We start from the raw sequence: 137,846 nt of genomic DNA, 5'->3' as shown, positions 1-137,846 counted from the left end.
TATGATTCAAAATTACACATTAACATCATGAGATCATCGACAGCGGGGGAAGTGGGTCAAAATGACCCTCACCTAGGTACAAACTAAAGAATGGTTACTAACATCCACACAATCACTGTTCACATGGTCCATTGTTCAGGAGCAATAGGGATCAAAAGAGAGCATTTTTTCTTTACATAGGAATTATCATTCTGCACTGTTAAACATGTCACGCTAAGTAACTGGTGATGGGCACAGAGGCGGGGTGTTCCCATGGGAGAAGCTTATTTCCTACATAACATGGAGTCTGTTTAGTCTTTTCCCTTAGAGTCTGGCCTATAACATTCTCATAGAGCCAGATCTGTCAGCCCATCACAATAGGATATTTGGACATGGCAAAGCTGTCAAAGGAGGTCCAAGAAAAAGGGGGGGGGGGGATGTGTAAGTGATTGAGATTTCCCAGTTTACAATGGCCAGGTCACCATGGAAAAACTGCAGTTTGGTCACAAAATCACCCTGTCCCTAGGTGTTTTAGCCACCTTGGTTTTTTTTTTTTTTTTTTTTTTTTTTTTTTGCCACTCGGCCGGCAGGGAGGCTCCTGGGGCGCGCTTTTCTTTCGCCGCGCGGTGGCAGCAGAGGGCAGGGAGCCTCCCCGCGGGCCGGGCCCTTCGCCTCTCCAAGATGCCAACTGTTGCGGGAGCGCAGAGGAGTGGGGCCTCGCGAGGCCTGCGAGTTCAGAACGCCAGCAAGGTAGCCGCCAGTCCCAAGGCGCCCACGCGAAGGACAGCGCAGACGGGGAGGAAAGCAAACCGCAGATCGTCGGTTCCACCCGCTGGCCTGATGTTCGACTTTGTTGCCTGTGGCTGACACACTTTTCCTCCGAGAGAGAGTGCAACCTTAGCTCAGAGAGAGATGACAGAGGGACAGGAAGGAAGACCTTACACGGCGGCTTTGGAGTCCGTGGTGGGACTCTGGGCGGGCTTATCCTGCTACTAGAACATGGGTTTTCAAAGAGCGGATAACTCGGTGACAGAGGGCGTTAATACATGAAGGGCCAGAAAGGAAATTCTTAGGTGCCACTGGGAAACCAGGGAGGGAGAAAACGAAGGACTTGGCATCAAGCGTCGAAGCTCGCCTAGCGAGCCACCGGTCTGGTTCACCTCCTACCTCTGGCCTTTGTTGGGGTCGCTTCTCCGGAAGCGCTGGGTTCTCCAATTTGCAGTGTTTCCGATCATGGATTTCAAAACCTAGCCTGATAGCTACCTCCCTGCGCCAGCGAATGCACACATCCTGATTACAGTCTAAGAAAGCGGCTTTCCCACGTTGCCGGGTTCCTTGCACAACACTTTATCCTTAAGGAGTTTCCCTGGCCTGTTGCGGCTGGATGCAAATCACTTCAACTCGCCTGTTTGCAGCACTGCAGGGCTGTTGGTACAGAGCATATGTGAAATGGGCACCGAGAAGTTAACCTCAGCCCCCAATCCGGCCACAGAAAATACAATGATTACAACTTTTGGCTTCAGAGTGAATTGCAGTACCGCAGGTAACAAAATTCGCAACTTTACCTTCCAAAGAGAACCTTTTGAAAAAGCAAAACCCGGTAACTGACAATTTGCAACCCCTGGTGGGGGTTTCCAAATATGGCTACTTTCGGGAGTTGAGGGAGTTAGTTGCGTTGATAGTATAACCAAAAGCGAATTTTGGCTATTGTAGCAGAGAAAACTGCAGTCCTTTCCCCCAAAGCGTTAAGGAACACAGATTAACCTAACACGACCTCTAGGTGCATGTGTTTGCGGAGAGTTTAAAATTCTGTGTTTGGGGATTATCTTCCCACCCAAACTTGCCCCCAGCTTCCTGGGAGAAACCGGACTACAGTCCAAACGCTTCAGCTACTTTCCCTGAAACTGGTTGGCTGAAGAAAACTTTCGTGGTGTGGGCAGCCGTGGGCGAGCTCACAAGGCGCTGGGACACTTGGTAGCAGCCCCGGCGCCCTCGGACACCGCGCACGTGAGCAGCTCCTTGGGCAGCAGCAGGCGCATGGGGGTCGATTCCCCGGACGTGACGTGATGCGCGCTTCGGTCCTTTCTTCTTCTGTGCCTCGGTCAGCGTCCTCTTGGAGCCCTTGTGCAGGGCCAAGAGGGCGTCCCTGGCTCAGGCACAGCGAGAACCACAAGTACCCAACAGAGAAAGACTGGTGACTACACTCAAGTTTATTTAGAACTCAACATGCAAATGAGTGAAGTCTAACATGTGATTGGAGGACACATGGAGCGCACAGCTCAGTGTTGTCCAACCAAAATGCCTGCTCCTAAAAATTGCAGTTACAATATTTTAAATGAACTTACAACTTCAGCCAATGGCTGAGCTTCTTTTTCGCGCCCAAAGTGGCTATAAAGTCTGCGAGTTTCTTTTTCTTTTCACATAGTCGTTTTCAGTGCAGTTGGGGATTATCGTCATGTCTGGACGCGGCAAGCAGGGCGGCAAGGCGCGCGCCAAGGCCAAGACGCGCTCTTCTCGCGCCGGGCTGCAGTTCCCAGTGGGCCGAGTGCACCGCCTGCTGCGCAAGGGCAACTACGCCGAGCGGGTCGGGGCCGGCGCGCCGGTCTACCTGGCGGCGGTGCTGGAGTACCTGACGGCCGAGATCCTGGAGCTGGCGGGCAACGCGGCCCGCGACAACAAGAAGACGCGCATCATCCCGCGCCATCTGCAGCTGGCCATCCGCAACGACGAGGAGCTCAACAAGCTGCTGGGCCGCGTGACCATCGCGCAGGGTGGTGTCCTGCCCAACATCCAGGCCGTGCTGCTGCCCAAGAAGACCGAGAGCCACCACAAGGCCAAGGGAAAGTGAAGTCCGACTTCCCGCTAGCCTTCCTAAAACCAAAGGCTCTTTTCAGAGCCACCCACTCTTTCTGAGGAAGGACTGAGCACTCTAAGCCGGTCAGAAATGTCCGGCAGGGTTTTAAGCACATTGAAGTGAAAGTTTGACCAAGCATTTAAACATTAAATTTGAATAGAAAACCCCTTCTATATAACATTCCTCTAAACATTCCTGGTTCTTTAAACATTTCGGTGATTTGCTGCAGTGAGTACGATAAACGCTGAAACAACTTATTTACCTGGGTCTTTCATAGGAGACCCAGATAAACTAACAAACTGGAAAAGACCCTAGTATTGACCAATGTTAAAATATCACTCCGCGAGTAGTAAGTGCACGCCGGACAAAGTGAAGCAGCCAATTGATCGCATCAAGATCAATTTTGTCACATGCTATTGGTAACGTTTTGGTCAATCGCATTTCTAACCCTCCGCCGCCTTCCACTCCCTCCCCACACCAGGCAGTACACAAGTTCTGTTCCAGCAGCCAATTTGCCAGTCTATTACACTTTTCCTCTTCTTTTTTTTTTTTTTTTTTGAAGGGGGGGTGGTACAATCGTTAAAAGCAGTTATGAAACAACTGCTTTTACATACTAACGAGTACATTATTCTCGTAATTTTTCCACATCACCTGAAATAGGAAAAGAAGGCTCAAAAAGTGCTTTAAGAGCAGTTTAGATTGACTCCCACGTATTCCACTTCAGATTCTCTTTTCATGAGAGGAATCGTATATGCTTGAAGTCGTAAAAATCACGAAAGACAAAACGGCTTGAAAGGTGGACACGGATTGAATTAGAAGCCAATCAAGTTACAGCTGCAACGGTTCTGGCCAATCAGGACGAGATCGTCAGTATAAATTCGGATCATCGCAACAGCGCTTCAGTTCCTTTTTTACAGGGCTCTACTCTGTCTCCATGGCTCGTACCAAGCAGACGGCTCGCAAGTCCACCGGCGGCAAGGCGCCGCGCAAGCAGCTGGCCACCAAGGCCGCCCGCAAGAGCGCGCCGGCCACCGGCGGCGTCAAGAAGCCGCACCGCTACCGACCCGGCACCGTGGCGCTGCGCGAGATCCGCCGCTACCAGAAGTCCACCGAGCTGCTGATCCGCAAGCTGCCGTTCCAGCGCCTGGTGCGCGAGATCGCGCAGGACTTCAAGACCGACCTGCGCTTCCAGAGCTCGGCCGTCATGGCGCTGCAGGAGGCCTGCGAGGCCTACCTGGTGGGGCTGTTCGAGGACACCAACCTGTGCGCCATCCACGCCAAGCGCGTCACCATCATGCCCAAGGACATCCAGCTGGCGCGCCGTATTCGTGGGGAAAGGGCCTGAGCTCCAAGACTCCCTAGCCACCTCCCCAAAGGCTCTTTTAAGAGCCACCTAAGTTCTCGTTAAGAGTGCTGTTCCACGGCGACCTATACTTATTTTTTTTCATCTAGTCGACTACGTTCTCACTTGAACGTGAAGTTATGGAACACTCAAGAGCTCGTTTCGCATTGAACTGGAGCGTGTATTAGGCAAGTAAAGAAGTGGGGATTTTGCGGGGGGATGCTAGAAATTGATCCCAGGTTCGCTGAGTCACATCCCCCCTCCTTTCATCTGAGGGTATCGCTAAATTGCTGAGGGTGTCCTAGGCTTTCAGAATCCTGGAATTACTGGCATGCACCAGCACGCCCAGCTGAGGAGTCATTTCAAAGGGGTGATTTCTTTCCTCCACCAAAGGAGAGTTTGCCAAGGCCGAAAACGTTTAACAGGCTCGTTTTCCCAGGAAGCCTGCCTGGGACTACAGGCAGGTGTGTACCGCTGACCGGGAATTGCCAACCACTTAAAACCTGATAAACTACTTATACATGGGCCCGTCGCCCCCACTTCTGGTTGGCTTTGACTTACTATGTATCCACATCACTTCAAGGATCATCTCGAGTTTTAAACAGCTCCATAGCTAGTGACTCATAACTGTCCCGACAGGTTCCCAGGAGGTGAAGTTCTTAAGGCAATGTCGATGTTTTGCGTGGGGTCTAACAATAGTGGTGTGTTAAGAGATGGGGCCTTCCAGGAAACAGGCACCTGAAAATGTCCCATCCATTCCACCCTGATCCATGAGATCAAGTGAGAAAATAGTAGCAGGTATGAATTTATTAGAAAGAATGGGAAAGAAGAAAAGAATAGAAGAGTGGTTTTCTCAGAGAAGAGGGACAGGGTGCCCTCTAGGTTTATTGGGAATCTGGAGAGGTTTCTAGAATCCCACCCAAGTCCCCTCTTTTTATTTTGGACTGACAGCCTGGGGGAGATAGAATGGTTTGGTGCTGAGTTGAAGTTTTTAAGAAAATTGAGACCTCCTCTTTTTGCCTCAGTTTCCTGCCTCTCTTAATCAGTTTATTACCCTTTGAACAGCCAGCATCAAACTGAGGGTTCTGATGTTTTTCTTGCCAGGGTGATGGGGGTTGTGAGTTTCTGTGATAAGGAAGGGTCCAGGCCACCTGGGAGGGTGTGACTTGATCTTGGAACAATAGCTTTTTTTGTTTCTTCCTTCATTTGGTACTGGGGATTGAACCCTGGGGCACTTTAGCACTGAGCTACATCCCAGCACTTTTCATTTTTTATTTTGAGACAGGTATCACTGTTGCTTAGTGCTTCGCTAATTTGCTAAGACTGACCTTGAACTTGCCATCCTCCTGCCTTAGACTATCTTCCAGGTGCGTATCTGTCAGATAAGCCTCCCTGTGGTTTTCAGTTGCCCTCCAATTGTTTTCTGCTCTTCCATTCATGGCTGAGTAGCTACCTAACAAGTGGACCTCAAATTCTCTTACCTAATACTTTGTTTAAAGTGTCACTCCTGAAAACAAAACCTGAATTTGGTCAAACCAGCTGAATGACTGTTACCAGGAGGACACGGTAGTGTTCAGATGAGCATTCTGGTTCCCATGAGAATTGAGGTTTTGTCTGGCTGTAACTCACCTGATAACTTCATAAGATAAAGCTCTGAAATGTTTAGTCTCCATCCCCATTCCAAGATTGTGATATTGTAGTTTGTACCATGGTCTTATTTGCTTGCTTGCAGGAGCCTAGTAGTGTAATCATGTGCCTGAGGGCCAGTTGGTGGGCATCAGGCCATCTAACTAGTTGCTGAAACCTGTAGGCCAATCACCTGATGCTACACCAATGATTTACCCAGGCAGAAGCCAGAGTAGAGAACACCTGCTGCAGATGTGTCCCACCTGGGGCACCTGAAAGTTTCTAAAGACTTGGACCCTTGCATGACTGTTGAGAAAAGGTGCTTCCTAACATCTGTGAAGATAAGTTTCACAGTTAGGTTTTACTAACTTCTCCCCTCGTAGAAGATACAAGTGATAGAACCAAAGATTTGTTGTTCTGCACGCTGTTTTATTCCTAGGACGGATTGATAATTTGCTATAGGACAGATAGCTCCAACTCAGCCCTCCAAAGGCTTTAGGAAAACAGAAGATTCCATTTTGGAAAATGGTATTAGCCAGGGCAGAAGGCCTGATTTCCTTCCGTGGAAACGGTAGACATGCAAGACCATGCAAAGGTCTTCCTGCTTCATTTCTAGGACACTGGCTGGAATTTTGGAGTCTTCTGAGGTCTGGTGTTTCAAATGGACTATTCACTGTGAGCACACTCAAGTGAGGACTTGGAAATGGGGGTTTAATTTGATGCTCCCTCCTTCAAAAACTGGAGCCTAATTTCAGTCCCTGTGCATGTATCCTGAATTTAGAGACAAGTTTCTAGGGAATAAAATAAAATAAAAATCCAGTCACTTAGAGACTAGGTCATGACAGGCACTGTGCCTCCTACTGGCTCAGTTCAGGTGCTCTGGACCCCAGCTACCAATGTGGAAGAACCTTCCAGCAGCTCCTCAGAGAGGCCTGCCTGGTAAGAAACAGGCGTCCAACAGTCAGCAAGGAATTATATCCAGGAAGAGAACCAGTTCTGGCCTGTCAAGCCTCAGATGACTGCAACCTCTGCAACAAGTGGAGTCTGCACCTCCTGAAATACCCTGAGCCTGATCCACACAGTGAAACCACTGTGTACCTCATCTTCAGAAGGTGAGAGATAATAAACTTGCTGTTTTAATGTAATCCATTTTTGAGTAATTTGTTTCACGACAAATAACTGATGCAACAGGAGACAGGAGAGTCAGGGGTCATCCTAGAGACTCAAGTAGCCCAAGTGGTATTAGCACCCATCACTTGGTCCCTGGCCACAGGAAAGTTGGGTTCACAGGACCTTGCCCTTCCTTGCCCAGGAATCTGCAGGATTTTTTTGTGTTGCTATTCCAAGGCTGAAAACCAGCCTAGTACACTAAGAATTTAGAAAGAAGAGGAATGCTGTTGGCTTCTCAAACAGAGAAGTTGTGCAGGAAAGCACCTCTGACTAGTAGATTTGGAGGAGAAAAAAAAAATCTCAATTTTTTTTTTTCAGTTCATTTAGAAATGAGTAAGACTCTAAGAAATCAAAGTCCCTGTGAACAAATACTGACCAGTATTCTGCTCTGTTTTCATTTGCTATTTCCCAGCAGCCTGGCTAGGAATTAACACAGTTAAAAGAGCATGTGGGCAGGAAGCCTCTCTGACCTAGTCCTGTTAGTGCTAAAGATTGTTTAAGGCCCTTCTCTTTTAAGCTTTCCCACATTTACTATCACATCCTACTAGTAAAGGAAGATTGTGAGAGCAGCACAGTGAGCGTCTAGCTCTCACAGAAATGAGCACCACCAAAAGAAATCACTCCTTGTCCCCATGCCAATCCAATAATGACTAATGACGACACAATTGTAAGGAAAAGGAAGAAGATGCTGCCTGTCAGGGGAACAGAGGACTTTTAAAGAGATGATTCAAAGACTGAAGCCCAAGCTGTTCTTTGTCAGGGGTCATGATTCACTTGTAGCATTGGGAGAGAGCCCTCTCTTAGACCTTCTAGTAGCATCCCTGAAGTCTGAACCCCTTCATTCCTGTGCTGCATGAGCTCAAGGACAGGTACCTGGCCTAGGACAGAGAGAAGCTTTATCTTGATTCCCCAAGGTTAAGAAGGGAGAGAGGGAAAAGTGATGGGGTGGGGAGGCAATTTCATTTTTAAAATAAGTGTCCATGGCACAGCCCCAGGGTTACGTTCAAAGCATGAAGCAGACCTGTTACACTTGGACCCAAAGCAGTTAGACTGGGACGTCTCATGCTGGAGGTGGAGGGCAGTTACCAAGACCTGCTCACCAGAGTCCTGAGGCTCTCTGGCACTGCACATAAGAGTTCTCCTTTTCTCTGGTGGCGGGGACTGTTTCTGCGATGCTGCTTGACAAGGTCCAAGCATGGGGAAGGTTTGGCAAGGCCACCATTCCAGGAAATCGTGACTGTCATTTCTCCTAGGAACTGGGTGTTTTCTTGTAAATATCATACTTACAACTATGCAACTGCAAATCATATTCCCTGGATTGTTGTGATAAGAACTTAACTTCAGTGAGTGTGCGGAGCTTGGGGGAGGATGAGGAAAGCTTTAAAAAATGTACCAATATCACACATAATAAGTCTGAAGGTACAGAGTTTGAGGAGTTCTTCAGAAAACTATAGTTACAGGAATTGCTTACTCCTATACTGACCACACCTGCCCCAGTAAAATAGCCTGACAAACAGAACAGGAGATTTGTTGTCCCCACAGTACTTGGACTACGCTACTTAACTTACAAGATTGGGAGACATTTGTGGAATCCACCTAGAGGGAAACAAGCAAATAAGTATAAGGACCCCCTTCCCACAAATCAACCTCTTCCCCAAACAGGAGTGTAGAATGAAAATGAATGAATAATTAATATTAATGGTAAATGGACAAATGCCCAATGTTTGTCCTTCCTTCAAACGCTTGGACGTCAAGGGCCACCCTGGAAATGTAGGACTAAAGAACAAAGAAACAGCATACGCAAACAACTAAAAAAAATATTATCTTAAGATCAAATGCCCTCATTGCATGTTAACTGGTTATGAGTAGTTTATGCTGGCTTAGGTCCCACATGTGTGTTACAATAGGAAGAGGATAAATCAATAACAAAGAATATTAGGAATATTAATGAAAATTAAAAATTAATTAAAAATTAAGCACTCACACTGTTTGGCAGTAAATAACCTAACTTAGTTTTAACTGAGCTTGTTTAGGTAACAGTTGACCTTTAAAGTTAAATCAAAAACATAATACTATGAGCTAAAGATTAAGTGCATGTTTTGCTTAGCACTTCAGTAAAATTAACTTAAAACAAAATAGAGTCATTATGCTGACGATAGGTCCGACACCAAAGGGTAAACAAAGGCCAGTAGGATGAAAAGAGGAAAATACATTTCACTGTCATATGCTTATGTGAGTAACTTTAAGTAAATATAGAAAGTTGGCCTTAATGTACCGCTATGTGTTAGACACCTGCTGGAGAGTGAGGTTAATGACAAATCTTGTGGTAATTCCTCTATAACTTGTATCTTGTTTAATTCTGGTTTACTTAATACTATAAAAGAAGAGCTAAAATAAATCTGAGCAGCACTTGCTTCAGGTTGCTTCAGGGGCTCATATCTTTCCTCTGTGCAGACTCCACCCACCCTTCAGGGAACCTGCAAGTTGCTGGGGCTGGCTCGCCGCACTCTGGACTTAGGACTTTAAGGGAAGGTCAGAAATTATTCTTGCATGTGCTGTTTCTCAAGTTCCTGCAATTAAAATACCCCACATCCTGGGACAGCATGCTCTGAACCCATCATTAAGAGTTGATTTCATTGTGGTTATTTAAGATTTCCTGAACTACAGAACGGGTATGTCCCTTTCGTCAAGAGATGCTTCAGAAGTTAAATGAGATACTAGGGGACAGTGCCTTCAAAAATGCCCCAGAGAACATATTAGATGTTCAGTGAATATAAACAACTTATTTTCATCTCTGGGTTTTGGTCTGGAGAACTGGAGAAACACATCTTATTCCTCGGATGAGATTGAACTGGGAATTAACTCTTGTCACTGGTTAAAACCTGGGCAACTATCCAATTCAATGACTTAAACAAGTCACTTTTATGGCTGATCTAAATGGCAAATGGCTAATCTTATTTCTCTGACCGTCTGTTGGCTTCCGTTTTCCACAAGGCAGACTCTCCCACACTTCTCTTCCAATTCTGTATGCTACCTGGTGTGCCGGAAGCATCTGATTAGGAGGCAGAAAAGATGTGGGAACCACTAGCTGAGAAATGCAGGCAGAGCTGTGGATGCTCAGCAGCGCTGATGTCCTGACAGGCAGACGACAGAGGAGCAAGCAGTTACCAACCCTCAAGCTAATCCAAGCTCAGGGAGGTTCCCACTTCTCACGGGGAGCTGCTGAGAAGCCCTCCCCACTGACATAGCATAGCTCCCGTTATGAAAGAGGTTCTAAGATGTGAAAAACTGAATTTATGTGGGCAACCCTGCAGATCATAGAAAGAAACTGATCTTGACCACATTTAGATGCCGTGCTTTCTGAAATGGAAACTGGGAGAAGCTGTATGAGCTGTGCTCATTTACAAATGTAGCCTGAAAGGGGTTATGAGTGATAGTTCTATATAACTAAATATGTCTTGGGTGTTTTAATTTAAATTGAGGAAAAAACTTCAGATTTTTAACATAGACAAAGGTTTTCAACTTCACTTGTATTCAGAGGTATGCGAATCAAACCAGCAGCGAAGAACTGGGTAACACCCCTCAGACCGCTAAAATGAGAAAGCTACAGCCCGAGGTGCCAGAGCCTCCTGTTCGGTGACTTACGAACACGACGCCGCCCTAAGTTCTAGGCTGAGATCCAGTTAGGACCCATTTCCTTGTTCACTCACCAGTGAGCCCCGAGCTGTGTCTTCAGACAGGGAAAGGGGCAAGGCAGAGCTCTGGGAGACCTCCACTTTTAAAGCCCTGATCCCATCGCACAAGCCCTGCACTCTGACCTGATCGCCTCCTGAGGCCCTGACTCCCAGCACCACCGTCACCTTGTGGGCTGGGCTTCAACATAGGAATTTGGGGGCGGCAGGGACATTCTGTCCCTAACACAAAGTGTAATGTGTTCTGGAAGGAAGTGGAGAGACCCGTGTGCCCAGGTGACTTTGGACAAGATGTGTTGGAGAACCATAGAGCCATCTCTTCCATGCCAGGCCTGTGCCCCAAGGAAGACCACAGACCCATGAAGTCATATTTGTGATAATAGGAAGGCAGGGAAAATTTAAGGGAATAAGTAAAAGAGAGTGGAGGAATCCTCAAAAGTGCCCTCTTTTGTCTACGGTAAGGTTAGAAGTAAATGGCAAAAGCAGAAGCCGAGCTGAGACTCAGTTGCCCTGGCTGTGGCCACCAGTGCACATGCCCGGGTCTAGGTGGGATGACCTAGCTCTACTCCCAAGCAGGCCGAGGACCACCAAAGATGCCAACTGGAGTGACGTTGAGAGGACCCTCGTGGAGCGTGCCTGTTTTGAAAATGCCTGTCCCTAGCCTGAAGCCAGGGTCGGCATGTCAGGGTACGTCATCGTCACCGAACTCTGTTCTCTGGACGTCCAGTTTGGGAGATGTTAGCGAGAGATGAGGGAGAGAGCAAGAGGTTCCTGCTGGCCTGAAAGGCATAAGAACCAGCAAAATCGCGGGAGCCTCAGGGAGGATAAAGGCCACCACTGATTATGAGCTTAAGGACTCCATAATGTGTCACCCAAAATACGTCTCATGGCATAAGGATTATTTTGAGCAGATGGTTTTGAGAAAGTAGACACAGAAGTTCTGTGCAGAGGAAGCATCCTTTTGTAAGGGGAATTTGCATCTAAGCTAGAAGTCTCCATTTGTAAAGCTGTCTCCCTCTCTGCCAGGAAGGAAAGGGAGGCTCACTCAAAATGGACTCTCAGTCCTTATCTTGTTGCCATGTTTCTCAAGTCCCCATAACTGGCCTCCCACACCCGCCCCTGCCTCTTCTGTGAGGTTTACTCTTTTTCCTTGGTATCTTTTGTAAATATACACTAGATATATACATCCTAATGAAGTTCTGTATGTTTTTATTTTTCTTTTGTTTATCTGTTCCCTGCTGCAGAGTGCTCCTTCTAAGAACTGAGAAAGAGTAGAGGAAAAATGATTTTTTTTTCTTCCCTGTACATGCATGATAGTAGAATACTCCAAAAATAGCCAGGGCAGGAAAAGCACTAGGTGAACAAGGATACAGCATCAGGCATTGAAAGGCTTTGTATATTGGAGGACGTATTTAGCTCCTTTTTCTTTTTCTCTTTTCTTTTTTCAGTACTGGAGATTGAGTCCAGGGGTGCTTTGTCACTGAGCTACATTCCAGTCCTTTTTTTAATTTTATTTTTTATTTTGAGACAGGGTCTTCCCTAAATTGCTGAGCCTGGGCTCAAACTCACAATCCTCCTACCTCTGCCTCCTGAGTCATTGGTATTACTGTGGAACCATACATGGGTCTTGAGAAAATTCCAGGAGCAAGTAAGGGATTTCTCTGATGAAGTGGCTTTGCAATCAGATTCCAAAGGCTATGGAATAGTGAGCCTTAGGAGAGATGTTGGAATAAGATCAAGAGAAGAAAAATCTGGAAGGACAGTGTTTTAGGCAGCTCTCTCACTGCTGTGTAGGGGAGGAAAGTGAATTTGAGGGCTCATGGTTCAGAGGTCTCTGTCCATAGGTAGCTGGCTCTAGTCCTTGGAGCTCGAGGTAAGGCAGAACATAATGGTGGAAGACTGTGATGAAGGGAAGCAGCTCACACCATGATCAAGAAGCAGAGAAACAGAGAATTCACCAACCAGATACAAAATATATACCCCAAAGGCAGACCCCAATGACCCACCTCCTCCAGCCACACCCTACCCTCCTTCAGTTACCACTCAGTTATTCCAGCCAGATTAGCTCATTGATTGGATTAAGGCTCTCCTAACTCAATCATTTCTCTCTAAAACCTCATACTGTCTCATATATGAGGTTCTGGTGGATACCTCACATCCAAACCATAACAGACAGCAGAATCTTCATCTGCAACATTTTTTGATTGTTGTTGCAGGAGCTTAGAAAGCAATAGCCCAAAATATGCCCCTGTGTTTCCCTTCAAACCAAGAGCACACGAGAAACGACAGATGCAGGGAGGGGCTTTCTGTGAAGTTTCTGTCTAAAGGCCTGATCCTCCAGAAGATATTTAATGTCAGGAATCCCTTCCACAGATCTCTCATCATTTGCAGGAGACTGGTATACAAAGACTGGCAGAAAGATTAGAGTTGACCCCACAATACAGCCCAGATAGACTTTGTCTCAGGTGACTGCCTGTCCTTTAGGCCTATTTATCTTTCCTAAAATTCATGCATTATTCCTCTACAATTGCCAGCATCCCTCACTTCCCTCTCCCCTGAGAAGAGAGTTTGTAAGGTGCTGAACTCTGCGACAAGGTGCACATAATAGATTCACATGCCTTTTCTCCTGCTGACCTGTCTACTGCCAGTTCACTTCTCAGACCTGTATACCAAACCTTCGGAGGGAAAGAGGGTTCTGCTCCTACAGTCTCAAGCACACGCAGGGGCAATGCAAACTTAAGGATCTTTAAAGAGGGTAGGGATGGTGTTGTGCTGAGCTGTGACCAAGGAAGAGAGGAAGTGCCGTGTGTCCAGGTCTTATAATCAGGTTTTATTGTGGGTAAAATGGATGGAGGGAGAATTTGAGAGAGTAAGTTTATGGGAAGGAAAAGACCAAACAGCTAAAGGTGCTTTTCATTAGTGATTATGTTCATGCGTTTGCGTGTGTTTGAGGGATAGGAAAATGAGAATCAGGAGAGGAACCGATAAACTATTTGTGAAAGAAGAGAAAGAAAAGAAAACCATATGCAAAACATGACCTATTAGCTAATTCCAAAGCTGAAAGCAAAATAAGCAGGACGAAATCAAGTGCTGAGGAGATAAGAAGGCAGTATACCAAACTGAAAATGTAGTCATATTAAAAAAGGATTGAGTGCAAAACTTTGAATTAAAAATATTAAGAAATTGTTGATAAGACAAGTATAGGGGCTGGGGAGATAGCTCAGTGCTTGCCTCTACCAACTTGGTTGCTTGGTTCAATCCCCAGCACCACAAAAAGAAAAAGAAAAAAGACAAGTATCGATCAATCAGAAGCAAACCTAAGAGCCTCATTTATTCATCTGATCAGGAGGAAAGGGAATTATATGAAACCTGAAATGGCCAACATTTCTCTTGAAAAAGTACATCTCTCCTAATGTGAGAAAAATATACAACCATTTATCACAATTAATCAACAAGAATTTATTGGGCAACTCATGCTAACTAGTATTACTATTTCCTAAGGAAAATTAAAAAAAAAAAAAAAAAAAACTTTTTGAATGTGCTTAACTTAAATGAAACTAGATTCTCAAACTTTTTAAATTAAGAAATCTCCAGAATCAATTTGTTTTGTCCACACTGGTGCAAGAAGAGAATTTAAAAACTATGATTTAACAAAGAAAATTTACAAGCATTCACATGTCTGAAAAGCATACATGTCCATGCTGTAGGGGTGGAGAGGTGACCCCTTTCCTCGCCACCAACCTGAGGGTCCTGGCTTGTGCTCCCATGATAAAAGACAGGCTAGGGAAATAAAACCACCATAGATGTGCCTCATCAGTTTTCCATGACAGGGAGACTTTGGAAATGAAAACCCAACAGCTCAGGGCAGACTGCCAATCTTTATGGTTAGACCTGTAGAGGAAAGGGTGGCTGTGGAGAAATGTGACTGACAGAAAGTTGGGATCTAGTGGTCAAGGATTGAAGGGGAGCCCAGCAAGTCCTATCTCTCCAGTTCTTCCTGGCCCTTCTGTGGCATGCCTTCCTCCTGGGTATGGGCAGGACCCCTCCAGAATGAGTCTGAAGAGAGATAGCAGAAAGTGACCTCCCCAAGGTTTCAAGCCTGTTGGCTTGGGAAGGGAGGTTTCTAGTTTCTACTGTCCCCCTGGGGAAGAGGAATTCTGGCTTCTATGACTTGCTTTAGAAAAGAAAGAGGGCACTGGGCATGGTGGTTCACACCTGTAATCCGAACAACTTGGGAGGCTGAGACAGAAGAATGGCGAGTTCAAAGCCGGTCTCAGCAACCACAAGGTGATAAGCAACTCAGTGAGACCCTGTCTCTAAATAAAATACAAAATAGGGCTGGGGATGTGGCTCAGTGGCCGAGTGTCACTGAGTTCAATCCCTGGTAGGAGAAAGAAGAAAGAAAGAAAGAAAGAAAGAAAGAAAGAAAGAAAGAAAGAAAGAAAGAAAGAAAGAAAGAAAGAAAGAAAGAAAGAAAGAAAGAAAGAAAGAGAGAGGGGGGAAAGAAAGGGAGAGAGAAAGAAAGAAAAGAAAGAAAGAAAGAAAGAAAGAAAGAAAGAAAGAAAGAAAGAAAGAAAGAAAGAAAAAGAAAGGAAAAAGAAGAGAAAAGAAGAAAGAAAGAAGGGCAGGGAGAAGGTCAGGGAGAGACTTGCTTCAGAGGTTCTGCAACCTGAAGCACTAGTGAGAAGTGCCACACTTTGGAACATTGCATTCTGAGACCCAACCAGCAAATCAATATGCTCAAGGCAAGGCATTGCTAAGCCATTCAAACTGCAGCCCTTCCTGAGTTATGTTCCCAGGGGACCATAATATTCAACTGCAAACCAAGCTACTTGGGTGTAATGATTATGCTGAGCAGATTACTTTGAGTAACAGCAGACACAAAAAAGTGCAAAAACAGGGTAAAAGTTCACATTTGAAAAAGAAACCTTACATTTATAAAGGAAATTTTCTGGGGTAAAGATGCCTTCCTCTGTGATACCAGAGAACATTCTTATCCCCTGAGAGAACTAGAATCTGCAGATTTTACTACAGACCTTTTATTTTCAAAACACTTTTCTTCTAGTAGTTTGCCCATGGATTTACCTTCCCCCTTTAAGATGGCCTATAAGCCCCCTGGGGTCTGTTTACCTTTTGGACTTTCATTCCTTTTCTGTAAAATCTCCATATGCATATTTAATGCGCCCCCCAAGGTTAATAGGTCAATTTAATTCATAAGGCCCAGCTACCACCCTGAGGTGGAGGAAAATTCTCTCCTTCTCCGGGCACTTCCTTCACTAAATAAAGTAGCCCTCCTAAAGATTCTCATTATTTCAAGATTTCATCTTATAAAGTTTCAATTTAAAAGGACACATTCAAGAATAGTTGCTATTTAAAGTGGTTATTTAAGGCCCTTGGGTTTTCAAGTTGCAAGGGAAGCAGATCATGGTGATCATTCCAGGAGAAATGCAGGGTTCGCACCTTCAATATTAAACACGGGGTTCCATTATTAGCAAGAAGAGAACAGCTCAATGAGAAGCAGACTATAATAGGATCATGTAATGAATATTTTGTGTGTATAATAATCATAGTTTACAGTGCAGTTGGAGAGACTGACTTCTAAAGTAAGACATTTGTAGAAGGAGTAAATTACCAACCAAACATGCCTGCCTGAAACAAAAGGTAAACAAATAAAGGCAGTTCACCCCTAGAAGATGGGACCGGGTGGGGGAAAGTCAATCCAGACTACTGGAGACTGAAAACAGCCCAGCCCTCTGCCTTTGAAGCATTTTCTTTTCCCTGGAAAAAAAGACATCCCTGGTCTCCATATTGCGCATTATGTGCAGACTTAGAGGAGTGGACTTCCAGGTGATTCTCAGTAGAGGAGAGGAGGGGACTGGACGATCCGAGCTGCAGCCCACTCGCTCCACTCTCCAGAGGAAAGGCGGGGGAAGGCGTCCTTCCTCAAACAGCTTCCACAAGCTTCTCCCAAGAAGAATAAAGACAATGTTGGTCACAAATCCCCAGAAATGTGACAGCGAATAAGAGAAGAGAAAAGTGAACCGTGAGAAAGGCAGACGACCACACTTGAGAACGGCGAGAACTGGAGCGGAAAGGGCGCGTCACTGCAGGGCATCCCTCGCCGACAGACCGCACCCAGGCCATGAGAAAGCACTGTGCATACCACCTAGCTTCCCAAATTCCCGAGCGACGGCGCCGACCGCCCTTGAAACTGCCAACCTGGCTTCAGAAGCCAGAAGAAAACTAATGCGACAGTGCAAAACCAGAGACAAAACTCCATGCGGGCTGCGGGAAAGGAGCGGAAGGCAGCACTGGGTTGCGTCAAGTATCATGAAGACGGACGGAGAAACTTCACACAGGGCTCTTCCTGCAGTCCAAGCACCGCCCTTGAATTTTTTCCTGAAAACGTGGGAAGGGCTCCCTCTGGGCTTTCAGCGAGCTTGTACCTCTGGCGTGAGCGGTTTCCAATCAGGTCCGATACGGTGCTATATAAACCACTGCCTCAGAGGCTAAACTGTGAAACCCTGCTCAGTTTGGCATCATGTCGGGTCGTGGCAAAGGAGGCAAAGGCTTGGGCAAGGGCGGCGCCAAGCGCCACCGCAAGGTGCTGCGCGACAACATCCAGGGCATCACCAAGCCCGCCATCCGCCGCCTGGCCCGCCGCGGCGGCGTCAAGCGCATCTCCGGCCTCATCTACGAGGAGACGCGCGGGGTGCTCAAGGTCTTCCTGGAGAACGTGATCCGCGACGCCGTCACCTACACGGAGCACGCCAAGCGCAAGACGGTCACGGCCATGGACGTGGTCTACGCGCTCAAGCGCCAGGGCCGCACGCTCTACGGCTTTGGAGGCTGAGCTTCACTATCCACTGCCCGGAATAAGCTTCCGTCAAAGGCCCTTTTCAGGGCCGCCCACAAAATCTGCTAAAGGCTGTAACCATTTTAAAGTTTTCACAAGATAATCTTCGGCGACCTAACAGTTTGCGTACCAAATTAAGTTGGTTGTCCTTTTCAGGGTTCCTGCGGTTTCCTATGGTCAAAAATCCCTAGGTGTCCGGCTTTGAGCGCAATCGTCACTCCTGGTTTAAGAAACCAATAGGGCTCCTTCCACATTGCCTCTCTCCTTAGAGTGGCAAGGACTGAGTACACGTCAAGCCACAAGCCATAAAAACGAGCAGACATGACGGTGACAAAGTTACTAAAATGATTTCATTCGCAATTTAGTCGCAACTCCCTTACGCTATTTCAGCATACTTTGTTTCTGTTTGAAGTAATGCAAGATACTTTGGGTTCCCTACAACATTTTCTAGGTTCTTAATGCATGTAAATTCTAGAAGAAGCCCTTTTTAAGTCAGTAAGAATTTCTTCGTACATTTATTAAAAGACCAATGTCGAGGCGGTAAAGCTTCTTTAAAGAGAGGACTGAACCAGGAACCAATTCCGTGGGTGGAATGAGGAGAGCGGCACCCTACTGTCCAATCAGAACGCGGAGCTTCCTATAAATACTGGGATTTCTTGCGACTTAGCTCATTTGTGGAGTAGTGGACTCCCAGCTATGGCTCGTACCAAGCAGACGGCCCGCAAGTCTACCGGCGGCAAGGCGCCACGCAAGCAGCTGGCCACCAAGGCCGCCCGCAAGAGCGCGCCGGCCACCGGCGGCGTCAAGAAGCCGCACCGCTACCGGCCCGGCACCGTGGCGCTGCGCGAGATCCGCCGCTACCAGAAGTCCACCGAGCTGCTGATCCGCAAGCTGCCGTTCCAGCGCCTGGTGCGCGAGATCGCGCAGGACTTCAAGACCGACCTGCGCTTCCAGAGCTCGGCCGTCATGGCGCTGCAGGAGGCCTGCGAGGCCTACCTGGTGGGGCTGTTCGAGGACACCAACCTGTGCGCCATCCACGCCAAGCGCGTCACCATCATGCCCAAGGACATCCAGCTGGCGCGCCGCATCCGCGGGGAGAGGGCGTAAATGTCGGCTGGCCCAAAGCCTGCACTACCCAAAAGGCTCTTTTCAGAGCCCCTCAGTTTATCACTAAAACGAAGCTGTTCCACGTACAATCCTACGGTTGGAACCCTGTTCTGAAGAGACCCTGTGCCCCAGGGAGGTGTTTTAACCAAACACTGCCAACTAACTGGATGATTTTTCCAGCCATACACTGGGAAAGTAATTCCTGTGGGAAGTTGCCCATACTCAGGCTTAACGGTTTTGGGGCGGTGGTGGCACAGGTGGCCTAAGATTTGGGTAGTTGACGTCTACTGTGAGTTATTCTTGCATTCTTTGGTTCTAGACCACAATGAACATTGGCTGCTTATTTCACCATATGCACATGGTAGCCTGGTATTCAGTTTTTTCTATAGGTTGGGGACTAACCTTACAGGTTATAAAGGTGTTAAACGGTTTCCACAAAACAGGCAAACACATTCTCAGCCGTTTCCTTACGTGCTCTTTCTATGTAACTCACTTTGCCTTTGGAGTGTGTTGACCGGGATAGTTCTGTGAAGGCAATATTTCCTAGACTGCTTATGTCAATAGTCTGGGCCTTTCCCTTCTAATCCTATTCTTGAATTCACTTCCAAACAGCCTTATATTACAGCAACTGGCTCTTAAAGCTTTCTGGAAATTGGTAATTGACTTAGGAAAAGAGTTCTGAACTGTAAGACCAGAAGCAACCTATAAATTAACCTCAATCTCCTGCCAGGTATAGAGACAGCTCTAGATGCTGCCTCTTGAAATTTCAGACATCGTTCTTTCCCTGCCCCTCAATCATCTTCCAGCCTCAGTACAGGTAAGGCCAGTTGTCTAGGTTAAATCACTGCCAGTTACTAGCTGTATAATAACTTGGCAAGTCGTTTGGTCTCTCTCTGGGCTTCATTTCGTACAAAATGTGGCAAATAAATAAAAACCTGCAAAGCATACTTAGGATCACTTCCTGTTACTTGTTAAATGCTAAGTGAAAGGTAACCCATATTTTTTAGGCACTTGCTCCTGTAAGTAATGGAGTTTGGGAGTCTCCCCGAGTCTTAAAGTTTTGTGGTTGAAAGAGTGGAAAGTGCTTGGTTGGAATATTGTATTGGTAAGATCTGTTCTTCAGTTTTAATTTGCTCTGTTCTGAAAGAGACATCATCTGGAGTTCAAAAGAGCAAAGGGCCAGGTAGCAAATACTTTTAGGCTTTAAGAGCCACATGGACTGTGTCATGTTATTTTTTATTTTTACCATCCAAAATGCACAGCGAGTTCTTAATTTGAGAGTTATATAAAATCAGACTGCTGTCCAGAAAATGCCACTTTGCCAACCCCTGCAGAGAGAGAAATATGTTGTGACTTTAAACTTCCAGTTTTACACTGGCAAGTGCTAAAGCGACTTGATTTGTATTGTATTTTTAAAAAATCATATTTTTTGCATAAAAAGAACCTTAAAAAAAAAAAACAGTTGATTTCATATGAGATCCAAATAAAGTTGTCTAAACAAAATCCTGTCCATTTCCCTTTCCTTCCCAAAACAACAAACTTCACCCACTTTCTAACTCCATGGTCATTGTCTCTATAACTGTCACTAATACTCAATGCAGTTTCACAGTCCATATCCAGTTATTCTTTCACAATATTGGTCTGTCTGCACCTAACACACAAAAATACCATGTATGCTGGCAAAGTACAGAAAAGTATTTCTGTTAGTGCAGCTTATTAAATGCTGATGGAGGTTTCAGTATGAACACTTTGAAACTTACAAGGTCCCAGACCTCTGAAGTTAGGGTTACAGGGAGTTGTCAATTTTCGTCAGGCAGGTTTTAGAATTTTTTCTAAAGCAAACTTTCTACATTAAGTCTGTATTAATTATCTTTTCCCCATATATTGAATTTGCCCAAGAAATAGAGAAAGCATTTTGACCAGAAGATGTACCAAATTTAAGTTTAAATTTGAATTCAGGGAGCTGGTTTCTGAAGCCCCAGTGATTTCAAAATCTCACTGCTGCAATGGAAGAAATCACTCTTGCCAAACTGCAAAATTCATTCTTTATAAAACACATCCACAGGTAGAAACTAGTAGGAGTCAGAACTCGTTTTAAAAGAAAGGTCTGTGTTAATTTAAGGCTAGGCCACCAGACACCCTGCATCTGTGTTACTTGCTACAGTTAGAAACAAAGTTTATGCCTCAATCAAGGAAACTATTGTCTTCCTTCTTGCAAAAATCAAAGGTGGGAACTACGGACAAATCCTTTCACATAATGTTCATTGGACACTTACTAGAAGTTTTTGCAACATTAAAGTAACTAGCATGATTCCCTCAGTCTGGTGGATTCTTATGAAAAACTGAAGGGAGTTTTGAAAACATCTTTCATCCACTGGGTGTGATTCCTCAAAAGACAGACAATCGTGTGGAACTGGGGGGTGTTTTCTTCCATTTGGCGCTTCGAAGCACCGAATTCTGTGGTGTTGTTTTCAATATTTAATCAAATTTTGGGGACTAACAAACACAATTTGGGAGCCCAACCATGAACCACGGCTGCCTGAGGGCGGTGGATTGGACGCTCCACCAATCACAGGCCAGCGCCGGCTTATATAAGCCCCAGGCCGGAGCTAAGGAGCGTTGCAAAACTTGCTCTTTAGATTTCGAATCTCTTCTCTAGCAGTTCCTCCTCTCGCCATGTCGGAAACCGCTCCTGCCGAGACTGCTGCCCCAGTGCCGGTGGAGAAGTCCCCTGCCAAGAAGAAAGCCACTAAGAAGGCAGCCGGTGCAGGCGCAGCCAAGCGCAAGGCGACAGGACCCCCTGTCTCAGAGCTGATCACTAAGGCCGTAGCTGCCTCCAAGGAGCGGAATGGCCTCTCCTTGGCAGCGCTTAAGAAGGCGCTGGCGGCTGGTGGATACGACGTGGAGAAGAACAACAGCCGCATCAAACTGGGCCTCAAAAGCCTGGTGAGCAAGGGCACCCTGGTGCAGACCAAGGGCACCGGCGCCTCGGGCTCCTTCAAGCTCAACAAGAAGGCGGCCTCCGGGGAAGCCAAGCCCAAGGCCAAGAAGGTGGGTGCTGCCAAGGCGAAGAAGCCAGCAGGCGCCACCCCGAAGAAGCCCAAAAAGGCCGCGGGAGCCAAGAAGTCAGTGAAGAAGACCCCCAAGAAAGCGAAGAAGCCTGCGGCGGCTGGTGTGAAAAAAGTGGCCAAAAGCCCTAAGAAGGCCAAGGCTGCTGCCAAGCCTAAAAAAGCAGCCAAGAGTCCGGCCAAGCCCAAAGCGGTCAAGCCCAAGGCGGCCAAACCCAAGGCCTCCAAGCCCAAGGCGGCAAAGCCAAAGGCGGCCAAGGCCAAGAAAGCGGCTTCCAAAAAGAAGTAGGCAGCAGGCGTGTGCCAGCAACCGAAGCCCCAAAGGCTCTTTTCAGAGCCACCCAGAGATCTCTGAAACTAGCTGTACACTAGAACCCTCCGTTATGACCGTTTTCCCCAAGCACAATTTAAATTCCCGCTTAATGTGGTCATTGGCCAATTTAACCGATAAAGGGGACTATTTTCTTCCTTCGCAGCGTTTAAGCGTTTAGATAAAAAAGAACCCTAAGGTGAATTACTTCCGTTGCCAAAGTTACCTAAACAATGGTTTGGTGTATGAGTAAATGTAGTTGAACCAGCACTTCTATAGAAAGGGTAAGTGGCTCTGAAAAGAGCCTTTGATTTCAAGATTTACGAAACTCTACTTTCCCTTGACCTTGTGGTGGCTCTCGGTCTTCTTGGGCAGCAGCACGGCCTGGATGTTAGGCAGGACACCGCCCTGCGCGATGGTGACTTTGCCCAGCAGCTTGTTCAGCTCCTCGTCGTTGCGGATGGCCAGCTGCAGGTGGCGCGGGATGATGCGCGTCTTCTTGTTGTCGCGGGCCGCGTTGCCCGCCAGCTCCAGGATCTCGGCCGTCAGGTACTCCAGCACCGCCGCCAGGTAGACCGGCGCGCCGGCCCCGACCCGCTCGGCGTAGTTGCCCTTGCGCAGCAGGCGGTGCACCCGGCCCACCGGGAACTGCAGCCCGGCGCGCGACGAGCGCGTCTTGGCCTTGGCGCGCGCCTTGCCGCCCTGCTTGCCACGTCCAGACATGCTCACACACACACACTGCCCGGTCCACCAAAACTGAAAGCAAAGGCCAAGGACGCACTGTTTATAGTCTCCTCTCGGCGCGAAAACGAAGCTGTACGATTGGTTGGGTTTCGTTTTCATTTCCACCAATGGAACGCGCTTCAGCAGGACGCGGACTTTGATTGGGCGAAACTGGCTTCGGGCGTCAGGCAAAGTTCACCACCAATCACCGGAGACCTCGGACAACTCTTCATTTACATAACTTTCTGTACTTAAAGAGCCGCCGGCCCAGCACTGCTCACTCTCGTCGCTTTGCTTGCACCATGCCCGAGCCAGCGAAGTCTGCTCCCGCCCCGAAGAAGGGCTCCAAGAAGGCGGTGACCAAGGCGCAGAAGAAGGACGGCAAGAAGCGCAAGCGCAGCCGCAAGGAGAGCTACTCGGTGTACGTGTACAAGGTGCTGAAGCAGGTGCACCCCGACACCGGCATCTCGTCCAAGGCCATGGGCATCATGAACTCGTTCGTCAACGACATCTTCGAGCGCATCGCGGGCGAGGCGTCGCGCCTGGCGCACTACAACAAGCGCTCGACCATCACGTCGCGGGAGATCCAGACGGCCGTGCGCCTGCTGCTGCCCGGGGAGCTGGCCAAGCACGCAGTGTCCGAGGGCACCAAGGCCGTCACCAAGTATACCAGCGCCAAGTGAATTTGTCGGACTGCCCACTACTCTAAAAGGCTCTTTTCAGAGCCAATTACGGTCTCCAAAAAGACGAGCACAACTTTATTCCTTCTTTAATAGCAGGCCAAAAAGTACTTTAATCCAAATCTTTCGTTAATACAAAAGGCACATAAAGAGAAGTTTGCTCTCAAACCTTTTTTTACTGTTGTTACACTCAAGGCAGGAACTTCGTGTATTGAGTGTTCGTGTTGTTTAACGTAAGGCTGTAGTTACACCAGCGAGAATAGCTTGGTTATTTTGTTTGGTTGTGTTTTTGCTGTCCTATGGGGAAGTGGGGGGTGAGATGATACCGTGATTGAACCCAGGGGAACTCAACTGCTGAGCCACATCTCAGCCCTTTTTGTATTTTATTTTGAGACTGGGTCTCACGGGCTGCTTAGGGCCTTCTAAGTTCCTGAGGCTAACTTTGAACGAGATCCTCCTAGCTTTTCCTCCCGAGCCTTGGAATCACAGCAGTGTCCCACAGCGTCGGGCGGAGGTTAGCCTGTTGTGTAAATTTAGCTGTTTCAGATGCCTTTTGAAGTGATCAGCGCTGTTAATGACTAGCAGGCCTCAGGGAGAGGCTCAATGCATATCAGGTACATTGGATTAAGGAAATTGTTTTGTAGGTTCTATTTTCTATTGTAATAAGTGCTAGGAATATGCTTCCTTGCTACTTTCTTGGCCTGTCTAGAAAGATTTAAGGGTGTTGGGATGGAGCTGAAGAGGAAAGAAGTTGGGGTTCTCATACCTGTACTGCAGTCTAGCTTGGCTTCTGTCCCTAGCAAGGGTTGGATCCTCACTCCCTAGTCAGATGCTGTGCTGGCACTTTTTTTTTTTTTTTTTTTTTTAAACCTGTTAGAGGGTTCTCCACACCCCTCCCTACCTCCACACCTTTTCTGTCAAGTTCCTTAACCCCCAGTACAGCTCAATTCCGCTTCATGTTCTCCACTCACCTTTTAATGCTCTTCCCCTTTAAGGGACAGCATTCCTGTTTACTATTGTTTTCACGTGGTCAAATTTTCCTTCATTATGAAACTGAATTTGTGTGCACACCCCCACATGAAGTCAGGAATGGCTTCTTCACCCAGTGCACTGGGGGTGGGTGGCAGGAACCCCACCCTGACAGGCACAGAGGAAGCAGAGACCAAGGCTGCTCACTCAAGCCTGTCTCACAGGCTCAGTCCATATTACATCCATTTCCTGCCTTCAGTTCCTTACCTCCTCTCCTTTAGAAGTGCTCATCTTCATGGATATTAGAGATAGAAGCTTTGGAATAATTTTCTTCTACCTTCCCTCTGTAACAGGCACCGACCTTCCCTGAAGCTAGACAGCATGAAGACACGCCCTGCTTCCTCCCATGCTTGAGGTCAGACCCCCACACGCACCACCCCAGGTTACTCAGAATAACAGCATGAGTTTCTTAGCCGAATGGGAAAGGGGGAAATGGGGACACTCTCAAGGGAGAGAGTGGGTTCTCTCAGAAGGACATGCCTGTCCTGCCCTCCGGTTTCATGGTGGTCCCCAGGGATATTTCCAGAGAGTCCCACCCGCGTCCACTCTTGGTTTTTGACAGCCAGAAGACATCAGGCTTTCAAGTTCCCGCTGCCAAGACAACTCTAGGTCACTTTGGCCTATGCTGACCATTTCTAATTGGACCCTATTCTTACAGATTTTATGGTTGGAGGGATTATCTTTTTCTCCCTGAGTTCTGGGATCTGGTCTGTGTAAGGCCACAAAAGTCCACCCCCACCCCACCACACACACACACACACACACACTCACAGGCCTGCATTTCTCCTGCAGGTAACAGGTGATTTGCTGAAGAACATGACATACCCTGCCCACTTAAGCCAGGCAGTGCTGTAGGTAAATTTCTTTTTACAAGTGAAAGCCTATGGGGGTCAGCACAGTGGGTTTATGGAATTATTAACCTCATGTTCCCCCTGGCACTTCAAACCTGGCTCTGAGTAAATCTAATTTTCTACCAATTTGACTTAGAATATTTTAAGAGCAGCCTTTTTTCTGGTGAGTATTAGAGTCCCCAGATACAATCACAAGAGTTAACAGAAGGTCAAGGGTTGTACTTTTTCTCATATGCGAAAGATAGGGAGTAGAAAGGAAAGAAAGGTTGTAGTGATGGAGGGAATCCCATGAAATTCAAAGGGAGATCCAACAGAGTAGAGGAAAGAGACTGGGCGTGGGAGGAGCAGAGGGAAGAGGACATCCTGGGGGGCGATATTGAGCAAATTACATTGTTGTATCGTGTGCATGTACAAATACGTCACAAGGAATCCCACCATTATGTACAACTCTAATGCACCAATAAAAAAAAAATTACAAGGGTTTAGAACGTAGGTCAGTTTCTTTTCTGAATCAGCTGCACATTTCTTTCCACTATTTCTGTCAGATATATATATATATATATAAAATATATATATATATAAAATATATATATATATAAAATATATATATTTTTTTTAATAAGGGAAAGTTGTAAACAAAACAATCTTACTGAAATATGAAGGAAGGCTAGAAAAGAGGCTTTTTTGTTTTTTTCTTAATCCAAGAGAAGTGCTGTCTCCCCATGTTTAGGCTGGCAGAGCCCTATCACCCTTGTCCAGGAATCAGTATGGAAATATGAGTCCCAATCATTGCACAGACCATCAGACATTAAAATCTTAAATCCAAACACCTTAAATCTTAAATTAAATCAGACATTAAAATCTTAAATCCAAACAACTTTAATGTTTTTCTAGATATCATTCCATCTTTTCCATTAAAAGGCAGAAGGCCTTCAATGGACCCTTAGGAATAAAATGCACAAAATTTGTGCTGACTTTTTAAGCTCAGGAAGCAAAGGGCCAAGAGTAAAGAAAGTCATGTCTGCAACAGAGCCAGTGCCTGTTCTCCTGGGTCTCCAGACGGTGGCTGCAAATACCTACAGAATCTTTAGAAGCTTAGTATTAGTCCATTTGGCTACTAGACTCACCAGCCTTATTGAATCTGAAATTAGTATCGATGCTGATGCAAAGAAGAAATGGATTATTGGGCTCACAAAATGCTTATTTCCTGACATACACCTTCTCTATTCACCTATCAAATCTTGTCCTGTGAAGCCACCCCAAGTGCTTACTTCCTGCAAGGCCTTTCCTGCTACTGAAGTTTACTTCCCCTTTCAGCCTTTCTGTCTCTCTGTCTCTCTGTCTGTCTCTCTCTCACACACACACACCCTGCCTTTGTGTGGGCAGGGCTCTTCCTGTATTTCCAGCTACTCTAGACCTAATGACCTCAGAAGTATCATTTGTTGCTAAAGTCTTCTTTGAGTTAATATTTTGTTTCGTGATACATGCTTAGCCAACATTGCCTATCCCCTCTATTATGGCTGGTCTATGGGACCTGCACTAGTTCCCAGCTTGAAAATTAGGAGATTCACCTAGAAACATAGGGCCACTTCAGAAGGTCAAGATTTTGACTCCCAGACACTTAGTTCCTATACTTATAACCTGGAGACAGGAGTTATATGACCGTTGAGGCTGAGAATGCTTTGGGCACTGTGGATCTTACACACATTTTCTTTTCTGGTGCCTTTTCTTGTGTCTTTAATTCTCCCTCCCCTTGGTCTTCTACCTCCTTCTTCTCTTTCTCTTTCTTCTCTCTCTGCATCCCTATGTGTGCAGCACATACATTTATTTTAGAATTTTTTTTAATTCTAACATTTCTATTTTAAATTCAATTGCTATTTCAAAACAAAATCACACATATTAATGGGGTGTCATGTAATGCTTTCATACATGTATGCATTTTGTAATGTTTTAATCAGGTTAAAGATACCTATCTCCTCCAACATGTATCATTTCTTTATGGTAAAAGCATTCAAAATCCTTTCTTCTAGCTTCTTGGACTATACAGCACATAATTGCTATCTATAGTCACCATACTGTGCAACAACACACCAGAATTTCTTACCCTTGCTTAGTGGTTACTTAAGAGCCCCTGGCCAGACTTTTTCCAACTCTCCCTCTCCCACGTGTATCTGGCATTTGAAAGACTTCAGACATCCTTAACACTCATACAAGAACCTCAAATTTCAGACCATACAGTGGGATTACACTGGTTTTCTGGTTAAATTTCCTCGTTCAGTAGATATTTTTGAGCACCTGTTATGTGACAGGAACACTTCGAGGTAGCAGAACTGAACAGATTACAAGTCAGGCACTCTGAGAGTTCCTTTTCTATTAGAGAGCAAACCAACAGACACCTTAAAATGGCTGCCAGATAAGTGGGAGAAAAGGAAAACAGAACAGGAAGGGAGTGGATCTGTATGTTCCAGTTAAATAATGTGGTCACAGAATGTTCGTCAGTAAGGTAAAATCTAGCTGAGCCCTGCAGGCGGAAGGCTCACAGGTTGGAAGTCAGCCCGGGCAGCTGAGCAAGGCCTCCCTCCAAATTTAAGCAAAAATGGGGTGGTGGAGTGGGTCTTTGGGGAGGACTATGGAGTGGAAGAATGAGTGAGAGACTCTGGGGCCTGGGTGGAGGCTGGGAGAGGGCAGAGGGAGCAGGGCAGGAGGGACAGGGCTTGGTGGGTGAGCCCTTGTGTGACTATCAAGGCTTTGGATTGGATCACCTTGTGCCTAAATCTCCAGTGCTGTTAGAAGCTGCGGGTTCTGCAGCCTCTCATCCCCTGATACTGGATGTAAAGGGATCTCACATGAGATTCTCTGCCCAAGTGTCATCTCCTTTTACTTAAATACCCTGGAGGATGGAGAGGACTGCCAGGCTGTGGGTCATCAGAATTCCGGAGAAGCGTCACACCTGTCCCTAGAGATGTGGAGACTCCAGGCTTTGCATTCCCAGCATTTGCCTTTGGTTCCAGAGTAGGTTCACTTGCCACAAGTCCTCCACTCAGCCAAGGCCTGTGAGAGAAGCACAGGTCAGAGTCTGCTCCTTGCAGGGGCCACCAGGGTTCATACAAAATGGGCCTCTAACAAAGATCATCCTTGACACACTAAAGCCACCACTTGATTCATGTGTCCATTCCTGGGCCTGAAGTTTTCTGCCACTTTGTAAGGTTACCTTTTCCCACCCTTATCTCCAGAAAGTGAAATCTCTCGAACTTCCCTCTGTGGTACGTTATCTGTTCAACTGAGCCATAGTTAAAGGCCCTTTCAGCTGACCATGGATCTCACATTCTCAGCTTTCCATTCTTCCATCCTATGGGTTCTCAGCTTCCGCCGTGCATCAGAACCACCAGCAGGACTTCTTGGCTAGCCTCCTCCCCAGAGGCTCTGCCTTGGTGCGTCAAGGCAGGGGCCAGGCAGAGGCTGTGAGGGTGCAGACACACGCATTTCTGTGCCCACCGTGGGAAGCAGCCTCCGAGGTGTCACTGAGGGACCCCACCCCCGCCTCTGATACTGTTCCCGTGTGCCTTTCCCACACTGTGCCTGGGCCGGTCACAGGAGGTGGCAGAAGTGATGGTGTGGTCCTCTTGTGATGACGAGACCTCTGGCTTGGCGTCCCAGTCTCTCTTAGAGCACTCCCCCCAGAGGAAGGGAGCCAGCCATTGTCAGGAGCAGCCTCCAGAAACCCTGCAGCTCCCACCCCCGCAGCCTATAGATGCTGCAGCCCCTGAGGATCAGACCCTGAGCTGAGCACCCAGTCCCACTACTCCCAGAACCTGACCTTCGGAACTCCGGCAAAAGCTGCTAAACTTGGGGCAGCCTGTCACACAGCAGTCGGTAACACCACGCACCAACCAAACCTCAGCAGCCCTTGCTTCACGGGTTGACCTAGTCATACTCTTCAAGAAATTTCCTAAATGGTCATCTTCCAGAACAGTTACCCCTCCATATCCCTACAGCAGCTACAGTTCTTACTACATATAAGAACAATTTACATGTTACACAACTTACATGGATTTATAATTTGTAACGATAATATAAACTACAGTCCTATTTTGCCATTTATGATTTTATAATATTGCTTATATCATTTCGTTTTGGGTATTGTTTAAACCTCAGTCATCTGAGTATCACTTTTACTTGTTTTGTATTTGATGTTTCTGGGTACAATCTATTATTATTTATTTAATATTTTTCTTCAAACATACTCTTTATGTATGACAGGTCTGAGACCTGTTCTTTATCATATACTTTTGGGGAAAAAAAGAAAAGCCATAAAGTTTTGGTAAGGCCCTAAAGACCCACCAGTGCCAACTGTTACTCCCCAGACACTTAATCTGAAATAGTCACAGAAAGGAGAAAAGAAACTGATATTCCTACTGTCTGATTGACATTTTAACAGCCAGAGTCTATAAACTAATACAATTTTCTGGTCCCCCAGTAGTGCTTGATACCGATCTAGTAAAACATTAGTTTACTTAGTGTGATATTTAGTTGAGCTATTATAATACGCCTAACTCAGCAAGTAGCACGACATGTGACCTGAATAGGCTTATATTTGGTGGAACATTTATAAAATTAAACTTATTTTTATTTCTCAAACTTATTTTGTTGAAAGAAAAAAAAAATTCTGTTCTGAGGCAATGTCACAGTGGCTTTCATCTGTGTATGTCACCAGGTTCCGAGAAAGCGCTTGGAAGGAGTGCCGGTCCTCCCGACGTCCTTGCGGACAGCAGAACCTACTCCCACCTCCCTTTTGCAGCCCACTCGGGCTCACAGCCACCTGGCAGTTTCCAGGCCAGTCAGCTCGAGCAAGGAGCAGCGATCGTGTCCCAAGGGCCCCAGGGCCTCTGGGCCTCCCACCCGGGCAGCTTTGTTGCGGTGGAATATCAGAACGATCCGGATCGGCACCTGCCCAGTCTCCCATTCGCTGAATTTTATTCTCATCCATGTATTTGCTACTTGCCTCCCTGCACATCTGAAAGCTCCTGATTTGGTTTGCTCTCCTGAGGTTCTGATATGCTGAGTGTCAGAGTTCACTCGAAGCTTCCCTCAAACAGTGAATAATACGGCCTTTAAAGCTTGTTTCCGGCACGTTGCAGAACATACTGATGGCATCGGCGGCTGCCCTTCTGGAGGGTGTGCTGACCAGACACATTGTCTAGTTTGCTTCCCAGTCCTTTGAGGTTGGCACTAGTGCTGCCGCTGACCCATGGGCGAGGAGAGAGGACCAGACACGTGAATGAGAAGTCAGCACCTGAATGCGTCCACTCTTGTATGTGGTCCAAGGGCTGTTGTAACCAAGTACCACCGAGCGACTGAAAAAGGGTCTATTCTCTGCCTTTCTTCACAGATCTGAAACTGGAGGCCTGGTTCCCACTGAGTCCCTCCCCTTGGCTGTAGATGACTGTGTCTGCGTCGGCTCTTCTTGTACTCACAGTGGGGAGCCGCAAGTGAGGCAGAGAACAGAGTGGAGGCAGTGCTGGAGGCGTTAGCTGCACACTCCACTAGCCAAGAGACTCTTTAAAACACTGAATGTGCTCTTGCTATGTTACCTAATGGCGGCTGTACTGGAGTGATGGAATAATCAAAAACTCGACAGTCAATGCCTTTGTGATTTTTGGTGTTCTCTTGGAGTAAGGGTGTTGGAAAAATGAATATGTATTTTCTTTCAAATAAATGGAGTATGTCTGATAATGAATGGAGAATCGTGAACGTAATCACTGCAAAGAGAAACAGTAACAATGTTCTCACAGTATTAGCCGTGGACCCAGAAGATCAACTTTGTACAACTATATTTAAAGACTAGAAGTCCTAAAATAATTTAGATCTTGGCATTTATAAAACATTTTATATTTTCTGTACTGTGGGCTATATTTTTAGTATGGTAGATTAGTGACTCAGATCACCCTGATGCTTAGAACAGCTAGGAACCATCTGATGATACTGTAGGTGATGAAGTCTCTCTTTGCTCTCTGAAGTCTCAATAATTAAGTCTAGGAAATAAATAGCAGGCAGGCCAATAGGAAAACTGGTACAGATTTTTTATGTGCTTCGCAAGGGAAAGGGGAAAACAGACATAGACACTTACATGCTGTCATCACGGGGCACAGGGAGGGGGATGTGGGAGAGTGGGGGAGTATAGGATTTGGGGAAAGTCAAGTGGGCCCTCAGGAGATCAGGGGACTGTAGAGCAAAGTCTGTCTGGGGCCCTGTGGACCTCCGGCCTCCTCTGCTGTGAGGCCAGGCTTCCCTGGTGGGCACATTCCCAGGGAGCGTGTTTGTCACCACTGAGTCCCCCGAAGGATCGCTTTGGACAGATCTTCAGTTTGAAGTCCAATCAGATATTTTGGGAGGAATTTTCCAAACTCCTTGGAAAGTATCAGGCAGCTACCAAGACACGGCAGAATTACAAAACAAGCAATCAGAAAAAGAAAACCCAGAGTGTTTTGCTGCTGGAAATAAGAGGAAATCCCTACATACTATTATGAAATGATCTTCAGGATATATACATATTGAAGTAAAATAAGCTAGACCCAGAAAACTGTGTAGCATGTTACTGTTAATCTAATAGGGAGTGTTAAGAATACATACATATATGCTTATCATTAACAAACAATAGAATGAAAAATAAAAATTTAAAAGCCGTTACCTCTCAGTTGATAGAGGCTCTGCTCTAGTCAGCTTTTTGCTGCTGTGACCAAAAGACCTGACAAGAACAATCAGAGGAAGGAGAGTTTATTTGGGGGTCATGGTTTCAGAAGTCTTAGTCAGTAGATGGCCAGCCCCACTCTCTGTGCTGCAGGTGAGACAGAAGCCAGGGCAGAAAGCGTGGCAGAGGAGAGGAAAACCAGGACCAGAGAAAGGCCTGACCTCACTAGGACAAAACGCGAACCCCAGGGGTCCTTCCCAGCCACCCACCAGCCACACCCTCCCTGCCTGCAGTCACCGTAACCCCCCCAGGGATTAATGCACAGGTGAGATGAGGCTCCCGTACCCAATCAGTGAGCCTCTGAACCTTCCTGCACTGCCTCACACCTGAGCTTCTGAGGAACACCTCCTGTCTAAACCACGTAGGCTCTTAGAATACACTTTCACTTGACCTTGGATCTATGTAACAATGTTTTATGCAATGATAAAACCAGATATTAAAATGTTCCAATCTCTAAACGTCAACATGCAATGACGTCAATGGACCTGTGTACCCAACGGGCTCCAACAGACCAGGGCCTGCGCACCCAGCGGGCGTGGACACACGGAGGGGAATCTTCCAGACAGCAGGGGCACGGGATTCTAACTTCCTCTTTGTGACAGACAGCACAGCAGCTGCTCTCAAACCCTGACCACAGGACCCATTTACACTCCTAGAAAATATTGAGAGCCCAAAGAGTTGGTGCTTTGTAGGTCCTGAATGTTGACCTTCTCCATCTTCTACATGGAAACTTAAAACATACTTATGTTGCTAACTCATTTTAAGATAGTGACAAACCCATTTTATGTTACCATACATAGCATATTTTATGAAAAATAGATATATTTTAAGAAAAAAGTAAGACGACAGCAATGCTTTACATCTTCGCAAATCTCTCTGAAGTTTCACTTAATAGAAGACTGCTGGATTCCTGCAATTGTTTCAGTGGTCCTCTACCACTAGAGGCCCTCTTCCACTGGAGGTCCTCTACCACTGGAGGCCCTCTTCCACTGGAGGTCCTCTATCACTGGAGGTCTTTTACCACTGGAGGTCCTCTACCACTGAAGGCCCTCTACCACTGGAGGCCCTCTACCACTGGAGGTCTTTTACCACTGGAGGCCCTCTACCACTGGAGGCCCTCTACCACTAGAGGCCCTCTACCACTGGAGGCCCTCTAACACTGGAGACCCTCTTCTACTTTTCTTCCTGATCTAAATTTCATTCTTCCTGGTCATATAAAATATCCCCTTGCAAAGGTTATTTTGACATATTTAGGATTGTCAATTCTAAATAACGTGCTTAAAAGACATGCTATGGTTAAGATCTGAGATGTATCCCAAAAGCTCCTGTGAGACACTGTAAGGAAGTTCAGAGGTGGAAGGAATAGATTATAAAAGCTGTAAGCTCATCGGTGAATGATCCACTTTAGGGTTAACTGGGTCACTGGAAGCATGCCTTTGGGGTTAACATTTTGTCCCTGGAGCTTCCCTCTCTCTCTTTTAGCCTGGTACTGCATGTCAGCAAAAAGGATGTGACGACTGAAAATAAGTTGGGGGGATATTTTGGGATGGCAGCCCCAGGTTGAGCAGCTGCCATGTTCCTCTTTGTCCCCAGATATGTCTTTGTTCCCTGTCTATCCATGAAGTTCCACGCAGGGCAATTCTTCAACACCTGACTGATTCGGCAGGGAGAGATGTAGGCATCAGGTGACCTGGTGGCCAGAGGAGACCCTGAGGCTCCACAGTGCTGCACAGCCTGCCCAGGGGGCCACTGGGTGAGGTCACGCCTTGCCTGGGTGGGCGTGACCCTGCGTGGGCGTGGCCCTGCATGATGGCCCTCGCAGAGCGGGGTTCCGTGTGTTCTCAAGGTCTCCCGTGTGTGTAGGAGCTCCAGTATCTCGGGGGACCCAGTTCAAGCCACTTGCTCTTCAGTGTCCTCCCTGCTCCTGTTCCTCAGGCTCCAGCTGCATGGGAATCTCACGCTGCTGCTTTCCTTGAAAGCCAAGGGGGTGGATTCCTGCAGACGAAAAAGCTCCCATAAATGACGAGGTGGCCTAAACAAGAGCAGCTGAAGAGGTCTGACTCCTGACCCTTCGCCCTCACAGGCTGTCCGCCTCCTGGGCATTAAGACCTTCTGCTCGTTCACATTTCCACACGGATAGGCTGCTGGGGAAGAAAATGCACTCAGACCAACCAGACCAGGCCCGTGGACCACCTGGCCTGTCTGGGGAAGGTGCTCGAGAGTCCTGATCACAGGTCGGCTTTGCAGGCCGTGTCTGGGGACATTCTTGCATTTTTTCTAGCCCCCACCAGCTTTGACAGGTCTGCTGCATGGCTTCTACAATACAATAGTTAATGTCGGTGTTCTCAAAGAACAGGGCTGACCTTAGGGAACACTGTAGAAATTAGGTAGATCAGCTTTTGGTTGTCCCAGTGATTGGAAAGAGACACACTCCTGGGGAAGGACTAGGCTTCCTGTGAAGAGTTGTCTTATGTCACGCCTGACTTGCAAGTGTCTCAAAGTCAGCCTGAAGGTGAAAAATCTCTCTGAGCCTAGAACCTAATTCCTCTACACACAGGCACAAGAGCTGTGTAGCTTTTGTGTGTAGTTTAATATGCACTGAATTTTGAAGAATGTAATCACTTTATTAACTAAGATTATATTTAGTTCTTTTCAGTGTCACCCAAGAGTTATTAACCTTTCCAATAAAGAAAAGCAGCATTTGAGAGCAATTCCTGATGGCATCCAAGTCACCTGAACAGGTCAGCTCTGTCTATATTCAGGGTAATTCCAACAGAGATAAAAACAGCCAACGACCTTATAATGTTCTAGCGTTTACATGTTGAGACCATGTCCTTTATTATTAAAATAACTATCTCTTATTTAGCTCTTATACCACAGTAACTTGTTTAGTGATTTTTTTTCCAAAACATTAAGGGAAATTTTACTACCTAAGAATCTGATATCAGGCTGGAAAGGTGTCTAAAAAATTAGACATGAGCAGGAAGACTTGGGGCTGACAGGTGTGAGAACACAGCTTCTCACATGCTTTCCTCTGGAACCTGTCCATCCAGCTAGGAGCTCTGCCCTCGCAGGATCAGTGACGGCCGGCAAGCTTACTGCTCTAGACCTGGCTGCGACCTGGCTGCAGCATTCCCTGGCTTGGGGGTCTGCCTTTGTGCCTTGAGATCTAAAGGTCCTCAAACTAGTCACTTTAAAGCTTCAGTGTTCCCTTCTCACTTTTCCTCATTTCTCAATTTAAAAAAAGAAAAGCACCTCTCTAGCAGGACCCCAGAACTTCTGTTCAGGTCCTGGGTTTGTTCTTCCTTGAACAGTGGGAGTTCTAGGGCACCTGCGGGGACGACCCCCTTGTCCTTGTAATCTTTCAGCACCCAACTTCCAGCATGGCTCCTTCCACCTCAGGTCCTCAGCAGGCTCTCCTCACTCACATGCATCAAGTCCCAGGAATATTCCTGTGCAAGCAATCTCTTAAGCCTTTCCAAGTCTGGGAAAATACTCTTGTACTGTATTTTGATTCATCTGGGCTTTGGTACCACACCTCTGCTGTACCAAACAAACTCTCTCAACAGGTACCATTTTATGACTTGATGGTGGTATCAGAAAAGCAGAGACCCTGAGGTTGAAGTTAGGAAGCCTTAGGCAATGGATAAAGCGGCCACCTGCAGAAGTAGTGTGTTTGAGTGGTTGAGGAGTTTATAGATGAAGAGGTGCTAGCACTCTGGAATTTATCTCGGATAAAGTTTGTCCCATACAAGGTCAAAGCTAAAGCAGATTGGCATGCCTGAATCATGAATGACTGAATAAGTTGAGCTCTGTCCACATTTCTTACCAGCTCCCTGGGAGGAAGAGCGGTCTTTCCAACAAAGTTCCTCTAGGCTGGATAAAGACCCCCATTCTAGTGATGGCAAAGTCAATCAGGTTCATATTCCCTCTTTTCCCTCAATGGTGCAGAGTGCTCTTTTCTGCTCTGTGAATTCTTCTTCAGGAAAAATCTTTTTCTTTTTTTCTCCCGAGTACTGGGCTAAACCCAGGGCCCTCTACTACTAAGTTACAACACTGGCCCTTTTTATTTATTTATTTTTTTATTTGAGACTGGCAAAAGCGATTGACAAAGAAATATTTGGGTCAAATTAGATAAATTCTTGAAGATACCGGGTATAAACTCCAGAATAAAAGAGTGAAGCAGCATCCTATTTTAGATTAGCAGAAATCAGTTTCCCAAGCTGAGTGGTAAGGAATGGCATCAATTCATCAAGCTTATTCAGCAATAGAAGGTTAGGACCTTGGGTCACCACCATGCAAATAACACAAAATCTACCTTTGAGTTCTTTTGATTTTGGTTTTGTTTGTTTGTTCCTTTCCCTGTGTGTTTCCAGAATTTCAACTTTCTAAATAATGGAGACCAATGCTGCTGATATATAAATCTTTAGAGTGACCACAAATGCCTTCTGAATGTGTTTTCTCCATTCTGCACACAGATTTATCCACCTTACCCTGTACTCTTCTAGATATCTTCCCTTCTGACAATTCCAAGTCTCTTGTACAGGTCCTGACAGCCAGAACTTATCAGGTACATGTGTCTTCTCTGTGTGATTTTAATAAGCAGTAGCCTCTGTCATTTCCATCCTGGCTAGAGAATGTACTTAAAAAACTTAATCCCTCTAAATCATTCTCATTTCATCCCCTGGATTGTATCCACTGTTTTCCTCATTCTGGAAAAGTGGTTAAACCAATACTATAATTTGTTGCTGACTATATTGACAGAGGTTCAAATTCACCTGTGCCATAAAGAATTATTAAAATAAATATAGAAAGAATTAACTCTCCTCAAATATGTTGGTAGTGAGAAGTGGGAGAAGATATAGAAATGAAAAAAAAGCACAATGCTTGTTCTAACAGAACAGATGGAGGGAGTGCACACACATAGGTACACATATAACTGATACGAAACGCACACACAGAGATGCCACAGAGACAGCACAAGATTCGGTGAGAGGCTTAGCAGATGTGAGGCTCACAAGAGCTGGAGGAACTAAAGCAAGTCCAGGCTTACCCAAACTTCGTTCTGGGGGCTCCAGGGGTAACAGACTGTAGCCTGCTTTGGAGGTTGACAGGATTTAGAGATCTGGAGAAGAAGGGGAAAGAGCATTTTATCAGCCAAATTTTGTGAAGCATGAATTCTATCAATTTTGTGCTTACAGGCACACTTAAAACAACAAATAATGTGAAGAAACCAACTGAAGTCCGCCAGGATCCCCCAATTACTACCAATAATTCAGGGACCCAGTCTGCAGAATCAGGAGCAAAGTTTTCTGGCTCACTGCATTCTAACCAAAACTTTGGATTTTCTGAGGCCATGGCTTTTTAATGATCTGTCAGTCTTCTTTTTTCCCTTCCTCCTCACTAAAAGAAAGCAATGGAATCTGAAGAAACACTCCTAGGTGCAGGTTCTCATTTAGACGTCTTTCTGAACGCAAATTAGATGATGCTTGGAACTTGTTTCTTTGTTTCCTTTCACTATTTGCAATACAATGTATGATATACGGAGGGAATCTAGGTGATACACATGCAAAGTATAAAGCAAATTATATCAAACAAGCAAGGACAAACTTGTAACTTCCAAAATAGAAGCTGGCAGCTATTTGTCCTTGCCTCTGTGGCTTCCTCCATTCCATTTCCCTGCCTTTATAGCCAGAGGCCACTGCCTGATGTTTTCAAAAATGTGTATGAATATCTCTTCTGAAAGATTATAATCTCATACATGCTTCTAAATACACTTGAACACTGTATAATTTGGGTGTTTACTTACCTTTATAGAATGGTGTCATAAACCTAAGATTGAAGCTTCTGAAATCCAACTACCCACTGTAGTTCAATCATTGTCTCCGCTGTGTGATATGCATCCTGGGAACCCACCTGAACATACGCGTTCCTTCTTTTCACCGTAAACCTGAGGTCGATGTTAATACTGGTGCTCCTTCTTGTATGTTTCCTGTTGCACGTGTGCAGAATACTCTCATATAAACACCCCAAAATCAGTTGATCGAGTCACTGCAGTACACTGAGTGAAAGGTATCATTAAACTTTACGCAAATAAAACTGGCCCGGCAGTCCAAGTTGAGAGGTAGCGGAACAGCTCTACTTTTTCCTTCCCTTTTCAAATTTATTCCACTTAGTAGAGAAATATTAAATGAAAATGACAGAAAGAAACCATCGTGTGGACCACACCAAGAAAGGTGTGGAGCAGGAAGCAAACTTGCCCGGTTCAAGAGAAATAATGAGGGGGAGAAAGGCGAAAATGGCAGAGCTCCGCCCAGCTACCGCCCAGCCGCAGCCTCCCAACTGGTCGGAGAAACCCACAGCTAACTTTCAAATTGCCCGCGCAGCGTCTGGATTGGCTGTTGAACCAACTCAACCCTGATTGACGCGTAAGATGCTCGAATTGGGTTCTGGCTTTTGCTTTTTATTTCCTACCTTAATATTGGCAAATCCAAATCAGAAGAGGGGAGAAACGGCATCACTTCCAAAAGCAAACTTAAATGAGGGCTTTCCATATATGCAGTGTCCAGCGGAATTTTGCCAGGTTCACACAATTACAAATGGGCGACTGGGAGGAAAAAGGTACCCTTCTTCTTTATTAGGTTTATGTGACAGTTGCATTGCAAAGCACTTTCTAACAAGATCAATGGAACTTGGAAACTATTTCATGTAGCAAATAAGTGTGCACGGCAAGAGCTGAGTGCCAGTTCTCTTTGGAGAAGTGAGTGGCTCTTAAAAGAGCCTTTGTGGTACGGGCTGAGGCTACCTTTCTGGGTAGGCAGACTCACTTGGCGCTGGTGTACTTGGTGACGGCCTTGGTGCCCTCGGACACGGCGTGCTTGGCCAGCTCCCCGGGCAGCAGCAGGCGCAGCGGCCGTCTGGATCTCCCGCGACGTGATGGTCGAGCGCTTGTTGTAGTGCGCCAGGCGCGACGCCTCGCCCGCGATGCGCTCGAAGATGTCGTTGACGAACGAGTTCATGATGCCCATGGCCTTGGACGAGATGCCGGTGTCGGGGTGCACCTGCTTCAGCACCTTGTACACGTAGACTGAGTAGCTCTCCTTGCGGCTGCGCTTGCGCTTCTTGCCGTCCTTCTTCTGCGCCTTGGTCACCGCCTTCTTGGAGCCCTTCTTCGGGGCCGGGGCGGACTTAGAGGGCTCCGGCATGATGGAGTAACTGCCGAAAACTTCGACAACTGGAAGAAAGATTGTGAGACCTCACTGCCTACTCTCCTTCTGCAGGTTCTGGACAAAGTTGAGTGCCTGATTAGTGGTAACTCTAGAAACGTCAGCTACTAATTTTATCCAATCAAAGTAAGCGTATTTCAAAAACCTCGGTGCCATTGGTGAGAGTGAAAGTGTAATCGCAGCCAATGGCGGAGCATCATTTTCGCGCCGGGGTAATGACTATAAGTAGCCAGCTCTGGCTGCTTCACCCTAGAGAGGGGTGGCGTTGGTAGTTCACCATGTCTGGACGCGGTAAGCAGGGCGGCAAGGCGCGCGCCAAGGCCCAAGACGCGCTCATCCCGCGCCGGGCTGCAGTTCCCGGTGGGCCGGGTGCACCGCCTGCTGCGCAAGGGCAACTACGCCGAGCGGGTCGGGGCCGGCGCGCCGGTCTACCTGGCGGCGGTGCTGGAGTAACCTGACGGCCGAGATCCTGGAGCTGGCGGGCAACGCGGCCCGCGACAACAAGAAGACGCGCATCATCCCGCGCCACCTGCAGCTGGCCATCCGCAACGACGAGGAGCTGAACAAGTGCTGGGGCAAAGTCACCATCGCGCAGGGCGGTGTCCTGCCCAACATCCAGGCCGTGCTGCTGCCCAAGAGACCGAGAGCCACCACAAGGCCAAGGGAAAGTGAAGTCCGAATTCCCACTAACCTCACTAACTTTCCTAAAACCAAAGGCTCTTTTCAGAGCCACCCACTAGATCACAGAGAAGAGCCGTGCTGCACAAGTGTCCCAGTAGTTATAACCTGCATAGTTTTAGGAGTCTGGCACTTAAAGTGCAAGAAATGAAGCGAGTCGAGTTTGTTCTATAGCTAAGATGTAGATTTCAGAGTCCCTGGATTCCAGAAGCTAGTCGCCCTACTTTACTTACTTATAAGAAAAGCTACATTAAGGGATCCACGAGTGCTTACTCGGTAGCCAACAAGAACTAGGTTGGTGGCCGCAGTCCTGCAGGGACAGAACTCATCCGGGGCAAGTTGAAGACCCCGTGAGAGGTCTCTCTGCCCTTCGCAACACATTTGTGTCCGGTGTTCAATGCGGAAATGCAGTCCTGTTCTTGGCAGCATACGTGAAGCAAATGCACTGGGTAACATGGTGCAGTTAGGTGGTGTGGGATTCCAGGAGGAAGGTTTGTTGCCGCCAGATGTTCATGGAGGACACCATAAGCCAGATTCTTGACCTCGTGAGGACCCTACCATCCTGTGCCTGCCTCCTTCACCATAAGGTTATCTTCAGATCGCAGAGCAAGCTAGCTATAGAGCCTTCTAGGCCTCAGCGCTCCAGCACACATCATCAGCTGGTATCCTTTTCCTCACGAGGATATTAACTAAAATGAATTTCTATGAATTTCTAGTCATTGGAATCTATTTTCTGAGTCTTTTGAAGCCTTCGTATTATCTATATGGTTCAGTTGCAATCACATGCACATAATATCCCTTGGAATTAAAACTGACCACAGTCAAATACGGGTAAATATTATATTGTTACGATTACTTGATGTTGGATAACCTAATCCTGGATTCAGGAAATATAGTTAGTCAATTATTCCACTGTTTCTATTCCCCATGAGATCCACCATATTGTTGAAATCATGCCATTATCATTACTGGTAAGGTCCATGTAAAGATTTAAATCAACCAAACTCTAATTAAATAATTAACAAGTGAATGTAATTTTTTATGTTTTTAAAGTAAAACAAGGAGCTGGAAATGTAGTTTCAGTGGTAGAGTGCTTGCCTAGCATGCCACCAGGTACTAAATTCAATCACCAGTGGTACAAAATCTAAAGTAAAATAAAAAGTACACGTGAGATATGTTAGTGTTAATAATTCCACTGGTTTTTAAATTTACTATTGCTTCATTTTCATTAGATAAAATACATACTGTTTGATTGATAGATGAAGTTGAACCATCTACATTATCAGAAAGATAATTAAAACTTGTTTTTAAAAATGAAGCTAAAACTTCCCAAATACCACGATAAAATAATTTACATATTTATAATCACAATTAGAATTTGAAAAACTCTTTAGAACTAAATACTGTCACTTCATACAGTAAGTTATTGTCATAACAGATAAAGTTCAATTTTAGAGGCCAATTTATGAAAACATGATTTTTCTTTTTCTTTCTAGAGTTTTTCTTCCATCAATTGCTTTCTAAAATAGCTTGGTGACTATAAAGCATCAGTGTCTTTACCTGTTAGATTTATTATGCATTCTATCTACTAGCTATAAAGTTCCTCAAGGTGGACACAATTTTATTCTCATTTGCATCCTCCTAATTGTAGTTAAAATGACAATATCATATTTAAATAGTCAATAAATTGTGTTAATTTTATAATCATGATTCTTGGGAGGAAAATAAGAAACCAGTGGTATAAAATAAAAGCAAAGGAGTTGGAAATTAAACAAGCATGAAATTGTGTGGAGGCCCATGAGTTCGCAGTGAGGAGTGGCACAGTGATACTAGGAGGAAAAAAGAAAAGAAAGAAACGAAAAGAAATCCCACTGCCCCCATGATATTATTTTTGCTAGAAGACTAACTAACACAAATTTTTACGATCTTCACTTTGCCGTAAAGAGGTGGCCAAGTCTAGCCCTCAGTCCTCATTCGACCTGGCTACTGAGAACTCTGACAGAGCTGGCCTGAGATCTCTCTCTTCTGTACTTCCTGCACTTGGACCCCACCCCCTAAGCAGTGGCTCTGCACTACTGCTAGTCCATATCTGCTCCCCCATCCCTTGACACAGGGCCACACCGGGCTGATTTTACTACTTCCCTGTCCATGCTCACGCCCTTGGAGATCTCATCTGCTAGGACTTTAAACTCCATCTGCATAGCAACGATTTCCACTTCTACATCTCTAGCCCAGGTTTCCTTCCAAGACTTCAGACATACATCCAACTCTGCTTTCTTTCCTCACATACGTACTTCATAGACTAAGACTGGTATATGTAAAATGGAACACCTCATATTCCCCTGCCAAGTCTTTTCTAAAAACACATTTTTCGATGTAGATGGATATAATACCTTTATTTTCTTTATTTTTATGTGGTGCTGGGGATTGAACCCAGTGCCTCACAGGTGCTAGACAAGCGCTCTAAGACTAAGCCACAACCTCAGCCTGCCCAAGTCTTATATTTAGAAATCGCCCATTTGTTTGATAATAATTTCACCCCTGTCTGCTTTTACACTTCCATTGAACTCTTTAAGGAACTCCCTCGTTTTGCCTTCACAATATACACAGATGACCACCTCTCAAGGCCTCCATCTTGGGGGGACGCTCCTCTGTACTCACTGCCCTCAGCCTCCTTAACATTTCTTGCTTCCCCTCTTACCCTGTGGAAAGTGACCTTGAGGACAGGGTGACCTCCAAGTACATTAGCAGATAAACTCTCCCATTGTATCAAAAAGACTCCAACCAAATTAAGAAGCTGGGGATACATGGCATGTGAAGTCACTCTAAATGTCCTGCATCTAGAGAAAGTCAACGCCCAAGCAGAGGGTGGAGCAATGGGCCACACAGCTACTCAGAGGATGGACGGTGCTCCAAGATTCAGCTCTCTCACAGATGGGCTATTAAGACCAGGAGTCCAGGTTCTGGCAAGGTGGAAGGTACCTGTGTTTGATGGAAGGCACCCTGGACCATGACAGGGACTGACTGTATTGAAGAAGAGAGACACAGTATTCCTGGTCGCAGCTGGAGCTCCACAGGAGATGGAGAAGCCTGCACTGTGCATGTTTCCTGGGCACAGGTCACAGGGACCAGACCTGGCATTGCCAGGGGGCGACTGAAGGGAGGCACTCGGAGTGTCCAGTGTGTTTAACATCCAGGTGCATCCTGGGGACACAGTGCCTCCTGAACATCTCTCAGTTCCTCAGCTACCCTCCCCCACCTCTTTTTTTAGATACATTTGAACATATGCTCTACTTACTAATAATCGACTCTTAACACAACTGGAAGTTTCATCATCACAACTAAATAGTCTCAAGTAATACAGCAGATGTGTCTTTTGAAATGCTGGGAAACCACGACCAGGAATTCTATTACTTATGATCCAACCCTTGCACATTTTGATAAAATGGTATTTTGAATCTAACCATTTGTCCTACTTGGTCTGTTTTAATGATAGAATTGAGTTGTGAAGAGATAAAAGACTGCTCGCTTTAAGTAACAGTGAGTCCTATGTCAAAAACTACATTCCTATGTAGAAGTAGTGAGGCATAGTAAATGCATTTTGTATAACATCCAATCTCTCCTTTGTTGTGTTGTAAACAAGGCTAATCCATACATGTTATATATTTTCTAAAAATATTCTTAAGTATTCCTAATATATATTAGAAGATATTCAATATTTTCCTGAAACTTGGGAGTTTGAAAAAGATATCAACTGAAAGTACATTAGGAAGAAATTAGTAAAGGAATTTTATCCACAATAAAATCAGTTATTTTGTTCCTAAATAAATAATTCTAGCCTTGTTGATCTTGGGTGAAGCATTCAGCTTTGATTATGACCTGGAAATCTTAAATCAATCCTCTGCTTGAGTCTGACAGGTGTCAGTAGTCTTTTCTTTTGGTACTTCTTGAAAACTCAATCCCAGATCCGTCATTTGTAGCAGGGAGCTTCAGATAAGAATCTGGAAAACCAAGAACCATGTGTAGATGGAGATGGCCTTGTTCCTCATATCATTCCACAACCGTAGGCACAGGATGAAATCCTTCAGGTATCGTACTGTAAATAATGAAGCACAGACTTCCAGGCCTTCTGAGTCATCCCATAAAATATTTCCTATTATATAACAGCAAGAGTATTTATAACTAGGAACAAAACCAATTGATTCAAGGCCAATGTATTGCCAATTTTGCGCTAGTCTTTTTTTTTGGGGGGGGGGGGGCGGGGCGCGGTTATAATGGATTGAACTCAGGGGCACTGGACCACTGAGCCACATCCCCAGGCCTACTTTGTATTTTATTTAGAGACAAGAGCTCACTGAGTTGCTTAGGGCCTCTCTCTATATTGCTGAGGCTGACTTTGAACTCTTCAACCTCCTGCTTCAACTTCCCCAGTCGCTGGGATTACAGGCGTGGGCCAGAGAGCCTGGCTGGTCTTGCTTATGAATGTAAGACGTTCTGTCCGTTTTAAAATGTATAATTGGTAAACATTTATGTATTAATAACAGTTTATCTGGTTGAGAAAAAGTTTCCTTTTTTGATTTGCCCCCTTATATCATGCAGTGTGTAACAACAGTTCTTACAATTGCATATAACTAATTACAAACTCTTATAATATTAGGAAACAAATATATGTGATCTGTGGTCCCTGGGGCATCTCCTAATAGTTTAGATATAAATAATGTAGTGGTTGCATTTCAAAAACTGTCCTTGATTTGGAAAAGGCAAAGTGTTGTTACACGTGTTACATGATGCTTCAGTACATCAGGATGTAAGTACAAGTCAGCTTTTTAAGCCAGATAAAAAAACTCTTAGGTATAAAAAGACCACTTAAAGTATGCACTATACTTAGAGTTCTTCAGGACTGAGAAACTCAAAATTTTTCATCAATAGAAATTGTCACTAATAGATTTAAAACCACACACAAAAAAAAACCTTAGAATATGTTGGGAAAACACCATAAAATTAAAAACAATCTCTCAGTCCAGAAAATCTCGTTTTATTAAACATTAACCCAGAATGTGAAGTCCATCACAAGCAACCAGCTAAAGGGGTTACAAAGTAATCTGTTTAGGTATAACTTACAGGGTGTACGGTAGACAAAACATGGTGAGTTCTAGATAGGCTTCCCAGCTCGGAGTCGCGTGATGGCCGAGGCGGGCCCCTTGTCCCAGGGAGCTGGGGGACAGAGCACCCCGGTGGATGGCTTCGGGCTCCTAAGCACATATAGCTTCCATGGACCCAATACTTTTCCCTAAGTCCCTACTGCTTATCCCCAAGGGACGTAAAAGATCCGCGAGATCCCAATAGCGACGCAATTACAGGTTTGCTGGTCCATGGGGACTAGTCCAAGATAAGGCAGGCCTGGGGCTCCTCGTACGTCCACCACCCGCATCTAAACCAAATGTGCAGAAAGGACCTGCTTCCGCCCAGCTGGAACCAAACCCGAGAACGCGCGCCCCAAGCCGGGCCTTGGGCTCCCAAGCGACACCGACCGGTCAGTGCTGCGGCCCCTCAGGGCGTGGACGGCCCTGAAAAGGGCCTTTGGGTGAGAAGGTGAGTGGCCAGGACGCTCAGCCTCCGAAGCCGTAGAGAGTGCGGCCCTGGCGCTTGAGCGCGTAGACCACGTCCATGGCCGTGACCGTCTTGCGCTTGGCGTGCTCCGTGTAGGTGACGGCGTCGCGGATCACGTTCTCCAGGAAGACCTTGAGCACCCCGCGCGTCTCCTCGTAGATGAGGCCGGAGATGCGCTTGACGCCGCCGCGGCGGGCCAGGCGGCGGATGGCGGGCTTGGTGATGCCCTGGATGTTGTCGCGCAGCACCTTGCGGTGGCGCTTGGCGCCGCCCTTGCCCAGGCCTTTGCCTCCTTTGCCGCGACCAGACATCCTGCAAAAAGGCCGGAAAAGCTTTCAGGGACGACCCTGGAGGCGGCCTTTATACGCCGCCGGCGGACCAAAGTGAGAACCACAGGGGGAGGCGGCAGGTGGGGGAGGGAAAGGCAACCCCGCGAGTGCCCGCCTCCCGGAGCTTCACCGCGGAGCCGTTCCTGTGCCCTCAGGCTGTAAGGCGCTGCTGTTTGAAAGCAAAAGAAAACTCTGCGGAAAGGGCCACGCGCCGTCCCGGGGCGCAGGACCCACCCTGCCGCCCTCAGGCCTTGGAGGGAGGTGAATGCCCACGCTAGGGAGAGGCCTGCGACGCGCTGCCTAGGACGCCCGCACTTCTCCACCCGGATTGCATTTTAATCTCCCTCCTTTGGAGTGTTCAAAAAGGGATTTTCGTGTCAGACCTTATGAGTTCATAAGACGATCTCACCGATTCCTTAGCAATCAGATTTTTTAAAATAATTCATCTTTTGGTAATTCATCTTTCCCCCACAGAAGTACCGCCTTCACCACGTGCAACTGTTATTCAAATTCTTACCTATTACATAATTTAGCCAGTCCTCCTTACCAAAGGTATTCAGTTTACAATTTAAAATTTTGAAAAGTAGCCTCAGGAAAAATGTTAAAAGTTATTAAGTCTGCTTAATAGTCCATCATAAAAAATTTCTATGATATACTTTAACAAATCTCTAGTAATTAACCATAATATGCTTTCTCAATTTTCTCCTACAAAGAAAATCTAGATATTTTACTTTCTGGGTATGACTTCTATTGAAATGTTCTGTCACCAAGGGTTCAGTTTTTAAGGCATTTGATTAATAGTGCTACATTTTCCTCATAAAGCTTTTCATTCTCACTTGTGTCAACAGTAACTGTTTGTAAGTGCACCCTCACTGGGTATTGTGACTTCTTAGGTGACCCTGTGCATGAGGGCTCTATCACTGGGCTACACCTCCAGCTCTAGTATGATTTTTCAATCTATTCGTTATACTCACAATTTACTTTTGATATAGATGATTGAGTCAGGTTAATCAACTGGTCACTCAGCCTGATTTATTAATTTATTGCCAGGTGATAAATTATTATCCTGTATAATAAATATATTTACTATATGCACTAGGAACAATTGATGTACTTTCTATTTTATGTCCATTGAAAAGTTTTTAAACATTATAAAAGAAGAAAGAAAGAGAGAAAGGAAAAAGAAGAGAAAGAAGAAAGAAAGAAGGGCAGGGAGAAGGTCAGGGAGAGACTTGCTTCAGAGGTTCTGCAACCTGAAGCACTAGTGAGAAGTGCCACACTTTGGAACATTGCATTCTGAGACCCAACCAGCAAATCAATATGCTCAAGGCAAGGCATTGCTAAGCCATTCAAACTGCAGCCCTTCCTGAGTTATGTTCCCAGGGGACCATAATATTCAACTGCAAACCAAGCTACTTGGGTGTAATGATTATGCTGAGCAGATTACTTTGAGTAACAGCAGACACAAAAAAGTGCAAAAACAGGGTAAAAGTTCACATTTGAAAAAGAAACCTTACATTTATAAAGGAAATTTTCTGGGGTAAAGATGCCTTCCTCTGTGATACCAGAGAACATTCTTATCCCCTGAGAGAACTAGAATCTGCAGATTTTACTACAGACCTTTTATTTTCAAAACACTTTTCTTCTAGTAGTTTGCCCATGGATTTACCTTCCCCCTTTAAGATGGCCTATAAGCCCCCTGGGGTCTGTTTACCTTTTGGACTTTCATTCCTTTTCTGTAAAATCTCCATATGCATATTTAATGCGCCCCCCAAGGTTAATAGGTCAATTTAATTCATAAGGCCCAGCTACCACCCTGAGGTGGAGGAAAATTCTCTCCTTCTCCGGGCACTTCCTTCACTAAATAAAGTAGCCCTCCTAAAGATTCTCATTATTTCAAGATTTCATCTTATAAAGTTTCAATTTAAAAGGACACATTCAAGAATAGTTGCTATTTAAAGTGGTTATTTAAGGCCCTTGGGTTTTCAAGTTGCAAGGGAAGCAGATCATGGTGATCATTCCAGGAGAAATGCAGGGTTCGCACCTTCAATATTAAACACGGGGTTCCATTATTAGCAAGAAGAGAACAGCTCAATGAGAAGCAGACTATAATAGGATCATGTAATGAATATTTTGTGTGTATAATAATCATAGTTTACAGTGCAGTTGGAGAGACTGACTTCTAAAGTAAGACATTTGTAGAAGGAGTAAATTACCAACCAAACATGCCTGCCTGAAACAAAAGGTAAACAAATAAAGGCAGTTCACCCCTAGAAGATGGGACCGGGTGGGGGAAAGTCAATCCAGACTACTGGAGACTGAAAACAGCCCAGCCCTCTGCCTTTGAAGCATTTTCTTTTCCCTGGAAAAAAAGACATCCCTGGTCTCCATATTGCGCATTATGTGCAGACTTAGAGGAGTGGACTTCCAGGTGATTCTCAGTAGAGGAGAGGAGGGGACTGGACGATCCGAGCTGCAGCCCACTCGCTCCACTCTCCAGAAAAGGCGGGGGAAGGCGTCCTTCCTCAAACAGCTTCCACAAGCTTCTCCCAAGAAGAATAAAGACAATGTTGGTCACAAATCCCCAGAAATGTGACAGCGAATAAGAGAAGAGAAAAGTGAACCGTGAGAAAGGCAGACGACCACACTTGAGAACGGCGAGAACTGGAGCGGAAAGGGCGCGTCACTGCAGGGCATCCCTCGCCGACAGACCGCACCCAGGCCATGAGAAAGCACTGTGCATACCACCTAGCTTCCCAAATTCCCGAGCGACGGCGCCGACCGCCCTTGAAACTGCCAACCTGGCTTCAGAAGCCAGAAGAAACTAATGCGACAGTGCAAAACCAGAGACAAAACTCCATGCGGGCTGCGGGAAAGGAGCGGAAGGCAGCACTGGGTTGCGTCAAGTATCATGAAGACGGACGGAGAAACTTCACACAGGGCTCTTCCTGCAGTCCAAGCACCGCCCTTGAATTTTTTCCTGAAAACGTGGGAAGGGCTCCCTCTGGGCTTTCAGCGAGCTTGTACCTCTGGCGTGAGCGGTTTCCAATCAGGTCCGATACGGTGCTATATAAACCACTGCCTCAGAGGCTAAACTGTGAAACCCTGCTCAGTTTGGCATCATGTCGGGTCGTGGCAAAGGAGGCAAAGGCTTGGGCAAGGGCGGCGCCAAGCGCCACCGCAAGGTGCTGCGCGACAACATCCAGGGCATCACCAAGCCCGCCATCCGCCGCCTGGCCCGCCGCGGCGGCGTCAAGCGCATCTCCGGCCTCATCTACGAGGAGACGCGCGGGGTGCTCAAGGTCTTCCTGGAGAACGTGATCCGCGACGCCGTCACCTACACGGAGCACGCCAAGCGCAAGACGGTCACGGCCATGGACGTGGTCTACGCGCTCAAGCGCCAGGGCCGCACGCTCTACGGCTTTGGAGGCTGAGCTTCACTATCCACTGCCCGGAATAAGCTTCCGTCAAAGGCCCTTTTCAGGGCCGCCCACAAAATCTGCTAAAGGCTGTAACCATTTTTAAAGTTTTCACAAGATAATCTTCGGCGACCTAACAGTTTGCGTACCAAATTAAGTTGGTTGTCCTTTTCAGGGTTCCTGCGGTTTCCTATGGTCAAAATCCCTAGGTGTCCGGCTTTGAGCGCAATCGTCACTCCTGGTTTAAGAAACCAATAGGGCTCCTTCCACATTGCCTCTCTCCTTAGAGTGGCAAGGACTGAGTACACGTCAAGCCACAAGCCATAAAAACGAGCAGACATGACGGTGACAAAGTTACTAAAATGATTTCATTCGCAATTTAGTCGCAACTCCCTTACGCTATTTCAGCATACTTTGTTTCTGTTTGAAGTAATGCAAGATACTTTGGGTTCCCTACAACATTTTCTAGGTTCTTAATGCATGTAAATTCTAGAAGAAGCCCTTTTTAAGTCAGTAAGAATTTCTTCGTACATTTATTAAAAGACCAATGTCGAGGCGGTAAAGCTTCTTTAAAGAGAGGACTGAACCAGGAACCAATTCCGTGGGTGGAATGAGGAGAGCGGCACCCTACTGTCCAATCAGAACGCGGAGCTTCCTATAAATACTGGGATTTCTTGCGACTTAGCTCATTTGTGGAGTAGTGGACTCCCAGCTATGGCTCGTACCAAGCAGACGGCCCGCAAGTCTACCGGCGGCAAGGCGCCACGCAAGCAGCTGGCCACCAAGGCCGCCCGCAAGAGCGCGCCGGCCACCGGCGGCGTCAAGAAGCCGCACCGCTACCGGCCCGGCACCGTGGCGCTGCGCGAGATCCGCCGCTACCAGAAGTCCACCGAGCTGCTGATCCGCAAGCTGCCGTTCCAGCGCCTGGTGCGCGAGATCGCGCAGGACTTCAAGACCGACCTGCGCTTCCAGAGCTCGGCCGTCATGGCGCTGCAGGAGGCCTGCGAGGCCTACCTGGTGGGGCTGTTCGAGGACACCAACCTGTGCGCCATCCACGCCAAGCGCGTCACCATCATGCCCAAGGACATCCAGCTGGCGCGCCGCATCCGCGGGGAGAGGGCGTAAATGTCGGCTGGCCCAAAGCCTGCACTACCCAAAAGGCTCTTTTCAGAGCCCCTCAGTTTATCACTAAAACGAAGCTGTTCCACGTACAATCCTACGGTTGGAACCCTGTTCTGAAGAGACCCTGTGCCCCAGGGAGGTGTTTTAACCAAACACTGCCAACTAACTGGATGATTTTTCCAGCCATACACTGGGAAAGTAATTCCTGTGGGAAGTTGCCCATACTCAGGCTTAACGGTTTTGGGGCGGTGGTGGCACAGGTGGCCTAAGATTTGGGTAGTTGACGTCTACTGTGAGTTATTCTTGCATTCTTTGGTTCTAGACCACAATGAACATTGGCTGCTTATTTCACCATATGCACATGGTAGCCTGGTATTCAGTTTTTTCTATAGGTTGGGGACTAACCTTACAGGTTATAAAGGTGTTAAACGGTTTCCACAAAACAGGCAAACACATTCTCAGCCGTTTCCTTACGTGCTCTTTCTATGTAACTCACTTTGCCTTTTGGAGTGTGTTGACCGGGATAGTTCTGTGAAGGCAATATTTCCTAGACTGCTTATGTCAATAGTCTGGGCCTTTCCCTTCTAATCCTATTCTTGAATTCACTTCCAAACAGCCTTATATTACAGCAACTGGCTCTTAAAGCTTTCTGGAAATTGGTAATTGACTTAGGAAAAGAGTTCTGAACTGTAAGACCAGAAGCAACCTATAAATTAACCTCAATCTCCTGCCAGGTATAGAGACAGCTCTAGATGCTGCCTCTTGAAATTTCAGACATCGTTCTTTCCCTGCCCCTCAATCATCTTCCAGCCTCAGTACAGGTAAGGCCAGTTGTCTAGGTTAAATCACTGCCAGTTACTAGCTGTATAATAACTTGGCAAGTCGTTTGGTCTCTCTCTGGGCTTCATTTCGTACAAAATGTGGCAAATAAATAAAAACCTGCAAAGCATACTTAGGATCACTTCCTGTTACTTGTTAAATGCTAAGTGAAAGGTAACCCATATTTTTTAGGCACTTGCTCCTGTAAGTAATGGAGTTTGGGAGTCTCCCCGAGTCTTAAAGTTTTGTGGTTGAAAGAGTGGAAAGTGCTTGGTTGGAATATTGTATTGGTAAGATCTGTTCTTCAGTTTTAATTTGCTCTGTTCTGAAAGAGACATCATCTGGAGTTCAAAAGAGCAAAGGGCCAGGTAGCAAATACTTTTAGGCTTTAAGAGCCACATGGACTGTGTCATGTTATTTTTTATTTTTACCATCCAAAATGCACAGCGAGTTCTTAATTTGAGAGTTATATAAAATCAGACTGCTGTCCAGAAAATGCCACTTTGCCAACCCCTGCAGAGAGAGAAATATGTTGTGACTTTAAACTTCCAGTTTTACACTGGCAAGTGCTAAAGCGACTTGATTTGTATTGTATTTTTAAAAAATCATATTTTTTGCATAAAAAGAACCTTAAAAAAAAAAACAGTTGATTTCATATGAGATCCAAATAAAGTTGTCTAAACAAAATCCTGTCCATTTCCCTTTCCTTCCCAAAACAACAAACTTCACCCACTTTCTAACTCCATGGTCATTGTCTCTATAACTGTCACTAATACTCAATGCAGTTTCACAGTCCATATCCAGTTATTCTTTCACAATATTGGTCTGTCTGCACCTAACACACAAAATACCATGTATGCTGGCAAAGTACAGAAAAGTATTTCTGTTAGTGCAGCTTATTAAATGCTGATGGAGGTTTCAGTATGAACACTTTGAAACTTACAAGGTCCCAGACCTCTGAAGTTAGGGTTACAGGGAGTTGTCAATTTTCGTCAGGCAGGTTTTAGAATTTTTTCTAAAGCAAACTTTCTACATTAAGTCTGTATTAATTATCTTTTCCCCATATATGAATTTGCCCAAGAAATAGAGAAAGCATTTTGACCAGAAGATGTACCAAATTTAAGTTTAAATTTGAATTCAGGGAGCTGGTTTCTGAAGCCCCAGTGATTTCAAAATCTCACTGCTGCAATGGAAGAAATCACTCTTGCCAAACTGCAAAATTCATTCTTTATAAAACACATCCACAGGTAGAAACTAGTAGGAGTCAGAACTCGTTTTAAAAGAAAGGTCTGTGTTAATTTAAGGCTAGGCCACCAGACACCCTGCATCTGTGTTACTTGCTACAGTTAGAAACAAAGTTTATGCCTCAATCAAGGAAACTATTGTCTTCCTTCTTGCAAAAATCAAAGGTGGGAACTACGGACAAATCCTTTCACATAATGTTCATTGGACACTTACTAGAAGTTTTTGCAACATTAAAGTAACTAGCATGATTCCCTCAGTCTGGTGGATTCTTATGAAAAACTGAAGGGAGTTTTGAAAACATCTTTCATCCACTGGGTGTGATTCCTCAAAAGACAGACAATCGTGTGGAACTGGGGGGTGTTTTCTTCCATTTGGCGCTTCGAAGCACCGAATTCTGTGGTGTTGTTTTCAATATTTAATCAAATTTTGGGGACTAACAAACACAATTTGGGAGCCCAACCATGAACCACGGCTGCCTGAGGGCGGTGGATTGGACGCTCCACCAATCACAGGCCAGCGCCGGCTTATATAAGCCCCAGGCCGGAGCTAAGGAGCGTTGCAAAACTTGCTCTTTAGATTTCGAATCTCTTCTCTAGCAGTTCCTCCTCTCGCCATGTCGGAAACCGCTCCTGCCGAGACTGCTGCCCCAGTGCCGGTGGAGAAGTCCCCTGCCAAGAAGAAAGCCACTAAGAAGGCAGCCGGTGCAGGCGCAGCCAAGCGCAAGGCGACAGGACCCCCTGTCTCAGAGCTGATCACTAAGGCCGTAGCTGCCTCCAAGGAGCGGAATGGCCTCTCCTTGGCAGCGCTTAAGAAGGCGCTGGCGGCTGGTGGATACGACGTGGAGAAGAACAACAGCCGCATCAAACTGGGCCTCAAAAGCCTGGTGAGCAAGGGCACCCTGGTGCAGACCAAGGGCACCGGCGCCTCGGGCTCCTTCAAGCTCAACAAGAAGGCGGCCTCCGGGGAAGCCAAGCCCAAGGCCAAGAAGGTGGGTGCTGCCAAGGCGAAGAAGCCAGCAGGCGCCACCCCGAAGAAGCCCAAAAAGGCCGCGGGAGCCAAGAAGTCAGTGAAGACCCCCAAGAAAGCGAAGAAGCCTGCGGCGGCTGGTGTGAAAAAAGTGGCCAAAAGCCCTAAGAAGGCCAAGGCTGCTGCCAAGCCTAAAAAAGCAGCCAAGAGTCCGGCCAAGCCCAAAGCGGTCAAGCCCAAGGCGGCCAAACCCAAGGCCTCCAAGCCCAAGGCGGCAAAGCCAAAGGCGGCCAAGGCCAAGAAAGCGGCTTCCAAAAAGAAGTAGGCAGCAGGCGTGTGCCAGCAACCGAAGCCCCAAAGGCTCTTTTCAGAGCCACCCAGAGATCTCTGAAACTAGCTGTACACTAGAACCCTCCGTTATGACCGTTTTCCCAAGCACAATTTAAATTCCCGCTTAATGTGGTCATTGGCCAATTTAACCGATAAAGGGGACTATTTTCTTCCTTCGCAGCGTTTAAGCGTTTAGATAAAAAAGAACCCTAAGGTGAATTACTTCCGTTGCCAAAGTTACCTAAACAATGGTTTGGTGTATGAGTAAATGTAGTTGAACCAGCACTTCTATAGAAAGGGTAAGTGGCTCTGAAAAGAGCCTTTGATTTCAAGATTTACGAAACTCTACTTTCCCTTGACCTTGTGGTGGCTCTCGGTCTTCTTGGGCAGCAGCACGGCCTGGATGTTAGGCAGGACACCGCCCTGCGCGATGAGTGACTTTGCCAGCAGCTTGTTCCAGCTCCTCGTCGTTGCGGATGGCCAGCTGCAGGTGGCGCGGGGATGATGCGCGTCTTCTTGTTTGTCGCGGGCCGCGTTTGCCCGCCAGCTCCAGGATCTCGGCCGTCAGGTACTCCAGCACCGCCGCCAGGTAGACCGGCGCGCCGGCCCCGACCCGCTCGGCGTAGTTGCCCTTGCGCAGCAGGCGGTGCACCCGGCCCACCGGAACTGCAGCCCGGCGCGCGACGAGCGCGTCTTGGCCTTGGCGCGCGCCTTGCCGCCCTGCTTGCCCACGTCCAGACATGCTCACACACACACACTGCCCGGTCCACCAAAACTGAAAGCAAAGGCCAAGGACGCACTGTTTATAGTCTCCTCTCGGCGCGAAACGAAGCTGTACGATTGGTTGGGTTTCGTTTTCATTTCCCACCAATGGAACGCGCTTCAGCAGGACGCGGACTTTGATTGGGCGAAACTGGCTTCGGGCGTCAGGCAAAGTTCACCACCAATCACCGGAGACCTCGGACAACTCTTCATTTACATAACTTTCTGTACTTAAAGAGCCGCCGGCCCAGCCACTGCTCACTCTCGTCGCTTTGCTTGCACCATGCCCGAGCCAGCGAAGTCTGCTCCCGCCCCGAAGAAGGGCTCCAAGAAGGCGGTGACCAAGGCGCAGAAGAAGGACGGCAAGAAGCGCAAGCGCAGCCGCAAGGAGAGCTACTCGGTGTACGTGTACAAGGTGCTGAAGCAGGTGCACCCCGACACCGGCATCTCGTCCAAGGCCATGGGCATCATGAACTCGTTCGTCAACGACATCTTCGAGCGCATCGGCGGGCGAGGCGTCGCGCCTGGCGCACTACAACAGCGCTCGACCATCACGTCGCGGGAGATCCAGACGGCCGTGCGCCTGCTGCTGCCCGGGGAGCTGGCCAAGCACGCCGTGTCCGAGGGCACCAAGGCCGTCACCAAGTATACCAGCGCCAAGTGAATTTGTCGGACTGCCCACTACTCTAAAGGCTCTTTTCAGAGCCAATTACGGTCTCCAAAAAGACGAGCACAACTTTATTCCTTCTTTAATAGCAGGCAAAAAGTACTTTAATCCAAATCTTTCGTTAATACAAAAGGCACATAAAGAGAAGTTTGCTCTCAAACCTTTTTTTACTGTTGTTACACTCAAGGCAGGAACTTCGTGTATGAGTGTTCGTGTTGTTTAACGTAAGGCTGTAGTTACACCAGCGAGAATAGCTTGGTTATTTTGTTTGGTTGTGTTTTTGCTGTCCTATGGGGAAGTGGGGGGTGAGATGATACCGTGATTGAACCCAGGGGAACTCAACTGCTGAGGCCACATCTCAGCCCTTTTTGTATTTTATTTTGAGACTGGGGTCTCACGGGCTGCTTAGGGCCTTCTAAGTTCCTGAGGCTAACTTTGAACGAGATCCTCCTAGCTTTTCCTCCCGAGCCTTGGAATCACAGCAGTGTCCCACAGCGTCGGGCGGAGGTTAGCCTGTTGTGTAAATTTAGCTGTTCAGATGCCTTTTGAAGTGATCAGCGCTGTTAATGACTAGCAGGCCTCAGGGAGAGGCTCAATGCATATCAGGTACATTGGATTAAGGAAATTGTTTTGTAGGTTCTATTTTCTATTGTAATAAGTGCTAGGAATATGCTCCTTGCTACTTTCTTGGCCTGTCTAGAAAGATTTAAGGGTGTTGGGATGGAGCTGAAGAGGAAAGAAGTTGGGGTTCTCATACCTGTACTGCAGTCTAGCTTGGCTTCTGTCCCTAGCAAGGGTTGGATCCTCACTCCTAGTCAGATGCTGTGCTGGCACTTTTTTTTTTTTTTTTTTTTTTAAACCTGTTAGAGGGTTCTCCACACCCCTCCCTACCTCCACACCTTTTCTGTCAAGTTCCTTAACCCCCAGTACAGCTCAATTCCGCTTCATGTTCTCCACTCACCTTTTAATGCTCTTCCCCTTTAAGGGACAGCATTCCTGTTTACTATTGTTTTCACGTGGTCAAATTTTTCCTTCATTATGAAACTGAATTTGTGTGCACACCCCCACATGAAGTCAGGAATGGCTTCTTCACCCAGTGCACTGGGGGTGGGTGGCAGGAACCCCACCCTGACAGGCACAGAGGAAGCAGAGACCAAGGCTGCTCACTCAAGCCTGTCTCACAGGCTCAGTCCATATTACATCCATTTCCTGCCTTCAGTTCCCTACCTCCTCTCCTTTAGAAGTGCTCATCTTCATGGATATTAGAGATAGAAGCTTTGGAATAATTTTCTTCTACCTTCCCTCTGTAACAGGCACCGACCTTCCCTGAAGCTAGACAGCATGAAGACACGCCCTGCTTCCTCCCATGCTTGAGGTCAGACCCCCACACGCACCACCCCAGGTTACTCAGAATAACAGCATGAGTTTCTTAGCCGAATGGGAAAGGGGGAAATGGGGACACTCTCAAGGGAGAGAGTGGGTTCTCTCAGAAGGACATGCCTGTCCTGCCCTCCGGTTTCATGGTGGTCCCCAGGGATATTTCCAGAGAGTCCCACCCCGCGTCCACTCTTGGTTTTTGACAGCCAGAAGACATCAGGCTTTCAAGTTCCCGCTGCCAAGACAACTCTAGGTCACTTTGGCCTATGCTGACCATTTCTAATTGGACCCTATTCTTACAGATTTTATGGTTGGAGGGGATTATCTTTTTCTCCCTGAGTTCTGGGATCTGGTCTGTGTAAGGCCACAAAAGTCCACCCCCACCCCACCACACACACACACACACACACTCACAGGCCTGCATTTCTCCTGCAGGTAACAGGTGATTTGCTGAAGAACATGACATACCCTGCCCACTTAAGCCAGGCAGTGCTGTAGGTAAATTTCTTTTACAAGTGAAAGCCTATGGGGGTCAGCACAGTGGGTTTATGGAATTATTAACCTCATGTTCCCCCTGGCACTTCAAACCTGGCTCTGAGTAAATCTAATTTTCTACCAATTTGACTTAGAATATTTTAAGAGCAGCCTTTTTTTCTGGTGAGTATTAGAGTCCCCCAGATACAATCACAAGAGTTAACAGAAGGTCAAGGGTTGTACTTTTTCTCATATGCGAAAGATAGGGAGTAGAAAGGAAAGAAAGGTTGTAGTGATGGAGGGAATCCCATGAAATTCAAAGGGAGATCCAACAGAGTAGAGGAAAGAGACTGGGCGTGGGAGGAGCAGAGGGAAGAGGACATCCTGGGGGCGATATTGAGCAAATTACATTGTTGTATCGTGTGCATGTACAAATACGTCACAAGGAATCCCACCATTATGTACAACTCTAATGCACCAATAAAAAAAAAATTACAAGGGTTTAGAACGTAGGTCAGTTTCTTTTCTGAATCAGCTGCACATTTCTTTCCACTATTTCTGTCAGATATATATATATATATATAAAATATATATATATATAAAATATATATATATATAAAATATATATATATTTTTTTAATAAGGGAAAGTTGTAAACAAAACAATCTTACTGAAATATGAAGGAAGGCTAGAAAAGAGGCTTTTTTGTTTTTTTCTTAATCCAAGAGAAGTGCTGTCTCCCCATGTTTAGGCTGGCAGAGCCCTATCACCCTTGTCCAGGAATCAGTATGGAAATATGAGTCCCAATCATTGCACAGACCATCAGACATTAAATCTTAAATCCAAACACCTTAAATCTTAAATTAAATCAGACATTAAAATCTTAAATCCAAACAACTTTAATGTTTTTCTAGATATCATTCCATCTTTTCCATTAAAAGGCAGAAGGCCTTCAATGGACCCTTAGGAATAAAATGCACAAAATTTGTGCTGACTTTTTAAGCTCAGGAAGCAAAGGGCCAAGAGTAAAGAAAGTCATGTCTGCAACAGAGCCAGTGCCTGTTCTCCTGGGTCTCCAGACGGTGGCTGCAAATACCTACAGAATCTTTAGAAGCTTAGTATTAGTCCATTTGGCTACTAGACTCACCAGCCTTATTGAATCTGAAATTAGTATCGATGCTGATGCAAAGAAGAAATGGATTATTGGGCTCACAAAAATGCTTATTTCCCTGACATACACCTTCTCTAGTCACCTATCAATCTTGTCCTGTGAAGCCACCCCAAGTGCTTACTTCCTGCAAGGCCTTTCCTGCTACTGAAGTTTACTTTCCCCTTTCAGCCTTTCTGTCTCTCTGTCTCTCTGTCTGTCTCTCTCTAACCACCACACCACCCTGCCTTTGTGTGGGCAGGGCTCTTCCTGTATTCCAGCTACTCTAGACCTAATGACCTCAGAAGTATCATTTGTTGCTAAAGTCTTCTTTGATTAATATTTTGTTTCGTGATACATAGCTTAGCCAACATTGCCCTATCCCCTCTATTATGGCTGGTCTATGGGACCTGCACTAGTTCCCAGCTTGAAAATTAGGAGATTTCACCTAGAACATAGGGCCACTTCAGAGGTCCAGATTTTTGACTCCCAGACACTTAGTTCCTATACTTATAACCTGGAGACAGGAGTTATATGACCGTTGAGGCTGAGAATGCTTTGGGCACTGTGGATCTTACACACATTTTCTTTTCTGGTGCCTTTTCTGTGTCTTTAATTCTCCCTCCCCCTTGGTCTTCTACTCCTTCTTCTCTTTCTCCTTTCTTCTCTCTCTGCATCCCTATGTGTGCAGCACATACATTATTTTAGAATTTTTTTAATTCTAACATTTCTATTTTAAATTCAATGCTATTTCAAAACAAAATCACACATATTAATGGGGTGTCATGTAATGCTTTCATCATGTATGCATTTTGTAATGTTTTAATCAGGTTAAAGATACCTATCTCCTCCAACATGTATCATTTCTTTATGGTAAAAGCATTCAAAATCCTTTTCTTCTAGCTTCTTGGACTAACAGCACATAATTGCTTCTATAGTCACCATACTGTGCAACAACACACCAGAAATTTCTTACCCTTGCTTAGTGGTTACTTAAGAGCCCTGCCAGACTTTTTCCAACTCTCCCTCTCCCACGTGTATCTGGCATTTGAAAGACTTCAGACATCCTTAACACTCATACAAGAACCTCAAATTCAGACCATACAGTGGGATTACACTGGTTTTCCTGGTTAAATTTCCCTCGTTCAGTAGATATTTTTGAGGCACCTGTTATGTGACGGAACACTTCGAGGTAGCAGAACTGAACAGATTACAAGGTCAGCACTCTGTAGAGTTCCTTTTCTATTAGAGAGCAAACCAACAGACACCTTAAAATGGCTGCCAGATAAGTGGGGAGAAAAAGGAAAACAGAACAGGAAGGGAGTGGATCTGTATGTTCCAGTTAAATAATGGGGGTCACAGAATGTTTCGTCAGTAAGGTAAAATCTAGCTGAGCCCTGCAGGCGGAAAGGCTCAACAGGTTGGAAGTCAGCCCGGGCAGCTGAGCAAGGCCTCCCTCCAAATTTAAGGCAAAAATGGTGGGTGGTGGAGTGGGTCTTTGGGGAGGACTATGGAGTGGAAGAATGAGTGAGAGACTCTGGGGCCTGGGTGGAGGCTGGGAGAGGGCAGAGGGAGCAGGGGCAGGAGGGACAGGGCTTGGTGGGTGAGCCCTTGTGTGACTATCAAGGCTTTGGATTGGATCACCTTGTGCCTAAATCTCCAGTGCTGTTAGAAGCTGCGGGTTCTGCGCCTCTCATCCCCTGATACTGGATGTAAAGGGATCTCACATTAGATTCTCTGCCCAAGTGTCATCTCCTTTTACTTAAATACCCTGGAGGATGGAGAGGACTGCCAGGCTGTGGGTCATCAGAATTCCGGAGAAGCGTCACACCTGTCCCTAGAGATGTGGAGACTCCAGGCTTTGCATTCCCAGCATTTGCCTTTGGTTCCAGAGTAGGTTCACTTGCCACAAGTCCTCCACATCAGCCAAGGCCTGTGAGAGAAGCACAGGTCAGAGTCTGCTCCTTGCAGGGGCCACCAGGGTTCATACAAAATGGGCCTCTAACAAAGATCATCCTTGACACACTAAAGCCACCACTTGATTCATGTGTCCATTCCTGGGCCTGAAGTTTTCTGCCACTTTGTAAGGTTACCTTTTCCCACCCTTATCTCCAGAAAGTGAAATCTCTCGAACTTCCCTCTGTGGTACGTTATCTGTTCAACTGAGCCATAGTTAAAAGGCCCTTTCAGCTGACCATGGATCTCACATTCTCAGCTTTCCATTCTTCCATCCTATGGGTTCTCAGCTTCCGCCGTGCATCAGAACCACCAGCAGGACTTCTTGGCTAGCCTCCTCCCCAGAGGCTCTGCCTTGGTGCGTCAAGGCAGGGGCCAGGCAGAGGCTGTGAGGGTGCAGACACACGCATTTCTGTGCCCACCGTGGGGAAGCAGCCTCCGAGGTGTCACTGAGGGACCCCACCCCCGCCTCTGATACTGTTCCCGTGTGCCTTTCCCACACTGTGCCTGGGCCGGTCACAGGAGGTGGCAGAAGTGATGGTGTGGTCCTCCTGTGATGACGAGACCTCTGGCTTGGCGTCCCAGTCTCTCTTAGAGCACTCCCCCCAGAGGAAGGGAGCCAGCCATTGTCAGGAGCAGCCTCCAGAAACCCTGCAGCTCCCACCCCCGCAGCCTATAGATGCTGCAGCCCCTGAGGATCAGACCCTGAGCTGAGCACCCAGTCCCACTACTCCCAGAACCTGACCTTCGGAACTCCGGCAAAAGCTGCTAAACTTGGGGCAGCCTGTCACACAGCAGTCGGTAACACCACGCACCAACCAAACCTCAGCAGGCCCTTGCTTCACGGGTTGACCTAGTCATACTCTTCAAGAAATTTCCTAAATGGTCATCTTCCAGAACAGTTACCCCTCCATATCCCTACAGCAGCTACAGTTCTTACTACATATAAGAACAATTTACATGTTACACAACTTACATGGATTTATAATTTGTAACGATAATATAAACTACAGTCCTATTTTGCCATTTATGATTTTATAATATTGCTTATATCATTTCGTTTTGGGTATTGTTTAAACCTCAGTCATCTGAGTATCACTTTTACTTGTTTTGTATTTTGATGTTTCTGGGTACAATCTATTATTATTTATTTAATATTTTTCTTCAAACATACTCTTTATGTATGACAGGTCTGAGACCTGTTCTTTATCATATACTTTTGGGGAAAAAAGAAAAAGCCAATAAAGTTTTGGTAAGGCCCTAAAGACCCACCAGTGCCAACTGTTACTCCCCAGACACTTAATCTGAAATAGTCACAGAAAGGAGAAAAGAAACTGATATTCCTACTGTCTGATTGACATTTTAACAGCCAGAGTCTATAAACTAATACAATTTTCTGGTCCCCCAGTAGTGCTTGATACCGATCTAGTAAAACATTAGTTTACTTAGTGTGATATTTAGTTGAGCTATTATAATACGCCTAACTCAGCAAGTAGCACGACATGTGACCTGAATAGGCTTATATTTGGTGGAACATTTATAAAATTAAACTTATTTTTATTTCTCAAACTTATTTTGTTGAAAGAAAAAAAAAATTCTGTTCTGAGGCAATGTCACAGTGGCTTCATCTGTGTATGTCACCAGTTCCGAGAAAGCGCTTGGAAGGAGTGCCGGTCCTCCCGACGTCCTTGCGGACAGCAGAACCTACTCCCACCTCCCTTTTGCAGCCCACTCGGGCTCACAGCCACCTGGCAGTTTCCAGGCCAGTCAGCTCGAGCAAGGAGCAGCGATCGTGTCCCAAGGGCCCCAGGGCCTCTGGGCCTCCCACCCGGGCAGCTTTGTTGCGGTGGAATATCAGAACGATCCGGATCGGCACCTGCCCAGTCTCCCATTCGCTGAATTTTATTCTCATCCATGTATTTGCTACTTGCCTCCCTGCACATCTGAAAGCTCCTGATTTGGTTTGCTCTCCTGAGGTTCTGATATGCTGAGTGTCAGAGTTTCACTCGAAGCTTCCCTCAAACAGTGAATAATACGGCCTTTAAAGCTTGTTTCCGGCACGTTGCAGAACATACTGATGGCAATCGGCGGCTGCCCTTCTGGAGGGTGTGCTGACCAGACACATTGTCTAGTTTGCTTCCCAGTCCTTTGAGGTTGGCACTAGTGCTGCCGCTGACCCATGGGCGAGGAGAGAGGACCAGACACGTGAATGAGAAGTCAGCACCTGAATGCGTCCACTCTTGTATGTGGTCCAAGGGCTGTTGTAACCAAGTACCACCGAGCGACTGAAAAAGGGTCTATTCTCTGCCTTTCTTCACAGATCTGAAACTGGAGGCCTGGTTCCCACTGAGTCCCTCCCCTTGGCTGTAGATGACTGTGTCTGCGTCGGCTCTTCTTGTACTCACAGTGGGGAGCCGCAAGTGAGGCAGAGAACAGAGTGGAGGCAGTGCTGGAGGCGTTAGCTGCACACTCCACTAGCCAAGAGACTCTTTAAACACTGAATGTGCTCTTGCTATGTTACCTAATGGCGGCTGTACTGGAGTGATGGAATAATCAAAAACTCGACAGTCAATGCCTTTGTGATTTTTGGTGTTCTCTTGGAGTAAGGGTGTTGGAAAAATGAATATGTATTTTCTTTTCAAATAAATGGAGTATGTCTGATAATGAATGGAGAATCGTGAACGTAATCACTGCAAAGAGAAAACAGTAACAATGTTCTCACATGTATTAGCCGTGGACCCAGAAGATCAACTTTGTACAACTATATTTTAAAGACTAGAAGTCCTAAAATAATTTAGATCTTGGCATTTATAAAACATTTTATATTTTTCTGTACTGTGGGCTATATTTTTAGTAATGGTAGATTAGTGACTCAGATCAACCCTGATGCTTAGAACAGCTAGGAAACCATCTGATGATACTGTAGGTGATGAAGTCTCTCTTTGCTCTCTGAAGTCTCAATAATTAAGTCTAGGAAATAAATAGCAGGCAGGCCAATAGGAAAACTGGTACAGATTTTTTATGTGCTTCGCAAGGGAAAGGGGAAAACAGACATAGACACTTACATGCTGTCATCACGGGGCACAGGGGAGGGGGATGTGGGAGAGTGGGGGAGTATAGGATTTGGGGAAAGTCAAGTGGGCCCTCAGGAGATCAGGGGACTGTAGAGCAAAGTCTGTCTGGGGCCCTGTGGACCTCCGGCCTCCTCTGCTGTGAGGCCAGGCTTCCCTGGTGGGCACATTCCCAGGGAGCGTGTTTGTCACCACTGAGTCCCCCGAAGGATCGCTTTGGACAGATCTTCAGTTTGAAGTCCAATCAGATATTTTGGGAGGAATTTTCCAAACTCCTTGGAAAGTATCAGGCAGCTACCAAGACACGGCAGAATTACAAAACAAGCAATCAGAAAAAGAAAACCCAGAGTGTTTTGCTGCTGGAAATAAGAGGAAATCCCTACATACTATTATGAAATGATCTTCAGGATATATACATATTGAAGTAAAATAAGCTAGACCCAGAAAACTGTGTAGCATGTTACTGTTAATCTAATAGGGAGTGTTAAGAATACATACATATATGCTTATCATTAACAAACAATAGAATGAAAAATAAAATTTAAAAGCCGTTACCTCTCAGTTGATAGAGGCTCTGCTCTAGTCAGCTTTTTGCTGCTGTGACCAAAAGACCTGACAAGAACAATCAGAGGAAGGAGAGTTTATTTGGGGGTCATGGTTTCAGAAGTCTTAGTCAGTAGATGGCCAGCCCCACTCTCTGTGCTGCAGGTGAGACAGAAGCCAGGGCAGAAAGCGTGGCAGAGGAGAGGAAAACCAGGACCAGAGAAAGGCCTGACCTCACTAGGACAAAACGCGAACCCCAGGGGTCCTTCCCAGCCACCCACCAGCCACACCCTCCCTGCCTGCAGTCACCGTAACCCCCCCAGGGATTAATGCACAGGTGAGATGAGGCTCCCGTACCCAATCAGTGAGCCTCTGAACCTTCCTGCACTGCCTCACACCTGAGCTTCTGAGGAACACCTCCTGTCTAAACCACGTAGGCTCTTAGAATACACTTTCACTTGACCTTGGATCTATGTAACAATGTTTTATGCAATGATAAAACCAGATATTAAAATGTTCCAATCTCTAACGTCAACATGCAATGACGTCAATGGACCTGTGTACCCAACGGGCTCCAACAGACCAGGGCCTGCGCACCCAGCGGGCGTGGACACACGGAGGGGAATCTTCCAGACAGCAGGGGCACGGGATTCTAACTTCCTCTTTGTGACAGACAGCACAGCAGCTGCTCTCAAACCCTGACCACAGGACCCATTTACACTCCTAGAAAATATTGAGAGCCCAAAGAGTTGGTGCTTTGTAGGTCCTGAATGTTGACCTTCTCCATCTTCTACATGGAAACTTAAAACATACTTATGTTGCTAACTCATTTTAAGATAGTGACAAACCCATTTTATGTTACCATACATAGCATATTTTATGAAAAATAGATATATTTTAAGAAAAAAGTAAGACGACAGCAATGCTTACATCTTCGCAAATCTCTCTGAAGTTTCACTTAATAGAAGACTGCTGGATTCCTGCAATTGTTTCAGTGGTCCTCTACCACTAGAGGCCCTCTTCCACTGGAGGTCCTCTACCACTGGAGGCCCTCTTCCACTGGAGGTCCTCTATCACTGGAGGTCTTTTACCACTGGAGGTCCTCTACCACTGAAGGCCCTCTACCACTGGAGGCCCTCTACCACTGGAGGTCTTTTACCACTGGAGGCCCTCTACCACTGGAGGCCCTCTACCACTAGAGGCCCTCTACCACTGGAGGCCCTCTAACACTGGAGACCCTCTTCTACTTTTCTTCCTGATCTAAATTTCATTCTTCCTGGTCATATAAAATATCCCCTTGCAAAGGTTATTTTGACATATTTAGGATTGTCAATTCTAAATAACGTGCTTAAAAGACATGCTATGGTTAAGATCTGAGATGTATCCCAAAAGCTCCTGTGAGACACTGTAAGGAAGTTCAGAGGTGGAAGGAATAGATTATAAAAGCTGTAAGCTCATCGGTGAATGATCCACTTTAGGGTTAACTGGGTCACTGGAAGCATGCCTTTGGGGTTAACATTTTGTCCCTGGAGCTTCCCTCTCTCTCTTTTAGCCTGGTACTGCATGTCAGCAAAAAGGATGTGACGACTGAAAATAAGTTGGGGGGATATTTTGGGATGGCAGCCCCAGGTTGAGCAGCTGCCATGTTCCTCTTTGTCCCCAGATATGTCTTTGTTCCCTGTCTATCCATGAAGTTCCACGCAGGGCAATTCTTCAACACCTGACTGATTCGGCAGGGAGAGATGTAGGCATCAGGTGACCTGGTGGCCAGAGGAGACCCTGAGGCTCCACAGTGCTGCACAGCCTGCCCAGGGGCCACTGGGTGAGGTCACGCCTTGCCTGGGTGGGCGTGACCCTGCGTGGGCGTGGCCCTGCATGATGGCCCTCGCAGAGCGGGGTTCCGTGTGTTCTCAAGGTCTCCCGTGTGTGTAGGAGCTCCAGTATCTCGGGGGACCCAGTTCAAGCCACTTGCTCTTCAGTGTCCTCCCTGCTCCTGTTCCTCAGGCTCCAGCTGCATGGGAATCTCACGCTGCTGCTTTCCTTGAAAGCCAAGGGGGTGGATTCCTGCAGACGAAAAAGCTCCCATAAATGACGAGGTGGCCTAAACAAGAGCAGCTGAAGAGGTCTGACTCCTGACCCTTCGCCCTCACAGGCTGTCCGCCTCCTGGGCATTAAGACCTTCTGCTCGTTCACATTTCCACACGGATAGGCTGCTGGGGAAGAAAATGCACTCAGACCAACCAGACCAGGCCCGTGGACCACCTGGCCTGTCTGGGGAAGGTGCTCGAGAGTCCTGATCACAGGTCGGCTTTGCAGGCCGTGTCTGGGGACATTCTTGCATTTTTTCTAGCCCCCACCAGCTTTGACAGGTCTGCTGCATGGCTTCTACAATACAATAGTTAATGTCGGTGTTCTCAAAGAACAGGGCTGACCTTAGGGAACACTGTAGAAATTAGGTAGATCAGCTTTTGGTTGTCCCAGTGATTGGAAAGAGACACACTCCTGGGGAAGGACTAGGCTTCCTGTGAAGAGTTGTCTTATGTCACGCCTGACTTGCAAGTGTCTCAAAGTCAGCCTGAAGGTGAAAAATCTCTCTGAGCCTAGAACCTAATTCCTCTACACACAGGCACAAGAGCTGTGTAGCTTTTGTGTGTAGTTTAATATGCACTGAATTTTTGAAGAATGTAATCACTTTATTAACTAAGATTATATTTAGTTCTTTTCAGTGTCACCCAAGAGTTATTAACCTTTCCAATAAAGAAAAGCAGCATTTGAGAGCAATTCCTGATGGCATCCAAGTCACCTGAACAGGTCAGCTCTGTCTATATTCAGGGTAATTCCAACAGAGATAAAAACAGCCAACGACCTTATAATGTTCTAGCGTTTACATGTTGAGACCATGTCCTTTATTATTAAAATAACTATCTCTTATTTAGCTCTTATACCACAGTAACTTGTTTTAGTGATTTTTTTTCCAAAACATTAAGGGAAATTTTACTACCTAAGAATCTGATATCAGGCTGGAAAGGTGTCTAAAAAATTAGACATGAGCAGGAAGACTTGGGGCTGACAGGTGTGAGAACACAGCTTCTCACATGCTTTCCTCTGGAACCTGTCCATCCAGCTAGGAGCTCTGCCCTCGCAGGATCAGTGACGGCCGGCAAGCTTACTGCTCTAGACCTGGCTGCGACCTGGCTGCAGCATTCCCTGGCTTGGGGGTCTGCCTTTGTGCCTTGAGATCTAAAGGTCCTCAAACTAGTCACTTTAAAGCTTCAGTGTTCCCTTCTCACTTTTCCTCATTTCTCAATTTAAAAAAAGAAAAGCACCTCTCTAGCAGGACCCCAGAACTTCTGTTCAGGTCCTGGGTTTGTTCTTCCTTGAACAGTGGGAGTTCTAGGGCACCTGCGGGGACGACCCCCTTGTCCTTGTAATCTTTCAGCACCCAACTTCCAGCATGGCTCCTTCCACCTCAGGTCCTCAGCAGGCTCTCCTCACTCACATGCATCAAGTCCCAGGAATATTCCTGTGCAAGCAATCTCTTAAGCCTTTCCAAGTCTGGGAAAATACTCTTGTACTGTATTTTGATTCATCTGGGCTTTGGTACCACACCTCTGCTGTACCAAACAAACTCTCTCAACAGGTACCATTTTATGACTTGATGGTGGTATCAGAAAAGCAGAGACCCTGAGGTTGAAGTTAGGAAGCCTTAGGCAATGGATAAAGCGGCCACCTGCAGAAGTAGTGTGTTTGAGTGGTTGAGGAGTTTATAGATGAAGAGGTGCTAGCACTCTGGAATTTATCTCGGATAAAGTTTGTCCCATACAAGGTCAAAGCTAAAGCAGATTGGCATGCCTGAATCATGAATGACTGAATAAGTTGAGCTCTGTCCACATTTCTTACCAGCTCCCTGGGAGGAAGAGCGGTCTTTCCAACAAAGTTCCTCTAGGCTGGATAAAGACCCCCATTCTAGTGATGGCAAAGTCAATCAGGTTCATATTCCCTCTTTTCCCTCAATGGTGCAGAGTGCTCTTTTCTGCTCTGTGAATTCTTCTTCAGGAAAAATCTTTTTCTTTTTTCTCCCGAGTACTGGGCTAAACCCAGGGCCCTCTACTACTAAGTTACAACACTGGCCCTTTTTATTTATTTATTTTTTTATTTGAGACTGGCAAAAGCGATTGACAAAGAAATATTTGGGTCAAATTAGATAAATTCTTGAAGATACCGGGTATAAACTCCAGAATAAAAGAGTGAAGCAGCATCCTATTTTAGATTAGCAGAAATCAGTTTCCCAAGCTGAGTGGTAAGGAATGGCATCAATTCATCAAGCTTATTCAGCAATAGAAGGTTAGGACCTTGGGTCACCACCATGCAAATAACACAAAATCTACCTTTGAGTTCTTTTGATTTTGGTTTTGTTTGTTTGTTCCTTTCCCTGTGTGTTTCCAGAATTTCAACTTTCTAAATAATGGAGACCAATGCTGCTGATATATAAATCTTTAGAGTGACCACAAATGCCTTCTGAATGTGTTTCTCCATTCTGCACACAGATTTTATCCACCTTACCCTGTACTCTTCTAGATATCTTCCCTTCTGACAATTCCAAGTCTCTTGTACAGGTCCTGACAGCCAGAACTTATCAGGTACATGTGTCTTCTCTGTGTGATTTTAATAAGCAGTAGCCTCTGTCATTTCCATCCTGGCTAGAGAATGTACTTAAAAAACTTAATCCCTCTAAATCATTCTCATTTCATCCCCTGGATTGTATCCACTGTTTTCCTCATTCTGGAAAAGTGGTTAAACCAATACTATAATTTGTTGCTGACTATATTGACAGAGGTTCAAATTCACCTGTGCCATAAAGAATTATTAAAATAAATATAGAAAGAATTAACTCTCCTCAAATATGTTGGTAGTGAGAAGTGGGAGAAGATATAGAAATGAAAAAAAAGCACAATGCTTGTTCTAACAGAACAGATGGAGGGAGTGCACACACATAGGTACACATATAACTGATACGAAACGCACACACAGAGATGCCACAGAGACAGCACAAGATTCGGTGAGAGGCTTAGCAGATGTGAGGCTCACAAGAGCTGGAGGAACTAAAGCAAGTCCAGGCTTACCCAAACTTCGTTCTGGGGGCTCCAGGGGTAACAGACTGTAGCCTGCTTTGGAGGTTGACAGGATTTAGAGATCTGGAGAAGAAGGGGAAAGAGCATTTTATCAGCCAAATTTTGTGAAGCATGAATTCTATCAATTTTGTGCTTACAGGCACACTTAAAACAACAAATAATGTGAAGAAACCAACTGAAGTCCGCCAGGATCCCCCAATTACTACCAATAATTCAGGGACCCAGTCTGCAGAATCAGGAGCAAAGTTTTCTGGCTCACTGCATTCTAACCAAAACTTTGGATTTTCTGAGGCCATGGCTTTTTAATGATCTGTCAGTCTTCTTTTTTCCCTTCCTCCTCACTAAAAGAAAGCAATGGAATCTGAAGAAACACTCCTAGGTGCAGGTTCTCATTTAGACGTCTTTCTGAACGCAAATTAGATGATGCTTGGAACTTGTTTCTTTGTTTCCTTTCACTATTTGCAATACAATGTATGATATACGGAGGGAATCTAGGTGATACACATGCAAAGTATAAAGCAAATTATATCAAACAAGCAAGGACAAACTTGTAACTTCCAAAATAGAAGCTGGCAGCTATTTGTCCTTGCCTCTGTGGCTTCCTCCATTCCATTTCCCTGCCTTTATAGCCAGAGGCCACTGCCTGATGTTTTCAAAAATGTGTATGAATATCTCTTCTGAAAAGATTATAATCTCATACATGCTTCTAAATACACTTGAACACTGTATAATTTGGGTGTTTACTTACCTTTATAGAATGGTGTCATAAACCTAAGATTGAAGCTTCTGAAATCCAACTACCCACTGTAGTTCAATCATTGTCTCCGCTGTGTGATATGCATCCTGGGAACCCACCTGAACATACGCGTTCCTTCTTTTCACCGTAACCTGAGGTCGATGTTAATACTGGTGCTCCTTCTTGTATGTTTCCTGTTGCACGTGTGCAGAATACTCTCATATAAACACCCCAAAATCAGTTGATCGAGTCACTGCAGTACACTGAGTGAAAGGTATCATTAAACTTTACGCAAATAAAACTGGCCCGGCAGTCCAAGTTGAGAGGTAGCGGAACAGCTCTACTTTTTCCTTCCCTTTTCAAATTTATTCCACTTAGTAGAGAAATATTAAATGAAAATGACAGAAAGAAACCATCGTGTGGACCACACCAAGAAAGGTGTGGAGCAGGAAGCAAACTTGCCCGGTTCAAGAGAAATAAATGAGGGGGAGAAAGGCGAAAATGGCAGAGCTCCGCCCAGCTACCGCCCAGCCGCAGCCTCCCAACTGGTCGGAGAAACCCACAGCTAACTTTCAAATTGCCCGCGCAGCGTCTGGATTGGCTGTTGAACCAACTCAACCCTGATTGACGCGTAAGATGCTCGAATTGGGTTCTGGCTTTTGCTTTTTATTTCCTACCTTAATATTTGGCAAATCCAAATCAGAAGAGGGGAGAAACGGCATCACTTCCAAAAGCAAACTTAAATGAGGGCTTTCCATATATGCAGTGTCCAGCGGAATTTTGCCAGGTTCACACAATTACAAATGGGCGACTGGGAGGAAAAAGGTACCCTTCTTCTTTATTAGGTTTATGTGACAGTTGCATTGCAAAGCACTTTCTAACAAGATCAATGGAACTTGGAAACTATTTCATGTAGCAAATAAGTGTGCACGGCAAGAGCTGAGTGCCAGTTCTCTTTGGAGAAGTGAGTGGCTCTTAAAAGAGCCTTTGTGGTACGGGCTGAGGCTACCTTTCTGGGTAGGCAGACTCACTTGGCGCTGGTGTACTTGGTGACGGCCTTGGTGCCCTCGGACACGGCGTGCTTGGCCAGCTCCCCGGGCAGCAGCAGGCGCACGGCCGTCTGGATCTCCCGCGACGTGATGGTCGAGCGCTTGTTGTAGTGCGCCAGGCGCGACGCCTCGCCCGCGATGCGCTCGAAGATGTCGTTGACGAACGAGTTCATGATGCCCATGGCCTTGGACGAGATGCCGGTGTCGGGGTGCACCTGCTTCAGCACCTTGTACACGTAGACTGAGTAGCTCTCCTTGCGGCTGCGCTTGCGCTTCTTGCCGTCCTTCTTCTGCGCCTTGGTCACCGCCTTCTTGGAGCCCTTCTTCGGGGCCGGGGCGGACTTAGAGGGCTCCGGCATGATGGAGTAACTGCCGAAAACTTCGACAACTGGAAGAAAGATTGTGAGACCTCACTGCCTACTCTCCTTCTGCAGGTTCTGGACAAAGTTGAGTGCCTGATTAGTGGTAACTCTAGAAACGTCAGCTACTAATTTTATCCAATCAAAGTAAGCGTATTTCAAAACCTCGGTGCCATTGGTGAGAGTGAAAGTGTAATCGCAGCCAATGGCGGAGCATCATTTTCGCGCCGGGTAATGACTATAAGTAGCCAGCTCTGGCTGCTTCACCCTAGAGAGGGGTGGCGTTGGTAGTTCACCATGTCTGGACGCGGTAAGCAGGGCGGCAAGGCGCGCGCCAAGGCCAAGACGCGCTCATCCCGCGCCGGGCTGCAGTTCCCGGTGGGCCGGGTGCACCGCCTGCTGCGCAAGGGCAACTACGCCGAGCGGGTCGGGGCCGGCGCGCCGGTCTACCTGGCGGCGGTGCTGGAGTACCTGACGGCCGAGATCCTGGAGCTGGCGGGCAACGCGGCCCGCGACAACAAGAAGACGCGCATCATCCCGCGCCACCTGCAGCTGGCCATCCGCAACGACGAGGAGCTGAACAAGCTGCTGGGCAAAGTCACCATCGCGCAGGGCGGTGTCCTGCCCAACATCCAGGCCGTGCTGCTGCCCAAGAAGACCGAGAGCCACCACAAGGCCAAGGGAAAGTGAAGTCCGAATTCCCACTAACCTCACTAACTTTCCTAAAACCAAAGGCTCTTTTCAGAGCCACCCACTAGATCACAGAGAAGAGCCGTGCTGCACAAGTGTCCCAGTAGTTAATAACCTGCATAGTTTTAGAGTCTGGCACTTAAAGTGCAAGAAATGAAGCCGAAGTCGAGTTTGTTCTATAGCTAAGATGTAGATTTTCAGAGTCCCTGGATTCCAGAAGCTAGTCGCCCTACTTTACTTACTTATAAGAAAAGCTACATTAAGGGATCCACGAGTGCTTACTCGGTAGCCAACAAGAACTAGGTTGGTGGCCGCAGTCCTGCAGGGCAGAACTCATCCGGGGCAAGTTGAAGACCCCGTGAGAGGTCTCTCTGCCCTTCGCACACCTTTGTGTCCGGTGTTCAATGCGGAAATGCAGTCCTGTTCTTGGGCAGCATACGTGAAGCAAATGCACTGGGTAACATGGTGCAGTTAGGTGGTGTGGGATTCCAGGAGGAAGGTTTGTTGCCGCCAGATGTTCATGGAGGACACCATAAGCCAGATTCTTGACCTCGTGAGGACCCTACCATCCTGTGCCTGCCTCCTTCACCATAAGGTTATCTTCAGATCGCAGAGCAAGCTAGCTATAGAGCCTTCTAGGCCTCAGCGCTCCAGCACACATCATCAGCTGGTATCCTTTTCCTCACGAGGATATTAACTAAAATGAATTTCTATGAATTTCTAGTCCATTGGAATCTATTTTCTGAGTCTTTTGAAGCATTCGTATTATCTATATGGTTCAGTTGCAATCACATGCACATAATATCCCTTGGAATTAAACTGACCACAGTCAAATACGGGGTAAATATTATATTGTTACGATTACTTGATGTTGGATAACCTAATCCTGGATTCAGGAAATATAGTTAGTCAATTATTCCACTGTTTCTATTCCCCATGAGATCCACCATATTGTTGAAATCATGCCATTATCATTACTGGTAAGGTCCATGTAAAGATTTAAATCAACAAACTCTAATTAAATAATTAACAAGTGAATGTAATTTTTATGTTTTAAAGTAAAACAAGGAGCTGGAAATGTAGTTCAGTGGTAGAGTGCTTGCCTAGCATGCACCAGGTACTAAATTCAATCCCCAGTGGTACAAAATCTAAAGTAAAATAAAAAGTACACGTGAGATATGTTAGTGTTAATAATTCCACTGGTTTTTAAATTTACTATTGCTTCATTTTCATTAGATAAAATACATACTGTTTGATTGATAGATGAAGTTGAACCATCTACATTATCAGAAAGATAATTAAAACTTGTTTTTAAAAATGAAGCTAAAACTTCCCAAATACCACGATAAAATAATTTACATATTTATAATCACAATTAGAATTTGAAAAACTCTTTAGAACTAAATACTGTCACTTCATACAGTAAGTTATTGTCATAACAGATAAAGTTCAATTTTAGAGGCCAATTTATGAAAACATGATTTTTCTTTTTCTTTCTAGAGTTTTTCTTCCATCAATTGCTTTCTAAAATAGCTTGGTGACTATAAAGCATCAGTGTCTTTACCTGTTAGATTTATTATGCATTCTATCTACTAGCTTATAAAGTTCCTCAAGGTGGACACAATTTTATTCTCATTTGCATCCTCCTAATTGTAGTTAAAATGACAATATCATATTTTTAAATAGTCAATAAATTGTGTTAATTTTATAATCATGATTCTTGGGAGGAAAATAAGAAACCAGTGGTATAAAATAAAAGCAAAGGAGTTGGAAATTAAACAAGCATGAAATTGTGTGGAGGCCCATGAGTTCGCAGTGAGGAGTGGCACAGTGATACTAGGAGGAAAAAAGAAAAGAAAGAAACGAAAAGAAATCCCACTGCCCCCATGATATTATTTTTGCTAGAAGACTAACTAACACAAATTTTTACGATCTTCACTTTGCCGTAAAGAGGTGGCCAAGTCTAGCCCTCAGTCCTCATTCGACCTGGCTACTGAGAACTCTGACAGAGCTGGCCTGAGATCTCTCTCTTCTGTACTTCCTGCACTTGGACCCCACCCACCTAAGCAGTGGCTCTGCACTACTGCTAGTCCATATCTGCTCCCCCATCCCTTGACACAGGGCCACACCGGGCTGATTTTACTACTTCCCTGTCCATGCTCACGCCCTTGGAGATCTCATCTGCTAGGACTTTAAACTCCATCTGCATAGCAACGATTTCCACTTCTACATCTCTAGCCCAGGTTTCCTTCCAAGACTTCAGACATACATCCAACTCTGCTTTCTTTCCTCACATACGTACTTCATAGACTAAGACTGGTATATGTAAAATGGAACACCTCATATTCCCCTGCCAAGTCTTTTCTAAAAACACATTTTTCGATGTAGATGGATATAATACCTTTATTTTCTTTATTTTTATGTGGTGCTGGGGATTGAACCCAGTGCCTCACAGGTGCTAGACAAGCGCTCTAAGACTAAGCCACAACCTCAGCCTGCCCAAGTCTTATATTTAGAAATCGCCCATTTGTTTGATAATAATTTCACCCCTGTCTGCTTTTACACTTCCATTGAACTCTTTAAGGAACTCCCTCGTTTGCCTTCACAATATACACAGATGACCACCTCTCAAGGCCTCCATCTTGGGGGGACGCTCCTCTGTACTCACTGCCCTCAGCCTCCTTAACATTTCTTGCTTCCCCTCTTACCCTGTGGAAAGTGACCTTGAGGACAGGGTGACCTCCAAGTACATTAGCAGATAAACTCTCCCATTGTATCAAAAAGACTCCAACCAAATTAAGAAGCTGGGGATACATGGCATGTGAAGTCACTCTAAATGTCCTGCATCTAGAGAAAGTCAACGCCCAAGCAGAGGGTGGAGCAATGGGCCACACAGCTACTCAGAGGATGGACGGTGCTCCAAGATTCAGCTCTCTCACAGATGGGCTATTAAGACCAGGAGTCCAGGTTCTGGCAAGGTGGAAGGTACCTGTGTTTGATGGAAGGCACCCTGGACCATGACAGGGACTGACTGTATTGAAGAAGAGAGACACAGTATTCCTGGTCGCAGCTGGAGCTCCACAGGAGATGGAGAAGCCTGCACTGTGCATGTTTCCTGGGCACAGGTCACAGGGACCAGACCTGGCATTGCCAGGGGGCGACTGAAGGGAGGCACTCGGAGTGTCCAGTGTGTTTAACATCCAGGTGCATCCTGGGGACACAGTGCCTCCTGAACATCTCTCAGTTCCTCAGCTACCCTCCCCCACCTCTTTTTTTTAGATACATTTGAACATATGCTCTACTTACTAATAATCGACTCTTAACACAACTGGAAGTTTCATCATCACAACTAAATAGTCTCAAGTAATACAGCAGATGTGTCTTTTGAAATGCTGGGAAACCACGACCAGGAATTCTATTACTTATGATCCAACCCTTGCACATTTTGATAAAATGGTATTTTGAATCTAACCATTTGTCCTACTTGGTCTGTTTTAATGATAGAATTGAGTTGTGAAGAGATAAAAGACTGCTCGCTTTAAGTAACAGTGAGTCCTATGTCAAAAACTACATTCCTATGTAGAAGTAGTGAGGCATAGTAAATGCATTTTGTATAACATCCAATCTCTCCTTTGTTGTGTTGTAAACAAGGCTAATCCATACATGTTATATATTTTCTAAAAATATTCTTAAGTATTCCTAATAATATATTAGAAGATATTCAATATTTTCCTGAAACTTGGGAGTTTGAAAAAGATATCAACTGAAAGTACATTAGGAAGAAATTAGTAAAGGAATTTTATCCACAATAAAATCAGTTATTTTGTTCCTAAATAAATAATTCTAGCCTTGTTGATCTTGGGTGAAGCATTCAGCTTTGATTATGACCTGGAAATCTTAAATCAATCCTCTGCTTGAGTCTGACAGGTGTCAGTAGTCTTTTCTTTTGGTACTTCTTGAAAACTCAATCCCAGATCCGTCATTTGTAGCAGGGAGCTTCAGATAAGAATCTGGAAAACCAAGAACCATGTGTAGATGATGGAGATGGCCTTGTTCCTCATATCATTCCACAACCGTAGGCACAGGATGAAATCCTTCAGGTATCGTACTGTAAATAATGAAGCACAGACTTCCAGGCCTTCTGAGTCATCCCATAAAATATTTCCTATTATATAACAGCAAGAGTATTTATAACTAGGAACAAAACCAATTGATTCAAGGCCAATGTATTGCCAATTTTGCGCTAGTCTTTTTTTTTGGGGGGGGGGGGGGCGGGGCGCGGTTATAATGGATTGAACTCAGGGGCACTGGACCACTGAGCCACATCCCCAGGCCTACTTTGTATTTTATTTAGAGACAAGAGCTCACTGAGTTGCTTAGGGCCTCTCTCTATATTGCTGAGGCTGACTTTGAACTCTTCAACCTCCTGCTTCAACTTCCCCAGTCGCTGGGATTACAGGCGTGGGCCAGAGAGCCTGGCTGGTCTTGCTTATGAATGTAAGACGTTCTGTCCGTTTTAAAATGTATAATTGGTAAACATTTATGTATTAATAACAGTTTATCTGGTTGAGAAAAAGTTTCCTTTTTTGATTTGCCCCCTTATATCATGCAGTGTGTAACAACAGTTCTTACAATTGCATATAACTAATTACAAACTCTTATAATATTAGGAAACAAATATATGTGATCTGTGGTCCCTGGGGCATCTCCTAATAGTTTAGATATAAATAATGTAGTGGTTGCATTTCAAAAACTGTCCTTGATTTGGAAAAGGCAAAGTGTTGTTACACGTGTTACATGATGCTTCAGTACATCAGGATGTAAGTACAAGTCAGCTTTTTAAGCCAGATAAAAAAACTCTTAGGTATAAAAAGACCACTTAAAGTATGCACAATATACTTAGAGTTCTTCAGGACTGAGAAACTCAAAATTTTTCATCAATAGAAATTGTCACTAATAGATTTAAACACACACACACAAAAAAAACCTTAGAATATGTTGGGAAAACACCATAAAATTAAAAACAATCTCTCAGTCCAGAAAATCTCGTTTTATTAAACATTAACCCAGAATGTGAAGTCCATCACAAGCAACCAGCTAAAGGGGTTACAAAGTAATCTGTTTAGGTATAACTTACAGGGTGTACGGTAGACAAAACATGGTGAGTTCTAGATAGGCTTCCCAGCTCGGAGTCGCGTGATGGCCGAGGCGGGCCCCTTGTCCCAGGGAGCTGGGGGACAGAGCACCCCGGTGGATGGCTTCGGGCTCCTAAGCACATATAGCTTCCATGGACCCAATACTTTTCCCTAAGTCCCTACTGCTTATCCCCAAGGGACGTAAAAGATCCGCGAGATCCCAATAGCGACGCAATTACAGGTTTGCTGGTCCATGGGGACTAGTCCAAGATAAGGCAGGCCTGGGGCTCCTCGTACGTCCACCACCCGCATCTAAACCAAATGTGCAGAAAGGACCTGCTTCCGCCCAGCTGGAACCAAACCCGAGAACGCGCGCCCCAAGCCGGGCCTTGGGCTCCCAAGCGACACCGACCGGTCAGTGCTGCGGCCCCTCAGCGGGCGTGGACGGCCCTGAAAAGGGCCTTTGGGTGAGAAGGTGAGTGGCCAGGACGCTCAGCCTCCGAAGCCGTAGAGAGTGCGGCCCTGGCGCTTGAGCGCGTAGACCACGTCCATGGCCGTGACCGTCTTGCGCTTGGCGTGCTCCGTGTAGGTGACGGCGTCGCGGATCACGTTCTCCAGGAAGACCTTGAGCACCCCGCGCGTCTCCTCGTAGATGAGGCCGGAGATGCGCTTGACGCCGCCGCGGCGGGCCAGGCGGCGGATGGCGGGCTTGGTGATGCCCTGGATGTTGTCGCGCAGCACCTTGCGGTGGCGCTTGGCGCCGCCCTTGCCCAGGCCTTTGCCTCCTTTGCCGCGACCAGACATCCTGCAAAAAGGCCGGAAAAGCTTTCAGGGACGACCCTGGAGGCGGCCTTTATACGCCGCCGGCGGACCAAAGTGAGAACCACAGGAGGGAGGCGGCAGGTGGGGGAGGGAAAGGCAACCCCGCGAGTGCCCGCCTCCCGGAGCTTCACCGCGGAGCCGTTCCTGTGCCCTCAGGCTGTAAGGCGCTGCTGTTTGAAAGCAAAAGAAAACTCTGCGGAAAGGGCCACGCGCCGTCCCGGGGCGCAGGACCCACCCTGCCGCCCTCAGGCCTTGGAGGGAGGTGAATGCCCACGCTAGGGAGAGGCCTGCGACGCGCTGCCTAGGACGCCCGCACTTCTCCACCCGGATTGCATTTTAATCTCCCTCCTTTGGAGTGTTCAAAAAGGGATTTTCGTGTCAGACCTTATGAGTTCATAAGACGATCTCACCGATTCCTTAGCAATCAGATTTTTTAAAATAATTCATCTTTTGGTAATTCATCTTTCCCCCACAGAAGTACCGCCTTCACCACGTGCAACTGTTATTCAAATTCTTACCTATTACATAATTTAGCCAGTCCTCCTTACCAAAGGTATTCAGTTTACAATTTAAAATTTTGAAAAGTAGCCTCAGGAAAAATGTTAAAAGTTATTAAGTCTGCTTAATAGTCCATCATAAAAAATTTCTATGATATACTTTAACAAATCTCTAGTAATTAACCATAATATGCTTTCTCAATTTTCTCCTACAAAGAAAATCTAGATATTTTACTTTCTGGGTATGACTTCTATTGAAATGTTCTGTCACCAAGGGTTCAGTTTTTAAGGCATTTGATTAATAGTGCTACATTTTCCTCATAAAGCTTTTCATTCTCACTTGTGTCAACAGTAACTGTTTGTAAGTGCACCCTCACTGGGTATTGTGACTTCTTAGGTGACCCTGTGCATGAGGGCTCTATCACTGGGCTACACCTCCAGCTCTAGTATGATTTTTCAATCTATTCGTTATACTCACAATTTACTTTTGATATAGATGATTGAGTCAGGTTAATCAACTGGTCACTCAGCCTGATTTATTAATTTATTGCCAGGTGATAAATTATTATCCTGTATAATAAATATATTTACTATATGCACTAGGAACAATTGATGTACTTTCTATTTTATGTCCATTGAAAAGTGTTTTAAACATTATAAATAACTGCAAGTTTAAATAAAAGTAGATGAAATCCTTTAGCATTTTAATCATAATTTCACGGCATTTATTAATAAATTGAAGCAGAAAGAGTGTAGGAAGGGAAAGGTGTGATCCCTTTCCTCAGACTCCTATAACAAGATACAGATTAGCAAAAGGAAACCATAACTTATTTATTTAATCAAAATTTTACATGGCACAGTATCCTTCAGAAACAAAGACCAAGGGAAAACTCTTTTTATACTTTGATTTGATGAACAGTAGTTGTATAGAAGTGTAATCTACTAAAGTGCATGACCTGTCGACAACAGGCTGAGAAGCCCAGCAAGGCCTGTCCAGCCTTTTTGACCTCTGTGTAGCATTCCTTCCTCCCAGGTATAGGCAGGACCCTCCAGAAAGAAGATTTTGTCCACCGTCAGGTAAGGCAGGTCAGGGAATTTCTTCATGGCCAGCACTTACAGAAGGGCAGGAGGAGGTTAAGTAATATTTCTAGGTTTTATATGTGTCGTTTCAAAACCCTTTGAATTCTTATTAAGAAATGAGATAACCGAGGATGGGACCTGGTCACCAGCAAAACCAGCCACAGGATTAAAGAGTCAGACCTTAAAGTCAGCTCCACCCTTAAGGGGGTCTAGGGACTGAGTCCAATCGTAGGATGCTTCAATCAATCATGACTACGTAATGAAGCCCATAAACCCCTGGACATGAAGGCAGTAAGCTTACTAGTTGGTGAGTACATAGATGTGCTGGGAAGGTGACCTCCCGAACGCACAGGAGACTTCCTGATCCAATCAGGGAAGGTGACCCGCTGGACCCACAGGAAGTGACTTCCGGAATCTGCATGGGAAGGGCATAGAAGTGCTGCTTTCAGGGAAATTTCAGTTCTTGCCCTGTGTGTCTTATTTGACTGACCTCAATTTGAATCCTTTTGTGATAAAGTATAATCAGAAGTGCAGACTTTTACTGTGTCCTGTGTAATTCTTGCAAATTATGGAAACTGAGGGGGATGTGGGAGACCCTAAATTTAATGACAGTAACTTGGAAGGACAAGGGACCTAGGAACCTTACCTGCAGCTGGTGTCTGAAAGCAAAGACAGTCTTATTGGAAATATGCTCTTCAACCTGTGCCCTTTGATTGGTGGTCTTCAGGCACTTAGAGCCAGAACTGAATTGCAGTACAGCAGTTGGTAGGACTAACTACCAAGCAATTCATGAACATGATTAAAATCTTGGAAGATACGGATTAGACACACTGAAAAAAAAAAACAACTGAAAATCACAATCTAAAGATCACCCTAGCACTGATATGTACCTATGGAAATATTTGTCTCTTCGTATATTTGCTATTTTTCAACATCTATGGGATGCAGGTGTTGGTGAATATGACCCCAAAATATGCTCCTTCGAACTTCAAATTGAGGGCACGTGAGGAACAGCAAATGCAGGGAGGGGCTTTCTCTGAATTCCCCTTATCTAAAAAATAAAGAAATTGTCAGGAATCCCCTCTCAGGAATCTCATCACGCAGAGATGAGCTGTATCCCAGAAGAGACTCAGATCCCCAGCATGCAGGCAGACTTTGCACAGGACCTCCCCTGTTCTCCAGTTTGCTCCTCTCTCGCCGCATGAGGAGGGCATAAAGTTCTGGACTAACAGGGCCACAGGCGTCCGTCTGTCCTTCACATGGTGCCTCATGCATGTAATAAAGGCACAGGCCTCCCCTGGAGAATCGTCCACACTCGGGACGTGGAAAGGGCTCCTTCCCTCACAGATCTGCTGTGCAGTTCTTCTGACTCTAAAGAAATTGTCATAAATCCTGACACGATGTAAGATGTAACTTCTTCAGGGTTTTGGTGTGGCTATGACTGGGGAGCAGTGAAGAGTTCACTCTGCCACCAGACAGGCCTAGACAAACCCGGGCCCATTTTGCCTGGATTCCCTCATCTCTGTATGAAAAGAACAGCAATTGCTCCGCAGGAGGCTAAAATTAATGGAGATAACTGAGTGAAATGATTAGACTAGCTCATAAGATCTTACTAATCATATAGTAGCTAAAATTATTTTTAGCATCTGCTTACTATTTTTGATATTCAATTACCTGTTGACTTTTTAGATGCATATTTTAACATTTATATTTATTAGCCAAAATAAAGTACTTATAACCATAGTTTTCATTTTCTTTAAATTCCTACTACATTTGAATACATCTTTACCTAGAATTTTATGTTTTGAAACAAATTCTAAATAGTATCCTCAAGCTAAAATAGGATAAAATCATATTAAGATCCTCCTTGAGGCTTCCTCTCCTCTATTTTCCACCTTCAATTACCACCATCAAAGAGAATATGCACATACATACTGTTAAAGTCCAGTGCAGAAAGCAGATGAAAGACATGAGAGAAGAGTCAGGAAACCAAGAAGCCACCTAAGAAGGGGTGCTTCCCCAAGTCTGTCATTACCTTTGTTAGAAACACCTGGTTTGTCTGGACACCCCATGGAAAAGAAAAAGCATTATTTCTCTTTGCCCTTTTGAGTTCTTAGTTGGAGCTGAAAAGAGAAGAGCAAATGCAAAGACAGGGAGGGAGAGGTGAGCAAGAGCCAACAGGTTATTGACCTGATAGTGTGAACAGTATACGTCCCCCCAAAAAAGTCTTAGTTCAGAAAGATGAGATATAGCTCCAGTTTATACAGCATCTTCAACAAAGAACAATATGTTTTTAGAAAAGTGGCAAGACCAAGGAAAAGGATCATGCCTCAGAGAAATCAGCTGTGATGTTTGACTTTAAATGCAAGGCTAACAAACACAGGATTCGACCTGCTCTGGTTGGTCTGGCCAAGGGCCCCAGTGGCACTGAACAGCCTCCAATGTCCTGCAAGCTGCTTCAGCCCATTTAACTCAAGCTTCTTTTTGCCCTTTCATTTTACATCACTGTTTTACATTTTCATCATAATGAAATTCAACCATTATAACTCAATAAATCTACATGTTAAAATTGATTAATTGAGCAAATTTTCTAAATTGTTACATTGGACCCTTTTCCAAAGATGAATTCTCTCTCCTACCTCTCTCCTCCTTCCTTCTTCAAGGAAAAAACAGTCAAGAAACTCAGGAGGACTTTGACCAGAGTGTTAAACAGTGGGAACAGTGGTTTCTTGAAGCATAGGAACTATGCAATTAATAAAAGAATTGGTATAATATCTCTAGCACTAATGCAAACACTCTGGTTCATTAGAACACATATACATCTCAGAAATTGACTCATTATTTCCAACGATAAAGATGCAAAGGGAATTTTAAAGTGGAGACAATGGAATAAACTAGTTTAGCACTGCGACGTTATTGAATGTCACGTTATATGAATCAGAGTTCAGTGACTGTCCTACTCGGTCAAGCCCCACTCTGCTGAGAGTGCAGCGTCCCTGCATCACCCACGTGCGCTCAAGTCTTCCCCTGAGCCCTGTCCTTGCTGTACGCAGGGCTCACCGGAGAAATCCCTTGTTAAAAACAGGGGCAGTGCACGTCTTGATTTCCGATCCTGTCCTTCATTTCCTATTCTATGCAACGTTCTTTTCTCGAAGGTTTGTTCTTCGCCTTGGCATTTTGCATGGTCCTTATTTCGCGGGGCCAGACGCCCGCAGTCCCGCGGAGCCCAAGCGGCTGGGGAGGTCCTCGCTCATTTCACCTAAGCGCTGTAGAGAGCTCACCGTGGCTCGGGGCCGGAGAGGAGCAGAAAGCGACAGCTGGGGACTGATTGCCAAGACCAAAGCGGGCGTAGGGTCCTAAAGACCACCCGTTCTTTGCAATATAGCAAGGAAGACTGGCGAATAGGTCGCACATAGTAGCAGAGGAATTTATTTGGAAAAACGAAAATAAGAGAAGTAAGTGTACCGGTCGAGAAGTGGCGGGGGCTGAACCGCTTCCGGAAAGGAAGGCGTCCATTCCACAGAGCCGGGAATTGTTAAGGAATTTGACACTGGCTGAATTTGGAAAACCTACCGCCTCTTAAATCCGGAAGACGCAGATGTTGGCCCTGGAGCCTCGCCCCGTTTTAAGGTGATAAGGAATGTTACCAGGCTTACGAGGTCAACCGGTGGGATCCTGCATTTTTGAGCCCCGGGATCTTTGGTCGACATAAAGGTCATGAATTTCTCCTGCAAATAACAGATTTTTGCTAAGAATGTGCTATAGCCTATTCACATAAGCCAGAACAGGGCCGCAGGCAAACTGCTTTTTTAAAAGAAAGCATGTGGGGGTCAGCACAGTGGACCCAGACTCTGGACTCGCTCTATCAACCAAGGGATGAACAGCAGTCTGAAGTTGCATACTCTTGAAGCCTGAGGTCTGAGGCAAACCTCTTTCATTTTCTCTTCCACTTGTAGTATTCACTGGATTCAGGGACTTTATTGATAGAGTGAAACACGAGGCTGCCCTCTCTGCAGGTCGAGATTGTGTGGCTCAATTTAACATTCTCTCACTGCCATATTGATAGGACTTCAAACAATGCCTGCCTCATAGATGAGTAATAAATATTTGTTGTATGAATGAACAAGGCAAATTCTCTTTGCCCCCAAACCCACCTTCTTGATGCTTTTACTTGACTACTTTTGATGTGATAAGGAAGGTTCCAGGGACTGAGAAGGATCCAAACTGGTGAAACCCGGCATTTCAGCAGAAATTGAAAGCTGCAAGTCATTCAGGTTTGTCCTCCATCCACCCCTCAGGTCAGCTGACTCTATTCCCTTAAATCCTCCCTCCTCCTCCTCCTCTTTCTGACTGCCTTATTTCCACTCTTGCTGCTGACTGGCTTTCCAACCTCTTGACCACCGATCTCACTACCTTCTAATCTACTACCAGTTGAGCCACTCCAAAAATGAATCTGAATCACACATAAGATTTTAATACTTTGCATAGAATCTGCCTTCCCACGGTAGGATACACTTCGTATCTGTTTTCAAGGTGAACAGAACTCCTGAGGACCCCAAAGGCCCCTCTGGCAGATCCTGCCATATTTATCCTCAGCCACCCCAGAACTATTTAATCCTTTAGCAATGCTAATGTGTAGATGGTGATTTCAGTGTGGAGGAGGGTGAGGGTAAATTGCAAGGGCAACCGGGTGAGAACGTGGGAACAAGTCAGCTATGCTAGCTCGTGAATAAAACACCAAGTCTTGGTCAAGCACGGTGGTGGACACGACTAAAGCAGAGACAACGGAGGCTTGAGGAATGAGTACTCAAGTGCTAACCAAGCCTTTGCAACTCAGCTATACTTCCTTGAAATAAAAGTGAGCTGTACATACAACTAAAAAACATGTAAATATACACGAGGCGAGTCCCACAGCGAAGCAGAAACTAATCAGACATTTGTACCTTAAGGAAACAGGTAACAGCGAACTGGCTCTTTTACAGAAAACGTGGGCGGCTCTGAAAAGAGCCTTTGGGTTTAATCAACGCAGTCTCTGGACCCTTTACTTGGAGCTGGTGTACTTGGTGACGGCCTTGGTGCCCTCGGACACGGCGTGCTTGGCCAGCTCCCCGGGCAGCAGCAGGCGCACGGCCGTCTGGATCTCCCGCGACGTGATGGTCGAGCGCTTGTTGTAGTGCGCCAGGCGCGACGCCTCGCCCGCGATGCGCTCGAAGATGTCGTTGACGAACGAGTTCATGATGCCCATGGCCTTGGACGAGATGCCGGTGTCGGGGTGCACCTGCTTCAGCACCTTGTACACGTACACCGAGTAGCTCTCCTTGCGGCTGCGCTTGCGCTTCTTGCCGTCCTTCTTCTGCGCCTTGGTCACCGCCTTCTTGGAGCCCTTCTTCGGGGCAGGAGCGGACTTCGCTGGCTCGGGCATGGTGCAAGCAAAGCGACGAGAGTGAGCAGTGCTGGGCCGGCGGCTCTTTAAGTACAGAAAGTTATGTAAATGAAGAGTTGTCCGAGGTCTCCGGTGATTGGTGGTGAACTTTGCCTGACGCCCGAAGCCAGTTTCGCCCAATCAAAGTCCGCGTCCTGCTGAAGCGCGTTCCATTGGTGAAAATGAAAACGAAACCCAACCAATCGTACAGCTTCGTTTTCGCGCCCAGAGGAGACTATAAACAGTGCGTCCTTGGCCTTTGCTTTCAGTTTTGGTGGACCGGGTAGTGTGTGTGTGTGAGCATGTCCGGACGCGGCAAGCAGGGCGGCAAGGCGCGCGCCAAGGCCAAGACGCGCTCGTCGCGCGCCGGGCTGCAGTTCCCAGTGGGCCGGGTGCACCGCCTGCTGCGCAAGGGCAACTACGCCGAGCGGGTCGGGGCCGGCGCGCCGGTCTACCTGGCGGCGGTCCTGGAGTACCTGACGGCCGAGATCCTGGAGCTGGCGGGCAACGCGGCCCGCGACAACAAGAAGACGCGCATCATCCCGCGCCACCTGCAGCTGGCCATCCGCAACGACGAGGAGCTCAACAAGCTGCTGGGCCGCGTGACCATCGCGCAGGGCGGCGTGCTGCCCAACATCCAGGCCGTGCTGCTGCCCAAGAAGACCGAGAGCCACCACAAGACTAAATGACCACCACACTTTTAAGTTCCTAAAAAAGGCTCTTTTCAGAGCCACTTACATAGTCAAAAAAAAAAGGTGACACTATGTGCGTTACACATCCCTTAAATTCAGTTAATGCTGAGTGAGGCTTCCGTTATCCTTCGCATCCACGTTGCCAGAAGTAAATTTACTATTTCAGCTGGAAGTTGGTCTGGTACTTGTTGGCTTGTATACTGCAGTTTTGTACAAGAACACTTAACTGGAAGTAAACAAATCCTCACTTTATTATCCGTAGGTATCTTGTATGCACCAGAGCAATGGTTACCACTGATGCTCAGGATATTTTTAGAGGAATAAGCAGAGAGCAGCTGTTGATTTGCTTTCAGGGTTGTGTGTGTATGTGTGTGTGCGCTGGGGATTGAACCCGGGGGCACTTAACCACTGAGTCACATCTCCATCCCTTACCCCCCCACCCCCCCCCAAGTTGCTTCTGGCATCATTAAGTTGCAGGGACTGCCTTGAACTTGCCATCCTGGCTCAGGCTCCTGAACTTTTAGGATATTTTTAATGTTATAGTACTAAGGTATAATTTTATATTAGCTAACCTTGTTTAACCCCAACTCTGAAATTGCAAAAAATAATTTAAAACTAGTCACGTGGGTGTGTTGGTGTGCCAGTGAAATTTCACAAAATACTTTTTAAAGTTGTGTAATATGCATTGTAATGTTTTCCAGTTTTGTATATTTGTAGTTGCCTTTTTGTAACTGTTTTCTCATGTTATGGTCAAATGAGTTAAATATTTGCTCAGTACACTAAGGTTAAATAGCAGGTTAGCATAGTTGTCTGAACTTAGTTATGATGATAATTATGCTACCGAATGCTGTTAAGCAGATTCCAGAAACACTAATGGGTGAACAGCCTCAATTGGAAAAAACAAACAACAACAAAACAACAATTATATGTATAAAGTATACATATATAATCCGTATATATTTAATGTATGTGTGTCTATATATTTATATATTGAAATATATAAAATTCAGAATAAAACTTCTTTATTCTGAAGTCTTAAAAAATTATTAGAATGTTTATGGTCCTTACCAATTTTTCCATCTCAGGAAACTCAGGTGCAAGGACTATTTTTCCTCTCTTATTAAATTCTAATTTGGCTATTCTTTTAAAAAAAAATTCACACTTAGATGTCATGCATTAAAGATACAGCATCAATATACACAGAACCTGTCTTAAAGAAACAATCTACTGGGAAAAGCACAATCAAATAAGACATCATAACAAAACTAACCAAAGTATAGGTAATTAGGGGAACACAGAGGAGTAGTATCTGTGGAATGTAACATCTGATATTGAAACCAGAATTGGGGACAGGCAGTTAGTGTAGAAATAGGGGATCGGGTCAAATCGAGGAAATAAACCCAAGAAGCCATCTGCCTCTGGAAGTTGGAGAATGCCCCAAAGAATGAAATGTCAAGGATCTCGGAGTCCATTGATTACCAAATTTACATGACTTTATCAAGGACTGCAAGCATGGAGCTGCTAATTAATGCCCCCTTGGCCCTTGCCTGGCTGAATCACCTTGGCCCTCCTGCTGCCCATCACTTCTCACTTAATGCAAAACCAGGCCTAGTCACATAGACAGGAAGGAGAGATAAGGGGGGAAAGAAGTGGAGAACAAAAGAGACTCTAACCTATAAAAGATGTAGGGTGTGCTCATTTCTTGGGACTTTAGAACATCAGCCATGGCCCCCTTCTTCCTGCTGGGAGAAGTCTATATTATTACCTTTAAATAAAACCTACTTAATATGTTTGCCTTGGCGTGCTTCTCTAGTATTCAATCTTCAACATTAGAAGGAGCAGAACTCGTCACCAGTATATGGCGGTATCAATATGAGGACTAAAGGAAATTGGAAATTAGAGGGATCCAGCAGAAAATGCCCATCACCAAAGACGATTTTGTTAGGAGGAAGGTATATAACAAGTTCTATACTGACAGTAAGACAAAGGTTATAAGACACAGGTCAATAGGAATTTTGTAGATCACTCCTTTAGTTTTAAATCCTTTTTATATATACTAATGAATCTCAAATCTTTAAGTCCATCCCAGACTTTTTTCCTGAATATTCACCTAGTTTCTAGATTTCTCAGCCAGGAAAGTCAAAAGACATACCCCTGGGTTGATCCCTATTTTAGTGAATAGGGTAGCTATCTACCTATTAACATGAACCAAAATAATCTGGCATTATTGAGTATTCATTTTCATGTGCCATTACTATAGCAAAAGTGAATTCATATGTGGGAAGTTGAAAGCAAGCATGCTCAAAGTTCAGAAAATTTAGCTCTATTACCAGACTACTGTAGTTCCACACATGGAGTATCTTCATAGCATATTCACAGACTCCTAACTGTAACTATTCACTGCCCCCTGAATAAATGCTTCATCTAGTCAGAACTAAGCATTGTGAGAAGTATATTGGCTGCAAATCCCCAGAAGGTGCCCAATTCAGCCAGCAAGAGTAATGTTCAGGTATACCTGGAAAACATCTCTGTGGAATCTTCCTGAGTATTAATAACTCTTAGTTTCTCAGCCTAGAAGGAAGGAATGCACTTCTTACACACTTAACAATATCATTCTGTTTAGCAATTAGCCTTAGCTCTGCCAATATCTACCAGAAGTCCTGAGGTCCATTGCTGCCTTCCCTTGATGCCAATCCATTAATGAGGCTATGGTTTGGAGGAAAAGAAGTTTTATTGCTTCTCTAGCAAAGCACAGGGGACTCCTGTCCCAGAGGGTGCTATTGTGCCCATCAGAGAGAACAGGGGGTTTTTACAGAGGCAATTCAAAGGTTACATTCCACATGTTCTCTGTTGGAGTTGTAATTCACTTTTGATTTGGGAGGTAAGTTATTTCTGAGATCTTCCAATGCCATCCCCAAAGTCTGGATTACTTCATTCTTGGTGGATGAGTGCTTAATGACAGATAACTGTCTAGAATGGGGAAGAAAGATAATTGATTCCCCTGAGATAGGAAGATTAGGGAGGAGCTGGGAGGGAAAAAAAAAAATGTTTTTAAAATAAGTCACAGTGGCAGGGGAGCAAGGGCTATAGCAAAGCATAAGGTGTACCACTGCTACAAGAGGTTTTTATCTTGCTTAAGGTGTTGATTACAGGAAATTCGAAAAAGTAATTTAGTAAAACATTGTATCACAACTCCATGTATGTAGAAACCATGCAGGTTTTATCTTCCTTGCAACCATGGGAAAGCAATGAGCATGAGCAAATTCTAATGGTTGCAAGTAATGATCTTATCTAGTTTCAAAAACAAAGCAATGAGAATGTAACTGATAAATGAATAGCATACGCTAATCACCAAGTGAAAATTAAAATTCATTTTAAAATTCGGTGCAAAAGACTTCTCCCCCAGACGTTTCACAGGCTGACAAGCTCAGGAGGGACAAAGGGCCAATTTACCAGAAGCCTAAATGCTTGTAAGGTGAAATCACAAGTTTGAGGATTCAAATACTACGGAATTAACAGTGCAGGTACAACAGAAGTTTCAATTCTTAGAAAATGAGCTGTAAGAAGCGCAGAGATGGGACCTAAGGAGCACAAGGAAAGGGCAACGATTAGAGGACAGTTCTTTTAAGGGTGCATGTGGGTGGCTCTGAAAAGAGCCTTGGGGAGGCCTTGGAGCTCAGGCCCTCTCCCCGCGGATGCGGCGCGCCAGCTGGATGTCCTTGGGCATGATGGTGACGCGCTTGGCGTGGATGGCGCACAGGTTGGTGTCCTCGAACAGCCCCACCAGGTAGGCCTCGCAGGCCTCCTGCAGCGCCATGACGGCCGAGCTCTGGAAGCGCAGGTCGGTCTTGAAGTCCTGCGCGATCTCGCGCACCAGGCGCTGGAACGGCAGCTTGCGGATCAGCAGCTCGGTGGACTTCTGGTAGCGGCGGATCTCGCGCAGCGCCACGGTGCCGGGCCGATAGCGGTGCGGCTTCTTGACGCCGCCGGTGGCCGGCGCGCTCTTGCGGGCGGCCTTGGTGGCCAGCTGCTTGCGCGGCGCCTTGCCGCCGGTGGACTTGCGCGCCGTCTGCTTGGTCCGAGCCATTGCTTTGGTCCTGGGTTCACGTAGAAAGAAAAGCCAGCCTCTCACTTATAGTCGGAGTCTGAAGCTCATTGGATAAAAGGAAGCCAGACGCCCAACGATGACCCAATTGGTCAGGCCTTGAGAAGTTCTGTATTCTCTAAATCCTCTGTTGATATGATCTATTTTTTTCCTATTTTTATTGTTTGCTTTATACCAGCTATTTCCAGTGGGAATAAATGCAAGTGATGTAATTTAAACGTTTCTAGGAGTCAAAATACAACAAATTAAAACCAGGAGAAATTTCAATACTTTTTAAACCCAATATGTCCGCATTATTTCAGTATATCATTAGCATAAAAATTATCCTGTGTTTTACTTTTGGGCACTAATCCTTGAAATTCAGTGTGTATTGTATAGGTAAAGCAGTTCTTCGGACTTCCAACTTCGAATTTTCCAGTGATAACCAGCATTTTGGCTATCATTGTTAACCATTGAAGCTCTATACCCGTCTCAATGTACAAGCCTTCAGTTTTTAAAAAATGTTTAATTCTAATTTAAAAATGTAATTCCCTTACATTAATAAAACATCTATTACTTTATATAAAACATTTGAGACCTAGTTCAAGGGTTTTTAAAAAGACCATCTCAACTTGTGTAGGTAAGACCCACAACTTATACTGCAGTGGAATTGTCTAAAAGTGAAAATGGGTTCGTGAAGCAATGTTTCTCTGAAATTATTGGACCTTAAAATCTTAATATACAAGACATGTTTTGGTGAAAACATTTTTTAAAAACTGAAGGCTTGTACATTGAGACGGGTATAGAGCTTCAATGGTTAACAATGATAGCCAAAATGCTGGTTATCACTGGAAAATTCGAAGTTGGAAGTCCGAAGAACTGCTTTACCTATACAATACACACTGAATTTCAAGGATTAGTGCCCAAAAGTAAAACACAGGATAATTTTTATGCTAATGATATACTGAAATAATGCGGACATATTGGGTTTAAAAAGTATTGAAATTTCTCCTGGTTTTAATTTGTTGTATTTTGACTCCTAGAAACGTTTAAATTACATCACTTGCATTTATTCCCACTGGAAATAGCTGGTATAAAGCAAACAATAAAAATAGGAAAAAAATAGATCATATCAACAGAGGATTTAGAGAATACAGAACTTCTCAAGGCCTGACCAATTGGGTCATCGTTGGGCGTCTGGCTTCCTTTTATCCAATGAGCTTCAGACTCCGACTATAAGTGAGAGGCTGGCTTTTCTTTCTACGTGAACCCAGGACCAAAGCAATGGCTCGGACCAAGCAGACGGCGCGCAAGTCCACCGGCGGCAAGGCGCCGCGCAAGCAGCTGGCCACCAAGGCCGCCCGCAAGAGCGCGCCGGCCACCGGCGGCGTCAAGAAGCCGCACCGCTATCGGCCCGGCACCGTGGCGCTGCGCGAGATCCGCCGCTACCAGAAGTCCACCGAGCTGCTGATCCGCAAGCTGCCGTTCCAGCGCCTGGTGCGCGAGATCGCGCAGGACTTCAAGACCGACCTGCGCTTCCAGAGCTCGGCCGTCATGGCGCTGCAGGAGGCCTGCGAGGCCTACCTGGTGGGGCTGTTCGAGGACACCAACCTGTGCGCCATCCACGCCAAGCGCGTCACCATCATGCCCAAGGACATCCAGCTGGCGCGCCGCATCCGCGGGGAGAGGGCCTGAGCTCCAAGGCCTCCCCAAGGCTCTTTTCAGAGCCACCCACATGCACCCTTAAAAGAACTGTCCTCTAATCGTTGCCCTTTCCTTGTGCTCCTTAGGTCCCATCTCTGCGCTTCTTACAGCTCATTTTCTAAGAATTGAAACTTCTGTTGTACCTGCACTGTTAATTCCGTAGTATTTGAATCCTCAAACTTGTGATTTCACCTTACAAGCATTTAGGCTTCTGGTAAATTGGCCCTTTGTCCCTCCTGAGCTTGTCAGCCTGTGAAACGTCTGGGGGAGAAGTCTTTTGCACCGAATTTTAAAATGAATTTTAATTTTCACTTGGTGATTAGCGTATGCTATTCATTTATCAGTTACATTCTCATTGCTTTGTTTTTGAAACTAGATAAGATCATTACTTGCAACCATTAGAATTTGCTCATGCTCATTGCTTTCCCATGGTTGCAAGGAAGATAAAACCTGCATGGTTTCTACATACATGGAGTTGTGATACAATGTTTTACTAAATTACTTTTTCGAATTTCCTGTAATCAACACCTTAAGCAAGATAAAAACCTCTTGTAGCAGTGGTACACCTTATGCTTTGCTATAGCCCTTGCTCCCCTGCCACTGTGACTTATTTTAAAAACATTTTTTTTTTCCCTCCCAGCTCCTCCCTAATCTTCCTATCTCAGGGGAATCAATTATCTTTCTTCCCCATTCTAGACAGTTATCTGTCATTAAGCACTCATCCACCAAGAATGAAGTAATCCAGACTTTGGGGATGGCATTGGAAGATCTCAGAAATAACTTACCTCCCAAATCAAAAGTGAATTACAACTCCAACAGAGAACATGTGGAATGTAACCTTTGAATTGCCTCTGTAAAAACCCCCTGTTCTCTCTGATGGGCACAATAGCACCCTCTGGGACAGGAGTCCCCTGTGCTTTGCTAGAGAAGCAATAAAACTTCTTTTCCTCCAAACCATAGCCTCATTAATGGATTGGCATCAAGGGAAGGCAGCAATGGACCTCAGGACTTCTGGTAGATATTGGCAGAGCTAAGGCTAATTGCTAAACAGAATGATATTGTTAAGTGTGTAAGAAGTGCATTCCTTCCTTCTAGGCTGAGAAACTAAGAGTTATTAATACTCAGGAAGATTCCACAGAGATGTTTTCCAGGTATACCTGAACATTACTCTTGCTGGCTGAATTGGGCACCTTCTGGGGATTTGCAGCCAATATACTTCTCACAATGCTTAGTTCTGACTAGATGAAGCATTTATTCAGGGGGCAGTGAATAGTTACAGTTAGGAGTCTGTGAATATGCTATGAAGATACTCCATGTGTGGAACTACAGTAGTCTGGTAATAGAGCTAAATTTTCTGAACTTTGAGCATGCTTGCTTTCAACTTCCCACATATGAATTCACTTTTGCTATAGTAATGGCACATGAAAATGAATACTCAATAATGCCAGATTATTTTGGTTCATGTTAATAGGTAGATAGCTACCCTATTCACTAAAATAGGGATCAACCCAGGGGTATGTCTTTTGACTTTCCTGGCTGAGAAATCTAGAAACTAGGTGAATATTCAGGAAAAAAGTCTGGGATGGACTTAAAGATTTGAGATTCATTAGTATATATAAAAAGGATTTAAAACTAAAGGAGTGATCTACAAAATTCCTATTGACCTGTGTCTTATAACCTTTGTCTTACTGTCAGTATAGAACTTGTTATATACCTTCCTCCTAACAAAATCGTCTTTGGTGATGGGCATTTTCTGCTGGATCCCTCTAATTTCCAATTTCCTTTAGTCCTCATATTGATACCGCCATATACTGGTGACGAGTTCTGCTCCTTCTAATGTTGAAGATTGAATACTAGAGAAGCACGCCAAGGCAAACATATTAAGTAGGTTTTATTTAAAGGTAATAATATAGACTTCTCCCAGCAGGAAGAAGGGGGCCATGGCTGATGTTCTAAAGTCCCAAGAAATGAGCACACCCTACATCTTTTATAGGTTAAAGTCTCTTTTGTTCTCCACTTCTTTCCCCCCTTATCTCTCCTTCCTGTCTATGTGACTAGGCCTGGTTTTGCATTAAGTGAGAAGTGATGGGCAGCAGGAGGGCCAAGGTGATTCAGCCAGGCAAGGGCCAAGGGGGCATTAATTAGCAGCTCCATGCTTGCAGTCCTTGATAAAGTCATGTAAATTTGGTAATCAATGGACTCCGAGATCCTTGACATTTCATTCTTTGGGGCATTCTCCAACTTCCAGAGGCAGATGGCTTCTTGGGTTTATTTCCTCGATTTGACCCGATCCCCTATTTCTACACTAACTGCCTGTCCCCAATTCTGGTTTCAATATCAGATGTTACATTCCACAGATACTACTCCTCTGTGTTCCCCTAATTACCTATACTTTGGTTAGTTTTGTTATGATGTCTTATTTGATTGTGCTTTTCCCAGTAGATTGTTTCTTTAAGACAGGTTCTGTGTATATTGATGCTGTATCTTTAATGCATGACATCTAAGTGTGAATTTTTTTTTAAAAGAATAGCCAAATTAGAATTTAATAAGAGAGGAAAAATAGTCCTTGCACCTGAGTTTCCTGAGATGGAAAAATTGGTAAGGACCATAAACATTCTAATAATTTTTTAAGACTTCAGAATAAAGAAGTTTTATTCTGAATTTTATATATTTCAATATATAAATATATAGACACACATACATTAAATATATACGGATTATATATGTATACTTTATACATATAATTGTTGTTTTGTTGTTGTTTGTTTTTTCCAATTGAGGCTGTTCACCCATTAGTGTTTCTGGAATCTGCTTAACAGCATTCGGTAGCATAATTATCATCATAACTAAGTTCAGACAACTATGCTAACCTGCTATTTAACCTTAGTGTACTGAGCAAATATTTAACTCATTTGACCATAACATGAGAAAACAGTTACAAAAAGGCAACTACAAATATACAAAACTGGAAAACATTACAATGCATATTACACAACTTTAAAAAGTATTTTGTGAAATTTCACTGGCACACCAACACACCCACGTGACTAGTTTTAAATTATTTTTTGCAATTTCAGAGTTGGGGTTAAACAAGGTTAGCTAATATAAAATTATACCTTAGTACTATAACATTAAAAATATCCTAAAAGTTCAGGAGCCTGAGCCAGGATGGCAAGTTCAAGGCAGTCCCTGCAACTTAATGATGCCAGAAGCAACTTGGGGGGGGGGGGGGGGGTAAGGGATGGAGATGTGACTCAGTGGTTAAGTGCCCCCGGGTTCAATCCCCAGCGCACACACACATACACACACAACCCTGAAAGCAAATCAACAGCTGCTCTCTGCTTATTCCTCTAAAAATATCCTGAGCATCAGTGGTAACCATTGCTCTGGTGCATACAAGATACCTACGGATAATAAAGTGAGGATTTGTTTACTTCCAGTTAAGTGTTCTTGTACAAAACTGCAGTATACAAGCCAACAAGTACCAGACCAACTTCCAGCTGAAATAGTAAATTTACTTCTGGCAACGTGGATGCGAAGGATAACGGAAGCCTCACTCAGCATTAACTGAATTTAAGGGATGTGTAACGCACATAGTGTCACCTTTTTTTTTTGACTATGTAAGTGGCTCTGAAAAGAGCCTTTTTTAGGAACTTAAAAGTGTGGTGGTCATTTAGTCTTGTGGTGGCTCTCGGTCTTCTTGGGCAGCAGCACGGCCTGGATGTTGGGCAGCACGCCGCCCTGCGCGATGGTCACGCGGCCCAGCAGCTTGTTGAGCTCCTCGTCGTTGCGGATGGCCAGCTGCAGGTGGCGCGGGATGATGCGCGTCTTCTTGTTGTCGCGGGCCGCGTTGCCCGCCAGCTCCAGGATCTCGGCCGTCAGGTACTCCAGGACCGCCGCCAGGTAGACCGGCGCGCCGGCCCCGACCCGCTCGGCGTAGTTGCCCTTGCGCAGCAGGCGGTGCACCCGGCCCACTGGGAACTGCAGCCCGGCGCGCGACGAGCGCGTCTTGGCCTTGGCGCGCGCCTTGCCGCCCTGCTTGCCGCGTCCGGACATGCTCACACACACACACTACCCGGTCCACCAAAACTGAAAGCAAAGGCCAAGGACGCACTGTTTATAGTCTCCTCTGGGCGCGAAAACGAAGCTGTACGATTGGTTGGGTTTCGTTTTCATTTCCACCAATGGAACGCGCTTCAGCAGGACGCGGACTTTGATTGGGCGAAACTGGCTTCGGGCGTCAGGCAAAGTTCACCACCAATCACCGGAGACCTCGGACAACTCTTCATTTACATAACTTTCTGTACTTAAAGAGCCGCCGGCCCAGCACTGCTCACTCTCGTCGCTTTGCTTGCACCATGCCCGAGCCAGCGAAGTCCGCTCCTGCCCCGAAGAAGGGCTCCAAGAAGGCGGTGACCAAGGCGCAGAAGAAGGACGGCAAGAAGCGCAAGCGCAGCCGCAAGGAGAGCTACTCGGTGTACGTGTACAAGGTGCTGAAGCAGGTGCACCCCGACACCGGCATCTCGTCCAAGGCCATGGGCATCATGAACTCGTTCGTCAACGACATCTTCGAGCGCATCGCGGGCGAGGCGTCGCGCCTGGCGCACTACAACAAGCGCTCGACCATCACGTCGCGGGAGATCCAGACGGCCGTGCGCCTGCTGCTGCCCGGGGAGCTGGCCAAGCACGCCGTGTCCGAGGGCACCAAGGCCGTCACCAAGTACACCAGCTCCAAGTAAAGGGTCCAGAGACTGCGTTGATTAAACCCAAAGGCTCTTTTCAGAGCCGCCCACCACCTAAAAAGTGCTGGAGCTCTTTTATATCACTAACTCCCGGCCTATGCGTGTTTTGCAAGAATGAATGACAAAACTGTGGTTACTTTGCAATTAAAGGTCATAATGCACTGTTGGCTGCCAAACCCGTGGAGTGTTAGACTCAGGCGCTTGAGCGCACACACCACTTCCATGGCCGCGAACGTCTTGCACTTTACGTATTACGTGTGGGTGACAGCGTGCGGGTCAGACCTCGAGCACTCCTCGGTTCTCCTCGCAGATGAGCCCGAGATTCGCTTGACGCCACCGGGGTACGCCAGGAGGCACACTTTGGGCTTGGTGATACCTGGGTGTTGTAATTTAGCACCTTGCGGGCGCGCTTGGCCCTGCCTCCCCTCCTCCCCCGACGGAACGTGCTCTGTAACGCAAACCAAAATCGGGTACGCACATCAAACCCCTGGGCTTTTATTTCAAGGCTTCGGACTAAGTTGAAAACTGGAAGAACAGCCTTGCAAACCTCATTGTTGTACTTCCGCCTTCTTTCCGTGTTTCAAACAAATGTGGAGGAGGAGACTACCCACCCCGGCTGCTGGCAGGCATCCAGGCTATCTTGGAAGACGGCAAGGCTGGCTGTATACAGGAGCCTTGAGGGGCCTCTAGTCTCCGAAATATGTTTTTTTTTAGGCAAGAAATTGCTTGATTTGTGAAGATGGCTCTCTGCTTGCAGAGGTGGAAACCTAGTGTAACGAAGCTCGAAGCATAGGTTGGATCAGATGAAAGAACTGGATTCTGGCGCCAGTTGCAGCATTTGCCATGTAACACGGATAAATTTAAGGACTCAGTTATCGGTTTTTCTGTGGAATTAATGTATTATGAGAAAGCGTGCTGTGTACAGTTTGGCATGTAACTGGGTTGGATTTGTGTTAACTTATTAGAAGAGCACCATAATGAAGTAAGCCTGCTATCTTTGGTTTCTCAAATGCCCAAGTTCATACGGCAGAAAGTGGGGTGAATAGGACTCAGGCAGCCAAGCTCAGGAGTACAACCTTAGCAGGTGTACTGCTTCTCTTAGGTCATAACCCCTGCAAATGAGCTCTGAGGGAGGCCTTCGCTTATATCTAGCACTTTTGCATTCTGTTCACTTATTCAAGTATGTCGGATACTTAACATGTTCAGGTGCTGTGCTTGACTCTTAATCCACTTAGGCCAGTTCTTGCCTCTGTCTTCTGGCAAGTTACATAATTTCTGGGTAGCTGTCTTTCCTCTGTAAAATGTGAAAGCTGAAGATTTCAATGACAAGTTTAAAGTGGATGCAGCATCTGTTAGTCACTTGGTACTCCTGTTTCCTTTTTCTCTTAAACTTTGCATATATATCAGAATAATGTATGTGAAGAATTATGTATGTGAAGACACTATTACAATAATAAAGCATTTTCCTACAGGAAAGCCAGTAAGTCAACAAACTCTGGCCAAGTTTCTATTAATGACCTACCATCCTGTTGCATTATGGTATTAACAGAACTTCAGGGATGCTTTTTAATAACCCTTTCCAGTTTCTAAGCAAAATCTTTGTAGTAGACCTCCCCAAAGTGATCAGCAAAATTTAACATCTTGACTCCTTTTAATGGCTTCACTAGCAAACCAGATACTAAAGTGTATTTTTAAATGTTTTTCTTGGTACTGTTAGGTAGACATAAGCAGTGGGTCCGCCCTTTAAGAATACTTAGTACAGAGCACATGAGTTAATCAACAGCTCTTCCTTGTTAGCACTCAGTGAAGTAGCTGGCAGGACAGGACCCTTCTCTGGTCTCAACCCTATAAAGTGCTTCTCTTAGAATAGAAGAAAGATAGATAGATAAATTCAGGAGAGGACAAGGATGTATTTTGCTCATAAGGGCCTGATTGCTAAGATCACTTAAGCAAGACACTACACCATCAACCCAGATCAGAGATCCCCAGGCGTGGGGAAGCAGGATGATTGAGACTACAGCCCACCACCATACACTCTGTAAAACCAGTTCCGATTAGGACCTGTCAACCAGGCCAAGATGGCCAAGAGCTCCCCTGGGGTTCTTAGCTAGTGTATCTGTGAATCCACAGCCCATAGGTGATAAGAGGGCAGGACCTTCTCACAATCTCCCTCCTTGCTGGGACACAAAGAAGTGAGTTGTCACCCTCCTCCTGAGAAAACCCACTCCCTCTCTTGAGGGTGCTTTCCCCTTCTACTTTCTCTTCTAATAAATTTTGCTGTACTTTCACAAGCCTCATGTCTTGCTTAAAATTCTCTCATGCAAGGGCACAAGAGCAGAGACCACAAGGCAATCTCTGTTAAGAACTTGTCCCAGGTATTGTCTGATCTCCATTATTAATACCACCGAATCCCAACTGTATTTCCTCAACCATTTACCATCCAGTAACTAATATTTTATTCTGTATCTACTATTCAACATAATCCAGTCATTGTCTGCTGGGATAGGAATAGAAAATCCTGAATAAGTCTACCAGACCTTAATTCTTAATCAATGCTGGTGATCCTGCAAAATGGTAGAAGAAACTTAGAAGAAGAAGAATTGGTAACATCTGTCAAAATTAAAAGTTCTTATATCTTCACACCCAGAAAGCCTACCTGTATGAAATTACTGTTTTGAAAATGTGAAAAATGACATATGTACAAGATTTTTCAGCAACATAGTTTGAAGTACAAAAAACAGAAGCAATCTGAATGATCAGTAATAAATTTAAGTACAGCATTCTATTTGGTGGAGAAACAAATAAGAAGGCTCTTTTTCTTAATAATTATTCATTACTTGCCCTGTACCAGATAATGTCCTAAAAAGTTCTTTATATAGTTTAATTTTTCAAAGCAACCTCATAAGATTAAATACTATTATGACTGTTTTACAGATCATAAAGTGAAGATTCAGAGAGGTTACATAAACTTCCTGAGTTTGCATAGCTCGTAAGTAGTGACAACATGTTCCAAACCAGAGTCTGGCTTCAGAATCCACATTGGCAGCCTCTGTATACTATACAGCTTCTCCAGGCACTTGTGGTTATGATTACCAAGCTTTATTGTCAAGTACAAAAAGCAAGGCACAGGATAGTGCAGTGGAAGTGCATGCGTGTGTAGTGGTAGGTGGGTGTGCATGTGTGTAGTGTGAGTGCAAGAGCATGTGTGTGTGCACATGTGTACGTGTGTGTGTGCCGGGTATGTGCATGTGTGTGGATGTTTATATAAGTGTGAAATATCTCTGAGAGAATACTAAACTGATAATTGTGGTTGCCTCTGAAGAAAGCAAGCTCAGTAGATGAAGGATCTTTTCATTATAACCTTTTTATAGTGCTTGAATTTTGAATCCTATATATAATAGTATAAATAATCCCTTCACTCAAATATTGCTAAAACACACCTTAAGACAATTTAATAAATGTTCCTCTAGAGGTATGTATGAAGTCTAAGGGGCACAGAATAAATAATGTTGCTGGTTGGGGGTAGAGGGAATGCAAGACAGCTTCTAGGTGATGAAGTAAGAAAAGAGGCATCCCAGCAAAGGAATCAGAAATGGTGTGGTGGGCCTAAAGTCTGCAAGGAGCCACCCAAGGGGAAGCCATCAGTAGTTGAAAGTTATGCCACAGTCTTCCTTCAAGGTGTCTTGAAGTGACAACAGGACATGAGGATAAGACAACTAGATAAGAACCATGAAGAGCATCAGGATTCTGGAATATGCACAATTCTAGATGCCAATTCACATTGCATGGTTACTCGTTCAATCAATCCAGCAATCTCAGGGTTTTCTTTGTTCCTCTGAGCAAGTAGAAGAAAGTACCATTAGTCCATTTTGGAACTAGTAGACAAATCTGACAAGTAATATTAACACTTGAAAAGAGAGATGTCATATGCAACATTGCTACCTTGTAGCTTGTGATCAAATAAGGGAATGAATCAGAACTGCAAACCACACAGACACAGATCTATGGGGTGTGCAGCAATGTCTACTGAGAGCACATTGAAGGAGACCTGGTACAAGTCAGATGACCTCCCTGTTTGTGTTAAATTGAGCAAACCACCTGGTGCAGTTTGAGCACTGGCACGGGCTGGACATTTATGTCTCTCTAAAATTTACACGTTGATACCAGTTCCTGAGCAGGGGTATCAGGAGGTGGGACCTGGGGAGGGTATGCCCTCATGAGTGCTGAATTAGTGCCTTTCTAAAAGAGGGTGCTATTAGAACACATGAAGGTGCAAGCTGCCATCTGTTAAGCAAAGCACCACCCCTCAGCAAATGAATGTGTTGGCTCTGCAGTCTGGGAATCCTGCCTCTAGGATCAGACAGATAAGTTTCTGTTACTTACAATGCCCCTAGTTTGGGGTATTTTGATATAACAGCCTGAATGGATTAAAGTGCACAAAAGCCCATAATGTGTGGCAGACTACATTTGTAAGAAGAATTATTCTTCTGTAGCTTCAAGGGAGAGGGAACATGTCCTTTGATTTTCTTCCAATCCTGTTGTTAATTACAAACTTCATTTCTGAAGCTAAGTCATGAACTTGTATTCATAAATATGATAAGCTAGAGTAGGCCTGGATGCACATTTTGCATGAATAAACAGGAGAAAACTGAAGAGGATGCTATTTCATAACAAGAGAACAGAAAACCCATAGACCCATACAGTAGGCTTTGGATTTTGTTGTCTTTGTGTATTTAGTGTAGATCAATTCCCCATGTTCTTTCATGCAAGCTTTTCTTGTTCTTTAATATATTATAACCTCACATTCCCCTATGGGAATTTGCTCTTCAGTCTCTCAGAACATATTTATAAGACATAAGCTAGAGCGGAATAATCTGTGGGGTTCAAGGCTGGGAGACCTTGAGCAATGTCAGTCAGTTCGAACTGCTATAAAAGAATGTCTGGCACTGGATCATTTATCAAGAACAGAAATTTATTTTCTCACAATTCTGGAGGCACAGTTCCAAGATTGAGGCCCCAACAAGTCTGGAATCTGGTGAGGGCCTGGGCTCTGTTTCTAAGGTGGTCCATTGGTCTCTGGGTCCTCAGGAAGGGGCCCAATGGCTTCTGTGTTCCCATTGCGTACTCCAACCCCAGGACAAAAAGTGACCCACCTCTGCCTCCATGGAGCATTTTGACGCGGAGGGCAGAACCTCATGATCTAACACCTGCCTACAGGTCCCACTCCCCAGTGTTGCAGCATTGGGATTAAGTGCCCACCCCATGAATTTTGGGGAACACACACAGACCACAGTAAGCAAGGCCCCACACACTGGACTCTGTCCCCCAGCAGGTTTGCATCAGGAGTGTGGTGAGGTGTGATTGACTGCTACAAGCAGGGGTCTCATCAGGATGCTTTCACTTGATGTATGCGCTGATGATACCAAAACTTGGAAGACATAGTAGTGCATAACAGAAAACATACAAGAACCTTTAGAAATTCCGTGTTACAGTAGATGTGCCTGGCCTAAGCACTGACCACAAGCCATCCATCAAAAAGTGTTTTAGTGAGGGGAAAAAAAAAAAGTCAAAGTCAAAGAAGTCGGAGATCACTGAGCAGCACTTCCACATTCCAGGGTGGTATTATGACTTTTCTCACTGGAAGTCACCACACTTCTGTTTTCCTTCTCTTCTAAGAATTTCTTTCTAGATTTCAAGCATGCCAGCTACAGACTCATGCTCATGTTTGTCATTAAATTGTTGGCATTTCACTTTGTTTTATATCTTTTGCATTTGACTTAATGATTTCCTAAGATGTGAGAAACACTAGAGACTTAGAAAAGATTTGAAAGAATATTTTATTGTATTTTTGTTCATATTATAACCAAGTTCTATCCTGTCTTCAAATTCTGGGAAAGAACTCCATTTGAGGCCTCTAACACAGAAGCCCTGGGTGAGAGCCTCAACAGATGCACTTGGATCTTGGAAAACTTAGCATAGCTCAGTTATCAAGTATATTGAGCTGGAATTTCATTATCTGTGTGCACAGAAGTCTATAGGCTCAGAATTTTAGATGATTTTGCCATTGATAAGAACTGTGTTGCAGAAAGAAAGGAAAAGAGTGTGAAGACCTGCAGGCCTGACCAAGCAGAGCAGTCTACCTTCCCATTCAGTGGCCCACAGATCTTCCTGGTCCTCCCCATTCAATGGAAGTAGGAGCTAGAACCATCTAGCCTGATTCTGAGGTCAAAAAGGAAAAAAGTAAGAATAGGCACATAGATGACCAGCAGGAAAGGAAAAAAAATCTATAACTTTTTTAAACCTGAGCCACTCTGCACCCTCACCTTTACTCCCCAGGCCTGAATTAAAAAAAAAAAAAAAAAAAAAAAAAAAAAAAAAACCTTAAATCTTGGAGTACTGTGACTCTAGATGGTTAATGTCTACATGCATTGCTAGCTTACGTAACCTATTTTCTTTAGACTACATAAAGCCAAGGGAAATATATATATATATATCCTTACAGATTTGTCCTGGGCCTATTCCAAAGCTCATCTGTCCACTGGATGAAGTCAAACCAGAGATCCGGAAAGGAGCAGACCACTGTGAGGAGTCGGAGCGTGCTCCATGTCAGGAGAATGGAGTTCACCAGGCAGTCACCCCACACGTTTCTCAGGCTTGCTGTCGACAGTCTCCTTTAAAAGAAGAGCCAGAGACCCGGGCGCCCTGAGAGAGCATCCTGCGCTGATGCCGCTTTCCTAAATAAATCTTTGTGCCTCTTTTCAAGCATCCACAATTTCCTTTCTGTGGAAGTCAAGAACCTGCCAGGACTGAGTTGAGGTCTCTTCTCCCTTCTGGGGACCTCTTCAGACCCCTATCCAGTGACCATTCCTTGATGAGAAAACAAAACAAAGCAAGAACCTGAGCATCTGAAGCCACAAAGGGGCCCCCAGCGCAAGGAGGCGTCTGAATTCTGTGCAATCAAAGCCACGCAGAGGCTCACTGCACCCCTTCAGCTGCAGAGTGGGCGAAGGAAACCAGCCCAGAGTCGCCGGGAAGTGTGCGAACCTCAGGAGACGGGCTCCGCACGAAGGGGCTCAACTCGTGTCGGCATTGCAGGGTCTTCGGGGCGTCCTCCTACCCCTGACCACCTAACTGATCTCCTATCTTCTCACACCTCGCCCTCTCGCCCCCAGGCCACCCACACTGTGACCCACCGTCAGTTCCGAGGCTGGAAAACAAGTTCTTCAGTCGTCCCATAGGGAGTCCGGAGGCTGCTGTTCACTGAGCACTGGTCACGGTGGCGGTAAGCTGGGGACCGTCCCACTGGGCGTCACTGGAGCGCTCAGGTCAGATCCTGTCCGGAGCGGTGCTGGGCCCTGCGGCCACCGAGGCCGCCTAACCCGGGGGCACCACCAGGACTCCACCTTCCGGGTCTGCGGCCGAGGTCACCGCGCCAGGGCGCAGGCTGCGGGCGCGGAGCCGGCGGCCCGGGCTGGCGGGATTGTGCCCCGCACCTGCCCCAGGCCCATCTCAGCGCAAAGCCAAGTCCTGACCAAGTCCTGCCCGGCGCTGCCCGGCGCCTGCGAGGTGGCTCTGCGGGGTCCAGACGCGCCCGGGCGCGGGCAGCTCACTGCCGGCAGAGGCCCGGGGTACTCAGGCTCGTTCTCCCGAAGTCGTGCGCGCCGCTCAGTCCCGTGTGGGGACCTCCCGCATCCCCACCCTGGTGGTAACCACCAGGGCTGCGGGACCCCGACCCACCGAGCAGCACGCGCTTCCCAAGCGCTCCGCTAGGGGGCGGCGGGGTCGCATTGCAAACGGCCGCGTTAAAATTCAGGTTAGTTACGGCGCGGGTATTAATTGTCGTCACAAGAAAGCCTTGTTGAATGTGCTCTCTTGTTGGCCCCATGGTGTAATGGTTAGCACTCTGGACTTTGAATCCAGCGATCCGAGTTCAAATCTCGGTGGGACCTTGTTGCTTTTTCTCAATTTTCCTTGCAACCCACGAGCCACCTGTAATGCAGCCTACCCACCCTATGTTTACCTGTTTACTGTCACCTCAAACTCAGATCTTACCCCTTCAAACCAACGTGCCACCTGTCATGCTGCCCACCCACAGTGTGCTCCAACAGCGGCAGTATTCTCGGTCCTCAGAAGTGCCCACCCTGCAAGCAAGCCCATATCAGAAACCGCACCTCCAGCGCGGTGGTGAGTGGCGAGTCCCTCCAGTGTCTCCCCTTGGCTTGACTCCTAGAAAGGAATGTGTGCATAAAGAAGTGCCTGTCTTTCAAAGAATGCTCCCATTACTTGCTCCATGCCGGAAAACGGTGTCTAAATTGAAAAACATGAGGGTGATGAACTTGGACCTGTGTGGCCTCCCTCCAGCTTCGCTTTTCCCTAGAAGGCAGCCCTAAGAGTCAAATCCGCAAGTGGCAGCAAAATCGTCACAGCTGCAAGTCCCTTGGATTCTTCCTTAGAACTGCTCTTGGCGAAGCCTCTCCCTTGCACTGAATGGCACTTAGCAGTTTGAAGTGCACAGTCCTGGAGAGTCAGCCCGGTGCTTTACCTGCTTGAGGCTGCTCTCTGCGTACCAACATTAGTTGCCTGAGCCTGCAACCTCATTTGCCACCATTCCTGTCACACGCAAAGCCCAAAGTCAGCTTCTAGTCACCAGCCTGAACTTAGGTAAACTTACTTCATCCACTCACTTCCTCCTCTTCTTGTTTTCTGCCTGTGAAACACCCCCCCACCCTCAGGAGATATAGGTCTCTAATTTTTCATTACACACTAATTTGGACCTCCTAGACCTTCCTAGTGGGGCCTTTGCTGAGATCCCTGTGTCTGGGTTCAAGTTTCCTCAGCACCCTGAAACCCCCTTCCCATACCTCATCTTCTTTAGCAAGCTTGCCCCCCATCGAGACGGCAGTTCTCCCAGAAAAGTAGCGGTGTGTTGCTCACTTTTCAGTTCTCAGTCCCACCATTCCTGGCTCGTGTTAGGAATTCAGTTCTACTTCCAGGGTGCATATGTGCTCCTCTAATCTGGTTGGACCATCCTAGAATCAAGGATAGCTCAGGTCCTTGTTTGGTTCCAAATTGTTCTCCTCTGCCTCTTCCCAGATTTCACGCATTCTCTTTTACTGATCCTAGTTCTGCACCCAGACAAAGAACAAGTCTTTGCCCAACACAGAGAGCAGCAGAGGATTCATGGGAGTTAGTTTCCACTGTGGCTGTCTGAATGAGGCCACTCTGTTAGTATGTAAAGGCAGGAAGGGAAGTATGTGATCGGAGCACTGTGTTCTTCACATTTCATAAGCCAATTCACCTCAGGGGAGAATTCGGGTTTTCTAATTTTATTTTACTATTTTATTTTATTATTTTATTTTATTTTATTTATTTATTTATTTATTTTTTTTTTTTTTTTTTTTTTTTTTTTTTTTGGATGGTGGCCCTGGAAGTCTCTGTCTGGTTTTGGTTACCTGCTGGTTATAGGAAGCCCAGCTCCTGTTCTGGGTCTGGACCCTGGAAGACACTCACTACAACTGAACTTTTTTATCAGTCGGCAAGGATTTAGGCTGAAGGCGACTGTCTCCTTCCTTGACCAGCACTGACTCTTCCCTGGTGGCGGGGGCTTTCCTTGATGCTGTATCCCAGCTGGCCCGCAGGAGAGTCTGACAGCGCTGCAGCCTGTGATCACAGAGACCAATGAACTCTCTCTTGACCCCAGAGCTGCTGCAGAGGCACCCCTCTGCCCCGGGTGCATTTGCTAACCATTCAAGAACCCCACAGGGACAGGGCCATCAGAGCTACTTTCCTCTTCAGCATTGGAAAAGGGGAGCAAATCGACGTACCCCATTTGGGTGGGTATGCTCAGGGGCAAGAAGCCCACGCGGAGCTGCTCGGTGCAGTTCAAGATGACGGCGTCACAAGGCTTTCCCACCAGGCTTGACCATTTGGAATCTTCCCGTGGAATAGTTTCACTCTCTCCTGAAGGGTTACCCCTCTCTGTGCAAAGAATTGTCCTTCACCGTTCTAGGTCTTTTCTAGGCCTGAGGAAAAGTCAACTGTTCAAAGAAGACCTAACTTAAAGGCTTTGTCCTGTGACAGCCACTTGGAAAATTCCTCTGCAAGGGACGCTTGCGAGAAGCCTGTTATTTGTTAGTGTGTGTGTTAGTCGCTTTCTCCTGGCTAGACAAATACCTGAGAAAGCAGCCAACAGGACCAAGGGTTTGTTTTGGCTCCTGCTGTCAGAGTTCTCCGGGCTTGGTTGGCTGACCCCGAGGCTCTGGGCCTGAAGAGCATCGTGACAGAAGGGCGTGGCAGAAGGAGGCCGCTAACTGCTGACCGCCAAGGAGGCCGCTATCTGCTGACCGCCTGGAGCGGGGACGGAGAGTGGCAGAAGGAGGCCACTAGCTGCTGACCGCCCGGAGCGGGGACGGAGAGTGGCAGAAGGAGGCCACTAGCTGCTGACCGCCCGGAGCGGGGACGGAGAGAGGAAGGCGCCAGGCACCGGACACGCCCTTCCAGCTGTGCCCCCCACGCAGCTCCCGCTCGGGCCCCTGGCCCACGCTTCCCTTCGCCTCCCAGGCGGGCGAGTCCTGGACCGCCAGCGAGCTGACCCCGGAGCCGGCGCCTGCTCGTCCGCAGGAGGGCGCAGCCTCGGAGGCCCGCGGCGGCCTCCAGGGTCCTCGCCCGCGACTTGGATGCAGTCTTTCCTTCTTCCTCCTCAAAGCACCGGTGCCACCGAGGGGACGGGTCTCGGTGAACTCTGTAAGCTCGGAGAGTGAGCGAAGTGCAGGCCTCGGGTCCCCACGGGCCGCCGCCTGCAGAACAGACGACGGCCCCAACCCCCCGGCGCTGCGGCCTTGGTCCGAGCCACAAGGCAACGGGCTTGTCACAGAACCTCGCAAACGACCAGGGCTTTTTCGTGCAACGACCTCGCTCTCGTTCCGGGGAAGAAATGGACGCCGGGACGCGGAGCTCCGTAGCCCCTCGGGAGGGAAGGCCCGGGGTGGCTGGCGGGACGCGGGGGACGAAGCAGCCCCCGCCCAAGTCAGAATCCTGGGGGACGCGGTGCGGGCTTGCGCGGGTGTCCAAGGCTCATCGGGCACTGGAAGGGCCGCGCCGCGTTGCGGGTCGGAACACCGCGTTGGAGGGGCCAGGAAGGAGAGGCCGGGGTTAGAGGCCCGGAGAGGTCGGGGACAGGCGGGAACTCCAAGGGTCGCGTCGCAGAGGCTGGATAAAGAGTTTAGGAAGGATTTCTAACAAGGGGCCCCATGGTGTAATGGTCAGCACTCTGGACTCTGAATCCAGCGATCCGAGTTCAAATCTCGGTGGGACCTTGCCTGCCTTTTCTGACGTCGGTTGTCTCAAACGAAACCCTCTTGCTGTTTCTGCAGACGTCATTCCAGCGCAGAGAAGCTTTTGTCCGAAAACATGAGATATTTGGGGATGAGGTGAAAGAAACCTATTCCTCCAACAAAGGATATATATTTCTAACACAAGTTTATTTCTTATATACTGTGTGCTTTTCAAAAATCATGTATTCACTTTTTGATGATTGCAACCTACTACTAAATTTAAAGACCAGTCAGAAGAAAAAATACAGGAAATATTGGTAATAACTAAAAATAATGTCTTACTTTTTACATATTTTTCTGTTTCAGGGTGGTATAAAAGGTAAGCAGTCATACATTTTAAGCATAAACATGTAATAGATTGAGATAAAATTCTGTGGCAGATCTGGAATCAAAAGAGAGAGAAGGGATTCATGAATATTTTTAAACTGCTAAATAAAACCGTATTTTTGAATATTTCTAGTTCATAACCAATGAATTCAGCAAAGAAAAAGGATATAAAATCAATGCCCACAATTCAAATACATTTCTATACATAAGGAATTAATCCATTGCAAGAGAAATTTTAAAAACTATCCCATTCACCATTGCCCCCCAAAAGTGAAATACTTGAGACACAATCTAACAAAAGAGGTGAAAGACCTCTACAATGAAAACTACAGAACATTAAAGAAAGAAATTGAAGATCTTAGAAGATGGAAAGCTCTCCCATAGGCAGAATTAATATTGTCAAAATGGCCATACTACTAAAAGCGTTACACAGATTTAATGCAATTCCTATTAAAATCTCAATGACATTCTTCATAGCACTAGAAAAAACAATCAAGAAATCCATTTGGAAAAATAAGAGACCCAGAATAGCCAAGGCAATCCTTAGCAAGAAGAGCGAAACAGGAGGCATCACAATACCAGAACTTAAACTATACTACAGAGCTATAATAATAAAAATGGCATGGCATTTGCACCAAAACAGACATGTAGACAAATGGTACAGAATAGAAGACACAGAGACAAACCCATATAAATACAGTTAGCTCATACTAGACAAAGGTGTCAAAAACATACATTGGAGAAAAAATAGCCTGTTGAACAAATGGTGCTGGGAAAACTGGAAATCCATATGTAAAAAAATGAAATTAAACCTCTATCTCTAACCCTGCACAAAAATCAACTCAAAGTGCATCAAAGACTTAGGCATTACAGCAGGGACCCTGCTCCTAATAGAAGAAAAAGTAGGACCAAATCTTCATCATGTGGGCTTAGGACTTGACTTCCTTAACAAGACTTCTAAAGCTCAAGAAATAAAATTAAAGATCAATAAATGGGATGGATTCAAACTAAAAAATCTTCTCAGCAAAGGAAACAATCAAAAATGTGAAGAGAGAGCCTACAGAGTGGGAGAAAATCTTCACCACATGCACCTCAGATAGAACACTAATCTCCAGGATATATAAAGAACTCAAAAAAATCACACCAAAGAAACAATTAACCCAATCAATACATGGGCTAAGGAACTAAGCAGACACTTCACAGAAGAAGAGATACAATTGATCAACAACCGTATGAAAAAACGTTCATCACTTCTTGCAATTAGAGAAATTCAAATCAAAACTGCTCTAAAATTTCATCTCACTCCAGTCAGAATGGCAGTTATCAAGAATACAGGCAACAGTAAGTGTTGACCAGGCTGTGGGGAAAAAGGTACACTTATACATTGAGGTGGGACTGCAGATTGGTTCAAACATTATGGAAAGCAGTATGGAGATTCCTCAGAAAACTTGGAATGGAACCAACATTTGACCCAGCTATCCCACTCCTTGGTTTTTACCCAAAGCATACTACAGTGACACAGGCACATCAATGTTTATAGCAGCTCAATTCACAATAGCTAAACTGTGGAACCAACTTAGGTTCTCTTCAACAGATGAATGGATAAAGAAAATGTGGTACATATACACAATGGAATATTACTCAGAAGAATGACATTCTGGCATTTGCAGGTAAGTGGATGGAACTAGAGAATATCATGCTAAGTGAAATAAGCCAATCCTCAAAACCAAAGGCAGAATGTTTTCTCTGATAAGTGGATGCTGATCCATATTGGGGCAGATGGGTAGGGAAGAATGAAGGAAATTTGGATTGTGCGGAGGGGAGTGGGGAGGGGTGGGGTTGTGGGGATGGGAAGGAGGTGGAATGGGACAGACATTATTTTTTTTTTTGGGGGGGGGGGACAGACATTATTACCCTGTGCACAGGTATGACTACGTGACTGGTGTGACTCAGCACCATGTACAGCCAGAGCAAGAGAAGTTGAGCTCCATTTGTGCACAATGTGTCAAAATGCATTCTACTGTGAAGTACAACCAATTAAAACAAATAATAAAATTTAAAATAATTGTAGTTCATGTCAAATTGTCCGTTTTTAGGTTACAATGGACAAAATTCATTGAAAGCTCATTCTTGTAATGTTCAAATTTTACCACATGCTGGCAATTCCATTCTCAAAGTGGTTTAAATATATGAAGAAACACTTCAGAAGACCAGCAGAAAACAATGAGTGAAAGCCAAAAGATCTGGTGACAATTTGTAAAAAGTCTCAAGGGTCAGAACAGCTGAGGACACTGCCTCTGACTGAAAACTGAAGTGAGCGGACAGCACACCCCCTGGGCTCAAGCGCAGACTCCTCCGCGTCTATGTTTCAAATGGATTTTTGTTGTTCTGTGATATTGTGTGCATTTTAGTTAAGATAGTTTGTACTTTGATTTTATAGGAATTCACTTAAGTATTTTTGTTAAGTGTTCATCCCTCAAATATTTTTAAAAACAGTTTTCAAATCAGTATTTTCCTTCTGAGGTCTCGATTTCGGCTCTGTTTTGCTATCTTGTATCTTGTATTTAAGTCACTACTCTATTTGGAACCTGATTTCCCACAAAGTCGAGTGAGAAATGTCCATTTTTGTTTTCTTCCATAGGCAAAGTTAGATGTACTATCACAATGTACTTTAAAACACCTTTGCCTACTGAAATGAAATATTAACTTTCTATGCACCCTTGTATGCATTTTATGTGCTTAATTGTATGCATACATATGGTAATGGAAAGTCTTCTAATTACCTTAACTTTTAATACATTTTACTTCCCCAGAGGATTTCATCCCCTAGGGTATTACACATTTTCAGGCACAGGGGAATGAGGAGGTAAAGAGAGGATTAACTTGTCACTTTCTCTGCCCAAATAAGACTTGCTTCTCTTTGAAAAGAGTGAAAAGAGAGCTATGCAAATATTTTAACATGGGATAAGAAAAATGTCAAGCACATTCCTTAAAGGACAGCCACAATGACACAATCTATATAACAGCAAACACTTTTTCTTGAAGGCCTTCATCGTGTGCATTCTAAAATTTGCTGCAGTTCTCAAAAGCACTTAGCAGAGGATGGTTTCGATCCATCGACCTCTGGGTTATGGGCCCAGCACGCTTCCGCTGCGCCACTCTGCTAGCGGCCTGCAGATCCTGCTTGTCTTCTTTATCATGGGGTTGATCACCCATTCCGTCACAAACGCTTTGCGTTTGCCTGTCCCCTTCCGTTTCTTTTTTCTTTCTCCTATCTTGACCCCTCCCAGGTCGATCCCTGGAGGACCGGACGACCCCAGCAGCCCCCGCCCCGTCCCCACCCCAAAGATGCTTCAGACGAGACATTTTGCCTGCGGCGCAGCTCCGAGTCCAGAGCGAGTGGAGCAAAGCCTTCAGGAGCCTTCTCAGAGCTGAGGACAGAATGCCGTCAGACTTACTGTCTTTAAGGAGGAAGAACCTTAACGAGAAATTGCTTTCGCAGAACGAGTAGCCTCTGTGCTTACTGACCGCATGGGTTTGGCGCTTCCTGCGAGCCTGGGTCGTGCCCTTTCCTGTGGTCCCCAGTGGGCAGCTTTCTCTCACCCTCCGTGGACGCGGGGCTCCCAGAACCGCACCTTGGTGCTCTGCAGTGTGCACAGTCCTTCCACCAACTTCCCTCTTCTGCCTTTTCAGACTTCCTCATCTCCATTAAAGTCTTATTTTTCCAATCCCAGGACAGGCATGGAGTGGCTGGCCATACTCTCCAGAAATTCCATTTAAATTTTCTTTTTCCTTTTCAAAAACCAAACCAAACCCAGGTGGAGACACGGAGGCAGATACACGGGGGTTAGGGAGCTGGAACAGGAACGGCAGGAAACGGGGGGAGATGCACGTGGACGAGATGGATGCTGAGCAGGACTGAACCGGCTCCCACCAGGGCAGGGCCCGGGCCGTGCTGACGTTCCTCTCCCTGAACTGCCCGGCCCTACGGGGCTGGTGCGTCGCCTCGAGGGGACGTTTCACTCATTTTCCGAGACCTCTCACTGCACTGGCAGAGGTCTGGGTGGATCTCAGGTGGTCCACCGTGTGCCTGCGCCCAGCCTCCTTCAGACGAGATCTGGGTGGAGAAACTTCTATCCCCCAAAACCAGAATCCCTCCTTCCTCCCACTTCCTTCAGGGCTTTTCCTCTTTCCTCCGGAGGGTTCAGGGTTGTGAGGCCAGGGCCTCCTCTCTTCCCTGGAGAACCAGTGAGGAGGTGAAGAGGGACTGAGAGAGACCCACACCTCAGTTAACTTGGCTTTGCTTTCGCACAAGGGAGGACACTGAAGCGTACACCTGCGGTCCCCCCTGCACCTGGCGTTCCTCCGCCTCTACTTCATTTCCCGAAGGAAAAGGAGCCGATGCTTTCGAGAAGAGACGAAGGGAGAATTTCAGAGAAATTACTTCAGGAGAGCTGGTAGCTCCAGGAAACAAATGCTTGAACAGGACTGAGAGGGAAACTCATCTTGAAGACCGTGCAAGGAAATGAGTGGACTCTGGCTGCGAGGGGTGGGGGAGTAGAGGGAATCAGCAGGTTCTCGCGTCTGGAATTGAAGCAGGCCCGGCATTCCCATCCCAGCCGCAGGAAAGATGCCCAGGAAGTGCCCCCAGATTGACCTATGGATGTCCCTCCTGCCCTGCTTCTCATGCCCCTTCCTCGCGTTCACAGGCGGAGCTGCGGGTTACAAAGCCACTATCAGTTTGGGCTTCATAGGAGGCAGGGTGACTCCGCCCAAGCTCGTTAGGCCTGGGTGGTGTGCGGAGCCGCCCTGCAGCAGTCGGAGCAGGGGACCACGCGGGCAAGCAGCCGGGCGCTGACTGCACCCCGTCGATTCGGCTCCGGCGCTGTATCCCCGCTCCCGGCTTTGCGGGTGTGAACAGAGCAGCCCGCGCGGAGGCTGCGGGCCGCGGATGCTGCAGTGCTTCGCAGCGCGCCGCTGGCTGGAACTTATCTGTGGAAGGAGGGCGTGGAAGGCGGCGGTCCGTTTACTGCTGGTTCTGCAATCCCGATTGAAACCCTCCTCCCCTCGGCGAAGTTCCACAGGATGGGAACGGGAGGAGGTTGGTTAAGGACCGTTTTTTCGGCCTGCAAGGAAATGACAGGAGACTGCTAGGAGTGAGACTGGGCCAGCCATCAAAAGGTGGAACGGGTAGTAGCCGCAGCGTCCAGGGACGCAGAGAAGGCCCTGGCCAAACTTTCCTCTGCCGAACTTCCAGAAGCAGGACCACGAACGGAGAAGACCTGTCCGCCTTGTGCCACTTGGCCTGTTTTAAGGCCGAGTAAACTTTGGAACGGGTGTTCTCATGCACTGAATCATGTTCACTGAAATTCAAAGATCAAAGCCCCAAACCTGGAGGTGGCTGCATTTAAGGCTGCATTAAGGACCTTTAAGGTGATTAAGGTTGGTGAAGTCAGGGGCGATGCTGTCATCCAGTAGACTGGTGTCCTCAGAAGAAGGGACAGGGACAGGCGTCCTGTGAGGGGCCTCACCTGGGGGGAGCGGGCGAAGACTTGGTAGGTGGACTTTGAGAGGATAGTCCTTAGGACGACCCTGCACAAAGGTGGTCATCTGTAAACCAGAAAGAACCGAACCTTGATCTCCAAAACAGGGAGAAGGTAAGTATCCCTCAGGTTGGGTGTTTTGGTATTGTGGCCTGGGCAAACTAACACAGGTGTCAATCAGGGCTGGAGACTCTGCGTCAAATTAAGACCCTACCCCCATCTCCTTGTATTCGTGCAGAGTAGCTGGTGCCCTTCCACCGGTGGTCTCCACAGTGGGTCAGGAGTGTTCCCATGTGTCTTGAAAGTACTCGTCTTTAGAGGAACAATGTTCAGATTCACTCCTTCTCATGTTTGACCTTTAGGCGACCCTGGCACTGGGTACTCCTCTCTTACTTTCCTTTGTAAAATTCACCTTCCTCATATTCTTTCAAAGAAAACTACGCCTCTCATCCCTTCAGAATCTTGATGTGATTAATTGCCCTGAAGTGTAAAAACCTCCCACAATAGGTTGAGATACAGAAGAAATGGTGTCAGAAATGCCCTGAGGGTCAAGACACTGTGCTGGGTCCCAGGAGTTTATTTTGCATGGATTCACAGAGGAGAGAGCCAAAATGTTCATATTTCCTTCTAAGATGTCTGCCATGTTGTTGACTACAGAAATGACATACAATGGCAATACAGTGTTTTGTGTTCCTTGGGATTTTATTTGCAGTCACAGAAGCAACAATATTATTTTGCCAACACTGTTTGGACACCACAAATGCAGCTGGGAAGCAACTCTGTTTCCTCAGGTCTCCCTGACTTGCAGATGGCCATCTTCCCTGTATTTGCCAGGTACTCTCTCTGGAAGGACACCATCATTGGGTTGGGGTTCATTCTAACAACCCTCTGTAAGGAGGTGGGCAGTGGTTCCATTCTGCTGTCCTGGGGTCAGACCTTCAGCCTTGATAATTCAGCCCCCAGACTCCTACATTGGGAGCCTGTGATCCTGCCCATCACAGACCCACGTGCTACTGATAAAGGTCTTCTGGGAGAGCTGATGCTCATCATTGTGGGACGCTTTGTCCCTGATCATCTCTGTTGCTTCAAAGTCTATATGGACTCCCACTGTGCTTTGGCCAGGACTACCATTAGCATCGTGTAAGCTTTTCCATGTCTTTAACTTTATCTGTACAGTCTATAGAGCTGGGTCTTCTTTATTTTTTAACCCATATGGCAGCCTCTGACTTGTAGGGGGAGGTGGTCTGGGGATCAAGCCCAGGGCCTCACATGCTAGGCAAATGCTCTCCCCTGAGCTACATCCCCAGTCCAGCCTCTGAATTTTAGTTGGTGTCCTTAGACCACTGATGTTTAAGCAAGGATCAATCATTGGATGAACAGCTACTATTTTCATTATTTCTCTATCCATTGCCTTTGTTCTTTTTCCTGTTGGGTCTTTTTTTCTGCTCCTCTGGTTTTAAGTGAACATGTATGTAATCCCATTTTTCCCATCTTAGCATATCAATTATACTTCCTTTGTGTGGGTGTGTGTAGTCATCCCAGAGTTTACAATACAGTTACAACTAATGTGCTATTATTTAAATGTATCCCTCAAAAGCTCATCTGTTAGAAACCACTTCATCTTTCTGACTAATTTCATGAAACTAATGCAGGTTCAATGGTGCTTGGAGGGGGGTCAGAGGTCACAGTGGGCCCCTTGATGCACTGCACTGTGTGACAGGAGGGGCCTGAACGACCGTGCTCACGGGTTCACCCTGGGACACCCTCTGCTGCACAGCAGATGCAGGCCCTGCTCAGGAACTTCCGGGACCTTCAGGGACTGACAGCCAAATGCGCTTCTTTCTGCAATGGAGTTCTGGGTCTGTGTTACCTTGTTGTGGCAACAGAAACTGAACCAAGACAGGACCCCCGCTCCGGGGTTCACTGGGCCCCTTCAGAGCTGGACTGGCCCCACTGCTCCCGTCTCCTCACTGGCTGCCCTCATTTTCTAGGCACCCACCCGGTCACAGTGTGCACTGTGGCCATTATTATTCTTAACAAACTTAGCTGCTGGGTTCAGAATAATCTGCTAGATTGAGAGTAAGACAAAGGAAAGATCATTTTACCATCATTTGTTCCTTCTCTAATGCTCTTTAGTCTGTGCAGACCTAGGCTTTTGACCTATCTCATTTTCTTTCTCTTGGAACTACTTTTTGTAACATTTCTTACAACCTTGTCTACCAGTGACAAATCTGTGGTCACCCGTGTGTCCCACATAGGTGGCTAACACTCCAGGCCTCCTCACACCAGGACAGACTGGGGCTCCCCTCTCAGGAATATGCCCTGGTGAGGTGGGGGCTAAAGCCCAGTTTCTGCTACTTCCTGGTGACCTGGAGCCAGGCCCCATCACCCTGGGTGGGTGCTTCCCCAGTAACACAGCTGAAAGTCCGCAGCCTGAGGGCCAGAGACCCTCTTCAGGAGTCAGTGTGTACTTCTGTGGGAACCGCATGCCTCCTACTGCCCCTTTGCTGATACAAGATCCAAATAAACCAATGACGAAACCAAGATTGTGGTCTCTCAAGTCATCAGCTGTGTTGAAAGAATCAGTGCCACATGGTGCTGGCTAAGTTTCAGCCAGCAGCCAGCTCCGGTTTTCCAGCCCCACAAGTGAGCCATCTTAAAAGTAGACCCTCCAACGGAGCCAACTCAACTCTCCTATGTAGAGAACAGACAGACTGACCTTACCCCAACTGCAGAGGTGCCTGCAAAATGAGTGCTATCACTTTAAGTCATGGTTTTGGTTGGCTTTTCATGCAATACAGAACAATAAAGAGAGGGCAGGATTTTTTCCCAGACTTTTGTGGTGGGGTGAGGGTGTTCAGCACTGGCTGTCAGATATGCTAAGTCCGAGATGCATGGTTATTCAAGTACAGATGCTCCTCCAGTAAGGACACAGGGCAGACCCAGACGTTCTGGAGTGTGCACATGAAAACGCACATAAGACGAAGGCCCAGCAAGGGCCTTCAAGGCATCACGTGAGAGCTCGAGAAGAAACTCGGGCCTAAGTCTGATACTGGAGAAGTGGCATCCTTTAAAGGACGGGGTTGACCTCACAGAAAGGAGCTTAGGAGGAAGGAAGAGTGTGGTTACACCAATGCCACAGAAAGAGTTTCAAAAGGTTAAACCCAAGAAGACGAGTAACCTGAAGATGAAAGAGCCCGCTGGACAGAAGGAAGGGGTCATTGTCCTGGAGCATGGTGGAACTCCCCCTCTGCATCCTGGCTGCAGTGTGAGCTGTGGCCTAAGTCAGGTGACACAGCAGCTCACACGCTCGAGGTGAGTCAAGTCGGGTTATCACTCACAGACAGGCAACCAGGGACCACAGGAGCCCACAATTTATCTAGAAGGCTCAGGAAAGAGCCAGGACCCCATCCCTACCTACAGCAAGTGGAGAGCCACAGAAGGCAGCCTGCCTCCGGTGACACACCTCAGGGGCAGCAGGAGCCACTGGCAAGAGCTCGGAAGGGCCCCAGCCCAGGCCAAGAGGCAGGCCCTGCCTGCTCAGGACACAGCTGTCCCAGCAACTCATCAGTACCTAGAACTGCGGGGGCCAGAAGGGAAGCATTCAGTCATCGGTGGGCTAGCCCTCCTCCATATGGCCAGAAGAGCGCAGCCATCAGAGGACCATGCACTGTGGTTCTGTAACCCTAAACCTGCTGAGTCAATCAGGGGACCCTAGCTCCCTCCCATGCGGGTCTCGCCTGGTAAACCAAGCCCTGGGTCCTGGTGGCGCACACTGAGGCATAAAAATGCCAGTATTCCTGATCACTGGCAGGGAAAGGGGGTCACTCTGGTTAGTGGCAGGAAAAGGTTCAGAATGAAAATCTAACCATTCATTGGGTTTTCCATTGTGGCTGCCTTGGAAGCCTAAGGAAGGTCTTGTGCTTCAAGACCTTTGAAGCCATGCCCCTGCAGGAAGAAGAGACTGGCAGGTCAGTGTCCCCCTCCTGCCTCTCCTGGGTCTCAGGTGCTCCCTTCCTGTCAGACAGGAGTGGGTCAAGGTAGTGTCGAGCCTGGTCTGCGTGTGACCGTTACCATCCTGAGGGCCCCCGATCCATGCCTTCTCCCAGCATCATCAGAGGGTCTTCCAGGTGAAATCACTGCTACTCCTCACAGATATGCCAGGGTGTGCTGAAGGGGACACTCCAGGGCCACGTGTCACCTGGTCAGGTGAATGACTGAGCCCATGGGACCAGCAGGCCCTGTTCACTGGGCCACAGAGCCCTGTGGGGTCAGGACTTCAAGGCTGGAATCTTCCAGTGCATGCATCCCCCATGCAGACAGCTCTCCCACAATCCTGGGAAGCACATGGAAGGTTCTGTGGGGGAAAAGACAGGTAAGTGGCACTGCCAGCAGCACTGGATGCCCAGATCCCAACCTGCACAGGCTCCCTTTTGCACCCTCCTGTCTTCCACCTGAACCCGCAGCCTCAGGTCCCCCATCCGCCTGTCTGCATGCTGCTCTGTGGAGCAGCCTAGAGCCCAGTTCTCTGCTCTGCATGGAGGTACTCAGAGTCCAGAGGGTCCTGGACAGCCGCACAGTCCATCCTGCAAAGCTCCTTCCTGGTGCCCCTTCTGCAAGGCCACCTTCCACCGCTCATGCAAGCCTTTCCCTGAGCTTGCTGTCAGTGAGTGGCAGGGCACACAGATGCCATCTGAGTGAGCCCATCACCAGGTGGCTTCAGTGACAAAGCTGGGCCTTGACCTGTTCAGATGACATCAGGTATGGGAAGACACAATCTGTCTTCCAGTGTGGTCACCGAGTTTGCCAAGGGAGGACATGGGGCTGGGAAAGCCAGGCTGTCTGCAGCATGTGTCCAGAGCAGTGAGGACACACCGGGCCCCTGGGAACTGGGCAAAGGTCCTCCATGGCCAGTTGCCAACTTTGTTGGGGAAGCTTCTGGGGGTCGTGTCCCTGCTCACTCGTGCACAAACCTGCAGCTGACGAAACTCGCAGTTCTCGGTTCCTGGTGCCCAGGCCCACTGGACCATGGTGGCCTCATTAACATGCCCGACTCACATCGGCAACAACAGAGGCGAAGCCTGACTCTCCCTGATGCCAGCATGGCTAGTTCCTCCGAGCAAGTGTGGCCAGCCGGTCACCTCACTCCACAGATGTCCTCGGACGTGCAGGCCTCCTGAGCAGCAATGGATGGCGGCAGGTGCCAGGTCCCTAGGCTGCGGCACCCCGGGCAGAGCTGCCTTGCGTTGCCGGTCGTCCCACTGCCAAGCCCTGGAGCACTCGCCAGGCCATTGCTGCTGCTGGAGAGTCGGTAAAGATGCAGCATGGCTCCATCTGGGGGTGTGGGCCCTGCCAGCCAAGCCCCCACCCCCAGGCACCTCGGCTGCTCCACTAGGAGGATGGCACCCCTGCTCTCAGGTTGGTGACTGCTGCTGCCATCTCACCCCTAGCCCTGCAGGCTCGGCCGTGCCTAGCTGGGTGAGCCAGAAGAGGCGCAGAGAGCACACCCTGTACTCATGGTCCCCCTTGGCTATGGGGTTGGCAGTGGCCCTGGTGGGGTGAGCGTGGCCCTGCTGCAGGGTAGCTGGCCACCTTTCCTGTAGCCTGTGTACACCCTCTTCTCATCCGGCCAGGTTTCTGATGCACCATCTGATGGTGCTACTCTGCTGCGCTGACCTGACTCGAGCATCTAGGCTTCTCTTATCCCGGGACCGGGTGGGGTTTCTGGTGGAGCACAACTCCAGCATGCTGGATCAGTCTTTCAGTTCCCACCAGGGCCCAATCGTAGGCCCAAAGCTGCTTTTCCAAAGAGAGCAGGCTATTCTGGGGCATGTGTTGCCCCAATGCCCAAAAAGTCCAGTCGACATGGGGCCTCCTCCTTCACAGTTGGCCAGTGTGATGCCTACAGTTTTTGACAGACAGGATCTAGAATCTGGTACCGATCTCCAACCCAAGTGCCCCCTAAAAAGGTCACCTGATAATCTGGTCCCTGTGTTTTGTCTGGGTTCACTTCTCGGCTTGCTCGTAGCATCTCTGAAATGGCCAAGTCCAAGGCCTTTCGTGTGGTCTGCCCCTCAAGGGCCATGATCTGGGTAGTAGATAGAACTCCTCAGGTGACACATGGCAGAGGGGTCGGATGCCCTGTGTGGCAGCACTGTAACTGCAAGGTGTGCTGTGTACCTTGATGTGAATGCAAATTGACCTGCATCTTCACTCCTCAAAGGGATGAGATCAATACCTGCGTCCACGTACCAGGGCTTCCTGGTGCATCTGATCTCCAAGATGGCACCTGGGACACCAATGCCTTTCTCTCCTGTCACACGCCAGGCGCACAGGCTTCTTAGATGACCAAAGTGGAATGCTGAAAGTGGAGACAGTTCCTCACGACTCTGGACTGCTGAGAGTGGAGGCAGTTCCTCACGACACTTGTTGTAACCAGATCCTGGACAAGGGTCAAGGAGTCCCCTCCCTCAGGAATACCGTATTGCCTTGGTGGTACTGATTATGAAGTTTGGGGAGCCATGTGGCTCAGCCAGAGGCTCATCCCACTGTGATGGCTAAGATATTTTTTTAGTTGGGACATAGCCCAGTAAGCACCTCAGCACTGTGCACCATATTACGAGGTAAATCCCTATAATACACTCAGAGGAAGGAAACCCCACCACCCTCCTGTCCAGAGAGCCAAACGGCCCCACCCATAAGCCAGCAAGTCTCTCCCCACCTTGTGTCGCCTTAATTGCCCCAAACCTCCAAAGACCAACATACATCCTTGCCCTTCTGCAGGTCCAGGAACTGCAGGAGAGATCTGAGCCTCAGGGTCTAGCAGGGCACTGTAAGTTAAAGGTCCAGGACCCATGTCCACTCTAGCCGGTGTGGAAGGCCCCTGGTCTCCAGGGGCCTTATAAAGAGGCCTGTTTAAAGAGGCCTAGGCAGAGTGCTTGATGCCCTCCCCTAGGAAGATGGCTGCCAGAGAGACCAAGGGCTGCCCCACCTCTGCTTGTCTCCCCGTTTTCCTCCACTGCCCTCAGCACCTGCTGATTCCTGGCCAGCAAGGGCTTCCCTCTCACCAGTACTGATGGTATCTACCAGACCCTGAAAGGCCATTGACCATGTGCTTAGGGGCCCTCAGCTTCATCAGCCAGATCCACATGTCTGCCGGGTGGGGGCCCCAGGAGGCAGCCCTTGGAACCAGCCCTGGCATAGCTTTCTGTGGAATCCATCCTCCGTCTGCTGCCAGACTTCAGTAAAGCTTTTCAGTGTTTCTCTAGGGGCGATTCCAGGAGGAAAGATCAGAAGCAATTGGCCACACCGTGGATGAACGCCCTGCTCTGTGAAAGCATCAACATTGAGACTAGACAACCAAGTATCAACCAGTTCCCCAGGATCCCACTGCACCTGCACAAGGCTGCGGCAGCCTCATCCTCAGTTGGCTGAGGGCACATAGGAAGTGTAGGCAAGTCACCTGGTCAGGGAGGAGGCTGGAGCGCTAGAAGCTGGCAGAGTAAGGTAGACTCCAGCAGCTCGGCCCTGCAGTCTGTGCTGCGGCACTGGGCTCTGAGCCCACCTGCCCAGCAGACTGTTACTTTTGGGCAGCAACATGTCTGTGCCTCCCCCTCAGCTACTCAAGAGTCCAGGATGACAGGTCCTCTCCTGGCTTGTACCCATGGTGGTCCCAGGGGTCACTCGTGCCAAGGCCCTCCAAGACCTGCAGAGTATCCCTTGCCCGTTCCCACTCTGCTGCCTCAGGGTCTGTCTGAGTACTAATCTGCTCAGTTTTCAGGCTCCTCCAAGAATGAGCGATCCCACAAGCACCCGACAAAAGGGGATCCTGTGTAGCACATCCCTTCCCTGCCTCAGTCTAGGCAGCCAACACATCCACATCTGCCAGGAGGAGTCCCACCGGTCAGCCCTCTGACCCTGCCTCAGTCTAGGCAGCCAACACATGCACATCTCCAACAAAAGGGGATCCTCTGTAGCACATCCCTTCCCCGCCTCAGTCTAGGCAGCCAACACATCCACATCTGCCAGGAGGAGTCCCACCGGTCAGCCCTCTGACCCTGCCTCAGTCTAGGCAGCCAACACACATCCCTTCCCTGCCTCAGTCTAGGCAGCCAACACATCCACATCTGCCAGGAGGAGTCCCACCAGTCAGCCCTCTGACCCTGCCTCAGTCTAGGCAGCCAACACATCCACATCTGCCAGGAGGAGTCCCACCGGTCAGCCCTCTGACCCTGCCTCAGTCTAGGCAGCCAACACACATCCCTTCCCTGCCTCAGTCTAGGCAGCCAACACATCCACATCTGCCAGGAGGAGTCCCACCAGTCAGCCCTCTGACCCTGCCTCAGTCTAGGCAGCCAACACATCCACATCTGCCAGGAGGAGTCCCACCGGTCAGCCCTCTGACCCTGCCTCAGTCTAGGCAGCCAACACACATCCCTTCCCTGCCTCAGTCTAGGCAGCCAACACATGCACATCTCCAACAAAAGGGGATCCTCTGTAGCACATCCCTTCCCCGCCTCAGTCTAGGCAGCCAACACATCCACATCTGCCAGGAGGAGTCCCACCGGTCAGCCCTCTGACCCAGTAAATATCCAATTGCATGTTCAGACCCTGAACCACCGATTGACATGGCAACTGGACCAGATAGTGGGACACTGCCCCTCCTTCTTCACAAGTAACCTGTGGTTTTGTCAGACCCAACCCAGCTTACTGCACCAATTTTGTGTTCAGTAATCACAAATCCCAAGGAAGGACTACGACATGGAGGAAGAGGGCCAGCAGCACCCACAGGCCCACCTCCAGGAGTCGGGCCAGGACTCTCCCCCTGCATCCTAACCGCAGCGTGACCTCAGCCAGCAGCTCACACCAAGTGAAGCTAGTTCATTGACATGTGTAGTTCCTTCCTTTAACCTTACTTGGAACAGAGTATTTAAAACTCTCTCAACTTGTTTCTTAACAGACAGGCAATGAGGGACCACAGGAGCCCACAATTCATCTAGAAGGCTCAAGAAAGAACCAGGCCCCAGCCCCACCTACACCACAGTGGAGGGCCGCAGAAGGCAGCCTGCCTTGGGTTACACACCTCGGGAGCAGCAGGACACTGCAAGAGCTCGGGAGGGTCCCAGCCTGGGCTGTGGGGAAGGTCCTCCCTGCCTCAGGGTGCTGCCTTCCCAGCTGCTGAGAACTACAGGTGAGAAGAGACGGAGAGGATGGAGAAGAAACTGTCAGCCAGAGCTCTCCAAGGACCATCCGGAAGAATCCAGGAAGGAGACGAGATATTCTGTTACGTAGAAGGGAATTAAAAAAATGCTTGCTGATGCAAAGAAACATTTAAAAATGTATGTGAATTCAAGATCCACACAATGTATTCGGCTTACTGAAAATTGCGTTATTGGGGGCATAAAGTGCAAATAGAACTCTTCATCTGGTCAACAAGCATGTGAGGATCTATTATGGGCCTTGTACACTAAACATACTGTAAAAATGTGTGGCTCCCTTCTTCCTCAAACTTATTTGGAAGTCAGGCACAGTGGCACATTCCTGTAATCCCAGTGTCTCAGGAGGCTGAGTCAGGAGGATGGTGAGCTTAAAGTCAGCCTCAACAAAATAGTGAGACCCTGTTTATTTATATAAAATATAAAAGGGCTGGGGACGTGGCTCAATGGTTAAGCGCCCCTGGGTTCAATCCCTGGTACCAAAAAAAACAAAACAAAATTCACTTGGAACAAATAGAATATTTAAAACTATCTCCAAGTGTTTCTTAATATACATTAAATAAAATATATAATACTGAAGTGTTGGAGTATTAAACATTCATTAGTTAGTGTGCCCCACCACCGTCCCTGCACACACTAACCATGCCGATGTCTTTATACATTTTTGACCTATTTCTTTATGAATATGGGTCATCAGCTCATAATTGTTATACTCAGGTGATTGATCTCAGCATACCTGAGTATTTATGCTTGCAAATATACAATTATTGCTTATTTTAACATGTAGAATATTTACTAGTGTTTTCATATTTCTCAAATAAATTACTATTTAAAGATAAAAATGTCTTTAAAGAATTTTTAAGCTGTTTTCCCAAAATTATATTTTCAGGATTTTAAACTTTAGCGATTTTGACCTTTCAGAATCGTAACAGTTTTATGGTATTCAGGATTGTCTTTTGGGATTATGGTCCAAATCTGATTTACACAAATCCACTCACAATTCTGAAGTGCATTCATCTTCCCAGGAATGCTGGGGTTGCCAATGTGAAATAAAGTCCATTTAATCATTTGCTTTGTGCAAAGGGACAAGCTGGGAGCACTGCTGCCCACCTGTAACCCCAGCCACACGGGAGGAGTATTCCAAGTTGGAGGCCATTCTCAACAACTTAAGGAGACCCTGTCACAAAATAGGAAAAAATTTAAAAGGTAAAGCACCCCTGGGTTCAATCCAAGACCAGAACAAAGAAATGCAAGCCACAGGCCCTTCCCTTTCCTTGCAGGCTCCTCTGAGCTCTCACTGCCTCATCTTGGATCTCACCTTTACCCCATGTTCCAGCTTTAGCAAGATTCCTGCTCAGTCCTTTGGCGAGACTCTTGGTCTGGCCAACCTGGATATTTGATCTAATTCCTCAAGTCTCACTCTCAGTTTACTGTCACCCTGGCCCATCTTCTGCAAAACTCCTGATATGCCACTTTGGTAAAGTTCCACCACTTATCCCCACCTGGCCCCTGATCAGTCCTCTCACTTGTTGATGCTGTGTAGGAGTTGAAGTCCTCTCTCCTACACGGCAAAACTCCATCATAGGCTTCCCCTCGGGGTGGAAAAAAATTGTGATTAGCAGGTGTCATGAGTAATTTTTCTTTAAAAAGTAACTAAAAGGCTTAACAACACTGCAAATAAATACCAATAAATTGAAAAAAAAAAAACTAAAGGAATGACAAATACATAATGTAATTCTTTTATACCAATGAGTACTCAAAATAATATTCTCAAAAAGATAGAATTATTTATGATCAGTTAGAAATAATATTAATTTTATTCCAGGAATGATCTAGAATTCAAAAACAAAAAAATACAGATGAAGGAGACTTCTTACCTAGATACAAATATTTTAATGCAAATAACTGATTTATAAAAGTATTTTAAAGTTTAATCTAATTTGTGGAAAGATCTATACCAAAAAGAGTAAACTGGGGCCGGGCCTGGTGTACCACACCTGAGATCCCAGCGACCTAGAAGGCTGAGGTGGGAGGCGGAGGCAGCAGGATGGAAAGCTGGACACTAGCTTTAGCAATCTAAGGAGGCCCTGAGCAACTTAGATGGAGTCTCCAAGAAAAAAGCGGGGTGGGGCGAGGCCTTGGGAATGTAGCGGGGTGAGTCAGCCTGGCCTAGAGCGAACGCGGGGCCTCATTCTTCTGCAAATGAGACAGGAATGGCTTTTACCATGTCCTGAAATGGGTACTTACCAAAACGAATCGGTACCGAATGAATGTTTGTGAATAAGCCCATTCAACGTCGTCTGTGAGCAAGTCCTTCAACTCCTCCAGCTCTGCCTGGAGTCCAACCCTGTCCTCTCCTTGGCAAGTGTCACCTTGGCCACAGGTGACACCACAAGAAGTAAATGACTGGGGTCCCATTGCCGCAGCCCAGCAACCGCATCGGCTGCTCCTCTGCGGGCTCACCAGTCATGGTGCCAGGGTCGCAGTCCCACGGCCCCTCCTTCTCTGGAGCAGGCAGTTCAGACAAGATGCATCCGCACCTGCCTCCTGGGCCCTCCGCCTGGACCTGCGCGCTCCGCACGTCCGCATGGCTGCGGATTCCCGTCAAGGCTACGACGAGAGCAGCTCTGACCCCACGCAAAGGAACTGGGGTTCAGGAGACCCTGGGAGCCTCTGCAGAAGGCGCCGGCTGGATACATTAGGGCCTGGGCGCGGTGAGGACCACGCGCCAATCCCCAACCTCACTCTTCCTAGTGCCCAGGCCCCAGGAGTCGCAGAAAGCAAATGCAAACTCTCCACTCCAGTCCCCTTGGCAAGCCAAGACCTTACCACCGGGGTCTTCAGAGAACTGAGTAGGAGGTCTGGTCACAGGAAAACGAGATGACCTGAATCTGGTTGGGCACCCGTGGCTTTGACACGGGAGGGAGCTCCACAGAAGCCGAAAGGGAGGGGGCCGATGCTCACACAAAACTTGTGGGCCTGATATTTGATTCCATGATGTGGTCGACAGAAACTGATTTCAGACTTGACCTCCAGAAATGTAACAGGAAAAAAAAAAAAAAAAAAAAAAAAAGGTCATTTATTTAGCTGACATATAAACTAATTCAGGCTGCTAAAACAAAGTTTAGACTGCGTGGCTTAAACAGCAATCATTCATTTATGTAAAGGTTTAGAAGGAGCACAGTTTTATTTTATGAGGAGTCTCAAAATGATGGTATGCTAACTTGAAAGCTTGGTTCTTGTGCAAGAACGCACCTGGAAGTACCCCCTCCTCCAAGACAGACGCCTTTATTTGCATTTCTCTCCTCAGGCCTTGATTTCAATCTGAGGTGGCATAGAAACAGGACTCAGTTCTCTCAAAGCAGTTTGGGCCTCAGGTGTGGAGCCGTGACCCAACTAGCAGGTTGCTGGTACCAGGACTTAACAGCCCCCCAGCCTCAGGACAGGAGTTCCAGAGTTCTGCAGACCGAGGTTCAGGGTCAGGTCCAATGGGAGAATTCCAGGGAGCACTGCCTGTCCCCTTGTGTGGCCGAAAGGAGCTACCTGGAGCTGTGGCCTCCTCTTAGAAGGCCACTGATCCCATTCAAGAGGACCACACTATCATGATCTGGAACCTCCCAAAGCTCCACCTCAAACACCACCCATCAATTTAGGGTTTGTTTTGTGTTGTTTTGTTTTTATACTGGAGATTGAACCCCTGGAACTTTACTGCTGAGCTCCACCCCCAGTCCTTTTTAAAATTGTTTTGTTTGTTCTAAAAAAAAAAAAAAAAAAAAAGACCGAAGTCTCTCCAGTGGCTGGGCTTGGACTAAAACTTGCCACCCTCCTGCCTTCCCTCTGAGTCTCTGGGACTACAGGTGCCCAGTTTAGATCCCGGTTTCAACACAGAGTTTTGGGGAAACATGAACATTGAGGCCACGGCCTCCAACCACTGCCCTCACTTCTTGTCCTTCTCCATGGGAAAACACATTCATTCCATCTCAACAGTCCCCACATTCCTAACCTGACCCAGCATCAGCTGTAAAGTCCCAAGTCTCCTCCGTATGTCATCTAAACGTGGTACTAGTCAGATTCAAAGTACAGTTCATCTGGAGACAAAATTCCTCTGCCTGTAAAACTGTGGAAACAAGTACTTCCAAAACACAACAGTGGAACAGACAGAGGATGTGCCTCCCCATTCCAAAAGGGAGAAGTGAGAGGGAAGGAAGGTGCCCTGGTCCCAAGCAAGCCCCAAACCTAGCAGGGCCAGCTCCCGAGGAACGGCGAAGGACTGTGGAGTCGAGTAGAGCTTCAGAGGAGTGCTGGAGGCACACAGCTCCTGACCTCACACAGGCCACCCAGCTGCAGAACCTGAACAGGGTGGCACTGGCATGAGAGCTTGGAACCAAGGAGCACAACAGGCTCCAGAAGTAAACCACACACCCTGCAGTCTGGGGGTTGATAATGAGCATTCCTGTGCCTTTAAAGACCTGGAAATATTTTCACCAATGTCATAATATTTTGTAGGGCTATTCATTTGAGCATTTTGAAGTAATAGAGGAAAATCTGTTTCACAGAATTTTATGACAAATTATTCAACACATTGGGAAATCAGGAAATTTTCTAATAATTCAGTCACCAGAAAAAGCCCAGGACCCCAATCGTGGCTTATCACCCCTCCTTCCTGGAGTCAGAAGTTTCACGTACTCCTGTCTCCTGGGAGACCAGGGTTGCTGTCACTGTCAGCAATGGTGGCTTGGGCCCTTAGCGGCCTGGGTTGTCCTGGGAAAGAGTTGCCTGGATGTGTAGTGTGGTCTTTACATCCAACTTCCTGGGCAGTGAGGGTCTGGTGACAAACTGTCTGCAAGTGACAGCCTGGTGGCAAAACCCAGGGTTCCTCTTCATGAGAACCTGCTTATTGTATGGTCTTCGCTGTTAGCAGCAGGAGATATGCCGCAGACTGTGGGATCTTGACACTGAGTGCAGGCAGGATCCTGTTCAACTGTGCTTAATACAATCACAAACCACACTCAGTCCCTACAAGAGGATGGAGCAAATGAGTTTCCAGAACCAGGGCTGAGGACCTATTGTTCATGACTGTAGAGTTTTATTGTCAGATAATAAAAAGTTCCAGATATGGTAGTGGCATAGTTGCATGATGATATGAATATATTAATGCTACTGAACTGTATCCCTAAAAATAGTAACATAAATTTTATGCTGCATGTATTTTACAATTTTAAGAAAGAAAATCAGTACACACACACACCCCTGCACACACAACTCCACACCAGGCCTAATCTGACAAATGCTCTCCTCCACTGTTTCCTTCATCTTAGGAACTGGTCAGAGAAACAACTAAGAGTGAAACCCAAAGTCCTCTGAAAGTGAACATCTAGGCACCAAGAGGAGAAGGGAAATGCAAGCTAAGGCTGAAGTGGGCACAGGCTGGGGAGGAGGATGGGGGTGCGGGACTCTCGGGGAAGGACTGGAGGGGCTGGCCATAAACAAGCTTGGGAACCATTGCAGAGTCTGGACAGTGGGAATATGCACAGCCCTCCAGCAGCCAAGAGATGAGTGTGTGCTGAGCTTCAGATTCCTCTGCCTGCCACTCAAAAGAGGAACCAACAGAGGACAAGGGGCTCAGAGACCTGTGGGAGATGACGAGGACAGCATCACCTCAGGTGCTTAGAGGTGAGCCTGGGGAAGCCACTGAGAGGGGAGGTGGAGGAGCAGGGTTTGGAGAGAGGCCGATGTGGGGGAGGGACGGTCAGGAGAAAACTGAGTCATATCTGTTAGAAACTAAGACTTAAAACATCGAGAAATCAGCTTTTCCTAATCTTAGGGCAAGACAAAAGGTATGTTTTCCTCCCCAGAAGGATCTGCATTGGCCACAACATATTCTAGTGCTGCCCGCAGGGCTGGTTCTATGAGCATGGTCTGCTGGCCCAGCTTAGTCCAGGCTAAAGGATTCCTGGCATCTCACAGAGGCTCGTGAATGAGGCAAAAGAACCAGCCTTTCAAGAATCCAAGGGAAGACACATCAGCCATCCTGTATCCAATATGCTCATATGCTTGTCTTTTGAAATAGAGAAATGAGAACATGGGGAATTTGTGAAAACATACAGACTAACTTCAATCCCTCCCTAGAATCAGCCTGAATCTATCAGTGTCCAAGGAAACCATAACAGGAGAGAAAACTCCTTTTCTATTATTGGCAGGGGGAAACAAGGGTATGTAAAATATGTTAAAATGTCTCAGGTAGTTAATGCATTTGAAAGGCTGCAGGGCAAACACTTCTCTATATTTATTGTGCTTATAAAATATCCCAAAGGTGTGAGAGCTAGACAGATATGCCAAGTTCACTGTAACCTGTGGCCACGGTGACAACCAAGTACGGCCCCAGACAACAGCGTTTTCACATCAGTGGCTCCTGCAAGGAGGCATTTTGTCAGTTAAACACAATTCAAACACTTCGGTTCTTCTGTTTTTGTTCTGTTTTAATCCTCTCACCTGGCACTTCCGATCCCTAAAGAAAGGAGAAAAAGGCAATGTCTAAGAGTAGCCCTGAACATTAAATTTAAATTTATTAAAGAAAGTCAGCAGCCAGCCACTACGTGGACACCAAGCCTCAACTGATAAAATATCCTTCTCTGCACTTATAGAGTGAAACTTTTCTTCCTCAAGGAGAGGCAGATTTGTCATTAATGAATGCACAGCCACAATCTTCTTGCCCTCCATGCATACCTCTGCTGCTCCACTTTGGGATATAAGCATAATTTACTGCTTGTGTCCCTCTTTCTTCTCTCTTTGAGAGTGAGGACCGTGTGACCTTGTCCTTTGCTCCTCTACACTCGCCAGTGCCCACATATGGTCTGGTGGGGGTGTGCTGCTCAGCTATCTGCTTTAGTGAATGTGGAATAGATGTGTTCACAACAATATTTCTGAGGACAATTGTTGCCACCAGTCTAGTCTTAGCTGACCAATTTGGAGGAACAGTCTTTTGACTTAGACTCACGAGGTCCCAGTTGCCCATGACCCAAATCCTACCAGTCACATTACTTCAGGACAAGAAGCCAGGGCAAGTTCCATCCCCAGCACCCATGCAAGACAGAATACTCAAGTGGGGACATGAGCACAGATGCCCTCTGCACTGGTCTGTGAGTCAAGCACCATCCTGCTCAGCACAGCCACGGCGGTGCAACTCCAGAGTGGGTCAGAGGCAGAACCTGAACAGTACCTTGCCTCTTGCTATGCTGGGACAGCGCATGGAGGGGAGATGGTGAGTGGGGACAGAACAAAGAACAGTGCACACACCCTTCACCTCCCTCTTCTAAACCAAAGAGCACTGAACAGGCACGTCCCGGAGATGGAACTGTGTGTGACACAGAATAGTCTCTTAGCACCGTCCTGGTCCCTGAGCTATCTCACCCTGGAGCCTGACATCCTGCCCTTGCTCTGTGAGAAGCACAAACCATCTGGAGAGCTCGGTCCTACAGGTCCTGGCTCCTGAAGGACCATTTCCTGGCACCAGTGATGTAAAGATCAGAGCAATTGCACAGACAGGATTTGGAAGCTATGGAGGAGTCTTCTCTAAAATCAAATCACCCTCTTCCTATTTTTCCATCTGAGGTTTTCTTGCTTGGTATACGCAAAGAAAGTGGGTTCCTGGGTGAACACTTCAATCTGTACAAAAAGAGTTTGGCCGATGTCAGCACACTGAAGTGTGAGGGCTAGAAACGTCATCCCTGTGACAATTTCCTGGAAGAAAGGACAGTTTCCGGGCCCTGATTTAGACATTACACAAGGGACGGATGCATTGAAACTCCCCCTGGTACCCCTAAATATATACGCTTTCTATTCATTATTTTTTTAAAAAACAACAAGAAGGAAAACAAAAGGAGAATTTCAAGGGTATAGACTTGGGGGTGGGGTCCTAGGAACAGTCTACTTCTGTCTGTGGAAGGGGCGTGGGACCAAGGGCAAGTTCCTTTGGTTTGTGGTTGCCACACTTGCCAACCCAGGAAGGACCCTTGGCTTGACAGCCAGCAGGGAGGAAAGCCCCATTCTTTTTAAAGGAAAAATGGACCCTCCTGTCTTCTCTGCCACCTGCAGAGTGGACACTCCCATGCCTTCCCCTGCCCTGGTGCATGGCCAGTCCCCCCCCCCCCCCCGCCCCGCACCCCCTTCTGCCTGTCTTGAAAGTTCCGGGAGACCTCAGCTGTCATCCACAGAAGAAAGCAGCCCCTTGTCTCCCCTGCCCTGAAGGATAAGAATCAGAATGCAGATAGCGAGATGGTGGGGCGCACCCCCTGCCCCACAGGTCCACAGGATTTCTAGAAAGAATTGGAGCTCCGCTTCTAGTTAGCGACCGAGAATGCCTGGGAGTCAATGTCATTAGCTAGTCATTGCCGGGACGGTGTGTGTGTGGGGATGGGAGGGGGGGTATGAAAAAGGGCTACGTTGTTTAGTGGCTTCTTAACCCTGAGGAAGGGACAGGACCCTTGGAGGGAAAGCGGAGGACGACGGAACACGAAAGGCCGGGTCTCAGGGAGAGCCTCTCCGAGGCAACTCTACTTGGCTACCTGCGCGCACGCTCCCAGTGCTGCCCAGCCCACGCTCCCCGGATCTGCAGACTAGGTGCCAAGGGTTTTGCCTTGCTTTGGGGTCGGGCGTTTCCAACGTAACCAGCAACGCTGGCCTTCCTTTTGAGGAATCCTGGGAGCCACGAGAGGACCCTCCGCAGGACCTACTTCTCCCAGGCCACAGGCCTTGGGTTCTCCGAGTTTTTGGTCTGGTCGGGGCCCCAGCTGCTGCAGGCGTCCGCGTTCCGTGGATGCACCCACCGAACGCTCCGCAGGGGGAATATGCACGCGCGTTCGTCTCACACCGGATGCCCCTCTGGGCCTTTCAAGGAGCCCGGGCAATACCTGTTTCTATTGAGCATTCTCCCCAGAAACGACATCCAGCCCAAGCGGCGATCACACCACTGAGAGAAAGGGTCCATCTGATGCTAAAGCAAGGATGGCATCCTAGCCAAGGCGCGCAGGAGCCCCTCGTGCAGGGTCCTGCGACCTCCTCGCGCCTCCACCGGCGAAGGCCTTCAGGATCCGCCTTCAGGGCGACCTCACCTCTGCAGCATGGCCACCAAGACGGGAGCGCTTCCTTGTCGAACCTTCATTCAGGCTGAGCGGTAGGCCCCCGACACTTTCTCTGCTCGGCAAAATCTCACTTTTTTATATCCTCACCTTTTTGATGGGAGAAAAAGAAAAATTCCTCTGGCATATTTTTGACACATTTTTTTAAATATGTTGATCACTTAGGATGATGAGATCTTCTAATAATGATTATTGGTATTGAAGTAGAGTTTTCTCGGGGCTGTAGTGTATGTAGCTCAGTGGTAAAGTACCTACTTAGCACACAGGAGACACTGGTTTTATCCCCGGTACCAAAGCAAATAAGTAGATACAAAATTCCTGCATCATTTAAAAATCTATCCCACAGGTTACAAATAGGAGACCGAGTTGGACATAATTACTATTTATAGAAAAATATATATGACCAAGTTCTTTTATACTTTGAAGTGTTTTCTTTCTTTCTGAAACTAAATTTCCCATAGATTTCTCTTCTAATGTTACTGATGTTTAGAAGGTTTTAAAAATAAATTTTACCCTACCCTTTCTTGCTAATAAACATAAATGTGCACAGTACTATGTATTAATTTTTGTTCTAGGGGATACAATGTTCTACTTTTATAAGAATTCCTTTGGGTTATCATTGCAGTTTTTAGTTGTACAGAACTAAACATTAAAACGAATAAAAATATGAAACTAATCAATATTTTAACAAGTATAAAATAATGGAAATATATCTAAATAGTATAAATACTTAATAAATGGGTTTAACAATTCACAAATGCATTAATCTTAACATGAATTGTTTCAACATGAATTCTAGACCTGTTTGTATTATATAAATAACTTCTAAGAACTGTATTTCACTATACAAAAGTACAAACTGTTTATCAAATTCCCCTCAACTTAAATAGGTCATTGAGGCTTCATATCATCAATAGCAAATGTAAAGAGAAAAATTCACCATAACCCGAAGAAAAATCTGAAAAAACTGGGAGCAGCCATGATGGTGGATTAACCAAGAATGCAGCAGGCCCCCCTGCCCTGCTGGTTTCCGTAGTGTAGTGGTGATCACGTTCGCCTAACACGCGAAAGGTCCCTGGATCGAAGCCGGGCGGAAACAGGCGCTGCTCATTTTCTTTCTCCATCTTTACCTTTTGCAGGAGATTCTCCCAGCTTGTCAGGACCGCATCGCCAGCTCTCATCCCTCTGCCTCGCTGAGGCTGGCTTCCTTGGAATCCCGGGAGCCGCACAAGTGGGGGTTTTGCAGTTTTCTCAGGGATTTCTAACGAAGAATATGTTCACTTTGAGCCAAGCAGGGAATTGGAGTCTATTTTCAGCTGATGCTCAGAGAAGCACAAATGTTCAGTCAGCTCTTCGCCAGGGCTGAAAGGGGCGGCTCCCAGGGCAATGCAAGCGCCTTGCAGGAAGCTGGAGGTCCCGCTGGGCCCAGCCAGCACCGCCCCTCTGCTTGGCACGCTGTTTCCAGGGGCCCCGCATCCCAAGGATTCACGCGCAGCTCCGCTAGAACGCAGCGCTTTTCTGGTTGGGCTTGGAGTTAAGATAGGCTTACTGTACTCGCATGGAAAAGATTCTGTGGGTCCTGGGCTGGGGGATCTTTGCAGGAAGAAATATCTTGCTCCCAGATATGTCCCAGAATTCAGAATCTGGAGTCCAGCTCAGATCAAAGTTTGGTCCAGGAAACAAAACCGTATTGGGGTAGGAGAAGGTTCAAGTCCTCATCCAGATTGCCCAGGGGAAACTAGGTGGTGGCTGCAACTCAGTGAAGGCAAGGAGGACCAGACTGGGACACAGGGACTGGACTAGCACCCCTTAGGACTTGCAGCGCTAGTAGTCAAGGTTAATGGGAAAGAAGGAAGAGACTGGAGGCACAAAACAGACAATGGAAGACTCAGATGCTTAAGGAACCAAAGGTTCTTCATCAGGTAAAGAACCCTAACTGACCGAAGTTCTGACTGAAGGCCAGGAGAATTGTGGAATGAACGATTATGTTGTACAAACTTTAAATTTTTCTGTTCATTATGAGGTTTTGACATCCTAAAACGTAACCAAAAAAAAATCTTTCTAGTTGGGAAAAGGCCGCCCTGGGGATTAGCCAGCTTAGAGACAACGAAGGGCTGGGCAGGAGCATGCAGTTGATATGCAGAGTAACCAGCCCAGAGCCAATGTCCCAGGTTCTTAACACCCAGGGGACAATTTTCCTGTGCCTCAATCACCTCAAGGCCAGGGTCAGGCAATTAGGAACTCGGGGATGGCTGAATAGCATCAGTTACTGCTATAGCTGGATTCCTGAGACTAGGTTACTTATAATGACAGAAATGTACTGACTCACAGTTCCTGAGGCTAGAAGTCCAATGTCAATATGCCAGCGTCTGGGGAGAGCCTTCCCAATATATCATCACATGGCAGAAGGCACCAGGCCAGAAAGCACAGGGGCCCAGACTCACCCTTCACACAACAACGTGGGAACAACAGCATACATGTGTGCCCACAAAAGCAGGTGTGTTAACCCAAAGGGGCATAATAGTTAAAAGCAAATGAAGCACATTCACAAATAGATCAAAAAAGAAATGCATAAATACTCATCACTGTGGTTAATAAGCTTGAGTACCCAGCTTTATAACTGATTATCAGAAATACCAAGAAGGGGCTGGGGTTGTGGCTCCGTGGCAGAGTGCTTGCCTAACACATGTGAGGCCCAGGGTTCGATCCTCAGCACCACATAAAATAAATATAAAAGTATTGTGTCTATCTACAACAACAACAACAAAAGAAATACTAAGACAAAAAACCTAGACATTGGAGGAAATCAGTGAAAACCCAAGAGGGGTCACCATCATATAGTAACCAAAGGGTCAAGATCTTCAGAAATTTTATCTTTCACAATGCATAGGCCAGGTGCTATGTCACACACTGGTAAATCCAACAACACTGAGGCTGAGCAGGAGGATGGAGGATCACAAGTTCAAAGCCAGCCTCAGCAATTTAGTGAGGCCCTAAGCAACTTAGCAAGACCCTGTGTCAAAAAACAAAAAGGGCTGGGGATGTGGCTCAGTGGTTAGGCACTGCTGGGTTCAATCCCCAGTACAAAAAAAAAAAAAAAAAAAAAAAAAAATGCAAATGTACAAAAAGAACATCTCTTCATTTATTGAGAATGTTTCAATGTTTTTAGCACATGCACAGTCGCTTACACATGAAATCAGCTTTGTGATATGTGCACTTTCACAAACTTCCAAAAATGCATAAAATATTAAAACTCTCAAAGCCTGCACAATTAATGCCTTCAGTTTTGGGAATGATGCAAAGATGAAATGCAGAGCACAGTAAATTATAAAAAGTAATGCTTTTTTTTCTTTCTTTTTCTTTTTTTGGTAACAGGGATTGAAGTCAACTACTGAGCCACAGCCTCAGTCCTGTTGTATTTCATTTAGAAACAGGGTCTCTCTGAGTGCTTAGTGCCTCACTTTTGCCAAGACTGACTTTAAACTCACGATCCTCCTGCCTCAGCCTCCTCAGCCACTGGGATTACAATAATGCCAACAATTTAAAACAGTGTGTGTGTGTGGGGGGGGGAATTTAAGAAAAAGGAGGAAAAACTTGTAAAAAATAGGAAGAACATTTGAGGTATAAATTGCAGGTTAGATTGTGGGCAATTGCATGGAGGTAGGCCATCAGAATTTGCCAGTCCTTACCTGCATTTTGAAACTCCTCTCTGTTGGTTTAGGGCATGTCTTTCCTCCAGCAGTGTACTTCAACTTCATTTGTTACACAGCACTGCTCTTTCTGTGTTCCTTGTACACTGACATGTGACTCAACTACTAAGTTTTCCCGTCTGTCTTCCCGTGATGCTTCTATGTTGTTCAGCCATCTTGGAAATCAGCTCAGCATGCTCTCAGATACCCAACGTGGATTTAGCAGGAAACAGTCCTGTGGATCAAAGAGCAAGCCCTTTCCGTGTCTTTGGATCCTATCCATGCATAAATATCATTGAACCAGTCATGACGTCAATGACTTCTTCAGGCAAATGCAGCTTTTATTCACTAAAATTTCCTGGAAATTTCATCATCTGGAAGGGATGTCAACGCAGACAAATGATGCATTTTTGAACTGAAGTTTTCACCCTTGCTATGTTATGTGGCTAATTCACTCATCTGAATCTTTCAACAAATGCATTGGACTGAATGGGAAAAAACAAAAACAAAAACAAACTTTATTAGGAACATCTTAAAATCCATTTTCAGCAGCTCGCATGGTGCCTCATTCCAAATCTGCCACTATGGTTCGGGGATCCCACTAGAATCCATTTTTTCTGCAAAGGTTACCAAATCTTCAAGTAAGAATTTATAAACGCTTCACTTATTCTAGTTACTAGTACATAAAGGAGTGGATAAGTTTTCAAATTTTCGGATCCAGCAGGGGAATGAATTGTATGTATCTGACTCAAAAAATAAAAAATAAAGGTGGAGACAGTTTTGAAAGTGCTTTCCCTGGCCCGACATGGAGCAGGCGTGGTTTTCTGTTAGACCAGGTGGTACACGGTCTGTCTTTCAAGCAAGACTAGTGCACACAAGGCGTGTTCCGCAGCCCTGGAGCAACCTCTGCGGAGAGCTGTCTATCCAGGTGGTCCCTGAGCTTCTCGGTTACCTCTACTCACTAGAGGCAGGTGGGAGGCGGCGCGAAGGCCCAGGCCCTGCGTGGCTGAGTGACGTGCGACCGCACTGCGCACGCAGAAAGCCGACTGCGCCTTCCTCGACTCGCGGCTTTCTGTCCCTCCCATTTAGCCTTTTTCTCTTGGGGATCGAGGTTTTGGGGAATTCTGGCATGATCTAGAATTCAGGATCTTTAGGGAATGTGATCTTCAGGATTTTGATATTTATGGACTTTAGATTTTAGGGATTTTCGACTTTACGGGTTTTGACTTCGCGATCTCGACAGTCAGATCACGCCTGGAGGCTCAGAATTAGTACCCGCACTACTGTGCGAGGGAAGGGTGGCAGGGCGCTCCCAGTGCTCCCTCGGGGCGAGCGCCACGCGGAGCCTGTCACTAGAGGGCGCTGGAGCGGCAGCCGAGACGGAGTCGGCGGAGCGCAGCCCGGGGCCGGGCTCCCACTGCCCCGGGAGGACCTCCGGAGACCGGCTCACTGTCCCCAACTGAGGGCGCACGCGATTGCACCCAGACGAGGCAGCCCAGGCACCCTCCACCTCCCTGCTCCTCCGCACCTCGTCCTGCGGAGCAGCAGGTGCTTTCTTTTCTTGGGCGCACCGTGGCAATCCTGGGAGGAGACATTTCTCTACTTTTATACTTCTCTTTTCTTCTTAGCCGACCCTTCCTAATCCATTCCTCTGGTGTGGTCAATACTATTCCAAACTGTCCCAGCTCCAGTTACCGAGTGGTCCCTCTCTGAACTGGACCCAGATTGATACTCCTGACTTGGGCGACTCCCTTTGGGTTGTTTCCTGCTACTCTTAAATGGAACAACCACTACGTTGATTTCTAAGAACATACTTTTGCTTGCGATTTAAATTTGTACAAATAGACTCCTATAGTACAAGTACTTCGTGTTTGGATTCTTAAATATTTGGGTATTTTCAACTTTGGGTTCATTAAAAGTGTGCTACTTAGAATGTTTTCTTAAGGCAAATGAATAAACAGTTTGGTAGGGGGTTCAAAAAAGAGTGAAATGTCGGTGTGACAAGGTTTGCATGTATTTAGTTTATTAGATGTTGTCCAAAATAAAAATAGCTACTCCATGTTCGGTATCATGAGGTTCATTTTTTCCTTTAGACCTTTTTTCCTTTTTTCCTTTCCATTTTTTCCTTTTTTCTTTGTATTTGCTACATTTTCTCCTTTCTCTGTTTTTTGCATTGCTGTGACCAAATACCTGACAAGAGGAGGAAAAGTTATTTTAGCTAACGGTTTCAGAGGTTCAGTTCATGGTCTGCAAACTCAGTTACTCTGGGCTCAAAGTCAAGCAGAACCTCATGGCAGCAGGGTGTACAGGAAGAAAGCGGCTCAGAACACGGCACAAGAAAGCAGAGAGAGTTCCGCTCACCAGGAACAAAATACTTACCCCAGTGGCACACACCCAGGGACCCACCTCCTATAGCCATATCCTACCTGCTTAAGGTTACCGCCCAGTTAACCCAGTAGATGAATCCACTATTAGGTTACACTCCTCATAACCTAATCATTTCATCTCTGAATTCTCGTATTTTCTCACACAGGAGCTTTTGAGGGACACCTCATATCTAAACTATAACTCCTTACATCATCCATTTATCAAAACCAACACTATCAAAACTCCATGACTCAAGACCCAGGAAGGCTCCAGCCCAGTAATCCAATCCTTCACAAATGCCAGTCCAGGGAACCC

The 137,846-nt window shown here is 46.6% G+C and overlaps 20 protein-coding genes, 1 long non-coding RNA gene and 4 pseudogenes across 29 annotated transcripts; 15 read left to right on the top strand and 10 right to left on the bottom strand.

Annotated features, from left to right (window-relative positions):
* Nucleotides 1-2,270: 2,270 nt before the first annotated feature.
* LOC306665923 (histone H2A type 1-E) lies at nt 2,271-2,994 on the top strand. The gene has a single exon (XM_079147587.1). The coding sequence runs from the start codon at nt 2,435-2,437 to the stop codon at nt 2,825-2,827; it is 393 nt and encodes a 130-aa protein (XP_079003713.1). The 5' UTR covers nt 2,271-2,434; the 3' UTR covers nt 2,828-2,994.
* A 741-nt stretch (nt 2,995-3,735) lies between these two features.
* On the top strand, nt 3,736-4,247 carry LOC306665688 (histone H3.1). Its single transcript, XM_079147345.1, has one exon. It carries the CDS (start codon nt 3,768-3,770, stop codon nt 4,176-4,178), a length of 411 nt encoding a protein of 136 aa, XP_079003471.1. The 5' UTR covers nt 3,736-3,767; the 3' UTR covers nt 4,179-4,247.
* A 12,936-nt stretch (nt 4,248-17,183) lies between these two features.
* On the top strand, nt 17,184-17,580 carry LOC306665154 (histone H4). Its single transcript, XM_079146425.1, has one exon. It carries the CDS (start codon nt 17,205-17,207, stop codon nt 17,514-17,516), a length of 312 nt encoding a protein of 103 aa, XP_079002551.1. The 5' UTR covers nt 17,184-17,204; the 3' UTR covers nt 17,517-17,580.
* A 604-nt stretch (nt 17,581-18,184) lies between these two features.
* On the top strand, nt 18,185-18,685 carry LOC306664990 (histone H3.1). The gene has a single exon (XM_079146141.1). The coding sequence runs from the start codon at nt 18,216-18,218 to the stop codon at nt 18,624-18,626; it is 411 nt and encodes a 136-aa protein (XP_079002267.1). The 5' UTR covers nt 18,185-18,215; the 3' UTR covers nt 18,627-18,685.
* Nucleotides 18,686-20,611: 1,926 nt separating this feature from the next.
* Nucleotides 20,612-22,075, top strand: LOC306665303 (histone H1.5-like). The gene has a single exon (XM_079146696.1). The coding sequence runs from the start codon at nt 21,303-21,305 to the stop codon at nt 21,981-21,983; it is 681 nt and encodes a 226-aa protein (XP_079002822.1). The 5' UTR covers nt 20,612-21,302; the 3' UTR covers nt 21,984-22,075.
* Nucleotides 22,076-22,311: 236 nt separating this feature from the next.
* Nucleotides 22,312-22,755, bottom strand: LOC306666273 (histone H2A type 1-like). Its single transcript, XM_079148242.1, has one exon. The coding sequence runs from the start codon at nt 22,725-22,727 to the stop codon at nt 22,335-22,337; it is 393 nt and encodes a 130-aa protein (XP_079004368.1). The 5' UTR covers nt 22,728-22,755; the 3' UTR covers nt 22,312-22,334.
* A 243-nt stretch (nt 22,756-22,998) lies between these two features.
* On the top strand, nt 22,999-23,471 carry LOC306665905 (histone H2B type 1-K). The gene has a single exon (XM_079147577.1). The coding sequence runs from the start codon at nt 23,030-23,032 to the stop codon at nt 23,408-23,410; it is 381 nt and encodes a 126-aa protein (XP_079003703.1). The 5' UTR covers nt 22,999-23,029; the 3' UTR covers nt 23,411-23,471.
* Nucleotides 23,472-31,455: 7,984 nt separating this feature from the next.
* Nucleotides 31,456-37,814, bottom strand: LOC306666136. The gene is made up of 3 exons (XR_013765205.1): nt 37,121-37,814; nt 31,976-34,045; nt 31,456-31,713 (listed from the first exon to the last, which is right to left on the bottom strand). It is a non-coding gene; the product is annotated as an uncharacterized lncRNA (long non-coding RNA).
* Nucleotides 37,815-38,530: 716 nt separating this feature from the next.
* Nucleotides 38,531-39,289, bottom strand: LOC306666135 (histone H2B type 1-K-like; annotated as a pseudogene). Its single transcript has one exon. The product of its transcript is annotated as a histone H2B type 1-K-like (transcript).
* Nucleotides 39,290-39,539: 250 nt separating this feature from the next.
* Nucleotides 39,540-39,933, top strand: LOC306665518 (histone H2A type 1-like; annotated as a pseudogene). Its single transcript has one exon. The product of its transcript is annotated as a histone H2A type 1-like (transcript).
* A 5,612-nt stretch (nt 39,934-45,545) lies between these two features.
* On the bottom strand, nt 45,546-45,876 carry LOC306666838 (histone H4). The gene has a single exon (XM_079149103.1). The coding sequence runs from the start codon at nt 45,858-45,860 to the stop codon at nt 45,549-45,551; it is 312 nt and encodes a 103-aa protein (XP_079005229.1). The 5' UTR covers nt 45,861-45,876; the 3' UTR covers nt 45,546-45,548.
* Nucleotides 45,877-48,974: 3,098 nt separating this feature from the next.
* Nucleotides 48,975-49,376, top strand: LOC306666134 (histone H4). The gene has a single exon (XM_079148014.1). It carries the CDS (start codon nt 49,001-49,003, stop codon nt 49,310-49,312), a length of 312 nt encoding a protein of 103 aa, XP_079004140.1. The 5' UTR covers nt 48,975-49,000; the 3' UTR covers nt 49,313-49,376.
* A 607-nt stretch (nt 49,377-49,983) lies between these two features.
* Nucleotides 49,984-50,482, top strand: LOC306666272 (histone H3.1). Its single transcript, XM_079148241.1, has one exon. It carries the CDS (start codon nt 50,012-50,014, stop codon nt 50,420-50,422), a length of 411 nt encoding a protein of 136 aa, XP_079004367.1. The 5' UTR covers nt 49,984-50,011; the 3' UTR covers nt 50,423-50,482.
* Nucleotides 50,483-52,460: 1,978 nt separating this feature from the next.
* LOC306665944 (histone H1.5-like) lies at nt 52,461-53,877 on the top strand. The gene has a single exon (XM_079147606.1). It carries the CDS (start codon nt 53,097-53,099, stop codon nt 53,772-53,774), a length of 678 nt encoding a protein of 225 aa, XP_079003732.1. The 5' UTR covers nt 52,461-53,096; the 3' UTR covers nt 53,775-53,877.
* Nucleotides 53,878-54,061: 184 nt separating this feature from the next.
* On the bottom strand, nt 54,062-54,521 carry LOC306665922 (histone H2A type 1-like; annotated as a pseudogene). Its single transcript has one exon. The product of its transcript is annotated as a histone H2A type 1-like (transcript).
* A 284-nt stretch (nt 54,522-54,805) lies between these two features.
* On the top strand, nt 54,806-55,226 carry LOC306665839 (histone H2B type 1-K-like; annotated as a pseudogene). The gene has a single exon. The product of its transcript is annotated as a histone H2B type 1-K-like (transcript).
* Nucleotides 55,227-62,251: 7,025 nt separating this feature from the next.
* Nucleotides 62,252-71,135, bottom strand: LOC306666133 (histone H2B type 1-K-like). 5 transcript variants are annotated; one of them, XR_013765204.1, is made up of 4 exons: nt 69,657-70,673; nt 68,900-68,971; nt 63,789-63,845; nt 62,252-63,527 (listed from the first exon to the last, which is right to left on the bottom strand). XR_013765204.1 is itself a non-coding variant. In XM_079148013.1 (2 exons), exon 1 carries the CDS (start codon nt 71,050-71,052, stop codon nt 70,672-70,674), a length of 381 nt encoding a protein of 126 aa, XP_079004139.1. In that variant the 5' UTR covers nt 71,053-71,135; the 3' UTR covers nt 68,900-68,971; nt 69,657-70,671. The 5 variants fall into 5 exon arrangements, 1 of the variants encoding a protein (XP_079004139.1); XR_013765201.1 differs by having other exon boundaries at nt 62,252-62,852; nt 68,900-70,673; XR_013765202.1 differs by having other exon boundaries at nt 63,789-65,855; nt 68,932-70,673.
* A 205-nt stretch (nt 71,136-71,340) lies between these two features.
* LOC306665904 (histone H2A type 1) lies at nt 71,341-71,787 on the top strand. Its single transcript, XM_079147576.1, has one exon. The coding sequence runs from the start codon at nt 71,350-71,352 to the stop codon at nt 71,740-71,742; it is 393 nt and encodes a 130-aa protein (XP_079003702.1). The 5' UTR covers nt 71,341-71,349; the 3' UTR covers nt 71,743-71,787.
* Nucleotides 71,788-77,366: 5,579 nt separating this feature from the next.
* On the bottom strand, nt 77,367-77,697 carry LOC306665838 (histone H4). The gene has a single exon (XM_079147445.1). It carries the CDS (start codon nt 77,679-77,681, stop codon nt 77,370-77,372), a length of 312 nt encoding a protein of 103 aa, XP_079003571.1. The 5' UTR covers nt 77,682-77,697; the 3' UTR covers nt 77,367-77,369.
* A 6,554-nt stretch (nt 77,698-84,251) lies between these two features.
* Nucleotides 84,252-84,726, bottom strand: LOC306665171 (histone H2B type 1-C/E/F/G/I). Its single transcript, XM_079146434.1, has one exon. The coding sequence runs from the start codon at nt 84,696-84,698 to the stop codon at nt 84,318-84,320; it is 381 nt and encodes a 126-aa protein (XP_079002560.1). The 5' UTR covers nt 84,699-84,726; the 3' UTR covers nt 84,252-84,317.
* A 265-nt stretch (nt 84,727-84,991) lies between these two features.
* Nucleotides 84,992-85,602, top strand: LOC306665153 (histone H2A type 1-J). The gene has a single exon (XM_079146424.1). It carries the CDS (start codon nt 85,001-85,003, stop codon nt 85,385-85,387), a length of 387 nt encoding a protein of 128 aa, XP_079002550.1. The 5' UTR covers nt 84,992-85,000; the 3' UTR covers nt 85,388-85,602.
* Nucleotides 85,603-88,443: 2,841 nt separating this feature from the next.
* On the bottom strand, nt 88,444-89,968 carry LOC306665134 (histone H3.1). Its single transcript, XM_079146414.1, has one exon. The coding sequence runs from the start codon at nt 89,475-89,477 to the stop codon at nt 89,067-89,069; it is 411 nt and encodes a 136-aa protein (XP_079002540.1). The 5' UTR covers nt 89,478-89,968; the 3' UTR covers nt 88,444-89,066.
* A 260-nt stretch (nt 89,969-90,228) lies between these two features.
* On the top strand, nt 90,229-92,125 carry LOC306665133 (histone H3.1). The gene has a single exon (XM_079146413.1). It carries the CDS (start codon nt 90,759-90,761, stop codon nt 91,167-91,169), a length of 411 nt encoding a protein of 136 aa, XP_079002539.1. The 5' UTR covers nt 90,229-90,758; the 3' UTR covers nt 91,170-92,125.
* Nucleotides 92,126-94,636: 2,511 nt separating this feature from the next.
* On the bottom strand, nt 94,637-95,243 carry LOC306666568 (histone H2A type 1-J). Its single transcript, XM_079148732.1, has one exon. It carries the CDS (start codon nt 95,232-95,234, stop codon nt 94,848-94,850), a length of 387 nt encoding a protein of 128 aa, XP_079004858.1. The 5' UTR covers nt 95,235-95,243; the 3' UTR covers nt 94,637-94,847.
* A 264-nt stretch (nt 95,244-95,507) lies between these two features.
* Nucleotides 95,508-98,211, top strand: LOC306666574 (histone H2B type 1-C/E/F/G/I). The gene has a single exon (XM_079148741.1). It carries the CDS (start codon nt 95,537-95,539, stop codon nt 95,915-95,917), a length of 381 nt encoding a protein of 126 aa, XP_079004867.1. The 5' UTR covers nt 95,508-95,536; the 3' UTR covers nt 95,918-98,211.
* The last annotated feature ends 39,635 nt before the right edge of the window (nt 98,212-137,846 follow it).

This window comes from Sciurus vulgaris (assembly GCF_902686455.1).
Source record: "Sciurus vulgaris genome assembly, chromosome: 7".
Lineage (NCBI taxonomy): Eukaryota > Metazoa > Chordata > Mammalia > Rodentia > Sciuridae > Sciurus > Sciurus vulgaris.
Note: the sequence above shows the minus strand (reverse complement) of the source record. Positions and strands in the feature narration are given on the sequence as shown.

What these genes read in the sequence shown, in the direction of transcription:
- LOC306665923 (XM_079147587.1), top strand. Translation starts at nt 2,435, where the DNA reads ATGTCTGGACGCGGCAAGCAGGGCGGCAAGGCGCGCGCCAAGGCCAAG.
- LOC306665688 (XM_079147345.1), top strand. Translation starts at nt 3,768, where the DNA reads ATGGCTCGTACCAAGCAGACGGCTCGCAAGTCCACCGGCGGCAAGGCG.
- LOC306665154 (XM_079146425.1), top strand. Translation starts at nt 17,205, where the DNA reads ATGTCGGGTCGTGGCAAAGGAGGCAAAGGCTTGGGCAAGGGCGGCGCC.
- LOC306664990 (XM_079146141.1), top strand. Translation starts at nt 18,216, where the DNA reads ATGGCTCGTACCAAGCAGACGGCCCGCAAGTCTACCGGCGGCAAGGCG.
- LOC306665303 (XM_079146696.1), top strand. Translation starts at nt 21,303, where the DNA reads ATGTCGGAAACCGCTCCTGCCGAGACTGCTGCCCCAGTGCCGGTGGAG.
- LOC306666273 (XM_079148242.1), bottom strand. Translation starts at nt 22,727, where the DNA reads ATGTCTGGACGTGGCAAGCAGGGCGGCAAGGCGCGCGCCAAGGCCAAG.
- LOC306665905 (XM_079147577.1), top strand. Translation starts at nt 23,030, where the DNA reads ATGCCCGAGCCAGCGAAGTCTGCTCCCGCCCCGAAGAAGGGCTCCAAG.
- LOC306666838 (XM_079149103.1), bottom strand. Translation starts at nt 45,860, where the DNA reads ATGTCTGGTCGCGGCAAAGGAGGCAAAGGCCTGGGCAAGGGCGGCGCC.
- LOC306666134 (XM_079148014.1), top strand. Translation starts at nt 49,001, where the DNA reads ATGTCGGGTCGTGGCAAAGGAGGCAAAGGCTTGGGCAAGGGCGGCGCC.
- LOC306666272 (XM_079148241.1), top strand. Translation starts at nt 50,012, where the DNA reads ATGGCTCGTACCAAGCAGACGGCCCGCAAGTCTACCGGCGGCAAGGCG.
- LOC306665944 (XM_079147606.1), top strand. Translation starts at nt 53,097, where the DNA reads ATGTCGGAAACCGCTCCTGCCGAGACTGCTGCCCCAGTGCCGGTGGAG.
- LOC306666133 (XM_079148013.1), bottom strand. Translation starts at nt 71,052, where the DNA reads ATGCCGGAGCCCTCTAAGTCCGCCCCGGCCCCGAAGAAGGGCTCCAAG.
- LOC306665904 (XM_079147576.1), top strand. Translation starts at nt 71,350, where the DNA reads ATGTCTGGACGCGGTAAGCAGGGCGGCAAGGCGCGCGCCAAGGCCAAG.
- LOC306665838 (XM_079147445.1), bottom strand. Translation starts at nt 77,681, where the DNA reads ATGTCTGGTCGCGGCAAAGGAGGCAAAGGCCTGGGCAAGGGCGGCGCC.
- LOC306665171 (XM_079146434.1), bottom strand. Translation starts at nt 84,698, where the DNA reads ATGCCCGAGCCAGCGAAGTCCGCTCCTGCCCCGAAGAAGGGCTCCAAG.
- LOC306665153 (XM_079146424.1), top strand. Translation starts at nt 85,001, where the DNA reads ATGTCCGGACGCGGCAAGCAGGGCGGCAAGGCGCGCGCCAAGGCCAAG.
- LOC306665134 (XM_079146414.1), bottom strand. Translation starts at nt 89,477, where the DNA reads ATGGCTCGGACCAAGCAGACGGCGCGCAAGTCCACCGGCGGCAAGGCG.
- LOC306665133 (XM_079146413.1), top strand. Translation starts at nt 90,759, where the DNA reads ATGGCTCGGACCAAGCAGACGGCGCGCAAGTCCACCGGCGGCAAGGCG.
- LOC306666568 (XM_079148732.1), bottom strand. Translation starts at nt 95,234, where the DNA reads ATGTCCGGACGCGGCAAGCAGGGCGGCAAGGCGCGCGCCAAGGCCAAG.
- LOC306666574 (XM_079148741.1), top strand. Translation starts at nt 95,537, where the DNA reads ATGCCCGAGCCAGCGAAGTCCGCTCCTGCCCCGAAGAAGGGCTCCAAG.